The sequence below is a fragment of the Salvia hispanica genome, chromosome 1, assembly GCF_023119035.1.
Source record: "Salvia hispanica cultivar TCC Black 2014 chromosome 1, UniMelb_Shisp_WGS_1.0, whole genome shotgun sequence".
Taxonomy (NCBI): Eukaryota; Viridiplantae; Streptophyta; class Magnoliopsida; order Lamiales; family Lamiaceae; genus Salvia; species Salvia hispanica.
In genome coordinates this window covers 19,394,919-19,529,437 of record NC_062965.1, presented here as the reverse complement: position 1 = coordinate 19,529,437, position 134,519 = coordinate 19,394,919, and the positions used below count along the sequence as shown (strand labels likewise).

At 36.7% G+C, this 134,519-nt stretch overlaps 24 protein-coding genes and 3 non-coding genes across 35 annotated transcripts; 17 read left to right on the top strand and 10 right to left on the bottom strand.

Moving 5' to 3' along the window:
* Window positions 1-7,803: 7,803 nt before the first annotated feature.
* On the bottom strand, window positions 7,804-7,939 carry LOC125202889. Its single transcript, XR_007173225.1, has one exon. It is a non-coding gene; the product is annotated as a small nucleolar RNA Z247 (small nucleolar RNA).
* Window positions 7,940-8,546: 607 nt separating this feature from the next.
* LOC125202495 (protein DMP4-like) lies at window positions 8,547-9,905 on the bottom strand. The gene is made up of 2 exons (XM_048100896.1): window positions 9,702-9,905; window positions 8,547-9,471 (listed from the first exon to the last, which is right to left on the bottom strand). Exons 1-2 carry the CDS (start codon window positions 9,885-9,887, stop codon window positions 9,016-9,018), a joined length of 642 nt encoding a protein of 213 aa, XP_047956853.1. The 5' UTR covers window positions 9,888-9,905; the 3' UTR covers window positions 8,547-9,015.
* Window positions 9,906-15,685: 5,780 nt separating this feature from the next.
* LOC125200818 (receptor-like protein kinase HSL1) lies at window positions 15,686-19,184 on the top strand. The gene is made up of 2 exons (XM_048098595.1): window positions 15,686-18,408; window positions 18,646-19,184. The coding sequence occupies exons 1-2, from the start codon at window positions 15,813-15,815 to the stop codon at window positions 19,002-19,004; spliced, it is 2,955 nt and encodes a 984-aa protein (XP_047954552.1). The 5' UTR covers window positions 15,686-15,812; the 3' UTR covers window positions 19,005-19,184.
* A 3,135-nt stretch (window positions 19,185-22,319) lies between these two features.
* LOC125222906 (NAC domain-containing protein 73-like) lies at window positions 22,320-24,326 on the top strand. Its single transcript, XM_048125792.1, has 3 exons — window positions 22,320-22,608; window positions 22,689-22,878; window positions 23,574-24,326. The coding sequence occupies exons 1-3, from the start codon at window positions 22,474-22,476 to the stop codon at window positions 24,092-24,094; spliced, it is 846 nt and encodes a 281-aa protein (XP_047981749.1). The 5' UTR covers window positions 22,320-22,473; the 3' UTR covers window positions 24,095-24,326.
* A 261-nt stretch (window positions 24,327-24,587) lies between these two features.
* LOC125222894 (guanylate-binding protein 4-like) lies at window positions 24,588-31,123 on the bottom strand. Of its 2 annotated transcripts, XM_048125771.1 has the most exons (14): window positions 30,772-31,123; window positions 30,026-30,187; window positions 29,747-29,812; window positions 29,420-29,563; window positions 29,165-29,278; window positions 28,885-28,986; window positions 28,582-28,767; window positions 28,124-28,213; window positions 27,916-28,050; window positions 27,614-27,736; window positions 27,171-27,256; window positions 26,475-27,087; window positions 26,289-26,366; window positions 24,588-25,846 (listed from the first exon to the last, which is right to left on the bottom strand). In XM_048125771.1, exons 1-14 carry the CDS (start codon window positions 31,024-31,026, stop codon window positions 24,800-24,802), a joined length of 3,201 nt encoding a protein of 1,066 aa, XP_047981728.1. In that variant the 5' UTR covers window positions 31,027-31,123; the 3' UTR covers window positions 24,588-24,799. The 2 variants fall into 2 exon arrangements, with proteins under 2 accessions (XP_047981728.1, XP_047981737.1); XM_048125780.1 differs by lacking the exon at window positions 30,772-31,123 and having other exon boundaries at window positions 30,021-30,133.
* Window positions 31,124-34,349: 3,226 nt separating this feature from the next.
* Window positions 34,350-35,058, top strand: LOC125202583 (homeobox-leucine zipper protein ATHB-52-like). The gene has a single exon (XM_048101010.1). The coding sequence runs from the start codon at window positions 34,418-34,420 to the stop codon at window positions 34,889-34,891; it is 474 nt and encodes a 157-aa protein (XP_047956967.1). The 5' UTR covers window positions 34,350-34,417; the 3' UTR covers window positions 34,892-35,058.
* Window positions 35,059-38,745: 3,687 nt separating this feature from the next.
* LOC125202333 (glutaredoxin-C9-like) lies at window positions 38,746-39,280 on the bottom strand. The gene has a single exon (XM_048100711.1). The coding sequence runs from the start codon at window positions 39,215-39,217 to the stop codon at window positions 38,885-38,887; it is 333 nt and encodes a 110-aa protein (XP_047956668.1). The 5' UTR covers window positions 39,218-39,280; the 3' UTR covers window positions 38,746-38,884.
* Window positions 39,281-40,083: 803 nt separating this feature from the next.
* Window positions 40,084-44,531, bottom strand: LOC125202791 (auxin response factor 3-like). 4 transcript variants are annotated; one of them, XM_048101258.1, is made up of 12 exons: window positions 44,407-44,531; window positions 44,039-44,098; window positions 43,625-43,936; window positions 43,489-43,545; window positions 42,921-43,100; window positions 42,732-42,816; window positions 42,557-42,647; window positions 42,322-42,486; window positions 41,737-41,856; window positions 41,594-41,669; window positions 41,343-41,505; window positions 40,084-41,248 (listed from the first exon to the last, which is right to left on the bottom strand). In XM_048101258.1, the coding sequence occupies exons 3-12, from the start codon at window positions 43,925-43,927 to the stop codon at window positions 40,347-40,349; spliced, it is 2,142 nt and encodes a 713-aa protein (XP_047957215.1). In that variant the 5' UTR covers window positions 43,928-43,936; window positions 44,039-44,098; window positions 44,407-44,531; the 3' UTR covers window positions 40,084-40,346. The 4 variants fall into 4 exon arrangements, with proteins under 4 accessions (XP_047957215.1, XP_047957216.1, XP_047957218.1 ...); XM_048101259.1 differs by lacking the exon at window positions 44,407-44,531 and having other exon boundaries at window positions 40,084-40,173; window positions 40,304-41,248; window positions 44,039-44,325; XM_048101261.1 differs by lacking the exon at window positions 44,407-44,531 and having other exon boundaries at window positions 41,594-41,663; window positions 44,039-44,325.
* Window positions 44,532-52,085: 7,554 nt separating this feature from the next.
* Window positions 52,086-52,188, top strand: LOC125202939. The gene has a single exon (XR_007173268.1). It is a non-coding gene; the product is annotated as a U6 spliceosomal RNA (small nuclear RNA).
* A 3,166-nt stretch (window positions 52,189-55,354) lies between these two features.
* LOC125202828 lies at window positions 55,355-57,408 on the bottom strand. Its single transcript, XM_048101302.1, has 2 exons — window positions 56,923-57,408; window positions 55,355-56,400 (listed from the first exon to the last, which is right to left on the bottom strand). The coding sequence occupies exons 1-2, from the start codon at window positions 57,189-57,191 to the stop codon at window positions 55,554-55,556; spliced, it is 1,116 nt and encodes a 371-aa protein (XP_047957259.1). The 5' UTR covers window positions 57,192-57,408; the 3' UTR covers window positions 55,355-55,553.
* Window positions 57,409-57,709: 301 nt separating this feature from the next.
* On the top strand, window positions 57,710-61,171 carry LOC125215919 (OPA3-like protein). The gene is made up of 4 exons (XM_048117502.1): window positions 57,710-58,041; window positions 59,727-59,861; window positions 60,632-60,718; window positions 60,852-61,171. Exons 1-4 carry the CDS (start codon window positions 57,916-57,918, stop codon window positions 61,008-61,010), a joined length of 507 nt encoding a protein of 168 aa, XP_047973459.1. The 5' UTR covers window positions 57,710-57,915; the 3' UTR covers window positions 61,011-61,171.
* Window positions 61,172-62,067: 896 nt separating this feature from the next.
* LOC125200885 (transcription factor VOZ1-like) lies at window positions 62,068-65,427 on the top strand. Of its 4 annotated transcripts, XR_007172800.1 has the most exons (6): window positions 62,068-62,136; window positions 62,647-62,884; window positions 63,343-63,483; window positions 63,958-64,486; window positions 64,570-65,194; window positions 65,345-65,427. XR_007172800.1 is itself a non-coding variant. In XM_048098703.1 (5 exons), the coding sequence occupies exons 2-5, from the start codon at window positions 62,681-62,683 to the stop codon at window positions 65,124-65,126; spliced, it is 1,431 nt and encodes a 476-aa protein (XP_047954660.1). In that variant the 5' UTR covers window positions 62,068-62,136; window positions 62,647-62,680; the 3' UTR covers window positions 65,127-65,299. The 4 variants fall into 4 exon arrangements, 3 of the variants coding, with proteins under 3 accessions (XP_047954660.1, XP_047954661.1, XP_047954662.1); XM_048098703.1 differs by lacking the exon at window positions 65,345-65,427 and having other exon boundaries at window positions 64,570-65,299; XM_048098704.1 differs by lacking the exon at window positions 65,345-65,427 and having other exon boundaries at window positions 62,111-62,239; window positions 64,570-65,299.
* Window positions 65,428-65,560: 133 nt separating this feature from the next.
* LOC125200887 (cyanidin 3-O-galactoside 2''-O-xylosyltransferase FGGT1-like) lies at window positions 65,561-67,221 on the top strand. Its single transcript, XM_048098706.1, has 2 exons — window positions 65,561-66,176; window positions 66,300-67,221. Exons 1-2 carry the CDS (start codon window positions 65,632-65,634, stop codon window positions 67,072-67,074), a joined length of 1,320 nt encoding a protein of 439 aa, XP_047954663.1. The 5' UTR covers window positions 65,561-65,631; the 3' UTR covers window positions 67,075-67,221.
* Window positions 67,222-67,944: 723 nt separating this feature from the next.
* LOC125215721 lies at window positions 67,945-70,607 on the top strand. Its single transcript, XM_048117247.1, has 7 exons — window positions 67,945-68,243; window positions 68,601-68,630; window positions 69,438-69,539; window positions 69,641-69,731; window positions 69,964-70,216; window positions 70,296-70,350; window positions 70,434-70,607. The coding sequence occupies exons 1-7, from the start codon at window positions 68,136-68,138 to the stop codon at window positions 70,506-70,508; spliced, it is 714 nt and encodes a 237-aa protein (XP_047973204.1). The 5' UTR covers window positions 67,945-68,135; the 3' UTR covers window positions 70,509-70,607.
* Window positions 70,608-71,256: 649 nt separating this feature from the next.
* Window positions 71,257-73,686, top strand: LOC125201264 (28 kDa heat- and acid-stable phosphoprotein-like). The gene is made up of 8 exons (XM_048099306.1): window positions 71,257-71,443; window positions 71,658-71,695; window positions 72,176-72,247; window positions 72,369-72,452; window positions 72,585-72,619; window positions 72,995-73,080; window positions 73,332-73,397; window positions 73,472-73,686. The coding sequence occupies exons 1-8, from the start codon at window positions 71,377-71,379 to the stop codon at window positions 73,504-73,506; spliced, it is 483 nt and encodes a 160-aa protein (XP_047955263.1). The 5' UTR covers window positions 71,257-71,376; the 3' UTR covers window positions 73,507-73,686.
* A 4,097-nt stretch (window positions 73,687-77,783) lies between these two features.
* On the bottom strand, window positions 77,784-79,953 carry LOC125221764 (WUSCHEL-related homeobox 9-like). The gene is made up of 5 exons (XM_048124043.1): window positions 79,924-79,953; window positions 79,396-79,643; window positions 78,804-79,352; window positions 78,048-78,267; window positions 77,784-77,933 (listed from the first exon to the last, which is right to left on the bottom strand). Coding segments are annotated over exons 2-5 (888 nt in total). The 5' UTR covers window positions 79,514-79,643; window positions 79,924-79,953; the 3' UTR covers window positions 77,784-77,932.
* A 7,579-nt stretch (window positions 79,954-87,532) lies between these two features.
* Window positions 87,533-89,004, bottom strand: LOC125201246 (rac-like GTP-binding protein RAC13). Its single transcript, XM_048099287.1, has 7 exons — window positions 88,847-89,004; window positions 88,660-88,747; window positions 88,376-88,485; window positions 88,239-88,302; window positions 88,067-88,131; window positions 87,905-87,970; window positions 87,533-87,800 (listed from the first exon to the last, which is right to left on the bottom strand). Exons 1-7 carry the CDS (start codon window positions 88,943-88,945, stop codon window positions 87,702-87,704), a joined length of 591 nt encoding a protein of 196 aa, XP_047955244.1. The 5' UTR covers window positions 88,946-89,004; the 3' UTR covers window positions 87,533-87,701.
* Window positions 89,005-95,475: 6,471 nt separating this feature from the next.
* On the top strand, window positions 95,476-99,826 carry LOC125202730 (GDSL esterase/lipase At5g45960-like). The gene is made up of 5 exons (XM_048101174.1): window positions 95,476-95,783; window positions 96,861-96,991; window positions 97,070-97,306; window positions 99,091-99,358; window positions 99,433-99,826. The coding sequence occupies exons 1-5, from the start codon at window positions 95,495-95,497 to the stop codon at window positions 99,624-99,626; spliced, it is 1,119 nt and encodes a 372-aa protein (XP_047957131.1). The 5' UTR covers window positions 95,476-95,494; the 3' UTR covers window positions 99,627-99,826.
* Window positions 99,827-100,405: 579 nt separating this feature from the next.
* LOC125202313 (GDSL esterase/lipase At5g45960-like) lies at window positions 100,406-102,311 on the top strand. Its single transcript, XM_048100689.1, has 5 exons — window positions 100,406-100,703; window positions 100,785-100,915; window positions 101,335-101,568; window positions 101,624-101,891; window positions 102,017-102,311. Exons 1-5 carry the CDS (start codon window positions 100,442-100,444, stop codon window positions 102,208-102,210), a joined length of 1,089 nt encoding a protein of 362 aa, XP_047956646.1. The 5' UTR covers window positions 100,406-100,441; the 3' UTR covers window positions 102,211-102,311.
* A 150-nt stretch (window positions 102,312-102,461) lies between these two features.
* On the top strand, window positions 102,462-102,534 carry TRNAE-CUC. Its single transcript has one exon. It is a non-coding gene; the product is annotated as a tRNA-Glu (tRNA).
* A 227-nt stretch (window positions 102,535-102,761) lies between these two features.
* LOC125201218 (negative regulator of systemic acquired resistance SNI1) lies at window positions 102,762-106,608 on the top strand. 2 transcript variants are annotated; one of them, XM_048099244.1, is made up of 15 exons: window positions 102,762-103,041; window positions 103,123-103,207; window positions 103,300-103,393; window positions 103,517-103,600; window positions 103,688-103,774; window positions 103,924-103,995; window positions 104,226-104,307; window positions 104,374-104,423; window positions 104,540-104,749; window positions 104,826-104,896; window positions 104,973-105,042; window positions 105,282-105,344; window positions 105,828-105,980; window positions 106,146-106,276; window positions 106,389-106,608. In XM_048099244.1, the coding sequence occupies exons 1-15, from the start codon at window positions 102,918-102,920 to the stop codon at window positions 106,465-106,467; spliced, it is 1,455 nt and encodes a 484-aa protein (XP_047955201.1). In that variant the 5' UTR covers window positions 102,762-102,917; the 3' UTR covers window positions 106,468-106,608. The 2 variants fall into 2 exon arrangements, with proteins under 2 accessions (XP_047955201.1, XP_047955209.1); XM_048099252.1 differs by having other exon boundaries at window positions 102,764-103,041; window positions 103,123-103,189.
* Window positions 106,609-106,690: 82 nt separating this feature from the next.
* Window positions 106,691-108,635, bottom strand: LOC125201231 (peroxidase 19). The gene is made up of 3 exons (XM_048099265.1): window positions 108,332-108,635; window positions 108,015-108,215; window positions 106,691-107,433 (listed from the first exon to the last, which is right to left on the bottom strand). The coding sequence occupies exons 1-3, from the start codon at window positions 108,551-108,553 to the stop codon at window positions 106,852-106,854; spliced, it is 1,005 nt and encodes a 334-aa protein (XP_047955222.1). The 5' UTR covers window positions 108,554-108,635; the 3' UTR covers window positions 106,691-106,851.
* A 3,674-nt stretch (window positions 108,636-112,309) lies between these two features.
* On the top strand, window positions 112,310-117,075 carry LOC125222776 (apoptosis inhibitor 5-like protein API5). The gene is made up of 16 exons (XM_048125583.1): window positions 112,310-112,523; window positions 112,633-112,797; window positions 112,953-113,052; window positions 113,156-113,221; window positions 113,591-113,688; window positions 113,771-113,845; window positions 114,042-114,191; window positions 114,574-114,639; window positions 114,722-114,787; window positions 115,146-115,256; window positions 115,583-115,672; window positions 115,761-115,867; window positions 116,054-116,168; window positions 116,260-116,325; window positions 116,402-116,505; window positions 116,647-117,075. Exons 1-16 carry the CDS (start codon window positions 112,437-112,439, stop codon window positions 116,831-116,833), a joined length of 1,653 nt encoding a protein of 550 aa, XP_047981540.1. The 5' UTR covers window positions 112,310-112,436; the 3' UTR covers window positions 116,834-117,075.
* A 208-nt stretch (window positions 117,076-117,283) lies between these two features.
* On the top strand, window positions 117,284-122,681 carry LOC125189321 (sodium/calcium exchanger NCL2-like). Its single transcript, XM_048086611.1, has 6 exons — window positions 117,284-117,860; window positions 119,426-119,505; window positions 120,367-120,460; window positions 120,545-120,845; window positions 121,346-121,904; window positions 122,188-122,681. The coding sequence occupies exons 1-6, from the start codon at window positions 117,548-117,550 to the stop codon at window positions 122,434-122,436; spliced, it is 1,596 nt and encodes a 531-aa protein (XP_047942568.1). The 5' UTR covers window positions 117,284-117,547; the 3' UTR covers window positions 122,437-122,681.
* Window positions 122,682-124,605: 1,924 nt separating this feature from the next.
* Window positions 124,606-127,871, top strand: LOC125217508 (sodium/calcium exchanger NCL-like). The gene is made up of 9 exons (XM_048119027.1): window positions 124,606-124,998; window positions 125,416-125,613; window positions 125,691-125,872; window positions 125,952-126,091; window positions 126,168-126,423; window positions 126,543-126,694; window positions 126,775-127,036; window positions 127,139-127,393; window positions 127,517-127,871. The coding sequence occupies exons 1-9, from the start codon at window positions 124,632-124,634 to the stop codon at window positions 127,763-127,765; spliced, it is 2,061 nt and encodes a 686-aa protein (XP_047974984.1). The 5' UTR covers window positions 124,606-124,631; the 3' UTR covers window positions 127,766-127,871.
* Window positions 127,872-128,083: 212 nt separating this feature from the next.
* On the top strand, window positions 128,084-131,171 carry LOC125201250 (sodium/calcium exchanger NCL-like). The gene is made up of 9 exons (XM_048099288.1): window positions 128,084-128,560; window positions 128,635-128,808; window positions 128,899-129,080; window positions 129,161-129,300; window positions 129,406-129,667; window positions 129,736-129,887; window positions 129,964-130,231; window positions 130,315-130,575; window positions 130,656-131,171. Exons 1-9 carry the CDS (start codon window positions 128,218-128,220, stop codon window positions 130,902-130,904), a joined length of 2,031 nt encoding a protein of 676 aa, XP_047955245.1. The 5' UTR covers window positions 128,084-128,217; the 3' UTR covers window positions 130,905-131,171.
* A 235-nt stretch (window positions 131,172-131,406) lies between these two features.
* Window positions 131,407-133,803, bottom strand: LOC125201251 (nudix hydrolase 15, mitochondrial). Its single transcript, XM_048099289.1, has 5 exons — window positions 133,348-133,803; window positions 132,960-133,102; window positions 132,386-132,505; window positions 131,851-132,291; window positions 131,407-131,760 (listed from the first exon to the last, which is right to left on the bottom strand). The coding sequence occupies exons 1-4, from the start codon at window positions 133,799-133,801 to the stop codon at window positions 132,067-132,069; spliced, it is 942 nt and encodes a 313-aa protein (XP_047955246.1). The 5' UTR covers window positions 133,802-133,803; the 3' UTR covers window positions 131,407-131,760; window positions 131,851-132,066.
* Between the last annotated feature and the right edge of the window lie 716 nt (window positions 133,804-134,519).

The following is a 134,519-nucleotide window of genomic DNA, read 5'->3' as shown; positions in this document are numbered from 1 at the left end:
CTTCCTTTGTACATGATTCCATGTTCTGAGCTTCCTCTGAGATACCTCAACAACCACTTTAGAGCTTGCCAATGGACCTTTCCTGGATTGCTCATGTACCTGCTGGTGAGACTAACTGCTTGAGCAAGGTCCGGCCTTGTGCAAATCATCACATACATTATACTTCCAATGATATTAGCATAAGGTATCTTTTTCATCAGTTCATGTTCCTCTGCAGATTTGGGACTCTGACTTGCAGACAGCTGAAACTGCTGCCCTAATGGTGTGGAAACAGTCCTGGACTCATTCATTTGGAACTTTCTCAGCAGCTTTTCAATGTAATGTTGCTGATTTAGCCATAGAGTCCTTCTTTTTCTGTCTCTAATGATGTCAATACCCAGAATCCTCTTTGCTTCTCCCAAATCCTTCATTTCAAACCTGCATTTGAGATCATACTTCACTCTCTCAATCTCATTGATATCTGATCCAGTAACTAACATATCATCCACGTATAAAAGCAAGAAAGCTACTGATTTCCCATCTTTCTTCTTCATATACACACAGCTGTCATACTTGGAACTTTCAAAGCCAATATTCCTCATATGGTGATCAAATTGCAGATTCCACTGCCTGCTAGATTGTTTAAGGCCATAGATACTTCTCTTCAATAAGCAAACTTTTCCCTCATCTCCTGGCTTGATAAATCCCTTTGGCTGCTCCATGAATATGCTTTCCTCGAGCTCACCATGTAAAAATGCTGTTTTCACATCTAACTGGTGTAATTCCCAATCATTCCTTGCAACCAATGCCATAAGAAGTCTGATGGAACTGTGCTTAACCACTGGGGAAAATATCTCGTTGTAGTCAATCCCACCCTCTCTGATTGTATCCTTTTGCCACTAATCTGGCTTTATACCTGATTCTATCACCATCTAATGCCTCCACCTTTTTCTTAAATATCCATTTACAGCCAATTATCTTCTGCATCAATTTTTTGGTAACTAGAATCCAGGTTTTATTCTTCAACAATGAGTCTATTTCATCTTGCATAGCCTTGACCCATTTATCTTTGTCTCTTGAACCTACTGCCTCCTTGTAAGTGCTTGGTTCAGTATACTCCACCTCTTCAGCTGCACAAAACGCATAGTACACCAAGCTTGCATTGTTGTACCTAGCTGGCCTTTTGACATTTTTTCTTCTTTCTCTGTCCCTGGCTAGCTTATAACTTTGAAGATTAGTTTCCCCTGCAGCTCCACCTTCATCATCACTTACTTCATAAACCTGCTCTTCAGCTTCTGAGATTTCTTCCTCATCAGCCAATTCCTGATGGCCATGACCTTCCAGAAGCTCCACCTCAACTTGAGCATCTGAGTTTATTGAGCTCTTGCTTCCTTCAACTTCCTTATAGGGCATTTCTTTTTCTCTGAAAACAACATCTCGACTAATCACCACTCTCTGGTTACCTGGCTCCATTGACCACAGCCTATAACCTTTCACTCCTTTCTGGTATCCCAACAATACACACTTGAGAGCTCTTGGTTGAAGCTTCCCTTGCCTGATATGTGAGTATGCTCTACATCCAAAAGGCCTCAACATTGTGTAGTTCCCATGGTGCCCATACCATCTAAAATCTGGAGTCTCATTGTTTATAGATGCAACAGGACATTTGTTCATCAAAGTAGCTGCAGTAGATGCTGCTTCTCCCCAGAACTTGTGAGACATTCCTGAAGATATTAGCATGCACCTAACCCTCTCTAGAATAGTTCTATTTGCTCTTTCGGCTACTCCATTTTGTTGAGGGTTGTTGGGGACTGTTCTATGTCTCTTTATCCCTTTCAATTTACAGAAATCATCAAACTGATGGGAAAGAAACTCCAGCCCGTTATCTGTCCTGAGGCATTTCAGACTAGATCCCTTCTCAACTTCAACTTCTGTGCACCATTCTCTAAATTTGCTGAATGCATCAGATTTTTCCTTCATAATGTACAACCATATTTTTCTAGAGTAGTCATCCACTATTGAAAGGAAATATCTACATCCACCCACTGAGTTGGTTTGAGCCGGCCCCCAAATGTCACTATGTGCATAATCAAGCACTGATTGTGAAGTGTGTTTTCCAGCAGGGTAGACTTGCTTCTTACTTTTCCCCAGCACACACACTTCACATTCTCTGGAGACCATTTTACTGTCTGCTTCTATAATTCCACCTTTAATGAGCTGATTGACTCCATCCATTGAAACATGCCCAAGTCTGAGATGCCATATGTCTCCATCTACTTTCTTTATCATATTTAGCTCATCAGAAATAACCTCAGCTTCCAAATAATACAAGCTATTCCATCTTTTGGCTATCATGACAACCTCAGATCCTTTCATAACCTTCATCAAACCATCTGAGGAAAGAAAAGAATAACCCTTGCTGTCAAGAGCCCCTAAAGAGATTAAATTCCTCTTTATTTCAGGAATATATCTCACTTCAGTGAGGATCTTTGCTGATCCATCTTTCATTCTGAGCCTTATATTTCCCATTCCCTTGACACTACATATCTGATTGTTGCCAAGTAGCACAGAACCTGTGGAGTGTTGCATATTGTGAAACCATTCTAATTTGGGGCACATATGAAAGCTGCAGGCACTATCCATAATCCATTGCTCACTGATATCAAATTCTCCCACATTCAGAGCATGAGCTGTTTCCAAAACCTGAGTGATATCAGCTGTATTCTGCCCTTCTGACTCTTCTTCCTTCTTTCTTTTCCATGAGTAGCAATTCTTTTTTAGATGTCCAGGCTTCTTACAATAATGGCAAGACCTTGTTTCTTTTTCATCCTTTTTCTCAGCCTTGCCCTTCTGCTTCTGCCATTTTTTCTTAGTGCCCTTTTTATCTGTGCTCTTAACATTGAGAGCCTCACTTGCTTGATCAATAGGTTTGGTCACAGAACCTTTCTGGAAATCCTTTGCTTTTAGAGCAGTAACAACCTCTTCATATGTGAGTGAGCTATCCCTTCCATACAAGATAGCATCCTTGAGTTGATCAAAACTCTTTGGGAGTGCATTTAGTAGCATGATTGCCTTATCTTCATCTTTTATTTCTCCATCTACACATTCCAGATCATCCTCTGCTTTCACAAAATCATCCAATTGTTCCATGATTCCTTTTCCCTCAAGAAACTTGATCGAGTATAGCCTTTGCTTCAAGAACAATCTATTCGCAAGAGACTTCGTCATATATATCGATTCAAGTTTCTTCCAAACCGCAGATGGTGTTTTCTCCTTGCACACTTCCCTCAATACTCGATCACCAAGGCTGAGCATTATCGCACTGTGCGCTCTGTCCATCATATCGATTTTCTTGATCACTGTTTTATCCTCAAGATTCGCAGATTTATCCGGCTCCTCATATTTCATCGCCTCCCATAACCCTTGCTGCACAAGCATGGCTTTCATCTTCACTTTCCATAAACCAAAATCATTTTTACCCGTGAATTTCTCGAAATCAAATCGACCAGCTGCCATCATCAATTGCACACTTCGCTTCCCACAGACGGCGCCAATTTGTGAACAACAAATACCGCAATCGACAATTATACTAAGCAAGAATTGAAATCAAGAATCAACAACACACCAATTACGTGGTTCGGCCAATGTGGCCTACATCCACGGGAAAACTCAAGCAAATTTATTGATGATGAGACGAGATTTACAGAGGCGCACAAGAGCAGAATCTACACATACAATTCCCACAAGAATCTAAGCTAAACTCAACTAAAACGCAGTAGATGAGTTTACTAACCAATGCGAGAAACAATTCACTGATCGAGCTATCAACCGATCACCAAGATCCCCTTCCCAATCTTCTTCTTGACTGAGACACACTCTTAGCTCCTTCCACAGTGAACTCTCAAATGTATTTTGCGTAAAATTCTATTCTGCACACACAAGTGTGTGAGTTTATATACTCACACCCAATAGATGGTTTTAATCCCCTGTGATCCGGCTCACCTACACCTCACTTGAGTGACCAATATAATTGTTACTCTATTTGATGTTATGAGACGCACCACTGCTAACATGTTTCGTAACCTGGCCATTTTAGAATAATATGTGTGACTTTAAAATTGAATAAGATTTAGTGCTACTATTTTGAATATATCATCTTGATGAATAAAATACCGTGCTCTGTAACAATCGACTTAGTTTTCATATATGCCCTGTTTTTTTAATACTACTCCATATCATCTTGCTTCTTTTTCTCTCTCTTCATTCTGCATTATTGTTGAGCTCGGGTCATATTTGTGTCTTTTGCATGATTTGAACTCTGCGGTTGCATTCTTTATCGTTGTAAATCCTGAAAAGAAAATTTTTCTTTTACGTCTCTCTATTTTCCATATCTATGTAGAAAGAACTCCATATCTTAATCCTCCTTTTCACTCTTATATAGTAGGAATAAAATATTGTGAGTTGTGGTAGACAAGTATAGCTCTTAGATTTAGTTTATATATATAGATATATACACTAGGGTGCCACCATAGTTATAGTGACACCATACCACCAATATACACCCTTAGATCCGGAAATCCAACGCTCAAGATTGAATTTAGCGAACAGAATTGAGATCGCTGTCTAGTGTATACGAAATTGCTGTCAGGGGCATTTTAGTCATTCCAAACAGAATCAAATTGGGGATATCCCCCAAAAACAGCGTCACTCTCCAAATCCGACTCTCTCTCTACCATACAGCGATTGCTCCCATTCCGCCGCATCCATATTCACAAATCGAAACCCTGATCCACTAAATCCCGCCGCCTCCGCCTCTACACCGTGAAACTTCGATTTTCAGCCACAACTACACCGTGAATCGCGTGATTTACGACTAACTTCTGGAATTTCGAACGCCTACAACAGCTAAATGGTGAAATCAGTTCACAAGGTATGTTAAATTGATTCCGTTTGGTGTTGATCGGAATAGGTTTCGAGAATGTTACTCCGTTTGTGTATGCAAATTTATGTATGTGTTTATTGATTTTTGTTCATGTTTCCTTGATGTTGCTGTGAGATTTAAGTATTATTCATTCAATTTATGCCTTGTTTAATGTTTGGATCTGAGGTTTTTGCAAAATTCAGGTTGATGTTTTGGAAACCTTAGATCAGCGAAATTTTAATTTGATGTTTTGAAATTTTGGTTGATGTACTGTAACCATCAATTTTGGTTGATGTGCCATAGATTTTTACATAATTAATCACGATTTGTGAGGTGTTGCTCGGTTAGGAAACCCTAGATAGTGAGCAACTGTAACCATCGATTTTGGTTGATGTGCCATCGATTTTTACTCAATTAATCTCGATTTGTGGATGATTTGGTTGTTGATTAGTTGTTAAAATGTAGACACTGAATGTTTTTGGATATTATTTGTATGATGGATGATATTTGATTGATGTTCTTGGTTTAATGTTGTGATAGAAGAATTATAATGACAAGAATGAGAACAAGAACTGAATCAGATGAGGATGAGGTTGAAACAAGTAATAGTGAACGGAATATGAATGAATAAGAGATTGAAGAAAGCAGCAATAACATGAATGAAGTTGAAACACAATCTGTACAATGAGGTTTAGGTATTGCGATACATCTTGCAGATTTCCATATTATATATTGAATTATTGATTGTTAGATATTGCAATACTGCTGATTATATATTGCAGTGCATCATTCACAATATTGCAGTATTGTTTATCACCAAATATTGCAGTGCATCATTTACAATATTGCAGTATTGTTGATTATAGATTGCAGTGCATCATTTGCAATATTGCAGCGTTGGTTATCATGATGGAAATACTCTCTTTTTTTGTAGTTTTGGTAAATGTTCTAGCTACAGACAAATCGCCCGAAAAGCAAAAGTGAATGTTCTAGAGCTGAAATGGAGTACAAAAGATGACACAACAGATTGTGGCTTTTATACAATGCGTCATATGGGAACGAAAGTCTTTGCAGCTTCTCGTGCCAAATATTGTAAAGCAATGATGTATAACAACGAAAACATGGCCTTTGATTGTGTGTTAAGTACTGTCTCACATCAGTTCGAGGAGGCAAAAAAGAGAGGACCGATAGATGTGGAGAAGATGGTTGTGGAGTACATGAAACCATAAACAATGAATGAACTCTTGGCTTTTTTGAACATGAATGAAATCTTGGTTGTGTGAATGAACTGTACTGAAACATGTAGTTTTGTAGTTTTGTTTTGGTGTAGACAATGTGGGTGACTTAATTTGATTGAATTTTTTTCAACAGTCGTTTTGATTTCAGTTAATTATAAAATGCTTGCATGCTTGAGATTAAATATAGGTTAATAATGTGTCTCTACATTATACAGAATATTTTTATTAGGTGCACTCCAACTCATAAGTGTCTATGCTTGCGTTCAGCAAGTCCATTCTGTTGCGGGGTGTATGGACAAGAGAGTCTGTGTTGGATACCCTCATCATGAAGGAATTTGGTTAAGCTTCGATATTCCCCTCCCCAATCACTCTGCAAAATTTTTATTTTGAGATTGAGTTGATTCTCTACAAGGGCTTTAAAATGTTTAAAGACGGAATGAACCTCAGTCTTGGTTTTCAAAAGATACAGCCAAGTGAATCTACTAAAGTGGTCAATGAAGGTAACATAGTACTTAAATCCATTCCTTGAAGTTACAGGGGAAGGACCCCATAAATCACTATGAATGAGTTGTAGAGGGGCAGAATATTCAGTGTTAGAAGGAAAATAAGGCAAGCGATGACTCTTGGAAACACAACATGGACTGCATAAAACTTTTGATTTCACTGAAATGAAGGGAATATTACAGCTTTGCAAAGCTTTGGAGACTACATCAAGAGTACAGTGACCAAGTCTTTTATGCCATAATTCTAAGCTAAGAGCAGCAGAGGGTGTGGCTATATGTAGAGCAGAAGGAGCAGGGGCATCAGGAACCACTTCTAGGAAAGGAGTAAGAGCAGCAACTGAGCAGGATCTGCTATTGATTGAATTTGAGAAACATGGAGTGGAAGATTTGGAAGATGTGTTGAGAGTGCTTTTGTGGAGGATGAACTTGTATAGTCCCCGATCAAGGATGCCCTTGAGGATTGGAACCTTGCTGACCTGATCCTTAACAAGGCAAAAGGTAGGATGAAACTCAAAGAAAACTCCATTATCAAGAGCAAATTGAGAGACACTCATCAGATTCTTGGTAATTTGAGGAACAAGCAGCAAATTATTGAGGAATAATGAACGAGAAGGATAAGAGGAGGAATGGAAATGAGAAGTGCCAACATGAGTGATTGGAACACTCTTCCCGTCACCAAGTTGCAAGGACTTACCACCAACATATTCAGAGCCAGAGTTGAGATTGGCTAGATCATTAGAGACATGATGTGTAGCCCCTGAGTCCGGATACCAAGAAGAGGAAGAGGCTACATCAAAGTTGAACTCTGATTGGGGCTGGACAGAAGGAGATGGGAGAAGGCCTCGTCCCTGGGCGAAGTTGGCAGTAGGCTGTGGATGAGCAGGAGTTAGAGAACGGAGTGGAGGTGCCTGCCCATAGCTTTGATCAAAACGGTGCCAGCAGCGATCTGCAGAGTGGCCGGGTTTTTGACAGAGTTGGCAAACGAGCTTGCCTCCACGGCCGCTGCGACCACCACGACCACGAAAAGGACCACCACGGTTGGAAAAACCTCGACCCCCACGGGTGGAGATATCTCGGCGCTGGTCAGTAGAGTGAACGAAGTTAGCAGCAGGCTGGGAGCCATCAACATTAATAGGTGGATTGCGAGAGGACTCCAGCCGCGTTTCGAAGCTGAGTAGAAGAGCAGCAACATCAGGAACCGTCCAACGATCAGCACTAGAGGAAATGGTGACCATGACTGGGTCATACTCGGGTCCCAAACCCGAGAGAATGTGGAGGATCTGGTCCTCATCGAGAATGCGGCAGCCGGCAGATCCCAAAAAATCACAGTAGGATTTTATTTTGCCGAGATAGTCGCACATAGGAAGAGAGTTCTTTTTGAATGTCTGAAGGAGCAGCTTGTACTGCATGACTTTGGCTTTGCTTTGGCTGGCGTAGCGAGTAGAGAGAGCATTCCAGATATCTTTGCTGGTGGTGAGGCCAACAACAAGAACCATTGAGCTTTCTGATAGAGAAGCTAGAAGCCAGGAGGAGAGGAGTTGATCTTGCCTGTGCCAAGCGAGGAAGGCCGGATTAGGCTGCACGGAGGTAGAAGTAGCATCAGCAGTCACGAACTGAGAAGGAACTGAGACTGACCCATCAAGAAAGGGCTCTAGGCCATAGCCCCGAACAGTGGCCAGCACTTGTTGACGCCACATTAGAAAATTGTCGTCTGAGAGTTTGAGGGAGATAGGGTGAGAATAGGGAAATAGGGGTGTGATTTGAAGCTGATTTTGTGGTTGAGTGAGAGTGGCAAAAGAGAATTCAGAGGCATTTCCATCAGCCATTTTTAGGGAAAGAGACAAGTGGCAGGAGTAGGTCCAAGGATCTACTGCGATGATACCATGAAAACTTGTAGAGAAAGGCTAGGTTGAGAAAGGTGAACTAGTATTTTCACGTTAAGTAACAATGTTACAAAAACTTGTTTAAATACATGGTCACAGAAGGACTTAGAATCCTAATAGGCTAAACCCTAATACACTACCAAACAAAATAAAATAACAGAAACATATTTTTTTCTCCTTATCCAAATTGATTAAGTCTTGCTGGCACCAAGGAGCACCTCCTTCCAGCTGGACAGGGGACCACTCGAGGGGAATACATCCTCCGCATTACCTTGGTCACGTCCTATATGGTGCTTGCTATCCAATGCATGGATATCATTTGGGCTGGGAGCATCCTCGACTAAACTCGGATGCAAGCTCAAGGAGACAACGTTTACAATTACAAAAGTTTACAAAAGGTCAATAAAAAAAACAAATATGAGTATAAAAAAATTACTAGCCTTTAATAAATTATGTTTGGAATGTATAAAATGGAGAATAAAAAAGGGGCATTACGTTGAAGTAGAAGAGAGGGGAAAGCCAATGCCATGTCGCGTGGTCGGAAAAGAAAGGAAAAACATACTTCCCACCGTCCCGATCCCCACCGGCAGCGCCGCCAGCACCTCCTTGGTCCCCGGCGATGGCGCCGGCCACAAGCACTCCACCACACTCTCATTGAACATCGCAACCGCCGCGAACACCACCAGAGACATCAGCGCGTGCGCGAAGTCGATAAACCTCAGCTTATAGTTGACGGCGATCTCCGGCGGAAGACTCACCGACCCGTCCATGATCCACATGCCTCTTAACGTCGCGAAGCCGTAGTAAACGTTCCCCTTCTTGTCCTGGACGCTGTCCGTGAAGCTCAGTAGCACGCACGACAACGCGCACAGCCCCACCAGCGCTCCCGTCATGGCCTGGCCTGCCGCGCCGCATTTGCCTCCGCCTGTGAATATTGGCGCCAGCACCTGTCAATGATTTATATATATATCATATATGGACTTGATCAGAATATTCGGCTTTAATTAATTAAGATTTGACTTCGATTAATTAATGCACATAAATGAATATATTTGAACGCAAGTATATTAAATAATAGTAGTAGTACTAGTTCAATTTGGATTGACATGTCCGTCAATCTATATGAAATTAATTTGTTCACTGCGTATCATTAGATGATGACAGAAATTCACATCACCTGGAAGCAGAGGGCCGTGCCGGTGGGGAGGAGGTTGGCAAGGCAAGCCGTGCTTCGGAACGTCTGGCTGATGCCTTGTTGGATGAGGTTTCTATCTACTTCCGACAGCCCTTTGTTTGAAAGTAACGGCGCCTTCTCTTCTTCGTCCTCCATGATTTCTATAGTCGAAGATGTCCTAGTTTCCATGGCTACTAATTAATTAGTTCTTCTGTTATTCCTTTCCTTTTTAGGGGTTTGTTTATAGGTGAGGATTGCAAGGGAAGGAAATCCAATTTGCTAGGATCTTTTGCCTTGCAAGGAACAAAAACGATCACGGATTAAATACACCACCGTTTTGGGGAAAGGGAGTTTTCATTTTTTTTCCTTTTTCATGAGGTTTGTTTGAGTTAATGCAGTTTCTTTAACTGGATTTCAGTCTCCAAGCTTAACTTTGAGTGAGGTTTTTGCATGCCTTTTTTGGGTTTTTTAAACATAATCAATAAAGGTGATCATTTCGACTTTAATATCCATAAGATTACCATACCTTTTTTTCAATTTCTTTGGCAACTAAAGTTGCCGTTTTTGGGATGTGAGTTGCAAGATCACCATGGGAATATTTGTTTTTTTGTGTTGATATATATAATATATTGCGTAAAAAAGTGTATATGATAGTCATTCAATTTAAATTTCAGTTATATATATTGCTGGGACGCAAAGTTTATAAATGTTTACTAATTATTAAAATGTGGGGCTTTTGCTTGGTGACGGATCTTTCAGTTTAATTATGGTTAGCGGTTATTTATGAGCATACTTTATATGGAATTGCCATTACATTTGAAACGCGAACCACATGACATTATCATAAATGGTGGCATTAAACTTGGTCTTTCCTTTTGGATCTATAAAATATTAAAATTGCCCGAGATAAATTGAAGATAAATAATGATAAAAGGTGAAACATTAATATATTTTCACTTCTACAAGAGTATTAGGCAATTGTTTCGAGATAAATTTTAATGATGAATGAAAAATCATTGATGTTTTAAAAAGAATAAAATAAAATTTATGAAATAAACCCATTTTACTTGGGCTGTGTTTTGAGGCCAATCCAATTTAAATATTCAATACGTTAAATGTGCCCAAGGCCCAAACAGACCATATTTAGAAAATTAGCTCAACGCCATTGTTTCCATATTGTTGGTCATAAGCGATTCTCACGCACAATACTGGATCAAAGAAAGGTATTTATGGGATCGCGGTGCGACGCCCATTCTCGACAATGGATGACATATGAAGAACAGAAGTTAGTCCAATCTCGAATAGTTTTGGCAAAGCTATGTGTAACTCTAAAAATAGATTTTATTGGAGTATATTTTTATAAACATTAATTTTATGAGTAGAATAAGAGTATAGAAGTTATTGAAGTGTGAGGTCCAGTTACTGAAAATAGAAAAGTATAAATGTGTATTTTATTGATGGACATCTTAAAATTACAAACTATGTATCATACTTTAATCATTGATTCTCTAAAAAAGTTACATTATTATATTTTAACTAATTGTGATTATTAAGCACATTATATTTACTAGTTGTTCAACAATTCTCACCAAAGATTCTAATTAAATTTTTATCTAATAAACTGCAGTGGGTATGAGTTTGTTTAATTTTTTTAATTGAGATTGTCAAATATTCGTATCTTGACTTTTAACAAAAACTTTTTATTAGAAGGTTAGGAATGATACATTAGGGAGTTATCATATGTTTGTTCAACTAATTATCAAAATAAAATGCGTGAAAGAATAGAGGCTTTATTATTAGTGATGGGGAAACCACTAATTAATTACAAACTATCTTCGAATGGCTTTATAGTTGTGCGATCATTCTTTTTCATGTAGTGAAAAATGATTAATTAATTAAGTTTTAAAAGTTGACTAACTGGCGATATAAAGTTGATAAAAATAAGCTAATAAAGTGACAACTGATTGTGGGGAGAAGGCCATCATTTTGTGTTGTGTCACTTTAATAAAAGGCGACCCCTACCAAATGGATGAACCTCAAGCAATAAACATTTTTTGTGTTTTTCTTCATATATAGACTTATGTAAAATATAAAATATGTTTATTATTTTGTGATATGTTTGTGGGATAAGGAGACATATCACATATGAAATTGAAGGCACATTACATATGGGTGATGTTGGGGGAAAGGTAATATGCACAAATATGTATGAAAAGTTGTAGGAGTAGTATTTTTTCTCGTGGCCTAATTATAGAAAAGCGGGCCAATGTTTTTCAACTGAAAATTTATCTAGTGAAAAATGGATTGATTTCTACTTTACTTTCTGAAATCATAAATGGATAATCATTGTGCTCTAAAAGTTCTGGTTTTGAAATCACAAATTCATTTTGCTATCAAAACTACAAATGACCATTTATTTTTGTTTACTATTTTTTGTATATATTTTTCAGATTTTTGCATTTTGTGATTTTTTTTTTCTTACAACTACTCCCATGAAGTGATGCTCATTAATGATAGAAAACGCCAGTCACAATTTACAAATTTCACATTCAATTGTGGCCATATCAATCATTGTCTCTCTAGGTTTTCTTGATTCATATGAACTAGTATCAAATATTTTCCAGCTGTTGCTTTATCCTTTTTCTATCTCAATAATTTATATTTATTTGTTCCTTTTCTAGAGAAAGAAAACTCGACAACAATTTGGTGATTTTTATAATTAATTGCAGCTAATTTCATTCATTTTTGTAATTCCATGTGATTGATTTGGATATGAGTTAATAGTTAGTTTGTGACTTTTTAGCATACAAATAAAATTAATTTTCTCTCTCCACTCTTTTCGCTTTTAATATGCAGTATTATTTTATTCAAGCTTTTTGATATATAAAATTTACATGTAAAAGTTTATTCCAGATTCCAGATTATAGATTTTGCAAAAAATCTAGAACTTTAGTATTTGGATAAAGAAAATATTTTAGAACTTCTCCTTTTTGGTTGAGAGGATACCATGTTAGTGTTAAACTTCAAATCTCTTAACTACTCTAAGATTTTTGAGACCTAATTAGTACTACTATACTTTAAATTAACTACTCTAAGATTTTTGAGGTCAAATCAGAACTAAACTCAAGTAGAAGCAATTATATGCTAGTATATTCTTTTAATATTTATGACATTTTAGAATTTCTTCTTCTATTATTATGTGTCTTTGAAGTCACGGGAGAAAAATGCATTCATGAAACCTATTTAATTTAAGTTATACACGCCAATTTAAAGATGTCAAGCTATCATGAATATCTGAATTTAATTTATTAAATTATTATTTATTTGTTTCTGGTGACTATTTATTAACTTATTCGTGACTCTATAGCTCAAATGTCGATAAAATCATTTTGAATATAAATACTAGTGTTGGTAATTTATCTAAAATGGAAAATTATTTAAGTGAGTACGACCGCTACCAAAATGATATAGTCATATGGAGTAATTAAGTAGTTTGGCTTGAAATTAGATACGGGGAGATCTAATAATCCAATCAATTTCCATACTCCACATTATTCCCACCATTAATGTAGTAATGATTATACAAATTTTCTTATTATTAAAATAGAGCAGAATGACTTTTTAAATACTGGATATATATTTTTTTTTTGGGATGAACCACGGTACAATATTAATTTGATTTTTAATGAGCTCAACAAAAAACGGACAGAATAGCAAATGCTAGCTAAAATACTACTACTCCATAAACTACCACATTCATTATTCTGCAAAATCAACATCTACTCCACTCCTGCAATAATAAAACTAGTATTAACTGTTTATTTCTTCTAGTTGAAATATTCAATGCCAAATTTACTGCTGCTTGCTTAGGTGTTCCTGATCACGAACCACATAATTTTCGATGTGAATTATTATTTGGTTATATTATGACTTAATTATGCATGATCATAGTTTCGTGTAAAATTCATAAGAATATGCAGAAGGTCATATATGTAAATTATGTAATTTATCATATAAAGATGCCTTCATATCATGACTAGTTATGCTCAATAAAACTATGTAACCACAATGTGGCTGCCCTCACAAGATCTTTTAGGGGATAAATTGAGTATATAATTTAATTTTTTTTTTTAAAAATAAAATTTCATTAAGTTACTTTTATTATTGGTAAATAATTTAACTAATTTACAGTTTTAAACATTTTACAAAATTAGATTTTTAAAAAGTGAATAAAAAAGCTTTGTATGGGCAGCAACGTTTTAAAATATATTTTAGCATCACTCAATTATATTATGACAATAACTCTAGTTTTTATTTGCCCTATAATCTTGGAAAAAAACGTTCAAATTATCGGCACGTTTGCAGAATGCAGCTGTAACGTTGCAGTCAGAATATTCATTGTGTATCTAATTTTCATGAAAGTAGCTAAGTATTCATCGCGAGGATATTTGAATTTAATTACTCGTACAATGTTTGGTTAAATGTAATTAATTGAAATTGAGATATTGTCCCCTAGTCATTGACTCATTGGGCAACTACAAGATCATTATTGGCATGAAATCTTTAATTTATGGGGGGAAAACATTTATTAACTTAGGAATGAAAATTTATATACTTCACCTACATTATTTAATATTTAAGGACACAAATGGACGACTATTAATCTATTATGGTTATGGTAACGCAATTACGTAAAAATGCAGAAAAATATTCCAGAACAAATTAAATTCAACGTCCTTAAATTACCAACAAAGATGGTTGTAGCAATTTTATTTATTAATTTATAGAGGATAGACAAACCGTTTCAATTTCATTTTACTGGTTTTTATACAAGAAACTCAATTTCCCTGTTTTCACATGATATTAGTTACTAAAATAAAAACATTTCAAATGAAACCAACACAAGAAACAATTCTCAACATAGTTAGCAATAAAAATAACAATCAACATATAGACAAAAACAAAACTCTTATCAAAATCACTACAAAAGAAAAAACAGCAGACAACATAAAAAAAATTTAAAGACAAATCATATCTATAATTAACATATCATAATCTACTAAATTAATCTGATATCCACAAAAAAAAGTCAAAACACGGTCTCCCTCTCGAAACAAAATTTGTACTCTTACCAAAATATAGAAGAAAAAGACAAACTGTAAAATCTAGTGACAGTGATTGTTGGAACTGTAAAGATAGCTAGCTCAAGTACAAATCTGATCGTTTCCAACACTTTACCCCTACTTCTCCCTCAGGTGTAGTTTTTACCTCTAAAAGCTACTGCACAAACAAAAATGTTAGCAGTTCTTCTTTTTTTAAAAAAAATTTAAACATATAGCAATAATTGAGGCATATTTTCAAACAAAATTTTCATAATTTTGCTTGCACTGTTCCATTTATCTCTTCCCTTAGAGATAGCTGCAGGAGAAGAGCAAGTACTATTTCTTATCAATTTTCCCAAGCAGTGTATTTACGGTCAATCTTGGGTTCAGAAGGCTGGCAATTGGCATTTCCAATACAGTGAAAAACAATTTTAGTCTAGGTCTAATGACACGTGTATAGGCCAGGAGTATCACTTGAAACTTCAGTACTTGTGAATACATTTGAAATATTTTTTATATTAATTCAAGTACCTTCTGGAATGAATTTATTTGTAGATGTGTGAACTGATGGCTATTAAGTAGTAGTAGTACAATTTTAACTTGTATGTTTTGTAGATAAAAGATTCTCATATTAAAAAAGAAGTTCATTCAATCCTTTACTATAGTCACAAGACCAAACAATAGTACTAGAGTTAATTACATGTGTTATTTTTCTTAACCTTATAGATAAAAGTAAATTAAATTTGAACTGAAGCTAATTTTATTCCATAGCTGCTTTGAATAAAATCTTCATGAACATTTATGAGTTTATTCATTTAAAATCCGCAGTACTATTAAATTTGTGTGATTCTATTTATATTTGATATTTGGAGTATTGATTTCTACCTATCCATCAACCAATAACCAAACATGGCCTAGTTGATCCAACTTCTCACTCCCAGCTTTCCATTCCCCACTTTTAACTCCTCCGGCGGCAACCACCGACTTCATTCCCATCTCCGCCGCCGGAAAAATGCCGCACCACCTTACCCTCCTACTCCTCCTCACCCTCACGTCCTCGCCTCTAATCCTCTGCCTCAACCAAGAGGGCCTTTTCCTCCATCAAGCCAAGCTCAGCTTCAACGATCCCAACTCCGTCCTCGCCAACTGGAACCCTAGCGACGCATCTCCCTGCAAATGGAGCGGCGTCGTCTGCGATCCCGCCACCGACTCTGTCGTCTCGCTCGACCTCTCCAGTTCCAATCTCTCCGGCCCCTTCCCTTCCATTCTCTGCCGCCTCAAAAACCTGCTTTCCATTTCATTCTACGATAACTTCATCAACTCCACTCTTCGCCGCGACGACGTCGTTTTGTGCCAGTCCTTGGAGCACCTTGATCTGGCGCAGAACTATCTCACCGGCGAGCTCCCGCGCACCTTAGCTGATCTCCCCAATTTGAAGTATCTCGATTTGACCGGGAATAACTTTTCCGGCGTGATTCCGGAAAGTTTCGGAACGTTCCAGAAGCTCGAGGTGCTCGCATTAGTGGAGAATTTGCTGGATGGAACAATACCGGCGTTTCTCGGGAATGTGTCTTCACTGAAGCAGCTAAATCTATCATACAACCCGTTTTCCCCGGGTCGGATCCCGCCGGAGCTCGGCAACCTCACTAATCTGGAGGTGCTGTGGCTGACTGAGACGAATTTGATCGGTGAGATACCTGACACACTGAGTCGACTCGGCAGGCTCACCGATCTGGACCTGGCGTATAACTCGTTGAGCGGCGCGATCCCGAGTTCGCTCACTGAATTGAAGAGCTTAGTTCAGCTGGAGCTCTACAACAACTCATTGACAGGGGAGCTGCCCAGCTCCGGCTGGTCAAACATGACGTCGCTGAGGCGGATTGACGCGTCGATGAACGAATTGAGCGGCTACATTCCTGCCGAGCTCTGCGATTTGCCGATCGAGTCACTCAATCTGTACGAGAACAACCTGCGAGGTCAATTGCCGGACGCCATTGCTAATTCCCCCAATTTGTACGAGCTCAGGCTGTTCCAGAATCACTTATCTGGACGGTTACCGCCGAATCTCGGTAAACGCTCGCCGTTGAAGTGGATTGATGTCTCGACCAATAAGTTTTCCGGTCCATTGCCGGAGAATTTGTGTCTCCACGGGGCTCTCGAGGAGCTGCTGTTAATCGAAAACTCAATTTCCGGCGAAATACCGGCGAGCCTCGGGGAATGCCGTAGCTTAGTGCGGTTGCGGTTAGGGCACAACAGCTTTTCCGGTGAGGTGCCGGAGCGCTTGTGGGGGCTTCCACACGTTTCACTACTTGAGCTTGCTGAAAACTCGTTTTCCGGCGGTATTTCTAAAACTATCGCCGCCGCATCCAATTTATCTCTGCTGATTTTGTCAGGGAACTACTTTTCCGGTAGTTTGCCCGCCGAGATCGGGGTTTTGGATGGCTTGCTGGAGATTTCGATCAACGATAACAAGCTATCTGGTTCTTTGCCAAGTAGTATAGTGAATCTTGGGCAATTAGTGAAGCTTGATCTTCACAACAATGGGTTATCTGGTGAAATTCCAAAGGTGATTCGTTCTCTGAAGAGGTTAAATGAGCTCAATTTGGCAAATAATGGATTTTCTGGGGATATTCCTGATGAAATTGGGGATTTATCTGTTCTTAATTATCTCGATTTATCTGGAAATGAGTTATCTGGCAAAATCCCTCTTGGATTGCAGAACCTGAAGCTTAATCGCCTCGATTTGTCGAATAATCGCCTCTCCGGCAATATTCCAGCCATGTATGCCAAGGAAATGTACAAAGACAGCTTCTTGGGGAATCCTGGATTATGTGGAGATACTGATGGTTTATGCAATGGAAAAGGTGGATTCAAGGAAATGAGTTACATATGGCTGTTGAGATCAATCTTCATAGTTGCTGGATTAGTGCTGATTGTTGGTTCGGTGTGGTTCTACTTCAAGCACAGGAACTTAAGCACGACAAAGAGGTCCATGGATAGATCAAAATGGACATTAATGTCGTTTCACAAACTGAGGTTCAGTGAGAATGAGATATTGGATGCTCTGGATGAGGACAACGTGATTGGAACCGGGGCGTCCGGCAAGGTATACAAGGTGGTCTTGAGCACCGGGGAGGCAGTTGCCGTGAAGAAGCTCTGGGGGCGGTCTAAGTCAGCAGAGGACAGTGTAGATCTGGAGAAGGGCAATGTTGGTTTTGACGCTGAGGTTGAGACTTTGGGGAAGATCAGACACAAGAACATCATCAAGTTGTGGTGTTGCTGCAGCACCAAGGATTGCAAGCTTTTGGTTTACGAGTACATGCCTAATGGTAGCCTTGGTGATCTTCTTCACAGCACGAAAGGTGGCTTGTTGGATTGGCCGATTAGGTTTAAGATCGCATTGGATGCAGCTGATGGGCTGTCCTACTTGCACCATGATTGTGCTCCTGCGATTGTTCATAGGGATATCAAGTCGAATAATATACTGCTGGATTCGGAGTTTGGGGCTTTGGTCGCGGATTTTGGCGTGGCGAAGATGGTTGATGCCAATGCCAAGGGGACTCATTCCATGTCTGGCATTGCAGGGTCTTGTGGCTACATTGCTCCAGGTAGTTCATCAATTTTGTTTTGCTTCATCTTGTGTTTTAAATTTTAACATTGTTTTGATGATATGTGATATACTAATGTGTTGTTTGGATGCCATGATATAGTTAATGTGCTTATAATGGTGTGATCATATAATAATGCTGCAATGAATTTATGTGTTGTGTTTACAAATGAGTTTAGAAGTTGTCTTTGGTTCTTTCTTGGGAGTGTAATAAGTGTACTTCTTGTTGGCACTTCAGAATATGGTTACACGCTTCATGTGAACGAGAAGAGTGACATATACAGCTTTGGGGTTGTGATTCTGGAGCTGGTGACCGGGAAGCATCCCATCGATCCGGAGTTTGGGGAGAAGGACTTAGTGAAATGGGTTTGCACCACGGTGGATCAGAAGGACGTGGAGCATGTGATCGATCCCAGGCTCGACCCGTGCTTCAAGGAGGAGATATGCATGGTCCTGAACATAGGGCTCCAGTGCACATCCCCCCTCCCAGTCAACCGCCCATCCATGAGAAGCGTGGTCAAGATGATGCAAGCCGTTGCCAACAGCACCCAGCACAAGACCGTCGGGAAAGATGGCAAGTTGTTGGTCGCCACCTGAGAGAGATCACCACAGCCCCAATTTTTTACTGCAGCTAAGCATGAGGGATGGAATGGTGTAAAAATGTTAAGGTGAAAACATATTAGGTGAGGGAGAGTAGCAAAAATGTAAATGAATTAACTTTTGTTACTCTGTTTGGAGATATTCTGCTTTTACACCTTATCTTATTTATGCAGCTAATATCTCTTGCATCAAATGGGGATTCTTATTGCATATTTGATTTAGTCGTTGGAATGATAGATTTTTGCCTTAAATGGTAATGGACCACTGACTACCCCATGTGATGTTATCTATGACAACCAATTCCAAATATAAAATTGAATGAGAATGATAAGTTATTTATTTCATTTCATTCACTTGGTTATACTATCATTTGGTTGAGATTACTTCTTTGCTTAAAAAATATGGTAGATATCATTAAAGTAATGTGTAAGTCAAGTAGAAAAAAGGACATGTGTTTAAATAAATGCTTATTATAATACGATTATTTACTTGAGAATATGCTCTATTATTTTTACTTGGAGAATATGCTCTATTATTTTTACTTGGAGAATATGCAATAAGTTAGATCTAGTTGATTTCATAAAATATTGGGCTGGACAAGGGAACCCAAATTCAATCATTCAACACTTGCATAAGATTTTTCCAAAATAAATAGTTAGTGGGCCAGTGACTATAAAAGCCCAATTAAAGTAAATAATTGGGATTTTTATTCGAAACGAAAATAAAAAGAAGATACTTATGCTTAGTTGAGTTGATTACGCAATTTCCTTTGTTGTCCAAACAGCAAGAATAAATTATGAACTTTAAAGCAACAGTTTTCCTCCACTTTTAGAAATAATAAAGCACACTTAGTCAGTTTAATTAACCATATAAGCACATTTAATGTTAGAGGATAGAAGTTTTACCAAATAATTTGCGTTTCATCTTCGAATTAACGGCGAGGCTAACCGTTAACTCACACCAAAAATCGGATCCTAGTCTCTCACTATTATGAAATAAAGTGAATTTGGTTCTTCAAATGTATTAACACAACTAATTATCTTTTCTTTTCCTTTCCACTTGTACTTGAGAATACCTTTACATAATCATAATATCAATGATGAAAGTAATGAAGACTATATAACACTGAAGTACACTTGTGAATTATATAGAAAAAAAGGCCTTGCAATGATCAAAGATTAAGGCCCCATATATATATATATATTCTCTCTTGAAAGTAGGAATTCACCTTTTTCCAAGTAGTTAGTGCATTATAGTCTCTTACATTGTGTTTTATGGTTAAGACTATGAAGAACTAGAGGAGAAAACTATTCAATAGTGAAAATAACTACACTTGTTTGTCGAATTGGAAGACTAATTTGCCTTATAAGATGCATGCCTCGTCCACGTGGTGTAATTGCTGACACATATGCGCCACGCAGGCAAACGCCTACGAAGCTTCCATTGTGAGTCGCGACGAGGGCGGCATATATGTGCTTGTGCTTGGGCTTGGGCTCAGAACCGGATTATTATAGGAAGAGGGCTAGCCATAAAATGGCGAAAATAAAAAGTACATATATAAGTGGTCCTCGTAGAAGCCCATTAGTTGTATTCGCGTATCCAAATAGTAATAGTTTTGTATATATAATAAAAAAAAATATTTATAATTTGACGATTGCCATATCAATATAGACTATGACTACATGAGGGTGTGTTAGTCATAGTACGTTCTTGTGCAATAACCCACAAACTACGTTGAAATAAGTTGTACTCTCTCCGTTCTATGTCAATAAAGTCATTTTTCTATTTAAGGAAGTTCCAAGTTAATTGAGTTATTTCTATTTTTAGTAAAAAGTAATTCTCTCTCTTACTTTATTCTCTCTATATCTCTCTTTCTTTTTTCACCATCTATTTAACACACTATTATTAAACTCCTACCAAAAAAAAATGTCTCTATTAATAAGAAACGGAGGGAGTACCATGTAATGCACAATTGACTATAGAATTTCGCAAGGAAATTGATTTTAGTTTGAAAAGTTTGATGTGCAAAACCCTCTTCCATACGTTTAGAAAACCCTAATTTTGAAGCTTCTTCCCTAAGCTTTAAGTTGCGTAGCTTATTTGGGAAGCTTTGATGCATAAAAAAATAGACAGCCATTTTAATATCCTACACAAGAAAACCATATGTCGGCTACTGTTTTTATATCTTTTGTCTGAAAATGGATTTGTCTACCCTCTCTTTTTCTTTATTTCTATTAAATGGCCCTAATTAATCAGTCAAACCCTTTTGAACAATGGTCCAGCTTGACTTTTTAAATCATATGGTAAATTTGTAGTTGAATTCGCCACCTCTTTGTATTTTTTCTTCTTAGCCGAAAACTGGAATGAAGCAATAAAATTACATCAATTAGCCATTGGTTTACTTGTTGGAATTTGGAGCCTCTACATTTTAGGCTCAATATATTTTCTATTTTGATTGGGATTTATTCCTTAGTAATACTTCATTTTATTAAAGAAAAGTTTGCTAGTGTGATTAGAACTAAAGTTCCCTTATTCTTTCATTATAAACTCTGCAGCTAAAAGAAATTATATAGTGAAATCCTTGATTTAACATCACCCCAGGGTAGATATATAGCAATTTTAAATTGGGTAAATAATTGTTATGTTCATCTCTTTTATACTTGTGATTATATATATTTATTTCCCAAACATTCATGCGGATCATGATGGCCTTTTACCACCACGAATCTCATAGCAAATGACCAACAAGTAACCAAACATGTTTCTCACCACCTTTATTACTACAAAAAGATAAAAACAAGACCCTACATTTCCAAAAATCAAAACCAACAATATGTTACATATTGTCATATCCTTTCTCATTTATTCACATAGGTGTATATACATTTGTGTGTGTGTGTGAAAGAGAGTTGCGAACCGAATTAATAAGAGAAGTCTACGCCAAGAAAAACATAAAATATTAAGTAAAGGGTTGGTAAATTGAATACAGGTTTGGTGTAATGAGAGTTTGTTACTTTGATATTGGTTGGTATAATATACTAGTAGTACATATTTTGTGAGCAGAAACTTTATTGACACTCCAATTTGAGAGTAAGACTGAAGAGGGTGAAACGTCTTTGCAGAATCAGCTGTTGCCCCATATCCACTCTACCCTTCTATTCCTAATATTCATCTTTTTATTTATTATTAGCTACATATATTTGAGAATTGAGAGTAGAGACAAATCTCTTATTAGAGGAAAGAAACCTAAGTCTGGATTTGATTTATTCTGGTACATGTGAGTTATACAGAAACAAAACCAAACTTGACGTCCAAGCAACCTTCATTTATTTTAATTTAATACTACTTCCTCTCTCTCAAGAATATAAGCAACACAACTCTTGACTCCCCTCTCTCCCCTCTCTCTTGTTGATCAGATTGAGAAGAAACCCCAAATTTGGGATGGGAATAAGAGAGCAAGAGAAAGATGACATGCTCAAACAATAATGATGCAATCCAAATTATTACGGCTACCAAACAAAATTCTACTGTTTCCAATTCTGATGAGCTTAGGACAGTAATCTGCCCTTCATGTGGACATACTGTAAAGCTTCAAGATCAGGTTTGTCTATTTATTTCTTCTTTTTCTGTTATAACTGATTGCTTTTTTATGTAAATAATTTGATTTCGTGAAAATTAAAGAGTGGACTTCAAGATTTGCCGGGGCTACCAGCTGGGGTGAAGTTCGATCCATCGGATCAAGAAATTCTAGAGCACTTGGAAGCCAAAGTGTATTCGGATGTGAAGAAGCTGCATCCTTTGATTGATGAGTTCATACCAACCATCGACGGTGAAAATGGGATTTGCTATACGCATCCTGAGAAGTTACCCGGTAATCATCTTATCAACTGAGTTGTGTTTTAATAGGTTCATAATTTTTGTGTTCATGGCTGTCGCATGTCCGAATTCATTGATGAGTTAACAGGGTAAGTTGGAAAGGTTTTTCTTTTAACCATGTACTACCAGGTAACTAATTATGTAGAGTATGTATGATGGTTTTTAGGTCTTGCTACAAAATATTGAGCCCATGTGATGTGTTGTAATCACATGGTGATGGTAGGAGAACAGTTTTGAAAAATATTTTTAGGGTATTTTGGTATAATTATACTATGTTACAAATATAAATTTTTAAAAATATTATTCTCTTCGTTTGCGAGTTTTGTCTTATTTTATTTTTAATTTTACTATATATAGTAAGTTTATTTCATATTCGATTAACTTATATATTTATAAGTATATACTATTTCATTGTAAATGAATACTCTATTTACCAATAATATCTATTTAGGCCATCCACATAACAATATATCATCCATATTTTTTTTCTATTTTTCTTACTTTACTAATTTTGCATTAAAGTTTGCAACGTCGGCTACCAAGACTATTAATAGTGAAAGGAGGGAGTGTATAAAAGTACATTCATGTTCCACTACCTGACATTTCTTATATTCAGAGTCGTAAAAAAAGTAAGACATGTAATCGTAGACAAAGTAAGTTAAGTGGGGATTATGAATTTATTGATGACAGGAGTACGAAAAGAAGGGCAAGTGCGGCACTTCTTCCACCGCCCGTCGAAAGCGTACACAACGGGGACACGAAAGCGAAGAAAGGTGCACACAGACGAAGACGGCGGGGAGACCCGATGGCACAAGACAGGCAAGACGAGGCCCGTCTCCGCAGCAGGCACCGTGAGGGGCTACAAAAAGATCCTTGTCCTCTACACCAACTACGGCCGCCAGAGAAAACCCGAGAAGACAAACTGGGTGATGCACCAATACCACCTCGGCCACAACCAGGAGGAGAAAGACGGCGAACTCGTCCTCTCTAAAGTCTTCTTTCAGACACAGCCAAGGCAATGCGCCGCCAAAACCACTAACACGGATTCCTTCGTCTTGAAAAACCAGACTTTTGTTGACTACTATAAACCTTACACCAACACCACTATTGATAGAGACACCCCACCGCAGCTCATTCAGAATCTGGTTGTTCATGCTCATGGATCCTCCTCTTTTCTTCATATGCCTTCAGAACCAAGCAAAGCCAAATGACATGCTCTAGTAAATAAATATATATACTTACATATACAAATTATGTAGAGTTGTTCTATTAGGTTAAATACTATCGTGTTTTTGGTTCATATATACTGATGCAGCTGGTAGTATATATATGATGATTTATATATTTAGTATAGGAACATTTTATGTGTATGGATAATCTGCTTTTGTAATCTTTTATTTGATAATAATTTAAATAATATTATGGATATCTACTTTTCATGTATTTTGGTTAATCTGCTTGAAAGCTTTTATTTCATAATTTAAATAGTGAGGTATAATGTTCCTTTCCTTTCTCAGTAACTTCTAGATTATTTAAGTTGAAAAAAATAGGAAGACAAGAAAATTTATACTAGTAAGAATTTGACCCTAGAATCCATAGTCAAGCACAAGATCACAATATGAAATGTATTGAAGACTTGAAACAGATTCCCAACATCAAATCCTCAAAAACACAAAAAGTACAATACTTCGTACAAACCCCAAATTTTACAGCACACCTCAAAAACATTTTTGACAATTAATAAAAGCAATGTTCTACAAAGAAAAATCATTTGACCCTAAATAAAAGTTGCAAGATGAAGAGTCTTCATATCCAGATACATAATTTCTAGCCTCTCACTGAAACTAATAGTGGCATCTGAATGTTCTAGGAAGTTCACCAATGTACAGAAGGGCCCTACTCTTCACAAATTGTAGCTATGTTTTGTTGAGAACACATCTCTCATACAAAGCTACAATGTCCTTTTTGTTGGGATTCTTAAGTTGCAACAGCTCAGCGCCAAAGTTGTGACTGGTAAGCTCATGCCTCAATCTCTGTACCGTGAACCTGGTGTAGTCGTCCTGGTTTGCTTTCTGGCTACTGGTTGGCTCGCCACCCCTAAAAACTGAGCCACCATCTTCTGGACTCCCAAACTTCATAGGGCTGTTGGTATTCTTGGTCCTTTTCTTTCCTCTGCTTAATTTGTCATTTGTGCCCGTATCTTGTACCGAGTCAGCACCCATTTCATAGTCATCGGTCCTGCCACGTTTAGCACGGGAAGCAGTTCTTGGTCTGCCATCCATTGTTGATTTTTCACCAAATCGAAGAGCAGTTAGTTCCTGAGAAACTTCATCAAGTTTCCCTTGAGTAGCTTGTAGCTGAACCGATAAGGCTTCAGCCCTGTTACTCGCTTCTGTATGAGCAGCGCGTTCACTTTCCAATAGAGTCTCAAGTACCTGAACAGTGGTCTTTCTCTGGCTGTTATTTGATTGTAAAAGTGAATCGATTTCTTGTTCCTTTTCTCTGATCCTTTCTTCCAGCGTTTCTACCTTAAACAAGGCATCCCTTTCAGCAGCCCGGTGCCTCTCAACTTCATTAACCAAGTCAGCCCTTTGCCTCTCCAAAGTCTCAGCATGCCTTTCAGCCCTCTCAATCTGTGCCAGTCTTTCCATTGCTACACGCTGGAAATCACTTTTATCTTTCTGGGCAGAAGCTGCTTCAGCTCTGGCTTCATCAGCCAAATCCATTGTCCTTTTAGCTTCCTTTTCAGCTGCTTTGCACCTTTCCTGAATTTCTTCAAATCTGTCAAACTGAGCTCGATACTGCTGCTCAAGATGTATTTTTTCTTGTTCCAGACTCCTGGCTTTGCTTTGTGCTGAAAGAGCAGTCTCATTAGCTCCTTCTACCTTCTCACCTAGTTCCCTGATTTCAAGCTTTAATCTTGATGTCTCCAGATCATAGTTCTTAAGCTTTGATTCGGCAGCCTGTAGCCAGCAACGTCAGATAAATAAGTTATAGAACTAATATAGATCGAGTTTCCTTGAAGAATGAATCACAGATCGAGTTTCCTTGAAGAATGAATCACGGTAGAGATTATAACGACAGGAAAAGAAAGAAACCAGTGCCACAGATATTGTAAGCTTCACTTTTCAGAAATAACAGACAGTTGTTGAGAAAACGGTCGATTGTCAGGGCATAAGAGTCAATCCATTTGGCAGGAACTTTAACCGAAAATTGACTGATATAGAGAGCTACTACTTCAATAACTATAAACTAAACCAGTACAGAAATACAAATATTAACAAAATTGACAACAGAAGTCGTGAAAGGTGGAACCTGGAGGACTAATTAAACCATATTGGGAAGGGGTTATGCACAAAGCTAGCTAAAAATTAATCAAATGATTGATTCCTGTCTAAACCTTACCTTCAACTCCGAACTCAGAGTTGTCAAACGCTGCTCAGCCTCCTCAATCCTTGTGGTTTTCTCCTTCATTTCTTCCTCCTGTTAATATTATTACACATAAAACAAAGGCACATAAGCCTCCATGTAAATAACTAAACATATGTATCTGAAGATAGGTGGAGATAGGGCAGAGAGAGGAAACCTCACCTTTTCTGCCAGGGCACAAGAAAATTCTTCTCTTAGAGCAGCTTCTCTTGATTGTGTTTGATAATTTGTGCGTTCTTGGATAGCAGCAGCTTTCTCCAAAGCATTTTTTGTTTCCCTGACAGCAATATCATATTTACGCTTCCACTCTTCTGCCTCTTCATGAGCAGATTGAGCTTTCTCCTGAGCTGCTGCCAATCTTGCTTCAGCAGCAGAACTTTTGGATCTGAGCACTGCAACTTCAGCACCAAACTGGTCTTCTTCAGCCTTCTGCTTCGATAAAACCAACTCATATTTCCTTTTCCAATCTGTACATTCCTGTCTTGCTGTATCAAGTGTTTTTGATAAGTTAGAGGACTTCTCCTCCAAGGAACTATATTTCTTTTGCAAATTGTTTATACGGCTCATGTAGTCGTCTGAGAGTTTTTCCTTGTCTCTAATAGAATCTTGATAGCGGTTAAGATATTCAGATTTATACTTCTCACTTGCTTCCAATTGTTTGTTAAGCAATTCTACCTTGTCTTCAATTGAACGGCATTTCAGAGCAAGAGAACTCTTTTCTGCTCCAATATGGTCAATTTGCTTCTTGATGAAGTCCAGAAGGGGACCCTCCAAGCTGGACAATTAAAGAATATTAGAACAGAACTTCAGAGTCAACCATCATACATAACAAGGAATAAAAACACAAGATACACAAACCTTTGTCGAAGAAAAATAACTACTTTCTGCCACTTCTCTGGTCCGTGACAAGAGGCTTCATACTTGCTCAGGAGTTCATCAAGAACCTGCCAGAACATGAGTATTAGGCCTTGTATGACAGTTTCAATTGAGAATTTGGTTTTACAGTTCACATCTGTGTGCCTCAATCGAGTTAGACATAGTGTAGGAACTAACAAGTACAGGTTTCCCATGTTAATTTTTAGTCTTAAAAAGACAGATGAAAAGGATATTCCCAATGGGAATGAGTGAGAAATACAATTTGCATTTTTTAATAGCATAAAGCAAGAAAATGGTTTGGAAATTAGATAATACAAGATCTTAATTTTACAATAAGAGCTTCAATAAAAAATATATGCACTAAACTAGACCATGAAGGACGTTCTCAACACGAAAGGAAATATCTATCAACATGAAAAACCTGCCTTTAAAACTGCATCTACTTTTGCACCAGGAGCATGACAAGCTGTCCTCAACTCCCTATCCATACTTTCTATGGTACGTGTACATTGCAGATAAGCTTCCCGGAAAGCATCTTTTTTAATATCCTGCAATCAACATGCAATCTTAATCAACAATAGGCCCCATAATGGCATTCGGTAATTCGAAAACATAAGCAACAACATCAAAATATCTTAAATTCTTAATCTATCATAAATTTCATTAATTCAGATTATAAAACCTAAAGATGTATTGAAGATCTTTTATAATAAGCTAGAACATGTACCTCAAATGCCTTCTTCAAGAAAGACTGAAGACGCTTTTCATATTTCTGCCTGACTTGGCCAGCACCTACAGCATTATCATTAAATGAAGCCATTGACCTCTGAACTGCATCTTCATGTGCCTCTCTTAGGGCAGCCTACACAAATCTCGAAGTTTAGTGAATAATAGAAAAGAAATACACAGCACCCACAAGAAAAATCAATACTTACTTCTTCAGGAGGTTTGGAACGGTCAAAAGTAGACATATACACTTCAGTACTCGTTTCATATGCTCTCTGGCATTCTGCTTCCTCAACACTCTGAATGAAAATATTAAACATAATAAATGAAAAAAACTAATTTGGCAGTAGAAGGTGTCCTCTGATTAGGGGAATAAGATGTTGTACCACCACAAAGTAACTACTCATGCCATGGTGCTAATCAATCCCACGGAAAATCCGTATTGAACATGAAATAGTGGAAGTACTTCAAAATCATCATGAATTTTAGAGCGATGAGCAATGTTGTTAACCAGTAAGTTGCAGTGCAATATAACATACAATCATGCATAAATGTTACAGCATTGACAGCTATGTATTCATATCATATAAAAGATTATATGAAAAATAAAGGATCATGATGCATTTCAGTGAAAGAAAACGCACACAGAAAAAAAATGCATGCTAACCTGCCACGAAGATGTTATTGTAGGCACCGCACCATTATTGAGAGCATCAAGGAATGACTGAGTAATACGAGCAAAAATAGGTCCTGTCATCACAGTTCCACCCATTTGTTTGGGTCTTGTCCTCTCAAAAACAAATCTTGTAAAAGAATCTAAACCAGATTTGAACTCTGGCCTTAATTTATCCAGCTGCAAGATATGGGAAAATATGCATAAGGAAAGAAGAAGAAAGAGTAAAGACAACCTAGGCTGATGAGATAGCCACGCAAAATAAAATAAATGTACAAAGTATCAAAAAACACTGACAGGAATCTGATCAAGTCGTTGAAGATCATTCTCGTTGCTTAGAGGTCGTACAAGAGTGTAGCATTCTCTGTCTGGAAAAAGAGCTCGGATGGATTCTCGAATCTAGTCAAGTATTTCAACCAACAAGAGTTCAGGATATTATATATAGACTTATGGAGAAAGAGAGGGAGTTAAATTAAAGTTGTTGAAAGGATTACATGAATACAATTCTCCAGCTTAAAAATACATATTACAATATCCAATATAGCATTGTCATAGACAGAGAATAAAAGCAAATAACCTCATTCTTTGCTGATACATCTCTTCCACCTCCCTCAACTGGCCTCAAAGCGATTTCTAGGTAGTCACGCGGCGTAATTCTCCGATTTTCCTCCACTAAGTCTAGATAGAAGTCCTATACATATGCATTTTGTAACAGTTATAAGTTCTACAAAGAAGAAAAACACCAAATCATTGTGGCATTGCTGATTCCTACAAAGAAGGTAAAACATAGCAATATAGTTGAAAAAAAGCAAGTCTAGATTCTAATACTTACCCTCAACAGCCAAACAAAGATTGGAGAGAATTGTCCAAGCTCTGAAGCTGTACTCCTACCTCCAGATGCCCTAACACGAATATGTTTTGTCATCTCGGTCACAAGAGAGAGGCGATCAAGTGCAGCCTCATCAATTCCACCCATCTAAGTCAAAGAACCAGAATGTCAGTATGCTTAGTTTCTTGGCATCAAAAGTCATTTCCTTGAAACCATTCCATTAAAAGATAAAAGGAATTGGACCAAAAAGAGGATGGATAACAGAATACAAGATAAACATCAACACTCAACTGTTAGACATTGAGAGAATGCCTTCAACAAGTATATTACCTGGTTATATATGAACATACTTGACAAGAGCACAGCCAATGAAAATATTTGTGTACTGTATGTTCCCTGTCAAAACATAAAGTTCAGAGAGAGGAGATGAGAATACAATATAGGAAAGATTATACACAAATCACTATGCATATCACCAAGAAATAAAAAAAAACACATAAGCACTAGGCATAAATCATAGCAATTATAATAAGCATCAAAGGAACTAATCATGAAAACAATAATTGGTGGCTGTCAAATTGACTAGCAATAAAAGAAACAAAACCTGACCGTTTGGTCATAAGCATCAATTCCTTCTGAGTCCAAAAGTAAGAGGCTGTATTCAGTTCCATCTAGGGCAGTTCTCCGTATGGGGGTACTCCACAGCCAAAGACCTTTTGTACAAGGACGATGTGTGGAAGCCACTTGAAATCCACTGCTCCTCCCAAGAAGCTGCGAAAAAAAAGTTCAGAAACTACTCAAATAGTAGTATGTATGCTTAAAGTAGCTGTTTCCCAATTCATAACCTTCTTATTACAGATGAAAGAGGTAGTAAACACAGAAGAAAGAAAAAAGCTTTGAGCCACTTAATTTTCAAGCTAATTTTTGTAAGAAACTAAGAAAGAAGAACCACATTAATTCACCTAAAATGTAACCTTCTTCACTCAGCAAGAACGAAAGAAGCAAGCTATGGTGCTGCATTGAGCAGATAGAGAATAGTCCAGTTTTTGTCTTTTTTCTACCCAAGTCCCAAAATTTCCTCCAGCAACTATGAGTTCACTCACACATTAAATTGATACATTATACATACACCCCTGAAAAGTAGAAAGCTAAGAGAACTAAACACATTTTTGTTAGTTGTACGGCGCCTAAACTAGTAACAAAACCCATAACTCGTCAAGCAATAATCCCAAAACATAATTTCAATCAAACAGACTATCCAAATCCCTAATGCGCGAGAAAATCCAATCAAGACTTCCAATGAGTCAAGGTGGAATAGCCCGAAGCTAATACAAACCCTGCCAAACCAATTGTACCTGATTTAGTATAAAGCTCTTGCCTTGACGCGCGCGGCCACAGACGGAAACCACCCCAACGGGCTGCTTCACCAGCTGCAGCAGCGCCACTGCCTCTGGATCCATGTGAAACCTACCCTTATCGTCGGTATACACCAGTCGGATTGGCCTCGCCGTCCCGGCAGACATATTGGGCGAAGCGGCGGGAAGTGGAGTCGGCGGAGAAGCCGAATGCGGAGATTCTGCGGCCGAGCTTCGGCCGAAAAATCGCATCATATTATCGAACTTTTCCAATGAATTTGCTGATTCTGAGGTGCAATGTGAGAAAACGTCTCGTCTCACTTTTTAAATGGAAGAGAGGGAAAGTTGCAGAGAGAAGAAGAAGATGGAAGAAGAAGAAACGGAAAAGCTACGCAATACGTATAGCTTCGGTTGCATCTTATTGGGCTTTGCTTTTCTGTTGGGCCTGGGCCAGGCCTCTTTCTGTAGCCGTAATTTGATATGATGAGTTGGGCTAGTCGGGCTAAGTATACCAGACAAAATTGGGCCAGGCCAATTTTTCCATAACCTTTTGGTGTTGTGTTCATATCTTACAAAATTATAAATCAAATAAATTACTAAGTCTGTTTGATTTTATGCAAATAATAGCAGTTCATTACTATCATTATATGTAATGGTATTTGCTAATATTATAAGAACAGTTATAATATCTATACAATATATAAAATAGGAGTTTTGGGAGAATTTTGGGGATTAATTTAAAAAATTATATTGAATTAAAATTTAAGTGGAGTGAGTGGGAGGTTTTATAATAAAAGTGGTTTATAAGGAAAGTGGAAACGTGAGAATCCATTTGTCATATTTTTGGCTGAGAGAAAAAATTGATAAAGTTTGGCGTGACTGTTGTATCTTTTCATGTTAAGTCTAAATCGACAACGTAGTATTTCTAAAATTTTGTTTATTTGTGTCGCACAACTGCTCAATTCGAATGGTATAATTTTGGTTGAGTTCCTCTTCCTCGCCCTATGGTGCGGCCATTGTAAAGCTTTGATATCAGCTACTGTAATGAAAGGTGTGGCGGCTTTAGATGCTGATACTCACCCGTCACTAGCTCAGGTAACCTTTTGTTGAAGAACTTAGTGGTACTCATATCTCATTTTATCAATTCATGATTATCACTATTTTCTTTCTTTTTGTTTTCAATAATTATAATTTTTTTTCAATAGTAATGATGAGATTTTTAGTCCATCTATGTTATTTTATAGTTGATCGATGTTAAAAAAGTTATGTTGGAATTATAATTGGCTAATTTTTTTATACATATCCATAAGTAGGTTGAATAATATAAAAGGATTATTCTATAGGTAGATTTAATGTATAATTTAATTTGTCTCTAATTTTATTGAAAACTATACAAATTGAAAGTAGCTATACATATTGATTATTGATTTTGTGCATTGCAAATTGATTTTGTTCCTTATTTTATTGTAGTTTTAGGTGAGGCGGACGGCTTTAAAGATGACAAACGAGTTATTTTACCTATGCGTTCAGTTGAAGAGTGACGAATTGTGAAGAATTGAAGATTTTAGTTTATAATGATGAGGTTGATTTTAATTTTAAAGTTAATGTAGTGTATAAAGAAGTTTTAAAAATGATGAGTAATTATCCATTGTGTTTAATTCTTTATTGTGATAGATTTTTATCTTCCTACGCCATGATTTAATGCTTAAATATTATATTATGTGATTTGTTTTAAATTTATTATGCTTCTGATTTGTATAGATTTTTTATTATCATATAACTAAAATTGTTATTCATATTGTTCATTGTTGATATTGCTTCTATTTCTTTTAATTAATTAAAATTGAAAATTAATATTTTAAAAATATACTTATTAATCTGTGGCACAGGTGTGATACTAGTTTATGGAGTATTAAATTTGGAAATTGGGGGTTCCAGTTAATTGAGCAATGCTGCTATAGTTCAGAATCCATTGTTTCTAATAAACCCAAAATATCCTAGTGGCTAGTACGCATAGAATATAATTAAATTTATATCAATAATGGTCATTTATCATTAAACTTAATTTATTAATTTTATTCATAACTATTAACTTTGTTACAATGCAACTTTTGATCGAGTAATATAAAATCAAAAACATCACCCTTATCGGTATAGTTCTCAAATCCAAATTTCAATGTATTAGACACCTAAAAATGACATTAGTAGCCAGCCTGTTGATGGAGACGCACTTATGAGTTATGACTACACTTAATTATTTCTTCAATAATAAATTAAAGAGGGTATGTACCTTGAAGGCGATACATTGAATATGAGTGGATATTAGTCAAGGACTAATACAATTAAATAAAATAATGTCAAATTATTAGATTCATAATAGAATAATACATTGTTACTACTAATTAATTTTAAAAATAAATAAATAAAAGTAGTAGGACTAAAGAGATTATTAGGTTAGAACTTATAACCACTTATCCGGTGCGACAACTGTAATACCGAATTTACTAGAGTATTTTGTGCCTTATGGACCGATGGTTGGGTCGACGTTGATCGATGATACGCACAAGCTTGGTATCTCCTAGCCATCAACCACAACTTATAACCGAGACCAGAATGGGCACACACCCTTGTGAGGCGCCCACATTTCCAAGTGGCTCGGCCATGTTAACTTCCATATTATGTTTTAGTTAAAAGTCATCATGTAACTGGGTCAATACATATTACAAGTTCTGCTCTACATTTTCTTTGTCGGGTATTTCCAGAGTCGTACCAAAGATCCGAACCATAAAATATAGGGTTTTGCTATTCACTTTTCATAATGAACTTTATACTACCTAGTTCAAGGTTGTCTCCTCCGCAGCTTCCTTCCTCATTTGCGTTTCTGCTCCGATTACTTCACCTTGAAGGTATATCAGTAAACTCCAACCCCATCTGAATTTGACATAGCATTGCATGCAAAATATAGTAATACTACAAATAATATTTGGATAAGGAGAAGAAAAAAAAACGCATATTGCATGTTAAAGATAAACCGTGGTTAACCTATGCAATAAATGCTAACAAGAAGTTGCTAAGAAGCTAGAATCCCCTTGCAATTAACCATGGTTAACTCATGAATTGGCTAGTTGTGCACAAGGGCTGCATTTGTGTGATCTTTCCACTAAGTGCATGCACCACCAATAAGGTGAATCCAAATATTCAACAGTCACATTTATACATCAAATGTCGTGTTTCATGATTTTCCACTTCTGCCCCACCATTTCCTGATATTGACATTCAACTCTCTCTCTCTCTCTCAAATTTAAAATTCAAAGATATTGCTTAGTTCAAATTAGTTTATCAAAATTCAAAAGCCTAAGTTCGAGCTTCAAGAAAAATTGCAAGCAATAAATGGTAATTTATTGTCGGCGCAAATGATAAGTTGACATTTACAACAAAATTTCACCACAATTTTATTTTCAATTCATCGACGAAAATTAGTTACATCTGAGATAGAGTAATATTATCGATTAATAGGCCAATACCCCACATGAGGTCACTGCCATTCATGTACGATAATGATGTTACACCAAAAAAATTTAGCCTTTCTCTTCAATTATAAATTTCCATCCATTTCCAAAAGTGGTTATTTCAAATCAAACTTCAAATGGATCAATTCAGCTATCCCACAATCCGAAAAAAGCAAAAGGCACACAAGAAACGTATGAACGAGGAGCAATTGCGCCTATTGGAGTCCAATTTCAACTTCAACAACAAACTAGACCCCGAGCACAAGTCGCGCCTCGCCCTTGAGCTCGGAGTCCCGCCCAGGCAGGTGGCCATATGGTACCAAAACAAGCGGGCGCGCGACAAAATCCACGGCCTAGAGGCGGACCACAGGGCCATGCGGGCGCAGCTCGAGAGGGTGCTGACCGACAACTCGAGGCTTAGGGACGAGGTGGAGAGGCTGAGAGAGGAGTTGATTAGGGCCCGAGGCGCGGCCGCCTTGGGCTCTTTCAACTCCTCGCGCTCAGGAGACGAGGTTGGGAGCCTCGTCTCCGGGGATAATATGGAGAGGGATTTATATGCATCTTTGGTTGGGGGTGGAGGCCCTTTTGATGGATATGATTTCTTTGGATAGTTCTTGGTATAACTCTTGCTTGTGTAAATTTTGTTTTTAGTTGTTTTATTATAGGAGTTAATAATTATTTAGGGTGAGTTTGAATATGTTTTTTTTATGGCTTTTCTATTGTAACAATGTATAATTAGGGTAATACATAGACAAGTTAATTTGCTGTGTTGATCAAATGGTTATGTCACTCAATATCAGAAATTTAGAAGCATATAAACTAATCAATTATGATTGTTGTTATTGTGGTGTGAAATTGTGAATTTGAAATCAGTGGCTTTGAATATGGTGTATTTTATGCAAGGTAGGAAAAATTTACAAGCAAATGTGGAATGAAATTAATACCATTTCATTCAAACCTTGAGATCAATATCCTAAATAGTCATTCTTTTACTTTCCTTTGAAACAAGTATATCTAGTTGACGATTAACTGGTAAGACGCTTCGATTCCTCTCTAATCAATAATATACGACCAAATTGATGATTTTGAAGAGATATAAATGTCGTGAGTATAGTTTTGTATTTTGTTTTGTTAGGTTCTTGGATTTGATACTATGATGGGAGGTTACACAAGTTCTAGAGTATTATGCATCGTGAATTTTTTTTTAAAGTGATTGCTATTGTTATGTATTGTGAGATATCATAAACATGATTGATATATTGTGAGTGAGGAAGTGATCTTAATTTAATGACTGTATTAGTAAATAGTAATGATTAATAATGTATAGGGAGCGGATAAAGTGGTGGATGTATTGAGAGTAGGGATGTCAATCGGGCCGGCCCATCGGGTTTTGGGCCAACTCTATTCGGGTTGCGGGTCAATCGGGTATTGTGATTTCTTTCGGGTTGTCCAAGTTCGGCCCTAACCCTAAAAGCTCGGGTTTCGGGCTAGCCCGACGGGTTAATCGAGTTGCTATCGATAAGGTTAAGGCTCGAACAATCCAATAAGTCATGATGAAAATTAGTTATATTTATAAAATATAAAATATTTAATTATGATAAATTTGATATATATGCTTAAACTCAATCATAAAATACTAATATTTGTGATATTTCGTGAAATTTTAATGCATGTTAAAAATTTAAATATTCTTTTAGTGAGATTAATTTATTTAACAATTACTATATTAATAAAAAATTCAATATATAATTTATATATTTACCATAAAATTGAAAGTTATCTTTTTTTAGTTATCTATGTCGAAGTGTCGAATTAGGAGTAAAAAATTGAAAAATATAAATTTTATCGGGTTTTCGGGCCAGCCCATCGGGTTTTCGGGTCTGGTCCTAACGGGTTGCAGGTTAATCGGGTGCGGGCTTGTTGGGTTTTATTTTTATCGGGCTAGAAATTTCTGACCCTAACCCTATAAATTTAGTGGACTATTCGGGTCAGCCCACGGGTTGCGGGCTACATTGACATCCCTATATTACACCATTACACAATACTATCTATAAATGAAAATTGACTAATTTTTATTAAAAATAAAAAAGTGAAAAATTATACGGTAATTATTTTTTAGGGAATGATAGAGTTTTACTTTAAGAGCATCCCCATCCGTGCTCTTAGCTAAGAGCACGGAAGTGGGCCCGGATCCACTTTTACTCCTTGTCCTTAGCTAAGAGCACAACACCCACATCCGTGCTCTTAGCTAAGGACAAGCTCAAGGGTCCCGCCATTCCATTATTCAATTTAAATACTTCAATTATTAAAAACATTTCTACATTATAAAAATACATTAAAAATAAAAATTACATAATTAAAATCCTAAAAAATAAAAATTACATAATTAAAATACTAAAAAATAAAAATACTTAATTAAAATCCTAGAAAATAAAAATATACATAATTAAAATCCTACAAATTAAAAATTACACACGTAGAATAGATGAGAATGTGATTTTTTAGTGTTGAAGTGGGGGTATTTATAGATGAAAATGTGAATTTTGGGGGGGGATTGAAAAATAAATTAAAAGTGGGGAGAAAATGGATATATCATTTTGGGAAGTGGGAAAATATTTTTTTTTTTAAAACAATTTTTTTAATTAATTTCGCATTTAAAAAAAATTAAATAAGCCAACGGCTATGCCGTTGGCGAATGAGGCGTCGCCACGTGTGCTGCTCAGCAGCACGGACGTGCTCTTAGCTAAGAGCACGTCCGTTCCAGCAGCGCGGACGGACGAGCATTATTGGCGGACGGACGGCACCGTGCTCAGCGGTACGGACGGACGAGCACCGCAGCCTTCACCGCTACGGATGCTCTAAGCATGTTTTGGAATTTGGATGGTAGAACAGCTAGAACAGGGAATTTATTTTATTTTGGAAGATAATTTTTTTAATGATATCTTTACAATTACAATTTGTTTAATCAATGGGCCTGAGTTTAGAAAATAATCTTTTTTAGTTGGGCCGTTTAAATGTTCCTCAGTTGATAGAGATACTATTTTAATTGAACTTCTATATGGAGTAGTACTATTTTAATTCATCTTCAAATTTGGGTTTAGGATTATGACTTTATGTTGTACTTTGCATCCCTAAAGGCATAATAATATTTTGATTAGTATATATTATTTAACTATATTTCATTCTCGCGTTCTCTCTTTATTTATTTGTTTGGATCTGTGGTTGATTAATATAACTATGAATTACTACGTACGTGATATTTTTGGTTTTAATTCCTCAATCTATCTAGAGGTGAACATGTCATACTACCATATTTTGTAATTTAAATTTAAATCCATAATTTAACTTGAGATAACGTTTTATTAAAATATAAATTTGGATTTGAATATTAATAATCTCCTGATAATACAAGTTATATTAATTGCTTTATTCACTATATCATACTCAATGTGATGTGATAGTTTATAGTTAATGCAACGGACTAATTCAAAGTTGCGACGAAATTTCAAAGTTGGAGTGACGTATTCAAATGTTGAAAAGTGACGAGATAGTGATTAAAGGAAAAAAAAGATTTGAATTACTTAATACTCTCATTAAAAAATCAACGAATGACTTCGTAAGCAAACCTTGAATGGTCATCATATATATAGTCCAATTAAACATAGTTCTACAAAATTAGTGTAAAAATAAAATCACGAATTAATAATAGTACTCCTACTAAATTGTACAAGTATAAATGTTTCGTTATAGTATCATATTAGTATTAAATTCGCTCACAAAAGATTTACTCGACAAAAATATGATGAAAATATTAGTGAATAAATAAAGATAGAGTGAGATCTTAAATTTGACATGTATTGGAAACGAAAATAAGGATATACTATCTCATAGCAAAAAAACGTGTTTCCAGATAGTTGTATAATATTGTTTTGAAATGTCATACATATAAAATGATAATATAGACTATAGTAGTTGTATAATGATACACCGAGGAAACGTAAGATCATATTGATTGAGTGATAATTATAGTATTCAACATGAAGTGGCGTATGCGAATTAAATTACTACTATTATACTCCACAATGATATGAAGGATCTGATTATCTGGATGCTAGATGAGCAAATAATTGAATAGTTTTGATGATAAAAATATTGACCACGTGTATTCATGCATTTCAATAAATCATTATTTTCAGTGAAATCGGCCATTTAATTTGACATGTGAAATATGCTAAGCATTGTCATGGTCCAATTTGATTGGCGACTGCTAATTTAAAAGGCCATAAATAAGGTATGGTGCTTTTTAAAAACGTTTAAATGACCTCACCATCTTTATATTTACAATAAATTACTTATTTATAATTTTCAATGATAATTTTTTTAAAAAATTAGCATGAAATTTGAATTCACAAGGTGAATCCAAGTATTTATTTTTATGAATTGATTTAAATATAAGAAATGAGAATAGGAGCTTAAAAAACAGTATGTAGTACAAGATCATATTCGTGTACATCATTTTGCGAGCTCCATTTCTACTCCAAAAATCTTAAAGTAAACATTTTCATTAAAAAAAGAAGACAAAAATGGAAAGAGAGTCGATTCCGTCAAAGCCACAAAGCCCTAGCTTGTCTCAATCTGGGCACCAATTCGCCGGAGATATGAGCCCCCATCACCTGCTCCACCCCTCCGAAAAGCACTCCGCCCAGAAAAACCGCCGGAAACTGCGGCGCACCGCCGACGATCTCGGTCACATCGCCTTCGTTGAGCTCGTCGACGTCGAGAATAGCCGGATTGACGCCGTGGCCGTTCAGCAAGAGCTTGACCACGTGGCACATGCAGCAGCCCTTGTGCGCGAACACCACCACCGCCTTCTCCGCCACCAGCTCTCTCAAATTCATGAGCTCATGCTCATCCCTGTAGTGTAGCGCCTTTTGCATTGTGAATTTGTGATTGGTGGTGGAGTAGTTAGTTAAATGAACTGAGATTTGAGAGAGAAGAAACAGGAAATTGGGTTTATAAATATGGAGGTGGGCGTAGACTCTAACGTCAACGCCTGTGACGTAATGTCGGACGTCACGCTCACTGTTTACGACGTGTCGCTACGTCATTTGGTTGTATTCCACGTCGGTATGGTTATTTGGTGATTAGTGGTTAATCGGTAGTACAATAATGATGGAGATAATTGTTTTACTTAATTTACTGCTGCCAACTGCCAAGTGTATACTACATTGCAGTTTTCAAGTAACGACTTCAATTGGGTTTGGTCCACCGACCACGGACCTCCCCACCTCTATTTTACATTATTTAAATCTCATTTTGATTTAATACAGATTTTTTTAATTCAGCGAAAATATTATTACACCATATAATTTATTTAATTTTATGATTTAGTTGTGTGCAAGTTCTTACTTAAAAATAAAAATAGTACTAGTAAAAAATAAGTACTCAAGTGTCATAAATAGCGAATGTACAGAAGTAGCAAAATAACATAATTTTTTTTAGACAAGGGAGCATTCAGTATTCACTAATTCTTCCAACTATATTAATAATGTGAAAAGTTAATAATAAAAATAATTATGTCAGTATATGAAAAAAATACTACTATCATCAAACAAATTGTTATTGTATAATTATATTTAAACATATAAATATCGTTATTTTTCTATACATGATAATGATAATGATGTTCATAAAAGCTAAATAAAGAAGCATGCAGTCATGCAAACCAATTTTCCTTTGTTGTCTATTGAGGAGTTTTTGACAAAATCAAAGAGTTTAGTTGCAAAATCATGACAAGGCTAGCTAGCTAGAACACAATTATTATCTCTTTAAATCATTTAGTGATGATTTACACTTAAAAGAAGAATACAACAGTCAGTGACATGATTAGGACCTAGAAATACATAAGAGTAACCTGTCAGAGTAATAATACACACAATAAATAGTATTGTCATCAAGAAAACTTCTTCTTACCCTTTCATGAATCTTCAACTACAAAGTGAAAGCAGCAATAACATGGGTACCTGAGGAGCTGCTGCTTTAAGAAGCCTTTCATGACTCTTGTGTTTACAGCGCGATATCCAGAAGCCGGTCTCTCACTGCGTGCAAGTCTCTTGGTTTAGTACAACTGCTAGCCATAACCTTTGCCACTAAAGGAGGTTGATGCAGTTGTTCTTCATAAGCTGAAGCAGATGCAGCTGCCTGATTATCTGCGTTTACCCCCTCGGTCAGGGAGAACCCGAAGAGCCTGCAGCTGTCTTTACACATCGACACAAAGTTCTGGTTGTCCCTAAACAGGGGTTGAGTAAGGAGAGGGCGATGAGTTGACACCGTTGGGCTATTATGCGCTTCTGGGGCTCCATGGGATCTGTATCCATGCTGCAGACTGTCTTTTGGGCCAATATCGTATGGTGCAAACTTATTCGTAATTCTCTGAGGAACACGGAACGAATCCTGATAGCTGGTCTCATGCTTATTCTGATAGCCATGAAGCAGTGAAGTGATTTGAGAGCTTTGAGGATTCGACTGCTGCAACAGTAGTACAGAAGAAGGTGATAGCCCTCGAACCATTGATGGCGAAAGCCGGGGGCTAGCATTGTACTGGGGTGCGGTGGACCAGCAATTACCATTCCTGGGCACCTGAATCCCATTATAAACATTGCTTGCATTCTTTTCCTGTGGACCTCTCCCATATGACAGGATTGGCATGGTTTCTTGACCTTGCAAGACCTTACGGAATTGAAAGGATTCGCCTACATTGGACGAATTCCGAGCATCTGCGTGATGTTGCCTGATGCTGTTTCCTCCAGCGTTAAAGGTGCTGAGGCTAGGATATCCCCTAATGTCTGATAGGTGATTCCTAGAAGCTTCAGCTCCGGCGTATGGAGAGCCGAAAGGAAATACTTCTTGACCTTGCAAGACCTTTTGGAACCGTAGAGGCTCACCAAAGTCCGAAACATCGCTTCCATCTGTAAGAAGCATTTGCACAATACCATTAGTCTCAAACCACCATTTACAAATAGGGAGGAAAAACAATTCGAGGATAGATGCATATGTATGAACCTCTGTGAATGGGAGCATCGGGTTTTGCTGGTGGGAAGCCAATCCTATTTCTTTTGGTGCCCGACAACGCAAAGCTGTTGGGTCCAGACATAGGACCAGCTACGTCGATCTCCCAAGGAGAAACCCGATTAAGACGATTGACTTCCATATCATCCCATCTAACCTGCACCAATCAATTGAAGCTTCTGTTATACTAATACAGCAAAGCATATAACAACATGGTGTATCCGATATGTGAACCGGTAACTAACCAGTAAACACTTCCACTTTGAACCCGGCCATCTTGCAGGATCTACATCGCTGACGCCAACAATGAGGCCACTGCACCTGCCAAGTTAAAATTAGTCCTCTGATGCAGTGTAAGCAAGAAAGGCTTAAACTAGAAGAAACCAACCTTCTATCAGAAGAATCTTCTGTTTCAAATCGAATTTTGAACCGCATTCCACACGAAAAACTTTGTGTGAGACTCTTGCAAAACTTATGATGAGGCACAATAATATCTGATGACCGCACTCTACATAACATGACTAGAGATTCAGTTGCATGAAGTCGAAAATTAATTACAAAAGGACAAGCATACAATTTTTTAAAGAAAACAAGTTGCTAAAGAAAAGTATAATATGATCACAAAAATGGGACACACCCTCAACCAAATAAAGATTAACAACAATACAGGATTCGACAAAGATCAGTAAGAAAAAAAAAATCAAGCGATTATCACGAAAAGGTTTAACCTTTGGGCTGTGCTTGCAGAACCCCCTCTGTTGTCCGATTTCAGTTAAAGTTCAAACAATAAACAAAGGAAGAATAGTGGAATTTTAAACTGATCAAGCACAGACAAAAACAAAAAGGAAAAAACATTCCATAGACTCATTATCTACAACATTGAGCCTAAAGACACTTTCCTCTGACAGCTTACGGAACAGTAACTAGTAATTTGAGAACAACATTGGCAAAAGTCACCTGGTAATTAATGTACCTTGGATTATAACAAATGTCGAACGTACTCCTAGTGGATATAGCATTCACTACTGCAGCAATGCTGCTAGAATTGAACTGTTGGCTAGTGGCGGGGAGGACGGTAGCACCACTTTTGATTTGCACAGCTCTACGAATTCCAAGCCTGAGTTCTCCATCGCCACCTCTGCAACAACGTTCCGTTGTAAGAATCAAGCAATTTAACTGTAGCCAAGTAAGTGCATGATAATCCCAACCTTAGGAAAAGGACAGCATCTCCAGACACCAGCTTCTTCTTATTGACAAATGCACTCCAACCAGTAGTCAGTAAATGCCTTCGAGGCTGACCTGTGACACAAAAAAAATATTGAGACTCTTTTTCTAATAGCACTCACATACATTGTGACAACCCAAGTTAGCATTATTGTTCACCTCTGTATATATGACGAAACTTCCACTCTATTCCATGTAAATCCTTAGCAACAAGCTCCTGTGAAGGCCTCTGTTGTTTGTAATCCTAGAAACAGAATACAAAATGTCAGCATTAGGACAAACTTCATTGTAACCCCAGATTAACAGAAATCCTTCCGGGGGTTGGGGGATAAGTGTGATTTTAGCTACCAGTGGAGGAAAGCAGTCCTCAGCAGCACGACGAGGAACAGAAAATCCACCATGTGTGCTGGTATCCGACGCGGTAAGAGTTTTACAGAACATGTGGGGTGTCATGGTCTTCCCCACACCTTCAACATCTTCGTCTTCGACCTCAGATTCCATTATCCCTTCCCCCCATTTTTGCTCAATCTGCCAAAATGAATTCACTTGGTAAAAATTCTCTTTAGAGAATTAGCAGTATCTTGACAATGATACCAGACAAGCATATCATTACTGATAACTACATTATCACCCAAAAACAGAAATTTTAGCCTCTTCAAGAACGAAAACTGGCTCTTTCCAATTCTGAGGGAGAGAGATTATTTCCATTGTAAAGAAACAGCCCAGAATCCAACAATCATTCCCAAGAAGGTAAATTTCCTAAATTTAACAATTACCACATCACAGAGGAACCTAAGCAAGGTTTCTCGAACACATTCATTAAATTTTCTCCATTTTCTTCATATTTACCATTAATGGAGAACGCAGTCATACAAAAAGAATGCTATTCAACAGTCTGAAAATTGCATCGTCGTACCTGCTGATCCGGCACCAGTGACACCTGTGAGTACACCTCATCACTAGCTGCATCCGCCTACAAACACAACCATCAATTCTTCAACACAACCCACTGCAAAAATCAAACAATTCAACACCAAAAAAGAGGAACTTACATGGAGTTTAACATCAACAACGCGGCAAAAGACGTGAGGAGGGAGATCATAAGCTACAGCAGGATGCTCGGCAAGGAATTCCACATGTCCCTGGGGGAAATACACGACGGCGCTCCCTCTCTTGGGCAGCGAAATCAGCGGCCCCGCGCACGCGTGCCACAGCTCCATAGACACCGACGGCGCCGGCGCCGTAGCCGATTCCAAATTCCCCGATGCCGCCGACGACGAAGGCGAGCCACAGGCCGACGCAATTTCATCCTCATTGTCCACCGTGTTCAAATCGATCATACCGCACATCACCATATTCAAGCCCTAACCACCCCAAATCGAGGATTATTAGGGAATTATCAGCTTCTTCTACTTTCCATACACCACCAACAAAATCGGATAGAGAGGGATGGAGAGAGAGAGTACCTTTAACTTTAGCAGCTCTGCATTAGCTTTCTCTCACCAAAATGGGGCTGCCTTTCTTCACTGTGCATCAAAATCAGCCTTTATTAACCTCTGTTTAAAGTTGTATCAATACAAAACTAGAAATATTTTAAAGGAGATAATAATAATTGGATAATAAAAAAGGTTTGATCTTTGAGTAGATAAATATGAGTGGGGCCCGCAAATGGCAGCAGCAGCAGCTGCAAAAGAGCAGCGCTGCAGCAACTGGGCTATGGAAAACCGATGATGTATGTGTGTGGCAGAGAGTGAATGTGTAATTAAAATAATAATGAAAAATGCTAGATTTTATTGGGCTGTAGGCTTAGCCTACGTGGGATGTAGATACACACCCAGCTGTATGTATTGATTGGAGCGTAGCAACTGTGTGTGTTTTGGGAGTTAGTTGGGGGTATGGGGGTTGTAAATTGTAATTGTATGAAGAAGAAGACGACGACGACGACTATGAGAGAGAAAGAGGAGAGAGAGAGAGAAATGTGTTAAAAAAAAAGCCCCCTTTATTTTCGGGGGATGTCTATTCTGTCCCCTTACACTTCAACAAATCTCCCTCGTGTCCCTTACCCTTATTTAATTGACTTCCAAATTTTTGGATGATAATTATTTAAGTATACTTAAGGAGTGTAATATAGTTGGCCAAACCAAACAAATGAATTTATATTTATGTCTAAAGTCAGATGTTTGATTGTTGTTCCTATGCTAGATGGCTACAACACCTTGTAACATCTTTATTGATAGTTTGGACACAACATTTTGCTTGCTATATTAATTTATTTGGTGAAGAAATAAATAAAGGGGCCAATGATGGACCAGAATACAGCAATAAAGTAATACTTCCAGATTTAATTCATATGTTCATTTTATTTATGAGAATCCTTTGGGAGAATTAATAATAAAATAATCGCTCACAGATCTAGAAAAATGCAACAAACATAAGAGTAAATAAATATTGAGATTACTTACAATGGAAAATATGGAAGATAAATGAGTTTGATATTGTTTGTGTGTTTTTGTTTATTGATAGTTGTTTTTCTATTTTTTGTTGGTTTTTTTTTGTTGCTTTTTTGATAAATCGTGTTTGTATTTTGTTTGGATTATTATTATTATTGGTGGACACTGATTGCAATTTCATGACTTTAAGCATTTTTATATTTTATCGAACCAAAAAAATTAACACATAAGTATTATGGTTTTCACATTATTAATCGCGCATCGTGGCGCATGTACATGTACAATTTAATAGGGCTATTCCCTTTATCTCCTATTAAAAGTCTCATCATGTTATTTGGATGTTACATGTTAGATCCTTCATTCCATTTCTAATAGATGAAATTAACATTTCACTCATTCATTTAATTCTCGTTCCAATATAAAATTGTTATAAAAATTAGACTCACATTATACTCGTTTGTTCTACTCAAACATAGTCAAAAAATTCATTAAAACTCATAGTGAAAGAAATTTAATTGGGGGCGTGGTGAGTATGATCTTTGAAATGAAAGTTTGGTGAAGTAGCTGTCAAATTTTGTCTAGGTACGAAAGTCACGTTACCAAAAATGTATAATTGCTCATTCCATTTTCTTCTTCTACTACTTGGTAACTAGTTTGTCTCCACAAATCTTATTTTGGCCTCACAAATCATAACGGTTTTGGGTTTTTCAAATGGCTCTCTGATTAATTCTTAGGGGATAATAAGTTTGCTAATGAATAGCCAACCCAACCTGCAATGGTCATTTTTTGGCTCAATAAAGAGAGCAATTGGATTCTATTCTGAGTAGGAAAAGATGGTCCCATTTTTTGTTGATTTCTTTCTTTATCACCTTGCATTCTGTTTTGCAATCAAATTGTGCACGTGAGATGTTGAGTAGTAGTATAATATCTAGGCTGTAATTTAATGTGAAAAAAATAAAAACAAAACTATTGTGGAAAATTTTCAACAACTCAATAATATTCAAGACCCTATAGAGAATTATAACCGGAATTATCATAGAGGGTTTGGGTCTCATAATTATTTTTTATTACAAAAACGTAAGAGACTTCTAAAATTACAATAAGCAATATGCTTGATAAATAATGGAATATATAAATTATTTCATTTTAACTAATGATTAATCAACTCGACAAAAATAGATACATCATCATCATCATCATCATTATTATTATTTTTATTATTATAAAAATCATTCAGAGTATTTTTTTTTGTTAAAAAAAGGAAAATTGGTCTCTAAAACCATGAACTTTGCTTAAAATTTGGTATTTCCCATGAACTTTGAAATTGGTATATAATATCACGAACTTTGCATTTTGTTTGGTATTTCCCACGGCATGTTTATTGCTATATTTGACTAACTTACGAGGCTTTTTTATCATACTTGACACAATTAAATCAACGTAGTTTTCAACGTGAATTTTTATGGTACATGTTATGAACTTAAAAAGTGGTTTCAAATATTATAAAACATATCAAGGTTGCCTATATTAAATAAGATTTTGATGAAAATATCTTATTTGAGTGAGTTTGGAAAATACCAAACAAAATGCAAAGTTCGTGATATTATATACCAATTTCAAAGTTCATGGGAAATACCAAATTTTAGGCAAAGTTCATGATTTTAGAGACCAATTTCCCTTTTGGTCTCTAAAATAATGAGCAATATGCTTGATAAATAATGGAATATATAAATTATTTCATTTTAACTAATGATTAATCAACTCGACAAAAATAGATACATCATCATCATCATCATCATCATCATCATTATTATTATTATTATTATTATTATTATTATTATTATTATTATTATTATTATTATAAAAATCATTCAGAGTATTTTTTTTTTTGTTAAAAAAAATGGTATTGTAGTATATATATATATTGGAAGAGTTTAATTAATGCAACAAAAATGTCGACGCCCTTAATAAAAGCACGTTCCTCTATTACAAATAGTGATCCATCCTCTGATCCTCTATCTATCACGTTTATTCACGTACGTGTTTTTTTTCTAACAAAGTAGCAACTATATTAATTATTGAAGCTAAATAGCATATCATCTTATTTCACAATCGTCATAAATATCAATGTACTTGATCGAATTTAGAGGCACAAATGATCAAATAAAACAGTTAAATAATGTTACTAGAAAAGAAAAAGAGATGCAGACAATTAGACAAAGCCTTGCAAAAGGAGCGAGGCAAGGGAATTTTTTAAAGTAGTGAAAGAGGCGAAAAATGGTCCCCCTATTTCATTAATCACCAACCACCACTTAATATTTTGGATTAAACATTTAATAAGGAAAAAATATACAAGTTTCTTAAACGACAGAAACACCCCTAGCTGCAATATTAACTTGGTAGAGAGTAGACACTAAGGGCGGGTAATTACTAATTGGACGATTCACAAATCATACCATATATAAAATTACATCGAATCTATATTATTTACGTGCGACGAACCTTTTCAAATTTTACTGCAAACATCTACAATCACAAACATCATATCATAATAGTGTGGGTACGAATAGTGACAAATTCAACTCCATAATATGATCAAGCGCTGAAATCGTACAACACAACAAATAAGTTGTATATCTGTTGTGTTTGATTGCAAAGCATGCAATCTTAGTTATGAATCGACATTTGTTTCATGTTCGTAAATTTCGCTGCATAACATTAGATGATGACATGGATTCCTAACAACATACACGCGTACGGCTTGGACCACACTTTCGATCGCGGCTGCGGTCTATGCCACTGTAGCCTATATGAGGCACGCATGGGCGGACACACCTTGTAATAGAGTAGAGATTAAGCCCTTACCCAAATTCTTATTTTAATTATTTTCTACTTCTAAAATTTTTAAAAAAATAGGAAAATCATTATCAAGTCATTATTACTAAAGAACAAATTCCTACCTGCGACTCTTACTATCAATTTTTTCTGCGTCCGCCCCGGGAGGCACGATATGCCCCCCGCAGGCTGCAATACAACCCCTTAATTAGGGATTAGCTAGAGAAGAAAAGTGGATAGGGTTGTAATTTTGGGGAAATGGTAGGTGAGGAGAGGAAACCAAATGTCAGGCATTCAATTGCATGGCACCTAGATGAGGTTGGGTACAGCCTAGGATAAGCAACCCGGACAAAACGGGTTACTACATAAGGTCCAACTGATCTCGACTACACATACTTCTTTTATCCTTTTTTGTATGTGCATTTATTTGTATTTAAATTTATAAATACAAGGCTGTGTTTGAGAAAAAGAAAATAGCAAAAACAATCACATGAAAGCAAAGCACGCTTTAGACTCGCATTATGTTCATCTGAGTCTCAATCACTGCAAACACTGCCGAAAAGCGCTTTTTACTTAGCAATATTAAAGCTTATAGTAATAAATAGTATACAATTTTACTATACCCTTTTCTTTAGTAGTAAGATTTCCTTCAAGTCAGATATCTGTATTTAGTGAACCCAAGGTAAAAAGGGGAGAAAAGAAAGCTGCATCTTCACTAATTATAGTGACAAAATTTAGCATGTTTATATATGCACTGCACCAATACCTAGTAATACTATTTTTTACTCCCTCTGTCCCATTAGAAATGAAACATTGTCCTTTTTGGTTTGTCCCGTTAAAAATGAAACGTTTCTAAAAATGGAAACAATACTCTCTCTATTTTTTCTTCTCTCTTACTTTACTTCTCTCTTTACTAACTCACAAAATAATACTCCCTCCGTCCCCGAATACTTGACACGGTTTGACCCGACACGGGTTTTAAGAAATATAATGGAAAATGTGTTGAAAAAGTTAGTGGGATGTGGGTCCTACTTTTAAAGTTAGTTTTATAATAAATGTGAGTAGGAATGAGTTAGTGGAATATGAGGTCCATTACCAAAAATGGAAAAAGTGAACTGTGTCAAGTATTCGGGGACGAAGGGAGTATATGTTAGTACGTGGTTAATTAACGGAGGAATATTCTTTACTTTCTAAGAGAAAATGACTAATATATTTCTATATATACCCAAGCAACACATTTCCATAAGGGTACATATGTGATTAACAATAAAAAAGTTAATTTTAGTGATTTAAATAAAATTAAAATGTTAACTAGTACTAGTACATGGTAACTTTGTAAAACAATAAAACTAAAATAGAAAAAAAATAAAAATAATGGGGAATAAATGGTGAGAAGGGAAATAGACAAGGATGGATGAGAAATTGGTTTGGCTTTTTAATCTTTTTGCAGAGAGGTCAGAGCCCCTCGACTTTTTCGCCGGCTTTCCCGAAACCCATTTCTGCCACACGCCCACTCTCACTCTCTCCTCCGTTTCCCACGCTCACCAATATTTATATTTCGAATATTTTTGTTAGCTAGGTTTAATATTGAATTATTAATTTGTTTAGATTTCGTAACTAATTGATATTTTCATACTTACTCGACTCGAGGATTTACATATTTGACACAATTAGATGTCAACTAAAACGATTGTTATATTTAGACTGTTATTAATTAAATAATCTCATTTGTTTAATTAGAACTTATACAAAAAAAAAAAACGATGAGATAAAAGGGAAATAGTAGGTAAGTATGAGAGATAATTTTTTCATTTTTAAAAATAAAACATTTTTTTGGACATCTTAAAATGACAAATTGAAATTATTTTTCGTAAACCGAAGGAGTATTTGTTTGTGTAACACCAATTAAGAGTTAATATTGTTAGCTGGCTATTGACCGTATCAGAATTATAAGAAACACCAATGTGTAACCAAAATTATGATGTGATAAACACAATTAAATGTTGTGCAATGTATGGTACTTAGAGTCAAATTTAGGTTTGATGAAAAATATCATATATTTAAATAATGAAATGGGAAATTAATCGGTCAACAGAGGCATTAAAAACAGAGAGTTGGAGCTGGCTATAAATATACACTGCCCGTTGTCTCAATAATCAATCTCTTTTGAAGTGGCTCTTCAAACTATTAATTACTGTTAATTAATTACAAGAAAGTGACACATTGTACTACCATGAGGTCCAGTAGTAGTCATTGTATTCAAGTACATGAGTTTAACAGTATTAAATGAGATGTAAATACCATGACAATCTATTGGGCTCACTATATCGTGGCATTTCAATATTTCTACTTTTATTTTTATTTTTGTAGTACATTTTAATAGTTCCAGGAACTACTTCCTCGATCTTGGAATTATATATTAATTCCTTTTAACAAATGAAAAATATTTAATCTTAAAATTGGCAAGCAGGACATAGTAGATGTTTCCACATATAGTAGAAAACTACTCCATTACAGTAACAGCTAAATGTTCAACAAAAACAAGCAACAATTACAACAATTTCACACAACTACATCAGACACGTTGAAATATTAATCTTACAACATACAACAAGTTTTAACATTGCCCATGTAGCAAATTAAACAAACTCCTCAAACTGAAATCCAGAGAGATCACAAGCAGCAAAATAAAAGAGAATCTAAGAATGAAAAAGAAAACGAAACCTGCAACGACGGACATCCAAAAGTTGTAAAATTAGACATATAACGACAGATGAAGAGAATATAATAGTATATTTCTATTCAAGAAACTATATTTGATAATTAATAAGAATATATAGTATATGAGTATATCCATTTGAAAATCCACAAATTTTCTTTTTTTCTTAAAATAAATAAAAGTTCATAGAGCCTAATTGATGAGCAGCAGAACGAACGTCGAAGATCCATTTAAGAACGTAAGGAAATAAGAAAATTTAAAGTTATAAAATAAGTAGAATTTATGACCATAATGCTGAGTTTCGAGCAACCACCAAAGGACAATTTAAATACTAGTACTACAATACTGCGAAATTTACATCAAATTTATCAGAACTCTGTACAAAAGGCTTTTGCCTGTTGATATATTAATAAACAATTATAGAGAAGAAAAAGAAACTGAGAAATGCAAACGGCTTTTGCCTGTTGAAAAGTTGATATATTAATGTGGTGTCGCTAAAATAGGACCTAACTTTCAATGAACTTATTCAGAATATTAATTATAATTGTCCCCTCTATATCGATTGCAATTAGGTTGGAGGTTTGGTAGAAGTAACGAAGTTTATGTTCACATAAATTTAGAGTTTAATTCCAGTCTTAACATATCCAAAAACTCTTAGCACGAACAAAAAAAATCGATACGAAACAAAACACGGTCAAGCCATAGTAGTTGGCGAGCCAAGAATGCAACAGATAAGAGCAACGAAATAACCAAATTGACTAAAACAAGAAGAAACACATAAAAAAATGTGTACACTCCAATCCATGAGCCCACTACAATCTCACAGCACAGCCAACGTCCCAACGGCTAGAACCTTTCCACATTGCAAGATTAACCCTCTTCAAAGATTTCGTGATTATGTTTAGCTATTTAATTTAACTTTTTACCCTTTTAGTTTAGTAAACAATAGTTAAAATATCTTGTAATCAAGCCGATTAGATTATAATCTCATTTACGACTTCCCTTTGTCAGTTCTTTTTCAATTCGCATAAGAGAGTCGAATCACATATGGGATGTTAGAAACATATAGACATATGTTGTCTCTCTCTTTTTTTGACTAGTGTTGAAATAGAATGACAAGAGTCAAATGACTAGTGTCAACATCACAATACGAGCACTCCCAATGCTCTCCCTAAAAACTCCCTTATTTCTTCCTAACTCCTGCCACATCAGCACCAAAATTTATCCCCAATTTTTAGCCAACTTTTAGCCAACTGCTCAAATGGTTTCTCCCTTATTTTTCCCTAACTCAAAAAAAAAAAAAACCGAAAAATCACCGAATCGCGCCTACAGTGGGCGCCGATGATTCGGCGATAAATCGGCGATGAATCGGGACCGAATTAACGCCGAATTATCGCCGAAACACACCCAACGGCCGGCGATAACTCGGCGATTATCGCCGGACCATTGGGAGTGCTCTACAATGAAACATACACATTGCATATATACCAGCAACCAGAAGAGAGATCCATCCCTTCGAGGACATTTTAATAAATTGGAACGAAACAGAGACAATTAACATGATCCCTGCACAATGATAACACACATAAGTCAAGTGGAAGAGAGAATTGAGTAAAGGCCTCCTGAGACTATAACTCATCCAAGTATTATGCAAAATACATCTCCAATCTCCATAGTTATACAATTTCGAAAATGAAAATACATATGGACATAATAGTAAATACTGCATTTATAGGTATAGACCTAAGACTTTCCAAAGTGATAAAAGCACGACAACCTCAACCTTACCAAAGGGCAATTTTGATTATAGCGCAGACTCTTATGTTGAATTTTCCCCCAAATAATAATGTAAATAGTGAAACTGTCGGACTTATGCAATTACCCAACAGAAAATTCACCTCATTCTTTTTTTTTTCCTGATTTTTTTTTAAAAGGAAATGAGATTATATGTGTGATGTCAGATTTGACACGAAAAATGAAAACCTGGTTTAAAACACAGGAGCATTGACCATATTGGCTACAACTATAGTGTAGCTGGTGCTATTTTGTACACTTTTAGATTGGCCCCATTTAGTGATCTAATTAATCATTTTTTTTCGTACATGGCTATATTTGTCACTTCTTTAGGGTGTCCGGCGGCGTCCCTCCCACTCGCCCTTCCCATGCTACGTCAGGACTAGCCCTTTCCATTCCACTGCCACATCACTAGCCTTTCCCACTGTACTAGCCCTTCCCACTAGGACTTCCCGCAATAAAATTAATAAATTCACAATTAAAATTAAAATTTACGGAATTAAAATTTCGACACGAGCCGTATTTATAGAGTTTTTTTTTTTTTTTAAAAAAATCGATGGGACGTCCGAGTGGGACGTCCTACCCACGCCACAGTGGCGCCCGTCAGGTAGGACGTCCACGGGAGGAGCGAGGCCATCGCAGGGGCACACGGGACGGGCGTGGGCGCCCTTCCCGCCCACTATGGCGCCCATCAGGTCGCCCATCCCCGACAGGCGAGTGGGAGGGGCACCGTTGGAGACACCCTTAGTCCTTTTGTCTAATGATTAATGACATATATTTTGTTTTAGTAATGATATTTTGGAGAGTTTTAAGTGGCGCAAAATGTTATGAATATGCATACTTATATCATTTTAATTTTAAACGTTTGATTTTGTTCTCAGTGAGTACATGGTAAAAAATTTGGTCTTGTATTATGAAGTGTAGACATGTAATTGGATATTTTCTTTACACTAAATTTAAAGGTTGATTTTTTTACAGTTCGCCGCCGAGATGGAAAGTTCTAAATTTACCGAGTTAGTTAAGAATTAAGATCCTGATGTTGTAAATTGTACAACCTGTAGTATTTATTATAAGTAGTACTTTTCCAGTACTGATATTATTACGACATGACAACTTCACTACTAGTCAACTCAAGAAACAAAATCACAACTATTTTTAGGTAGCTATTTTGACTCTCTTAGTTATATGGAGTTATTTAGATTACTACTAGGTTCTTAAGTAAAAAAAGTACTCCTAGTACTACAGAAATGAAATTGTTACTACAAATAATAAATTTACTGACTAGTTATTTTATTTTGAAAATTGTTTGTGAATAATTGAAGTGTTTATAGGCCAGAAGAGAAAATTGAAAAGGATAAAAATAAAGTTTAAAAATAGAAAATCATTGTTAAAGGACGTTGATATTTTTATACTACTTCACTTGTTTGGGCCAAGTTTGATGATAATGGGCCTTTGTACAAAGCATCCCAATTAATAGTGAAATTTGGAATTGATAAGGTCATTCTATAAGTAGAATCCATTGTTCTTCGCTATTAAAGCGCTCTATTTAAAATAAATACTAAGAAAAACTATAATTTTAACCATATATACTCTAATTCCAATCTTGTAGGCTTATAGCTTCAGGGATCTGTTGCTTGTATCATCATAATCCAAAATCAAAATAAAATCTCCACTCTTAGATTTTAAAATGAATGGATGAGATTAAATCTTACAAATCTCAATAAATAGTAGACAAAATAAAAACAAAAGGGTAAGATCGTCATTTTGTTATCGTATCATAATTTTCGTGTTTTTTATATATTAACATAATGTATTACGAATATCAACACAATGACAGAAGTATTTCAACACAAGTACATGAAAATATCAACCCAGTTTTATTGAGATTCTACATGCATTATATTGAGATTTCATATGCATTATATTGAGATTTCGTCAAATCATCAACATATATTAAAACTGAAATAAAAATCATCAAATTTCATCATCCTATCATAATTTTCTTGTTTTTTTATATTAACATAATATATTACAAATATCAACAAAATGACATGAGTATTTCAACACAAGTACACGCAAATATCAACCCAATTTTATTGAGATTTCACATGCATTATATTGAGATTTTACATTCATTACATTGAGAGTTTATATGCATTATATTGAGATTTCGTCAAATCACCAACATATACGAAAACTAAAATTAAAATCATCAAATTTCATCATCCGAACATCGTCAGAACATATGCAACTGAAATCTCGTTAGAATCCTTATAAAATTACCTTTAATTTGATATATTTTTTGCGAAAGAGAGTTAGGTAAATATAGAGTTTTGGATAATTTTAATAAGAGGGGATTGACATTATTACACTTTAATTTTATTTAATAATTATTTAAATTTAAAATATAATACACTTGGCATTATATCAACCACTAGATCTCCTAATCTAATGGTTGAAAATTAGCCTTAGTTTTAGATTGCTAATTAGTTAGCAATTGATCACCTCCCTATAGCTTCAATTCTAATTTTCCTTAAATAACGTCCACTTATTTTTTCCTCACATTTCCTATCACACACGAGTAAACCTATAAAAACATTTAGGGATATTGTCGTATAATATTACTGAACTTTTCAATTTTTCTGAACTTTTCAATTTTTTTTTTACTAACTTTGAACCTAGCGTATAATATAACGAACTTAAAATAGTTGATTTTTTTTCTATGGGCAATAAAATTCAACTATGTTACAGATGGATAACCTTATATGGCTTAAGTAATGTAATAATAAATGAAATGTAGCTGAATTTTGTCACCAGTGGAAAAAAAAACTAACTATTTAAGTTCGTAATATTATATGTCAAGTTTAAAATTTGTGGGAAGAAACAACTTTTAAATTTTTTTATGATTTTAGGCGCCAATATCCCTAACATTTATACTATGTTATGTCAATAATTACTTTATGATTAACAATCTACAAAACAAATTGAATAATCAATAGTATATGATTGATATAAACGTATACAAAATGAATATACACGTTACAAAACTCTGTCTTAGCAAGACACATTAGCAAGACACACTAATCTGTCTTCTCACAAAAGAAAAGAAAAGGATAAAGCATGCACCAATATACTCTACCCTAATTTAAATGCTAATGCAGTAATCACTCAACTGCCCACCTATTACATCTTAAACCTTACATTGCACCCTTTCGAGTTCGCCCTTTTCAGTTTCTGACTCAGCGGCGACGGCGCTGGCGCTGGCGACGGCGACAACGGTGTTAACGCCCCGGGCGACCTACACGACCCGCTCCGATTCAACGTCGTCGACGGACACTTCAGGATCCCCTTGATCGGCCTCTTCGTCCCGCCCGATCCCAACGACGACGATGACTCATCGTCGTCGCCAGAGTTCACGCTTTTCTCGTTGTCTCCTGCCGACGAATACCTCGGGGAGTCTCCGTCGAACTTGAATATCGGCGAATCGTCCCCGCTCGTGTCGTTGACCTCCCCGAGGTAGTCGGGGAACGGATCCTCCCGGCGCTTGCTGCCGAGGAGATCCTCCATGCGGGCCCGGATTTTAATGTCGTCGTCGTCCTCCTCGTCTCCGGTTTGGCGGTTTTTTCTCCCGGGGAGCTTTAACCATCCCTCGGCGAGGAGTTGTAGAGAACTGAGATTTCTTAGGAAAGAGGAAGTGGTTTTCTTCTCTTTGTTGATGATTCGCTTTTTGTCGAACATCCGCGTGGCGATGAGGCTGGTGACGAACAGCTGGCAGATGACGCGCTTGATCTGCGCGTGGCGGTCGAAGGAGGCGGAGTCCGTGAGCCCGGTCATTGTCTTGATCCCGACGACCTTGCGGGCGAGGTCGCCGAGGTCGTACCGCTTGTATTTCGGGTCCTTGTAAACCCTAGCCGCGATGTGCCCGATGTCGATTTTTGCCCTTCTGAGACCTAATTTGCTGAAGGGGAGGAGCTCGGTTTTCTCGGTGATGCCGAAGCCGACGAAGCGGATCCGTTTGTCGGCGAGGAACCTGGTCCAATCATTCAATTTTTCAGTCAAATATTATATAACAGAGTGAATTGCTTTAATCAAATTTTGGTCGGTCTCACAACTTTTAAAATCACCCAGAAAAACATAAAGTTTGGATCTCTTTGCAATTATCACACATGTAATTTTTAGATAAAATTGAATCTAATATAACACCCGTAAAATTATATGTTAATGTGATGATCAGCTAAACAATGTTGTTTAGTCATGAAGAAAACAACTTGGTTTGGTAGAAACAATATCAACAACATATTGCAAGTAGGTGACCAATTTTCACCCGTAAAATTATATGTTGATGTCATGATGAGCTAAACGTTGTTGTTTAGTCATGCAGAAAATAATATGGTCTGGTTGAAACAATATCAACAACATATCGCAAGTAGGTGACCAATTTTTTTACTATGTTATGATTGAGAAAAAAAATCAAATGGCATGTTTCGGCCAGTTGATTTTTTAAAGTTACGAGATAAACTAGAATTTAACAAAATTTAATAACTTTTCGAACCTGTGGATGGGGGCGGGGAGTGATTCCCCGGCGGAGAAGCGGAGGATGACGCAACCGACGCCGAAGTTGAGGAAGAGAAGGATGATGGAGGGGTCGCGGGGGTGGGGCATGACATCGAGGCCGACGACCGGGGGCTGATCCCACGTCTTTCCCTCGGGGAAAAGGAAGTCGATTTCACACAAAGATTCAAAAACCTTCTTCTTGAAGGTGATGCCTTCAAGCTTCACCTCGAAACGGTTGGTGCGGAGGTATACATCCCCAGCCGCCATGGACGGAGAACACACGAGCAAATGTGGACAAGAAATCTCAATCGCACAGTCTTTGGATGTTTTAGCAATCGGCCAAAGACTAGTAGATGAGCCAGCCTAACATGGTGGTGGCCATCTGTGTGCGGTTGATCAAAACAAAACTTGAAACTCAAGGATTCGGAGGGAAAATATAGACAAGAATAGGATCTAGATTCGGTTGGGAAATGATGGTAAATCCTTATTGAGGAACTACCACCATTGATTTTTTTACTTCTATTTTTAAGGGATGAGCTTCTTCTACCTATTATTTTGTTGATGATTCTCCACGAATATAGTGTTTTTTTTCTACTTAATTTAAGAAAATTGCAAACTCGACCTTATACGATGTGTGTTAGTTGAAATTCACTAACAATAAGTAGCTTGGTTGAATTTTATAAATAAGAATAAACAAATTTGAATATGTATATGTCTCTATGCGAATAATCGTCGTATAACAAATAACGATTTATAACAGTAGTAGAAAAGTAAAACGCGTTTTGAGAGCATCGCCATCTTTGCCATTGCTCTGCAATCTTCGTCACTCTAGCTTGAATTTCTCTTTATTGCCTTGCTTTTCAAGAAACTCTGAACCAGTCAACCATTTCCCCTCCGTTAATTTATCTAGAAGATTTAGATTCTATTATGTTGTCATAAACTCAAAAGGCTGGAGTTCCGTTTTGGTGAAGAATAGCGATCAGTAGTAGTAATGCTCCCTCTATTGAAGCTCGGGACGCTTGCCCTAAAAACTCTGAGCAAACCCATTGCCGCTAGACTCAAGAAGCAGGCTGGGATTCACCCCAAATTCAGAAATATGATAGTTAGCGTAGCTCAGGTATTCTACATTCTTCCTTCTGGGATTTCTGATTTTGTTCAAATGGATCCTTCTTTACTTATACGTCGATTGAAATCGAGGGTGAAATCGTTTGTCTAATTTTGAGGATTTGTTTCTCTATCGATTAAGACTTCTGCCTTGATTCGATTTTTTGACCTCTAAACCCCATGATTTAGCAATTTTTAGGTCATTTCTGGGAGCCTTTACATTTATGCTGCATATTTAATACCTCTATGAAAGTGAAAAGGAGTGGAATGTGATTGTAATGAGGGGATTGATTTGGTGCAATCTGAGGAATGTGTTATGAATACTTTATTGAGCCCTCATTTTATGGTTTAGCTCTTCTTTTTTTATTAAGATGTGGAATTATATGAAATTGATATGATGATATCTAGTTATCAGTTTCTGCATTGAGCAATTTATTCCAGCTATATTGTTTGGCTTTATTGGTGCATTGATCACTGAGGATTGAATGAGGCAGAGCTTTGTCTCTTTGATGTTCATATTCCTATTGTCATGTAGTTTTCGTTTAGCTCTAGGAATCTGTAAAATTTTCTTTAACAGACGTCACTTGGCTCATCAGTGGTATTCTTATGCTGGATACCTTAGTTGTTGCATCAGATTGGTGTCGGTTTTTAATTCCTTAACTTTATGTATTTTCTCAGTGATATTATGGGATGTGTAATCTTGTGACTTGTTTCGCTCATATCATCTTCTCTTTTGGTTTTGCCTTCTTTCCAAATTTCCTTCTTTGTGTTCTTGATAGGGACCTAATATTCTATTTTATTCCGGAAGGGAGCTGATATTTTCTCCGTGGTGTGGAGTCTTTTATTATTATTAAGCAGAGTGAAGAATTAAATTATTAATCTCGTTCTCTCCCTCGGTTCTCCCTCGGTTCTCCCTCTTGGAGAAACCGCCAATCTCTCTATAATTCTCTCAAAGTCACGGTTGTTCATATAATTTCTCCAGATAGGAATTAATCTCATATTAATTCCTATCAAATTGGTGCTTTCATTAGGTTCTCATCCTCCTATTGATGGATACTACCATGTCCGTCTTGTTGTCAAACTCTCCTCCTCGGTTTTCTGGTGTTAACCCCGTGAGATGGAAGATTATTTTTCTGACTTCCACCTTGGCAAGGTGGTTTTCAACGGTGAGAGAGTTGATAGGGACCTAATATTCTATTTTATTCCGGAAGGGAGCTGATATTCTCTCCGTATATGTATTTAGTTTATTTATGTTTTAGTATTATTTAGTTATTATGATTTTATTTACTTTCCATAGTGGTTAGGATTGATTTGCTTTTGATTTGTTTTCCTAGTTTATAGAGATCTTTTTGTACCACACATATTATAAATATGTGTGGAGTCTTTTATTATTATTAAGCAGAATGAAGAATTAAATTATTAATCTCGTTCTCTCCATCGTTCTCCCTCTTGGAGAAACCGCCAATCTCTCTATAATTCTCTCAAAGTCACGGTTGTTCATATAATTTCTCCAGATAGGAATTAATCTCATATTAATTCCTATCAGTTCTCTTGTATCTGTTGAATTATATAGTCTTGAAGCTCTCTTGTAGTTGACCTATTTTAGCAAGCTAGCACTGATTGGTTCGGCTGTCGCCCAAGATGTGTTTGACCATCAACCATTTTCAACTGGTTTATTCCATTTCTTGCTTGAACCAGGCTAATCACAGGATCACAACAACCATGCAAAGGCGCATATATGGTCATGCAACAGACGTGGAAATCCGACCTCTGAATGAAGAAAAGGCTGTTCAAGCTGCAGTTGATCTCATGGGGGAACTTTTTGTCTTCTCGGTATTTTTCTTCCAGTTTCCTGCAGCTACTTATTTGTGTTGAATTTTCTTGAACTATTGCACTTCTTTGTTATGTTGGGACATGAACATTTGGTAATTCAACTGTAACATTTCCCGACCATGCAAGAACATTTGCTAATTCAACTGTAACAGACTTGTTCGTGAAAAATATAAAAAGAACACAAATTTGGCACTGATATTGTGCCTGTAACATTTTGGTTTCCAGCCTGTATTTACTGGGCCAAGTCGTGAAATTCTTGGTTTCCACGGAAAACCACCAAATCCCTTTAGCATGAAGCACCCTTTGTCATTATATTTGGAGCTGTATCCTTTTTAACAGTGTACAGCTCCCTTTAGCTCTTTATATTTGATATTCTATCAAATAAGTAAAGTCATGCTCTAGAAACTTTTAGTTCTGTTACTGCATTCAAAGGAGTTACCAGTTGAACTTCTTCTATGAAATCAGTGCTGGTGGCCTTATTTGAGTGGATTTATAGTACCTCAAAAAATCTCCAAAGATTGGTAAATTGCAAAATTGTTCGTAGTTTAAGTGATTTATGCAGGCAAGAAGCCATTTACTACAAATGACTCTTCTCTACTTTCCCTTACTGTAGTTTCAGAGTACTAGTTTCATTATTTTGATAACTCTGGAATTTAAAAACATTTTCAGTTTCTGCCTCATGACTAGCTTTGTACCCATCTTTAAAAAACAATAATCCATACTACATGACTCATTCTTGTTTCTCATGATGTTCCGAATTACGTGATCAGGTGGCAGTGGCTGCTTTGTTTTTCGAGGTACAGAGAAGTGCTCGATCAGAAGCAAAAAAGGAGGAAATTCGCAGGCAGGAAATGGAGGTAAATTACTTCAACTTTGAGCTTCTCTTTTCCCTAGCTGAGTTTGCATCCATTATATGTTCATGAGTTTCTGTTAATTGGACTAAACCCGGAGTTGCTGCCGACACATAATTCAAAACTGAACGGTCTCCAGGGAATGAGACAACGGGATGAAGAGTTAGCTCAGGAGGTAGAGCTTCTGAAGCAAAAGCTAGCAGAGATCGAGAAAATGGCCAACGCACGAGGCCTTGCCGGAGTGTTTAACTTCAGGCAGGCTCAAGCTGAAGAAGCCAGGCCAATACCTGCAGCTTGACCCTGATTCACCTCATCCTATTCTTTTACCCATTTTTTAAAAGAAAGCTGTAAAAAAATAAGACAAATCAATTTCTTGTCATATTCTTGGTGAGTTTTTGGCATGGGTTTTTAGTTGATGGAATCTTGAAAAATATATGAAGAATTGATCTTGTTTAGTGATGATGATGGAATGTGATTCCATTCATTTGCTTAGTGATATTTGATGTCAAAAACAGGATAAAAAGCCTTTTGAAGGTGCATTGTTGTTTGAAAGATCATATGGTGCATTGAACCATATGATTGAAAAAACATCTATCCCATGAAATTCTCTTGTATCTCACTTAGTTTATAAACCTTTGTCATATTCTGATTTTGCATTTACGCTTTATATTGATCACAATCGCATAGTTTGTGAATTCTGAGTTTTTTGTGACTTTGAAATCTGTTTGTAAATTAAGTACTATCAAATTACTGATTTATTTTTGGTTTTGCAATTAGTCAAGAGTATGGTGCTAATATACTTTTACAACTTATTTACGTGATATTCACTATGAAATACTCCTATCAACCAAAAGTCCAAAACTATGTCATATACTCCACTAAATTATTTATAGTACTACACCAAATTAAATACTTTCATTTGTTATATTCTTTCTATATTGTTTCCTCTTTTCCATCTCATTCATTTTTAATATAAAACACTAATTTAACAAATAAAATTATTTATTCAGTATGTATCACAATGTCGATTTACTGTATAATATATCATTTTTATTGGCGTTAGATAGATCTATATAAAAAAAAGTTATGAAGCTATATTATTATCAAAATTTAGAATAACTGCAAAATCAGAATACATCAATAATTTAGTAAGGTACTCCGTATTTTATTAATTGCAATATCAGATTTAATCAATGAGTAATTTAATATTAATTGAGAGATTTTAAAATGACGAAAGTTTAGGAATTTATAATAATGGTAAATAATATAAAGAGACAAATATGCAGTGAATGAATTCTTTAACAAAAAATTCCATAAAATAAAAAATCAAAGGTATAAAAGAGGAAAATAAAAACATTACTCTGAATTTCACCATCTTCGACTCAGTCAAGGAGCCCACTCTTCTCTCTCTCCACTTCCAACCGGTAAATTCGACCCCTCTCTTCTCTCTTTCTCTCTATCTATCCGACACACACGCACATAGGCAGGTTTACATTATGGTGCTTCACAAGGGATGCCCTTTTAGCTGTATGCCATTTTTTGCTTTACTTTTGTGCATAACATTTTCCAAGATCCAAGTCTTGCCTTTTGTGTCTCTCAATTTCGCTAGTTTTCTTGGTACCATTGCGTGATTGGCGTCCAATTTAGGGTTTGTGGCTTCGATTTTTGTTCATTGCTTGCTGCCCTTTTTAATCTAAATTGGATACCCCTGAACATTACCGCCCTAATTTTTGTGATCTGATTTGCAATTTGATTATGCTATATCGTTTAGGTAGGGGAATTTTGTGGTTTTCTTGTTGAAATTGTTCGTTGTTAGAATTGAAAGGTACATAATCTTGATTTGCTGAGATGGGGTTGGGGATTTTGCCTTCACTTTTACTAGTTTATCTGGATGGCTCTTTATACTTGTTCTGATCCGTTAATGACGTCTTCAGACTGCTGCTGAAATTTTCTGGTAGTATTACTTGGATGGGGAAGGGTTCCAAGAGCGAGCTCTTCAAGGACAAGGCAAAGAATCGGGTGGACGATCTGCAGGGGGTGTTTAGCGATCTCCAATCAGCTAGGAAGGAGAGCCGTTCGGTTGATGTGGCCATGCTTGAAGAGCAAGTTAACCAGATGCTTCGTGAGTGGAAATCCGAGCTTGAGTCATCCCCAGCTTCTTCTCTCCAGCAGGTATTCCTTAACAAGCCGGCCTAGATTTATCATTTATGGTTATACATGCGTCGACATTTTGTGAAATCATTTCCTCTTGAGTTCTGCGATGTATATATCCTGGATTTCGACAGCTGAGTTCGAATAATGCCACCTTGAGGATAGTACTTGGGATGGCATATGACCATCCATACCTGTCCCTTGGTTGATTCTTTCAGTTTTCTGCTTTAATGTGCATTTGGTTATCATGTATATTATCACATGAACTTTGGCCTGCTGATTAGCATACCATGGTTTGTGTTGGTAAGTATTAAGAAGGTTCTTTCTTCTGCTTTTCATCTTCCAAATATGGTGTATATGCAGAACTATTTTAATTGTGGTCTTGGTTGTTTATCATGCAAATGATTAAATACATGCATCCATCACCCCTACAATAATTGAGAACTTTGAGTTTGAACTGATGGACGATTATTGTACAGGGGGGAAGCCTGGGTATTTCAACGGATATTTACCGGCTGCTGCAGCTTTGTGAGGAGGAAGATGATGCTACCAGTGTGTTAGCTGCACCGAAACCGGATCCTGATGCACAGAAGGCTGTGGATCAATATACTTCTCAAGAGGTTAGCAAATAACTACTCCCTCCGTCCCCCATAATTTGTCACCATTTGACCCGACACGGATTTTAAGAAATGTAATAGAAAGTGAGTTGAAAAAGTTAGTGGTATGTGGGTCATACTTTTTTATATTAGTTTTATAATGAAATGTGAGTGAGAATGAGTTAGTGGAATATGGGGGTCCATTACTAAAAATGGTAAAAGTGAAAGGTGACAAATTTTTAGGGACGGACGAAAAAGGAAATAGGTGACAAATTTTCATGGACGGAGGGAGTATTATATTTTTGGTGTTAGATGTTTGGTTCTGATGCCTTTGTAATAGGAGTAATATTTAGTCTCGAATATTTTTTTTTTGTAATTTGGAGTAAAATACACCTGAGATGCCACCTGTGCCCTGAGTTGCTGTAATTTTTCTTCAACTTTCCCTTATGGTGAACTGGCTGTCCTTCTTATCCCAACTTGTTCGTTTCTTTCTTGCAGAATTTTGATGTCCCCAATGGCCCTGAAGAACAAGGCTTCCAGTTGGAGGAGCAATGCAAAAATACTGCCGTGGGAGTTAACATGGAAATGAATAATATGAATGTTCCTTCACAGCTAGAATATCATTCATTTGATTTTCACCAGGATTTCGAACAACAGTATATAATAGGCTTTGATGGCACCGGGTTCACCGGGGAGGGTGTTATGCCTCAGATTCCTGGGTATCAGCCAAATATCAGCCCCCCACCTTCTGCTTTCTTAGGGCCAAAGTGTGCCCTTTGGGATTGTACCAGACCAGCATTGGGGTTAGAATGGTGTCATCAGTCTGATGACTATTGCAGTATCTACCATGCTGGGCTTGCACCTAGTGAAGGCTATCCTGGTAGTCCTCCTGTTGTACGACCGAGAGGCATTGGCTTAAAGGACAATCTACTTTTTGCTGCTCTTGGTTCAAAGGCACAAGGAAAAGAGGTAGGTATTCCTGAATGTGAGGGTGCTGCTACAGCAAAATCACCTTGGAATGCACCTGGTAAGTGGGTTGTTTTGATCGTGTACCCTCTTTGTGTTTATGTTTATTATATATATGAATGTTTTACTCGTACTGTTGTGCAGAGCTCTTTGATCTCACTGTCCTGGATGGCGAAACAATCAGGGAGTGGCTGTTTTTTGATAAGCCACGCAGAGCCTTTGAGAGTGGTAACAGGAAGCAACGGTCACTTCCAGATTACAATGGGAGGGGTTGGCATGAGTCCCGGAAACAAGTGATCAATGAATTTGGAGGGTTGAAGAGATCGTACTACATGGATCCTCAGCCGATGGAGAATTTTGAGTGGCACCTTTATGAATATGAGATCAACAAGTATAACGCGTTTGCGTTATACAGACTGGAAGTCAAGCGTGCTGATGCCAAGAAGAGTCCGAAAGGGAAGGTGGGCAATGATTCTCTTGCTGATCTGCAAAAGCAGATGGGCAGGCTGAGTGCTGAGGTCCCAAATGAGAAGCAACGTGTTGTCAAAGGAAGGGGGAAGGGCACTGCAAAGGAGGGAAGTGGAAGAATTCACTCTGGTTCGAACTCGTTGGCGGCTACACCAGGTGTAGGGATTGATTATCTTGTGGAAGATATCAATGGGTACTACATACATGATGATGGTTCTGGGAAAAAAGAATAGGCTTTATATCCAAAGTATATATAATTGCCCTTTGATTTCACTCTGGCCTCCACTCTCCAGGCAAAGTGGTGAAGTTGTTTTCACCTTTTTTCCTTTTCTTTTTTTCCTGAATGGTCAAGTTATGTTGATAGGGATTACTGATGACACATACAAATGAGTTGGTTCATTTTGTCTTTGTTATGGTGAATACTAATTGCACTTCTTGTGCAACTTTGTAGGGAGAATTTGTTCAAGCCTGACAAGTGACAACCTGTAACTACCCAACCTCTTTACACCTTTCCAATGCATTTTCTTCAATATATGTTCACATGGTTTAAAAGATATTGTGGATTCACAGTTCTTGTTCCAACATTTGCCCTTTTTGGGTCAGACAAGCAGACTCTTTCGTAAAAACTAATGAAACTAACTAATTTCTGTTACTATGAATTCTGTTACTATGTTGTCATGCATGTCTACCAATTCAAATTTATATAGTGGTTTCAAACTATTTCCATGATACAAAGAAATGGATAGCTTGAAAATCATCATGTATCCATGGCTGGCAATGGGGCATCTCACCTCATTCCTTCACATCTCCAACAAACTAGCAGAAAGAGGCCACAAAATCTTCTTCCTCCTCCCTCCCAAAACCCAACCAAAATTACAACAATTCAATCTCCACCCTCATCTCATAACCTTCCTCCCTCTCACCATCCCCCATCTCCAAGGCCTGCCTCACGGCGCCCAGACCACCGCCGACGTCCCATTCCATCTCCACAGCCTCCTGAGGCGCGCCATGGACCTCACGCAGCCGGCCATCGAGCAGCTGCTCAACGAACTCAAACCCGAGTTCATCTTCTTCGACTTCACCCCGTGGCTCCCTGCCTTGGCACGGCGCTACAAGGTGAAGTCTGTTCATTACTGCACCATCAGCCCGGCTGCGGTGGCATACATGATCCGCGACGAGCCCTCGGCCGAGGCCTTCTTGGAGCCCCCGGCCGGGTTCCCACCCTCGGCGATCAAGCTCTATGCGCACGAGGCGCGTGCCCTTCTTCAAGTGAACAACAGCAGGCATGGGCGAATTATGAGCAAATAGACACTAACATCACCAACTTAAGACACTTTTCGGTTTTTTCCATAAACTTTAATATTGGTTGAGCCTCTATCAACATTCTTTTCTGGTGGCGGACGCAGGGAATACGACGGCGCCACCACGTTCGTGCAGAGGATGCTGACGTGTTTCGAAGAATGTGACGGATTAGGATTTCGATCTTGTCGGGAGATCGAGGGGCCGTACTGCGATTTTCTTGAGATGAGATTCAAGAAACCAGTTATGCTTGCCGGTTTCGTCGCGCCGAAGGCTGCAGAACCTTGGGCACGACTAGACCATAAATGGAGGGAATGGTTGGATCAGTTTGAAACCAAAAGCGTTGTGTACTGTGCATTCGGCAGCGAAGCTAGATTAACAAAGGATCAGTTTCAAGAAGTGGTCCTTGGGCTGGAGCTGACGGGGCTCCCTTTTCTGGCGGCGCTGAAGCCGCCGCTGGGGGAGGAAGCTCTGCCGGTAAGGGTGAGAGAGAGTAAAGGTGTGGTGGTGGATGATTGGGTGCAGCAGCAGCTGATCTTGAAGCATCCCTCGGTGGGGTGCTTCGTGACGCACTGCGGGTCGGGGTCGTTGTCGGAGGCGATGGTGAGTGAGTGTGTGATGGCGGCGGCGCCGCATGCGGGGGATCAGGTGATCAATGCGAGAGTGGCGGCGGGGGAGCTGAGGGCGGCGGTGGAGGTTGAGAGAGATGGGGATGGATTGTTGACCAAGGAAGGGGTGGCGGAGGCGGTGAGGATGGTGATGGGAGATGGGAGGGAAGTGAGGGAGAATCATGCCAAGTTGAGGGAGTTGTTGTTGGGACCAGGGTTTGAGGACTCTTACATGGATGGTTTTGTTAGGAATCTGTTTCTTCTTCTGCACTAATTGCTTACCGGTGATGTTCGGTTTGATGGATTAAATAAATACGTGAGTCTTATGAATGTTGGTTCCGCCTTACTTCTTAATCTTAGAATAATGTCTTTTGGTTTATGAGCTGAGGCTAATTTCTTGAGCAATTATGGAACAAGCTTATAGGCTAATCTCGAGTAATCGAATACATCTTTACGACTTTATGTATTAATAATGTGTCATTGATTCAATATTGTTACTTATAAATAGAAAGGGTCTTATCACTAACATTATTGTCGAATTCTGTAATATTTCACCAATTGAAAAATTGATCTAAAAATGATGATTTTTTATAGTTTTGAGATTTGCCAAATCGAAGAAGATGATAAATTCAACGAAGCTGATTAACAAATTTGGGCACCGAATGCTCAACCCTTAGTCGTTTAAGAGCAAGAAGCTATTTGGATTTCCACTCTTAAGTTTATTTCACTGAAGTTTAAATGTAGTGCGAACAACATTGTTTACATCAATTCAAAATGTCATCGTTGCTTTCCTAGTCCAATTAGTTCATTTAGATAATCGACCGAGCTACATATGATTCGTTTTGTCGGAATTGTCCACTGTGGAAAATCAGTAATTAGACTGCAATTCATAATATTAATAATGAATAGCATTGTCAAAAACCCTTATATTTCTGGAGTATGGAGTCACATGTGGTGGAATCAGTCACTGGTCCTCGTAGCGCGACTTTTAAATTTAAATTTACTTAATCATAAAAAAATATAAAAAAAGTCAATAGCCCTAAAAAAAGTGAATGCACGGACGGTGTACAACAATGAAATTAAAATAGAAAACTTGGTGAGAAAGCAAAATTCAAGATTAGATTTTTGTAAGAAGTAGGAGTACTATAAATTCTCTGTTGATATTCTTAATTATAGTACTACTAGAAAATAAATAAAAAAGAGATTCTTGCACAGGCGAAGCAGCCAAATGGAAATCAAACTTCGGAGCTATCAATTTCAATTGCGGAACCCTACACGTTCATCGAATTCGGGTTGCCAATTTGTTATTTAATCAGCATTTGAAAGCTTTTTATCATGCAAATTTTACAGAGATGGCGAAGCGTATTGATCCTCAGCAACACCTTTACTCAATCGACGAGATTAGCTGCGGCACCAACACATTTGGCTTCATTTCATTCCACTGTAAGATTCTTCATTCACCTTCTGGGCCTTTGGTTTAGTTATGTTTGGCTTCATTAGCATATGCTTACTCTCTTTACTCCTATTTTTCTGAATTTATTGTTTCTATTGGATACTTTGGGTAGATTTAGGGGTTAATTATGTTTGAATAAATTAGGGCTCAAATATGTTTGAAGCAGAGTGTGTGTCATCCTTCAAATCACAATTTGTCTTTGTTTGTTTTTTTCTTTCTTTCTGGAATGGTCTTGTGATGTCAATGAAATGTTCTTGCCTTTTCATTTATGTGATTATTTGCTAGTTCTAGCTGTCATAGATTTATTTACTGAAATGCTGTGTTTTGATAATTGGAATGTGGTGCAGGGTGTAACTAGAGATGAAGACCAATCAAAGGTAGAGAAGTTCTATCCCATTTCTTGTTAAAGATATTGCATTCAGTCAAAACATTTTGGAATGCTTCTTATATAAGGCCGTCTACATAAATCCACCTACATTGCGTTGTTTGGTTTTATACTTTCTAATGACCACAATGTGAACGTCACCTCCCTTGTCTGCGAAGTTTTTCATTTACGACTATAAGTAATTATCAATTTACCATGCCTAATCCCATCTCTCTTATGTGTGTGTGTTTGTATTCAAGTGGAAAAGAGTCTTGATATGCTCGTTCTAGCTCTTACAAGTTCAAATATATTTTTCTAAATAGAATTTCAATTTGAAAACTTATTTCTTCTGGATTTATCCAACAGAGAAGGCATAGTCTTTCTGACAGTTTGATGCTTCATTATCATTTCCATATGCATGAATGTAAAACCTGCTCTTGTTCTAAGTTCTCTCTGTCAACAGCTCACAAAGTTTCATCTTACAAACCATTACCCGTAGCTTGATATCTTCGTAGTGGGGGGAGTTGTAAAGATAATGGTGCATTTAGAGACGGACAGTTTTAATGTTTGTCCTGGCACTTGTGTAATTAAATTGCATTTCCATCTTTTCCAACCACCTCCTTCATAATTGCTGACACTTTACTGGATACCGGAGGTTTCTCTACAACGCTAACCTCAGCATCATATCTAACTTAAACTCATCCTGTCAATGTCAGGGGAAGTCTCATTCCTTCGTTTGGATGACTGACGGATGCCTTTTATCAGCTAACAAGTATTTTTTTCATGTATTAAGATATACTGTACTGCTCTTTCTTTTCAGACTTATATAAGATATACAGTACGGCAGAAGCGGCCCAACACAACAAAGAAAGATCTTAAAAGTATTCTCTATAATGGGGGGTGCTCAACATCAAGATACCAGGTCTGCATTTCTCATTCTCATATATCTGGATACATACATGGCTGGCCTCATATGGAATTATAGTTTCCGGTCTTTTTTTTTTAATCCTCCCATTTTCAAAGGTAGCGGGAGACTATGCAGATCGATTAAACAAGAAATCTCGAATAAAGGCTGCTCATCATTCTAAGAGGGCTGCTCAAAGAAAGTTGAAACGTAAGTTTCACCTCGCAGTTCTTCTTGTATTAGTGCAAGTGCAACTGGTCTATTTGAATTTTCTTTCAAAATGTGCTAAAATATGAGAGCTTTAATCTTTTTCCCAAGTGAATTAAAGATATTCTTTACATTCTTGTAATGCAACTTATTTTATTAGAATTTTCTTCCAAAATATGTCTATAGATTACTGTGTAAACAATAGTCTAATTCATTTACTTGTTTCTATATTTAGGGAAGCATCAGAGAGAAAACACGTTCGATGACTGTGATGAGGACCCTGCAAAAGCATTTTTTGCTGCTTTCGGAAGAGACGGCTCAAACTGGAACTTCAGATGCCGGGAGCAGAGATCCGAGTGGACGGAATACTCCAACCAGAGTAACAGTAGATTCAGCGAACATGCAGCTAAAAGCGTGACATACGCTGATCGGAAAATCCTTGGTTTGCCAGAAACTGGTCCTCTGAAAATCGAAGATGTCAAAACTGCGTAAGCACTTCAATTGTGTCACATTTCTCAAGCATGATGTGTTGGTTTGAAATTGTGAGAGTTGTCTGTTGTTATGCAGCTTTCGGTCGTCTGCTTTGAAGTGGCATCCCGACAGGCATCAACCGTCTTCACGAGTAACTAATTTTTCATCTCCCATTCGCTTTACTTGTGCTATTTCATCTGTATACTATGATGACAAGGATTCTTGATTCCACAGGCAGCTGCTCAAGAACAGTTTAAGCACTGTGTCGATGCATATAAATCACTGTGCGCGAGTGTCTCATCGCGCTAGAGAGAGAATTTTGTTCGTCTACGAGCCACTTAATTTAGTGTATTTCAACTTATTTTGTAATTGAATGTTGATGATCAATAATGATTCCTGATTTATCTTTGTGACCGTGATAATTTCCGAATTGCGACTCGAATCCTCGACCTACGGCTTAAAAAAAGCAATCACTTATCCACTAGTTTCCTTTCATCATCCAATTATTACTCGTACAAAAAGATTGAAACTCCAACCCTATGATTCATTGATGCACTAAACAGAAACTTGAGGGAAACAGCACAACCAAAATAATTGAACTTTTGCCTAAATTGAGTATCAGTATGATAGTAATAATAGACTTATGTAGAATGAGTTTGGCAAAATATGATAAAAATAGTAAATTGTCTGTGTAATATATTGATGAATATTTATTAATTAAATAACACCGTTTTATTTAAAATTTGATGATACCATTTAACTCATTAGTAGTGACGCGTACAATTTATTAACCATCATATCAAATACAATTTCACCTAATTTTTGTCATTGGAAAATTGAGAACATAGTTAAAGTAATAATTTTGTACCAGTAATTTTTAAAATTACGAGACATAGTAATTCACTAAATTTCATGTTTTTTAATTTGCTCTAAATCATATAATAGGGATATTATACATTTAATTCGAATTATATATATTATAATTTATACATCGAATATTTTAGCAATTATTGGTGATTTAATAAATTCAAGAATATACATACTGAATTAGGGTTTATGAAAAAGGGCCAGAATCCGATTCAGACACGCAGTCCCTCAAAAATCAAATTGATTGAGTCTGATTCCATCTCCGATTATTATAAGCAGAAGACGACTGCAGTGAGAAAGATACGGAGACATGGGTAGAGGGAAGTTCAAGGGCAAGCCGACTGGCCGCCGCCAGTTTTCCACCCCCGAAGAGATGAGTAAGCTTTTTTCATATACGATTTGATTTTGACTGGCGGTGTTCCTTGAGGGAAAAAAAACTTGATTTTGATCCATGTTTCGTTTGCTATTTTGTCTGTGAATTCGTGTAGAAATTTAATTTGATTTCTGTTTCGGAATTTTCTGCTTTTCCATGTTTTGCCGATCTATGAAAATTTCGCCACTCCTTTGTTCTGACTCTCTTCAATTGTGCAGTTGCTGGTAGCTCTGCTCGTCCTCGCACTTTCAGAAAGGTAGTTTTCACAAGTTTGTTAGTATCTGAGCTTCACTCCTGTAAATGTGCAATCTTGTAGATTTGGAGTTGTATTATGAAATTTATTTACACAGGAAGCATGTCTGTAGAGAAGAGAATGGATATTGTATTAGCGATCGATTGAATGATTTGTAGGGTTTTCGGTTAATATGTGTGCATAATGTTGTAAAGGAGCTGATAAGGTGGCTCTATTTGGTTTTAATAAATTAAATTTGGAAATTTTTGTGAACATATAGTTGTCGTATAATCGTATTGCTGTGAATTGGATCATGCATCCTTATGAGTTAAACCAATATTCATAGATTTTTCTATTTGATATATTCCAGCTTAGATTTTGAATTATTGGTGGCCACTATGTTGTAACTTGGAGTCTAGTTCCTACTTTGTTATACAATTGGTATTATAGTAAGGGCTTCAATATTTTCTCATTATATAATAGTAAGTGTTTCCTCGCTACCAGGAAGTAGCTGATATTGTGGAGGATGAGGCGTCTGATGTAGAGTCGGAAGAGGAATCTGATAGTGAACCTGAAGTGAGTATAATCGTGCCTCTCCTTTCCTGCAAAGCCATTTATTTATGTAGCCCTATTGATTTCAATGAATGAGTTGACAAGTAAGGATGCTCACCTTGTCTCTGTTAAATGCTTTAAACAGAAAGTGAAAGGTGCCGAGGGGGTCATTCAGATTGAGAATCCCAACATGGTGAAGCCAAAGAACATGAAAGCACGCGATGCTGATGTAAGTTACTCAGGAAAGCTATTTTCTGGGATGTACTTATGAAATCTGTTTCTCTTAGTATTATTTTTTTCTCTTCGGATATTATCACTTCCCCATCAACCCTTAAATTGGTTTTGCTTTGTACTTGCTCAGTTGGAGAAAACAACAGAGCTTTCAAGGCGTGAAAGGTTAGTGTGTGCTTACCGCTGTTACTTTCTTGAATTCCATTTCTTACAGATGACTTCAAAATCTTATTCCAACCAGTTCCATCCTCATTTTGGCATTTTGTTTGAGTATTATGATGTACTGATGTGCACGTGTGTGTATGTGTATTATATATATGGAGTGTGCGCTAGTATTTATACAATTAGAAGTTACGTTGCTCGAGAGCCACTTTGAGCTACCCATGGGTTAACAACTTGATGATTGGACATTTAAAAGTATATCACACTATTATTCCTTTGTGGCCTCCCTACCACTCCTAATTCAGCTCTCTTATCGACGGGTTAACATTGTGATTCTCTTTACACAAATGAAGATTTGTTCTTTCTCTATTGTTTTAGGGAGGAGATTGAGAAACAGAAAGCTCACGAAAGATATATGAAGCTGCAAGAACAAGGGAAGACTGATCAAGCAAAGAAGGATTTGGGTAATGTTTACTTCTCATCAAGAATATGTTTATTCATAGCTTGCTCTTGCACCTTATAGTGGGGGCAAGTTCGAGCTCCACTAGACTCTTAACTTGATTTCTTATTGGCTGCATATAACCTAAATTTAAAATCTATGTTGCCATGTGAAAATCATCAAAGTAATTCAAGCTTAGTAGAGCCCGGCTGAATTAATTTGGGTGTTGATTTTGAATTTTTTCTTAAGTTGATATCTTCTTTCCCGAATATACAGAACGTTTGGCCCTTATACGACAGCAAAGAGCAGATGCTGCTAAGAAACGCGAAGAGGAGAAAGCTGGTAACTCATTATTCCAATTTTCGTTTGCTTTCGTCATAGTTTCACCTGTAGCTTATAATGGTTTGTTTGTGCAGCCAAAGAACAAAAGAAGGTTGAAGGACGCAAATAATTTTGCTGCTGCATTCGTAATTCGTAAATGATATGATTCAAGTACTAGTTTGGTATATGAAAACAGTCAAACTTTGATTGAAGCAGTATTTATTCTGCTGTTTCTCTTTTGTTAAATTCACTCACATCATCTGCAAAGTACACTTTATTTATAATATTCCCTAGTGACAATTTCAGTTCATTTGTTTATGACTTATTACAACTAGTATTACTTTCTGAATCTTGTTAGAACAAGACTTCGTTTCATGAGTTTTGGGTTCTAAATCATATTATTATAACTTTTCCAAGACTTCAGTTTTTCATGATTAAAGTAACCTGAGATCATCACATGATATATCCTTAAAATTGATAAGCCAAGACTAATTTTATATAGCTTCGTCCCATGCTTAAATACCGATTTTGGTTTACCCTATTGAACAATACTTGGAAAATTAAATTATGTATATAACCTATTTAACTGAAAACTGGATATGCGTTGTTGAGGCTATCTTAATTTAAAAAGATGAAATAAAAGAAAATTGTATATTTAAGAAAACAAAAATTTATATTATTTGTTTTTTTAAATAGAGATGAATTTTGCTATATTTCACCACACCTTCAAATTCTTCTAGTATTACAAATTTCCAACCTTTCTAATTTATATTTCATACAATTAAAATTATTATATAGACTAGAGTTTTGGTTAAACTTGAATTAGTGGAGGGGATGAAAAAGAAAAAGAAAATAATATAAATATTAAAGTTTTATGATAAATATAGTAAGTAGCCACACTCCGGTGAAGCAGAGGAAAACATGAGCGACAGCGATCCCCAAATTCACCGCAATCAGAAACCCTCACCGCCTAAAATCAGCAGCAACGGCGGCGGAGGCTCCAACTATCCCAATCCCCGGGAGACACGGATCCCGGACGCCGCCACTCTCAAAGACCAATGGCGCTTCGCAATTAGACAGTACAGCAGGTGGTACTCTCAGGCCTGGGGAACCGCTATACTCGCCGGCGCCTCTTTTTTCGCCCTAGGTTGGATCATCAAAGGCTCCAATCCACTCCCTTCCTTGCAATCCGATCACACTAGCTCTTCCCCATCCGCCGCCGCCGATAAAGATGAAGCCTTGAAGCAACCTCGCTGATTGACTGTAATAGGTATTTTACTAATCTCCAATTCTACCTTTTTTGGTTAAGTTCTCGAAATTTAATTCACCAATTGATTGCCTGTAATTCCTCGAATTTAGGATTTCTATCTTTGCCGATTGCATTTGTAAAACGTTGCTTCAGAAGGACTTCTCTCTCTGGCTTCCTGTTCCAACTTGTTCTTGCATTTCTCAATGGATACAACTCTATAAAAATGTCTGTTATGCTGTGTGTATAATGATTAGGCTGTTTTTTCAATTGCTTAAATTGCTGCTATTGACTCATTCTGTAAATGGTTACGGTTGTTCAGCTGAGGAATTGTTGTAAAACTGCTACTTTGGACCCATACTGTAAATGGCTATGGTTGTTCCACTTTGTTCTTGCATTTTATACAAGTCTATAACAATGTCTGTTATGCTGTGTGCATAATGATTTGGCTGTTTTTCAATTGCTTAAACTGCCACTAATGACTCATATTGTAAATGGTTATGGTTGTTCAGCTGAGGAATTGTGTTGAATTGCTACTGTTAACTCATACTATAGATGTTTATGGCTATGGTTGTTCAACATTGTTCTTGCATTTTTGTAACGGATACAAGTCTGTAACAATGTCCACTATGCAGTCTGTATAATGATTTGGCTGTTTTTCAATAGCTTAAACTGCTACTAATGACTCATACTGTAAATGGTTATGGTTGTTCAGCTGAGGAATTGCATACTGAAAGTGTACCTGTGCAGGTGGTTTATATCATGGTTTTCAGCTTGTTCGATCTTGGGGAACTAAGACAGCAGGAGAGTGTATGATCCATGTTCTTGTTCGGCCTTGGGAAGAAGAAACTAGGTGTTTTGATGATGCTGATAACTTAACATCTCTCAAATAAGATAGTCCACTTTTCCCATAGACATAATGTAAGGTTTGCTTCCTTTTTCTGTATATATCTGTAATTAGAGGAAAAGGTTAAGTTTGATCCAGAGTTGCATTTGCTGTTCATCACTTGCCTGCTGAAACTTCTTTTACCAGCGCCTGAATAAAAATCCTTTGTTTCTGTAATAAAAAGTAAAAACCCCATTGAATGGTGTTCAACCTCTCCTCCTTCATAGCTGAATCACTTTTTTTTTGTACTCATTTTGAGAAAAAAATATTTTATGTGGAGAAAGAGTAAAGCAAGGGACAGTAATGTAAGAGAGACTTTTATTTATATATGGGAAAAAGTTTCACCTCCACATGGTAAAATGGATTTTGGAATCTGGGCTTTAACTAGAGGAGAACTAAAATACTAGATGGACTTGGGCTGATGTATTGGGCATAAGCTACGGCCCGAGCTGATAAAGACTTACGATCTTAATGTGCTTTTAAAGTTAAGATGTATGGAACTATGAGCCCTTTGATAATAATGTCATTCATTTGTTTTTTGATAAAGAAGTCGAAGTTAAAACATATATACAATCCTAAGATTATAAACTAAAAATTCTTTGTTTATAAAAAAACTTAGTCCCCCTGTCCCACTCAAGAGATTTGTGTATATATTAATATGAAAATGAAACTAAGAGATATTTGTGTAATTGATGTTGATACATACATGTACTCCACGTCCACACAGGATGTCCAATTTTCCTTTTTAGTTCGTCTCAGTTAAGATGTCCACTTTGTATATTTAGAAATAAATCTCCATAAAATCCTGTGACATTCAAGAATGTGGACATCTTAAGTGGGACGGGAGGAATTTATAGTATTCCATGTTGAACAAAGTGATATAAAAAATAAATAAATTTTAATACTTAGGGAATAACTTCATCCATTACCAATTAGTTTGGGGATAAAATCTTAAGTATTAAGGATCGAGGTCTCCTACCACTCAATGAATGAGATCGTACATAGTCCCAGTAAAATTTAACATGGTATCTGAGCAGATATCATATCATCACAAGAGATGGGCATGAGTGATCCAACTAAAACGTTAACATTTCCGAAGATTTGAATCTTATTAGGGCATGCTTGATTTTCTCATTACTTACCAGGTACGGTTCCATGAATGAAATCACCGAACTTCAGTACAATTTACTCATAAGAATGGATGAAGAGTTGAATGAAAATGATTATAAATCATTAGAAACAAATTCTTACAATTTGATGAGGTGTGGCTGGCAGGGTAAATATAGGCAGGGTGAGGGGAGTTGTTCCTTTAATCAAATCCGAAAACACAAGTCAATACTCAGAGATTCAAAAGTAGCTTACAGAATTGTCCCATTTACTCACATTGGGAAAATCGAAACCATATGTCACACCTTAAATCATCCATATCCCAACCCATAGCTCTACACCACTGTCCACACAGACATCCCACTTCTTGTCTCGTACACTTGTCTATATCACACTATCAATTTTTCGAATTATACAGTATTACTCAGGTAAAGTACAAAATTTGTCTATTATATTTGTGTGAGTACTTGTATGAAATCGACTTCACAAATTCTTGAACTCACTATAATGTAGTAGTAGTAGTCGATTATTCAATACTTCTATTGATTGTAGTCGCACTTGATTAAAAACCCCACACTTCAACTGACCTAGAAAAAGGAATTTTTCAGCTCTCATTGATGCATCAAACTCATCAATCAATCACATAAATGTATTCGATTTTTTCGTATGTGTGTGTGCAACATGACACCATTGCACGTAATCATTCTGCACCACTCAACCCCTATCCTACAAATTTAAACACTCTTCTTTCATATGGTAGAAAACCCTAGTAAAATATTCTTGAATTTCGATCATTATTAATTTGATGGGGAGGGAAGAATAATTGATTAGTGGAGAAGGTAAAAAGACTGTCGACAGCAAGAAAAACTAAATTTTTTGTGACAACACATTGCATGTTAAAACAGTAAATTCACTACTGAAATGAATAGTTCCATCAGGTTTTACATTTAACAATTATCAAACAGTAAAAAGAACATAGAATTGTCCCATTCAAATTAAACCAAATACAAACCGCACACACATTTATAGAGTGAGTATTTATATCTAACACATGACATGATCAAGAGAGCCAAGACATTCTTGACCAAGCAACTGTCCCATTTTCAGATATTTTGATTTGAAAAGGCAGTAACACAATAATACTTAGTGACGAATAGAAACAAATAGAACAACTTAGTAACTGTAGTTTCGTTCCTAAAATCATGTGGAGATTGTTCCCAACATTGAAGATCCATCTTACATTATGAAGAAAATGATAAGTAAAACATAACAAAACTAGAAATTCTTCTGCCACAGCCTTCCTCAGTCACTCCCAAATCTGTCACATACCACAAATAAATCACATGACTTATAGTTTTCTTTTCCATATATAAAATAACCCTATGTCCATGTAAGTTTAAAATTGAGTGAAAAATATGAAAAATGGAGTTACCATATTTTCATGAAGGGGCGGAGGAGATAGTAGACGCCGCCGTGATGAAGGGGGTGGAGCGTCACCCCCCAGCCGTCGGTCATAACAGGCTGCCCGGTGGAGTGGAAGAGCACCGCATCATCTCCAAACGCCGCTCGCACATTGAATGGCTCAAAGGCAACCTCAAAGCACACATCGTTAATGAACACCGTCGATTTTGTGGGGCCACGTTCCTCCACACCTGCACCTTATACAAATGACACCAAGATATTACGTGCAAAACCCAGTTTAGGAAAAAAAAACCAAGTGAGCACACATAAAGTCAACCAAAATATGCACTAAAGAATCCTTCATAAAGAGATAATGGCAATAACGATAATAATGAATTAACCCTTAGTCTAGAGAGAGAAAATTAACACTTATTAATTCCTTTCTTTTTTAGATTAGAACAAGGCATAAACAAGTCAATTCATGCAAGCATAGACAAATCCATCCTTGTCCCTTTCTATATACTATGACACTATTGTCCATCAACACAGTATCCAACATTCTAACACATGCCAAAAAGAGTGTAATTAGATACATATAGATAGAAACCATATTAGTCACTTCCATGAATGACATGCGTTTCTCACTAATTTTGAATAATTACCAAACAAAGAAAACCCTAAAAAAAAGATGAGATCTTTGGAATAAAAAGCTTGAAGAAGATAATCATTGAATTGTTATCAAACAAATAAAACCCTAGTAAAAAGATGAGATTTTTGGAATAAAAACCTTGAAGAAGATGATCATTAGTAGGAGAAGGGACGAAGAAAGACGCAGAAGGGTTTGGTGGCATGGTTAATTCGGTGTGCTCTTCATTCTTCTTGCTCATCATCATCAGCTCATTTAGGAGGAAGCTCGAATTCTGCTCCGCCGCAGGGAAGCAAACCCCTTGACCGGCCGGAAAATGGAAGGGCTCCGCGAGGATCGGTTGGTTCACCGAACCAGTTGGCGAGTTGATCAAGTCAGTCACAGTGACGGAGACGGATTTCTCACCCGAGGACTTGTCCGAGGAGGAAGACGACAGAGATGGAGGTGCAGTGGAGGTTTGGAGGCGGCGCTGCTTGTGTTTGCTTCTCGATTTCCGGTTTTGGAACCAGTAGAAGACGTTGGCGTCTCCGACTTGGCCGTATTCCTGCAGCCGAGCCCTGATTCTGCGTATCTCGTCTCGGGGAGGGTTAACCATCCCCGAGTTGAAGATCGTTTCCAGGATCCGGATTTGCTCCGGCCGAGGGTTCCACCGAGCTTTTGGCTCGGGGGTCCTCTCATCACATCCATGCCCTAACAAAAAAATAAAATTGACACAATTAATTATTTTGGAAACATATAAAAATTATATATAGATTGTTACCTTTGTTTGATTGAGTTAGGGAAGAGTTGATCATGTCATGAGTGGGCTTGGATTTGAACATGCTAGGCCAGTGTTTGTTTGATGAAGTCATGATTGGGGAAAAATAAGTGAAGGTTTTTTTTTAGAGAGAGAAGCAAGGATTTGGTATGGAAGTGTTCTAACTTCTAACACAACATGCTATCTTATACCAGCATTGTTCCTCTTTGCATCATCACCTACTCCTGTGTGATCAATTGCTCAGCATTAAATATCAACTAAAGAAATGGGATTAATGAATAATTAAAAGAGACAAAACAGCAACAAGAATCGCCTGCAAGAATTGAAGCAAAAACGGAAAGGGAATTAAATAAAAAGTGATAGAAAAAGAGTAGAGGCCCATACTTAAATCTAGAATGCTTGTTCTCTACTAATAATGCAAAGAGAATATTGAAAGAAGCACATGCTAGGGCTTATATTCAAACATGCATCGAGAGAGAGAGAGAGAGAGAGAGAGAGAGAGACCTTGATGGTATGTGGAGTTTTGAATGGAGGGGTAAAATTATATTTTGAGGAAGATAAATAGAGGAAGAAATGAATGGTTTTTATAAAATTAATTGTATGTGTGTGAGAATATTATTGTAATATAGAGAGGTTTTTGGTGGTGCCTTTTGTAATTTGATTACAATAGTAGTATCATTTAACAACGTTGACAATTAGAGATCATGTATTTAATTTAGAGATCATATAGATTTAATTTAACCTTATCTCATGGTTACACTGAGTTGGTTATATGCATGGATTGGTGTAATTTAGGGACAGATTACTCTAACCTTTTCTTTTCAATTATTTTTTGAAAATTGGTTATTAGTTGGAATTGAATGCAAATAATTGCATATTTTGACTTAAGAGAAAGTGCATTTATATAATTTGCCAAAGAAAGTTGGAAGGCCTTTTTTTATACTTTTGACTTCATAGTGATTGGTTGGATTTTGTTGTGACGATATATGTGAATGTGTGTGCGTTTTAATTTCCAGATATTTGTTTGCACTTTTCAATTCCCTATGAATGTGAAACTATTAAAATTAAGGATACCATTTTTTTTGGTCAATTTGGTGCCAATCTAATTCGACTATTCGTTCAAATTAACATTAGCCCTATGCAAATTGTGATTTTTTTGGTTACTTTGATGTGTTATATGCTTCTTACATATTTTTATGCTACTTAGCTTGAGATTAAATTATATAGTATAAAATGCTTCAAAATGATACTATTATAATATGAATTATAAATGGATGCTGGGATATTCATATATTCAATATATGTACCTGTATTTCCTCTTTCACAAGGATTGTTTCTTCCTATTATTCCAATTTGTCTGCTACAAAAATAGAGTCTGAAATAATTAATATTCAACATTAACTTGTGGATTCGAGTCAAAAAAGTTTTACTTTTGTTCTTTTGTCTATATGGTATGCTAGTGCCTATGTCCCTTCCCTACCCCTTCTTAATGCAACAAATTGACTATGCATCTTATCTTTCCTATCCCTTCTAAATGCAACAAATAGAGATAATGAGCATTTAAATCATACTGTTTTTTGTTAATTTTTGACAAATAACCAAAATTGAAATTAATACGACTCGACTATAGGATGATATTGTATTGGACAAAATAATGTCATTCTATTTCGAATATCAATTAAAACAACGCTGATTTATCCGAGATGAGGTAGTTTGTTGCCACATTAGTTTCGACATCGACCATTGTAGGATAATTGCGAAAAATTGAAAAGTTGTGATTTTATATTCTACTTTCAAAAGTTAAAAGGCTGACCCGAAGTTAATGAAAAACTATGATTTAAGTAATAATCATCCCTATAAAGTAGCACTAACAAAGAAATAAATGTAATAAGAAGATACCGGATTAGAGAATTTACCATCTCTAATGAATCCCTCTTCATATTTTATAAAACGCTTAAGCCAAAAAAAATGACAAGCACCAACAAAGTAGTCCTACTGAAGCGATTTTTAACAGAAATGGCTAGAAAAACCGATGAAAAAAATGATAGAGACAAAAAGAAATAAACTCAAAAGGACAACCACAAGAATTGCTAATGATAATTGATTAATTTAATTGGATTATTGAAGTGAGATAAAATCGTGTGTTGAAAGCGCGAAATGCGGCAACAGCCTACACTAAATGCAAACGTGGTCTTAGTAAATGCTGAAACAGGTCTGATTTAAGGCTTGAATTTGCTGCACATGCAACTCAGAAAAATATATGTAGCTACTTTAGTTTATTATTAATTTATTATATATTTGTTCTTGTTCATCTGTTGAAACACCAAGTTCACATTAATTTGATCAAATTAAGCTCTGGCACTGAAAATATTGTTAGCGAGAAACAAGGATCATCCATTTTTGTTAAATTGTTCTGCGATTTTATGTGACAGAACTTGTCATTCTTCAATCAATTCTGTTTTCATCGATTTCATCTTCTACATTCAAAACATTTATTTACAACGATTTTGTTTTAATTCTAATGCAGTATGTACTAAAATTATTGTGGACTGAAGAAAATTATTAAAAAAATGTCACATTTAAATCTTAAAAAATGGAACTTAATTAACAAAAAAGAAACATAATATGAAAATGAATATTTTACAATTGACGAGTCCAACCTAACTAATTTTGTCTTTTGTTTACTAAATAATAGAGGACCAAAAGACCATCGGTTTCTACTCGAGTCCAAGCTTAAAGATAACAGCAAATTAATGACTTAAATTCGTACAATAAATTTGAAATTTAATTGTACTTCTCTTAATTATTAGGACTGAAGAAACTTTAGTACGGCACTTAATTAATTTTGTGTTAAATGATGTACTTTTTAATATCCAATTTTTCACATCGATTCTAATTTAATTAATATATGATTTATTTAAAAATACAAATGCAATTAAATTTCAAAAGTTATATAATTGAAATAAATAAATAAAATCCTAAATTACAATATTAATTTTTTCTTTTTTCATATATAATTTACAATGACCTATATCTATCATAAATCTTAATTAATTGATATTAAATAAGTTGAAAATAAACAGTTTATTAAAATTCAAAATATATGATGACGGAGAAGAATAAAGTAAAATATTACAATAAAGAATAAAATAAAACAAAATGCAAAAAATACAATAAAAAAATAAAAATAATCAAAATTAGACAACACAAAATAAACAAAGAAATTAGGTTACACACGAGCCCAATAGACAAAACACACACACAAACATGTGCGCCTTTTGGCTCACATTCCCTCTAATCTGAGCCGCTCGTCCTGCCACAACGTCCCTTGCAATGCTTTGCTCATTTTGACGGAACAACAAGCTGATAGTGAGTTGCGTTGCTGATGCTCTTAATCGATCCTAAAATTTATAATTTTGAACCATTTTCCTAGTTTCCTTAATTTAATTGTATAACTATTACATGGACATCTTCATAATCACTTTATTCTATCCATAATCCATCTTTGGAATTCATACATCCAATATATAAATATTCTAGGAATTTAATGAGCTGCTATGATCCGAAAAACACGGATACTCCCTTTATTAGATCTTCATATAGTTTTCTAATTTTTGCCTAGGTATTTGAGGTTTTTTACCTACAGATATATTTTATTCCCATAATTTTTATTAATATGCTCCAACTTAGATAAGATGGCCATATAATTTATAGAAAACCAAAAAATTTAAGAGACCTGTGAGTGTTTGATTAACAATCATCAAGATATGCGTGTATAACTGTATATTGGTAATAACAAATTGGTAGTTATAAATCATTGTAATCAGTCCCTTAGCAAATATACCTATTGATTAGAATATTTGTAACATAAAATGTCATGTGCAATGAACTAAGTAAGTTGCGACATGTATTTGTTAATTAATTATTCCTTAAATAGACTATAATTTTAAATAGATTAGTGATAAAAGTATCGGTACAATAGGTGTATTATTTCTTAATGAATTTACATTATTAAGGATTCGTATATATGGTAAACTTAATTAACATAATTACATTGATCTCAAATCTCCTATAATTGGTAAAGATTGATTCTCGTATATCTCATTCCTGATATGGTGCAATCTTCTCCAACACTCCCCTCAAGTTAAGCGATGAGGTTTCCGATGCTCAACTTGCACAATAATTCCCGAAACAGTTTCGAGTTCACTGCCTTTGTAAGGATGTCCGCCAACTGATCTTCAGACTTGACATATGGCATCTCCACTATCTTTGCTTCAATAGTTTCCTTTATGAAAAGACTGTCAACTTCAACATGTTTGGTTCGATCATGCTGAACCGGGTTCTCAGAAATGCTGATGGCTGCCTTGTTATCGCAAAACAATTTGCATGTCTGCGATGAGTACATGCCCAACTCTTTCATAATCCTCCTTAGCCATAGTAGCTCGGTCAATCCACTTTTGATTCCACGAAACTCTGCCTCCGCGTGAAGGGTTTGGCCCGGGATCTAATTATATATTGAATTAATAATTAAAACGCCGGAAAAAAATCGGCTTAAGCCCTTTTACAGAAGGTTGGGGGCGTGGAACGGGGCATCACGGAAAAAGGCCCAACCGGGGGACCTTGTAGGTTTTTAAATTTTTTACAACCTAGATAGGGCCCCGTCTACCTATCTAAAAAAGGGGTATTCCTCCCAAAGTCGTCTTTTCCTTGGGGGAACCAAAATGACCCCCGTGGTATAAAATTGAAGGGATCTAAAGATGGACACGTCTTTGTTTTTTATCTCCCGGTAAAAAGATGTTTTGGAGTTTTTTTCCTAATCTTTTTAATATGGGACACCCTTGTTTAATCCAAAGGTTTTGATTTATCAAAAAAGGGCTTTTTCGCAATGCAATTTTCCCCGATATTTTGGGAGTGAGTTAATAACCAATAGGGGAAAGTTTTATTATTCTTTTAATCGGGCCTTTTGGTTTGACTATATCCCCAAGGGGTTCGAGAAGTTCTATTATTCAAAACCCCGGGCCCGGGTTTGGATTTAAAAAAATAAATAAAAAGGAAAAAAATATATTTTGATATACATCTCGTACTGAAAAAATTTTGGGAAAAAAAAAGATATTAATTAATTTAAAGTTTATCCCCAGACTACAAATAAATTAATGGATATGAAAGTTTTTTAAAAAATAAAAAATTAAAGAGGTTAACCCAAATTTCTTGTAATCACTTTGGGAGGGCTCGTATTTCTTCGAAAAGGGACAAGAAATATTCCAGGGGGCCTTATATTAATTAGGGTTATAATTTAACAAAAAAAAAGGGTTTTCCAAAGGGGCCCAATCCAAGCCCCATAAATTCCTAACCTGAAAAATTTAAATAAAGGGAAGGAAAGGGGGAGACTATATCAACAAAAAAACCCAAACCTCCCCCCTTTGGAATTTTCAAATTTATCTTCTAATAGGGGAATTCAAAATTTCCCTTTTCATTTCTTGGGTTAAATTTCCTTGCACGAAATTCACTACTCCATAACGGCTCTTCTTTCCAATCTTTTCAGGGGAGTATCTATTTGGTGGCATTCCTTTTGTAGTCCGGTGAGGAAGAATATACTTTCCAGTATCACTGTCAACCATATTATCTTCTTCTGGGGAATCTGTACTCAAGGGGTTAGGAGAAATCGTATTCTCACTAGGATTCGGTTTAGGAATTACCTCGGATATCATTGGAGGAGGACTCGGGGAACGCGGATGAGATGACTCTGGTGGTGAGACTTGTTCGGCTGCAATGACAACTGGTTCTATTGGATCCCCAATCGAAGAGTTTGGAAGTGGCACAACGCAACTTAGATAGTTTGGTGAACTACATGGATCACTCTCCCCCTGACTACTAAGGTGGGTGTGGTAAAAGAATTCAGTTTCTAGGAAGTTAGAGTTCATGGTGGTAATGATTTTTTTTATGAGAGGGTCAAAACATTGGTAACCCTTCTAGTTTATCTCATACCCGACAAAAGCACATTTGGTTGCACAAGGGGATAGTTTAGTTCTCTTTTTTTTTTTGGGATATGGACATAAACGGTACAACCAAAGACTTTAGGTGAAAGGTTTAGGTGTTTGGGAATTTTTGATCATTTTGGAGAGGATATTGATAAGGCTAATTTCATGCATCGCTTATATGGTGAAAAGCGTTTTTTTGTTGAGGATTTTGGTAGGGAGTCGGTTCATGAGGTAGACGGATGTGGCTACAGCTTCAGGCCAGAAATGTTTGGGTACCTTGGATTCGATCATTAGAGCCCATGTGATTTCAAGGATACTTCTATTCTTTCTCTCAGCTACCCTATTCTGTTCGGGTGTATAGGCACAGGACGTTTGATGGATCATTCCCCTATCCTTACAAAATTGGGTCATAGAATCGTTAACAAACTCCCTCCCATTGTCAAACCTAAGAGTTTTGATGGTTGTGTGAAATTGGGTTTGGATCATTTTATAGAATAAGACAAATTTTTCCACAACTTCAGATTTATGTTTCAAAAAATATATCCAGGTCATTCTAGGGTAATCATCCACGAATATCACAAAATATCAAAAATTACCCCCACCAATTGGTGCAGGACCCCACACATTAGCATGTATTAAGGAAAAAATAGAATTCATACGGGTGTTTGTAAGCTTAAAAGACTGTCTGTGGCTCTTGACCAAAACACATGTTTCACAAGAAAACTCGGTAGGAATAGAAATGTTTGGAAAAAAAAGTTTAAAGTAACCAGGAGAAGGGTGTCCTAGTCTTCGGTGCCACAGCCAAATTTCTTGTTTCGTGGTTCTGTGAGCCAGCATCGCATTGCCATATTGAGCTATCTCATCCACATAGTAAAGTCCTCGTTTCTCAGTGCCATGCCCACGAATCCTCCTCGTCTGAATATCCTGTAATATACAAAAAGTGGGATGCATCAGAAGTGTACAGTTCAAATCTCTAGTCACATGACTTATGGACATCAATCTCTGAGATAGTGTAGGAACATGTAGACAATTTAAGAAACATAGAGTAAGAGATATATTGATAGTTCCCGACCCAACAACAGTAATTCGGGAATTTCCCTTGCCCCCCATCTCCCTATTCCGACCATTGCCCCCCCCTTTCGTCGCCCACCGCAAGCGCCCGAGCTCTTTTTGTTTCTCCTCCCACCACCCGGGGTATCCGATTAGAAAAAAAATTCTCCCGGGTGTCTCGTTTTTCCCCAATGAGAACAAATAGCCGGGATTTGTCCCCCGTTTGACGGGAGGGGGTGGTGGGTCGGGTGGTCCGCGAGTGGGGCGTTTCCCGGGCCGGGGTGCCCCTTTTTTTTCCCCCACCAGCCGGGCCCCGTCGTCTCTCCGGGGTGAAGGGGTTTGGTTGATCTTATCCGGGGAACCTCCCTTTTTCCCACTTCTTGCGATGTTTGATTCATCCCGAGGATGTCTCTCCCGATTAATCAATTTTGATTCCCCTTTAAAAAAGATTAAATTTTTGGGAGAATTCCCCAATTGGTGCTCCTGCGCAACACGGTTGGTTTGGGGACGATCAATATTGATCCACAACCCATCCCACTCTGATACCTTGATAAAAGTATCGGTATAATAGGTGTATTATTTCTCAATGAATTTACATTATACACATAGTATCAATATATAAGGCTAAGGACTAATCTATATGATAAACTTAATTAACATAATTATATTGATCTCAAATCTCCTATTAGTAAAGATTGATTCTCGTATATCTCTTTCCTGATATGGTTCAATCTTCTTCTCCAACAATTAGGTTTTTGGTGCACATAAAATAGCATGCCCGAACCCAATTCCTGTTTTCTTGCTTTTTATTTTATTATTCTTCTTACTTTTCCTTTTTTTTAGGTTTAATATTATTTTTAGTGTGTTTTAGCTCTATTTGAAAGAGAAAATAATTAAGGGAGTTTACTTTCATTATGTAATTTTTGAAAATTTAATTATTTATTTTAATTTTTTAAATATCACAAATTAAATAAATATATAAACCTAAATATCAATGAGGTATATAGTGGGACCTTGGAAAAGCTATGGCTACTCTACTATATTTAATACTCCTACAAATGACAATGAAATGTAAAATTTCAGCATAATATAGTAAAAGATTTTGATTGAATTGAATCTGCAGAAAACTAAATGGACTAATATTACAACATATGAGTAAATCTAGGATATCTTGATTCTCCAAAGACAAAAAATAAAGAAATAGAATAAATCTTGTAAACTATTTTTAATGAGATACACAAATATAAAATTAATTCAAAGGAAATTGCATCTTCTTGACTTGCGTGCCTTTTTCTTCATTTTCGGAGGTCGCAAAACGACCTTTATTGCTGTGTCAAACACAGCCTTCACATTCTGCCACAAATTACACCAAAATAGATAAAACAAAATTTGATTAATCACAAATCTACAACAAAATAAATGGAAAATTAAATTAGTGATCATATTTATTTAATTACCTGCTGAGTTTTGGCACTACACTCTATGTAAGCTACTGCCCCAATCATCTTCTTCAATTCTTCTCCCTGTTTAAAATTTCACAAAATATCAATTTTTAAATACTAATTTTATTGATAAAATTTATGCAGAAAGCTAATGAGATTAATTAACTAATAATATACCTGAGCGTTTGTTATAGGAACTGCAGCTGGATGATCGCTCAGAAACTGCTTATCTTCTCTCAAATCTGTTTCAACATTTTGCAGATTATGTGTTTGTTGAATTGTCACAAAGTGAAAAACTCTAAGTCTAAACATAGAGGCATTTCGATAAAAAGGCAACTTTATATCTTACCCATTTTGGTTCCGACAAGGACAATCGGAACATTTGGAGAATAGTGTCTTAACTCTGGAATCCACTGTGATAAAAAAAAAGAATCATCACAGAGTTGAAAAATATGACCAAAAAAGAATCAAGAAAGAATATTAAACCTTCTTGTAGATGTTTTCATAGCTAGCTTTGCTGATGAGAGAGAACGCCAGTAGAAACACATCAGCTCCTCTATAACTTAGTGGGCGCAGCCTGTTGTAATCTTCTTGCCCTATATGAACCAAACATATAACTACTCATCGTCACCTTTCCTTTTTAGTCTGTCTTATTTCTATATTTAAATCTAAAATTCATCTCTTTTTTCTCCCCTTAAACTACTTTTTTCTATCCATTTAAGACGTTCACCTTTCCTATATTCTTATTTACATACGCATCAATAACCAACCTGCGGTATCCCAGAGGCCGATATTCACAGTGTTTCCATCGACGACGACATTGGCACTAAAGTTGTCAAACACCGTCGGAACATAGTCCTAGAACAAAAATCAAGAAAAGATGATAACTGTTAGGAATTCATGTCGCCATCTAATGAAATGCAGCAGAAATTAGAGACAGGAAACAAATCTCGATACCGTTGGAAAAGTATTGCTAGTGTAAGAAATGAGCATGCACGTCTTCCCGACGGCGCCATCGCCGACCGTCACACACTTGATGAATCTAGCGGTTGTCATTTTTTTTTTAAAAAAAATCTGAATTTATTTTCTTTCTAATTGCTTATGCGCTAACTATATAACTTCCTCCTTGTTTATATATCACAGCCGGTTTGTTTTTACGTATAAAGGGATAATGATTTGTGACATGACTTTTGGGTTTCTTTGAGTTTAAGGACAGAGAGAGACAGATTGGGTGTAACGAAATTAGGTGTGGTGGTGAGTGAGCGTTCGTTGGTTAAGTGTGTAAGAAGCGATGGAGGGAAATAAATGAGGAAAGATAGAAAGGTGATCAAAAGTGGAGGGTTGCTTACACTATAACTAATCTGCCATCATTGTTATTTTTTATGATTTTTGAACAAAGATTCAAGATTTTCTACTTGTGAGTTATCTATTATCATCTTTTTGGGTGAGTCATGATGATTGATGACACCTAAATTTCGAAGCCAATCAACTAGAAGTGGTTGGAAGATTCTTGGGCTCATCAAGGAAGCAAAGCCCATGCTATATTAGATGTTGTTGTCTTAATGGGCCTATTTTGGGATTTTACATGCCCATTACTAGCTAATTCTTTATTATAATGTCCAATGTGTTTTTTTCCCTCTTTATTTTAGTTACTTTAAAAATCTCATTCATAGCCAATAAAAACCTTCATTCAATATAAGAGTTATCAGTCTATCATTGATTTCGAGTTGTGAATAATAATGGAAAAACTATCATTCACGTTAATGACTATTCAAATGTGAGTAATACTGTACATGATAACTATCAGTGCATCATTCTATAACTATCAGTGTATCATTCTCAGTTAAGATTATATTTTTGGTTGTTAATAACAAACTAAAAACATTCATTTATAGTCAATGGTAATTTTGAATTGTTAATTGGGGTATAAAATAGTAAGAGTAGATGTTTTTTTCTACTAGAGTTTTGTTGGTAGCGTCTTTACATATTTGGTACAGTTTGATTAATGAGATTGTACATGGTGCACGTATAATTTCTAGAAGGAATTGGTCCTAATATGGGCTCACATTAATTAACAATGTGTCTCTACCTAAATCCATGGTTTAAAAGAGACTTGACTAATCAACTAGTTATTGAATTAGACAAATTACAGTTGTATATACTGCATTGAAGCTTCGAAAATGCATAACTACACAGGACTAACTCATTTTAATTTCACGAGCAACTAGAAAATTAATGGGCCAGGCTGGGACCCATACAATAAAAATATGATCCCTCAAAAGAGACAGTTGCTTATATACGCTGCCTAATTCATACCATAAATCAGCTTAATTCGGTTACTAAAAATTAATTTGTTCCAATATTAAATCAATTTGAAATTATGTAAAATTAATTTTGCACTAACAAAAGGAATCATAGTATCGTTGGCAAGAGGAGTGATCAATTACTAACAAAAGGAATCATAGTATGGTTAAGACTAAATCTTAACCATTAGATTAGAAGATAATAATGTCACATGAATTATATTTTTTATTAAAAAAATTAATAAATAAAATTAGAGGGTATTAATGTCAGGCCCCTCTCATTAAAATCATCTTAAAACTTTAAATTACGTAAGATTTAAATTATTTTTTGGCAAAAAATATATCAAATTAAAGATAATTTTATAAGGATTCCAACGAGATCTCAATTGCATATGTTCCGACGACGTTCGGATGATGAAATTTGATATTTTTATTTTAGTTTTCGTAATGTTAATAACCAGATTTTTAGCAACAAATACATAAAAAAATCTCAATAAAACCATGTAAAAATCTCAATAAATATGTGTTACGTAATATTTTCTTGTACTAGTGTTGATATTATTATGTCATATTGTTGATATTTGTAATACACTATGTTGATATAAAAAAACATTCACGAAAATTATCATATGATAACATAATGACGATATTACCCTTTTGTTGATATTTTGTCTACTATTTATTGAGATTCGTAAGATTTAATCTCATCCACTCATTTTAAAATCTAAGGGTGGAGATTTAGTCTTAATTTTGGATTAGAGTACTATAAGCATTAAAATATGACCCTTGTTGGCCATATCCAACTGTTCAAAAATATTAGCAACACTAATCTTATTTATAATTAGAATGATAGGGGAGTGTTATATTGCTAACTCATAACTTAATTGCTAACTACAACTAAATAATAGCCATTAGATATTCAAATTAAGTGTTTAAATCATCAATCCCTAAATGTCAATACGATTAACGAAAAACATCAACAAGGCCATATGATTGATTCCAAAAAATATCAATAGAGGTAGGCCTGCTTATTCGGCCGGTTCCGGTTCTACCCGGTCCGGTTGACCGGGTACCCGGTTACAAATTATCATAAATTTGGGAACCGGAACCGGAATCGGATCCGGCCGGTTTCGGTTCCGAACCGGCCGGATAAGAACCGGTCGGTTCCAGTTCCGAACCGGAACCGATTTGTAGTTTCAATTTTAATTTTTTTTAAATAATTCAACATATAGAAATATAACAATTAATAGCGAAAAATTCAAATAAATACAAATCATCAAAATAACAATATTCATAATCTAATATTCCAATACCTAAAAACTATAATTCAATAAATACCTAAAATAATTAATACCTAAAAGTCCAAATAAACACAAAAAATACAAAAAATGCAAATCAACAAGATAACAATATGCATCAACCAATATTTAAATACCTAAAACAATAATTTAATAAATTACTAAAAAAATCTAACACTAAAAATTACAATCTATACACAACAAAATACGAAACCAATATTCTAATAAGGCAATAATATTCAAAAGACCAAAATCTTAATTACTCTATTTTGATTTTAGAAAAAAATCGATATATTAATACATTTAATCATTCACTTTAAACTTAATTTTTTATAATAAAAAAATCTTAATTAATTATGAGTTATTTTTAAAAAATTTCAATTATTTTTGAGTTATCATAGGAGCGAATCAACAAATAATTTTGATCTAATAAAAGGTGCGAAAAATTGAAGATTGATCACAAAAAGTAATACTTTCTTTCCGCAAAGGCAGTAATCACTTTTGCTAATAGGATAATCAAAAATATTTTATGAATAATAAAACAAATGAAATATGCTTAGTTTATTATTTTAATTTATATTTAAATTTTATAATATCTAAAATTGATATGTTATTCGGTTCCGGGTAGAACCGGAACTGGAATTTTCAAAAGCATAAGAACTGGAACCGAAACCGGAACCGGTTTTTCCGGTTCCCGGTTCCTCAATTACCCGACCGGTTCCGGTACCGGGTACCCGAGAACCGGAGAACCGGTTAAGCAAACTACATGTTTAGTTATAACTAACTTTTAAAAGAAATCCCAAAACTTTAAATTCATATAACCTATATCAAACTAAAGATAATTTCATAAGGATTCCAACGATATTCTACATGCATATGTTCCGACGTCAAAATTTGAAAAAAAATTCATTTTTTTTTTATTTTTTCGTACAACAAAAATGTCAACATACTATATAAAATGTGTCAATATAATACATGTAGAATGTCAATATAAGCAATGGGTTAACATTCTTAAAGCATTGTGTTGACATTCTCAAAGCATTTGTGTTGATATTTTCGAAACACTATATTGACATTTTCATCCAAAACCCTAATTTGGAGTTTTTTTTTTTTATCTTTTTTGATTTTATTAATATAAACGAAAATTACACGTGGAAAATTGTAGATCACACGTTTTCTAAAATCCTGTGGTCTTAAATTAGTTGTAGTTAGCAATTAAATGATGAATTAACAATTGATCACTCCCCTATAATAATATATAGTATCTTAGAGCATCATGGCTGGCCTATTAACCATTGCGGATGCTCTTATAAATAGTTTAACTATTTCCAGCTGTTTTCCACTGTCGCATTTATCTTCGTTTGAAATACAGAAACATATACTCCTTATTATGATCGGAAAATAAATACTATACATTTGCCACATGCATATGTTCTTGCACGATATTAAAAATATAAAGAGTATTATTGTTCGGGCACGAATTTATTGAATAATTAAATAATCACTTAATTATTAAGTAAACTATTATGGTGCCTACTGATAAAATTTACTCTATCCGTCCCATAAAAGTTGAGACAAAACTTTTGGGCACGAAGATTAAGAATTTATATTAAATAAATAGGAGAGATGAAAAAAGTAGGAGAGATAAGAGAGAGTAAAGTAAATAATGGAATAAAGTAAGAGTGATTAGATGTTTTGTCTTTTCCTAAAAAAGGAAATGACTCAACTTTGTTGGGACGGACTAAAAAGGAATTCGACTCAACTTTTATGGGACGGAGGGAGTATTATTGATCATTTTTATCCATATTCAAAGAAAAAAAAATAAAAATAAAAATAACATCGTTTTTGCAATAATCAAAGAAATCATTTTTATACGGAAAGATATTGACATAAATTGAACTTTTTAATAATATTTTTAATTTCCAATGAAAAAAAAATCAAAATTTACCAAATTCCATGATTTTATGAGCTATTAATCTATTATCCCTTTAAGAAAACAGAAGGTGGTAAATTAATAGCTTTGAAAAAAGGTGGATCTTGTTCAAAAATTATAGCCAATCTGACTTGCTGATAAATGAAATGGGACCATATCTGTGTGATATTTAAATTTTATTGCAGTGGTGTTGAAGCATTGTAACAACTAACAAGTCATGTGGCCCTTCATTTATTGAATAATAGTATACGTGTATGACTTGGATAGGTGGCCTTGTTAAAATATTTCCTTTTATTTATGTTACTACTTATAAGGTGAGGCAGATAAATCACAGTATTTAGCAATCATTCAATTTTGATTTTATAGCTCCATATACAGATTTGACAATAAATACGTTATATAGGCTGTGATATACTACAATAAAGACACGAAATGGTGCGTTATATTGCTAACTATTTAAGTTGCTAACTCTGCTAACTCATCAATGCAGTGTATTAAAAATATCAACACGATGACATTAAAATGTCAATGCATAATATCAACACATTATATTGAAGTTCAACAAAATCATGTGTTGTCATTTTAATGTCACTGTGTTGACATTTTTAATACATTGCGTTGATGAGTTAGCAAATTAGCAACTTAAGAAAGTTAGCAATTGATCACACCTCTGTTATGAAATACTCGTTAAAAATATTTGATTCACTAATTAATGTGCTCTTAGTAGTATTCCTTTAGTATTGTAGTATACCAGTAAAAAATAATTAATTTAATAAATTTAATGTCATTAGCAATCCAGAAAAGCACTCCAAATTTAGTTTTGTAAATAATTTACTATAAATTAAAATAACATTTTGGAGGTAAAAGAAATATGAAGAGTATGACAAAAGCAAGAATTTTATGATTGCTAGGATAGTATTGAATATGGTAGCTAGGTTCTTCACTATTTACATGAATTGAGAATGTTTGCTTTCCAATTAACTGTTTTGCTTGTTTCTTCTTTTGTGATGATAAAACTAGAATTCATGATGCACAATGTCTCTTTTTCAGAAATCAAGAATAATCGGAGACTGAAATATGAGATGTATACCAATTGATACTCTTCGAATTCAAATATATATGAATCGTTTGAATTCCTCATAATCTTTCTTCTAAGGATCGATGGGGATCTCTGGGTATTTGTAGGCAGGATTTGAATAATGTTGTCAATTCTACATAGAAAAATGGCCCCTAATTAACTAGGCATATAACATATATAAATGACAATCATTTAGAAATCTCTTATAGTGTAAAAATAGTGAAAATGAAGTTACATCAATAGAGAAAGCGATTTCCATACAATCCTATCACATATTTCATGCAAATGTACATTTTTTTTCATTAAATCTAGTATATAGGAGTATGGCATTATAATATACACGATAGTAGTAAAATATGTGTTGAAACACGTTCCCCTTCAGTCAAACAAATTAAGTATCGATGCAGTTGATTCTGTCGTCGTTTTCCAATATATTTAGTATATTGTAGTGTATTTATTTCTCTCTAAAAATTCACCTCCTACCTTATTCCTGCATATGATATATCCCCTTGTCTATTCAAAATAAAAGGGGCAAATTATATATATATAAAAAAAGCATGAAACTGGGTTAAATTCAACATCGAAAATAAGCTAAAAAGTCCACGAAATTTGGATTTAGTCTCAATTATTATGTGGTGAAAAATTCTAATTGACGAGGGAAATCTCTTTATGACGGACAACATTTTTAATTTATCTATTGGTGATGTATGATTTTTCAGTTGCTATATCACATAAAAAATAAAAAATAAAAGTCAGCATGGGACAATTGATCAGAACAAATCCAAACTTACCGTAGACAACTTCATTTTTCTAACTGATTTTTAAAGTAGCTGGGATAGACCAGAATTTGACCAAAACCAATAATTTTTACTATAGTTTACCCAAAAAAAAAGTGAAATGAAAGAGTATATAATTACTATTGGCCTGCAACAATTATTTAGGGTTTTACAAATACATAACTCGGACAAGGCTGTTTTGTTTCCTTTTCACAGCATGTCTCCATCCCAAAATGTTTCACTACTCTTCCTTCTTCATTTTCTGGCTCTAATCGTGTTCGCACAGCAAACTGCAGAAGCAAAGAGGTTGGCTGAGAATGAGATAAGTAAGAAAAACAGTTCGATCTCTGCATTTTTTGTGTTTGGTGACTCTACTGTCGATGCCGGCAACAACAATTACATTCAAACCATTAGCCGGAGCAACTTCCCGCCCTACGGAAAGGATCTTCCCGACCACATTGCCACCGGAAGGTTTACCAACGGCAAGCTCGTCACCGACTTTTTGTGTAAGTATTATCCTTAGTTACTAACTAAGACATTTCCTCTCCAATTGATATGCCAAATTGCTTATATTTTGGTGGTATAACCCTATTTAGATGGTGTAACTAAGATATCATAAGTTCTTAATTATTATTAGTAGTATTCAGTTTTTATTAGTTGTGTAAATAAAAATTGCAAAGTAGTTAATCTGAATGTGCTCATGAGTGACTAAATTAATTATTACCATGGGTTTTAATTTTACACAATCTAACACACATTACCTTTACCAAAAGAATAGGGCTTTGTTTTAGATATACTCTATCTAAGAACATGTAAAGTCCCTTCCATCTTATTTTTGCCAGAAATTTATATATTTGTGGCAAGAGCCAAATCCGAACACATCTTTATTGCAAAACTAAAAGTCTAAAACTAAGTATTTATTCATTGAAATTCAAGATCTTGCGGAAACCATTTTCACACGTGACATTATATTATTATTATTATTATTATTATTATTATTATTATTATTATTATTATTATTATTATTATTATTATTATTATTATTATTATTAAATTAATAAATAAGGCTAAGTATGTCATTTTTCATATTTTCAATTGTTAGTATGCCTTGAATCAGTATAGTTTGCCGCTAGTCAAACGGGGTCTCGCTGTTTTAGATCTTAATTTTGTACTGGGCCTAACCCGTCGTCTGTGTGCCTATTTATATAGAAGTAGGGTTCATAAATCTGTACTTCGAAAACAATCTGAATACAATCTGTTCTCTGTTTCCTCCTGTGGATGAAGCCAACGCAGCATTGGTAAACCACGTAAATTCCGTGTCTCTTTACATTTCCGTTTATCTCGATTATACAATTGCTCTGATATCAGTTTGTTATGTACAAACCCATCCCACATCGGGAGTCTGAGGGAAGTTGAAAGGTGTATATAATCCTGTCCAACCCCTAATCAGTTTGAGAGGCCTTTTGGGGAGCGACCAAAAAACAAATCCGTGCAAGCTTGACCTAGAGCGTTTGAACATTAATTATGATATAATCTAAATTTTCGCTAATAATTCACGCTAATTTGTTCAACTTCAAGTGCAGCTTCTTATGCTGGGATCAAAGACATGATACCACCCTACTTAGACCCCACTCTTACCGTCGACGACCTCAAAACCGGAGTTTGTTTCGCTTCTGCTGGCACTGGCTTCGACCCCCTCACCGCCCAAATCAATGTCTATCCTTCTCTTCCTCACTCTCAAGCACTTTTTAAAGATTTTAACTTAATTTGGTGGATTTGTGAATCCATGCAGGTTGTAATTCCAATACAGAATCAACTGAAATATTTCAAAGAATACAAATCAAGAATGGAAATGGAGATTGGAAAGGAGAAAACAAGAAGGTTGATAAATAAGGCTTTGTTTGTAATAAGTGCAGGCACAAATGATTTTATGGTAAATTATTATGGGCCCATGCAAACTCGAAGCAGAACCTACAACATTTCAAGCTATCAAGATTTCATATTGCAGCAAGGCCTTGAACTCACTCAGGTACATATTTTTTATTTTTATTTTAGCTACCAAAGTAAAATAAATTTAAATTTAGATATAAAAAGACTGTCAATGGCAGCATATTACTGATTAAAGAGTGTGTACTATCTGTTGTCTGTTGGGTAGGTTAATATTCATATTTATGAGGTGGGGCACTTGAATAAACTTGGTAAATAATTTTAAGAAGGCAAACTTGCTGCCAGAAAAATTATAATGTTTGGTCATTTTCTTGTTCCATAATCAGATTTGAGAGAAATTTATGATATATGGCATACATAAAATACTATGCGGAAAACTGTAGTATTTTTTTTCTACAAAGTTTTGTAAATTTTAATGACCATAATCTAGGGAGTGTATTAGATCAAATGAAATGAATATAAACGGAAGAAAAGAATAAATACCAACTATGTGGAAACAAATCAGATTCAGGAAAAGGTTACAACCAATGCATTAAATCAGAGAAAGTTTTAAATGACACTATACATTTTGGGTAAAGGAAAAGATATCTTTTTGCCACTTAAATTAAAATTATTACTACATTTTCTTTGACTATTTTTGTATACCAAATGATAGTACCCTAGTTTTACGGGGTTTCTATGCCCAATTTGTTAAGAGAGAGAAAAATGTTGCTATAAAATGAATATTCTCTTGAAATAATGAAACCACTATATATTCATAATAATATTAATACAAAAAATACCTCAAGCAATAGCCATAATTTGTTAGTAACATATTATGTGAATATATCAAACACAACATATCATGTTAACGCATTCAAGATGAGTTAGGTGGGGAAAAATAAAAAAAATACTCCCTCCATCCCACATAATTTGTGACACTTTGATCCGACACGAATTTTAAAAAATTTAATAGAAAGTAAGTTGAAAAAGTTGGTGGGATGTGGGTCCTACTTTTAAAGTATTAGTTTTATAATAAAATGTGAGTAAGAATGAGTTAGTGAAATATGAGGTTCACTACCAAAAATGGTAACGTGAAATTATGTGGGACGGCCCAAAAATGGAACATTGGGTCAAATTATGTGGGATGGAGAGAGTAGTAGTATTAGTAGTAGATACTCCCTCCGTCCCCCATTAGCAGATCACAGTTTGATTGGACACGAGTTTTAAGAAATGTAAAGAAAAGTGGGTTGAAAAAGGTAGTGGAATGTGGGGCCCACTTTTTTATATTGGTTTTATAATAAAATGTGAGTGAAGTGAGTTAGTGGAATGTGAGACCTACTACCATTTATGGTAAAAATGAAGTGTGACTCTTAATTGGGGACGGATCAAAATGGAAAAGTGTGACTCTTAATCAGAGACGGAGGGAGTACTATTTTGCAATAATCATATGCAGCTAAGAATGTTAATTAATACATTTATCTCCTCATATCAAGTGAATGCTTTTTATATTTGCCCCAATTACTATAATTATTTGAGATAATGGTAATTAGTTAAGTAGTCAGTGATGCCATTTGGTCCTCAACCGCCCGTTGACCGCCAGTTCAAGACCATTGACCATGGTTTTGGGCCAAATTGTAACGAGAATAGAACACATAGGCGGTCCGGTTCCCATTCCAAAGAGTTGAACCGTGAACCGTCTGATTCCAAGTTAACCCTTGGTTCACAGTTAAAAATTCAAATATATAAAAATATTATACTTTTGCGCTCAGTCTGCCATTAACTATCTCATTTTTTTTTTATTTAAAGATATTTGGCATTACATGTCTCATTCCGGAGCCGGAACTAACGATTCACTGCTACTTGTATTATGGCTATTGGTTGCAGGCGCTACTGAAGATGGGGGCGAAGAAGATCGCCTTGGTGGGATTGCCACCATTCGGATGCGTGCCAGCTGTCATCACACTCAACTCCGACAACGCTCTCACTCACCGCGCCTGCATCCAGCGCTTCTCCGACGTCGCCCGGCGCTACAACACCCTTCTCCAAATCAAAATAGCAGCTCTACAAAAGCAGATCACTCCCTCTGCCAACGTGCTCTACATCGACATATATAACCCCATCGATCGCATGGTTCAAAGCCCCCAACAATTCGGTAATCATCTCATCTCTACCTTGTTTTATTAATGGTGCAAAATCAAAGCAATACAAAGTTAACAAAAAATGCAGGATTTGAAAATGTGAACCTGGGATGCTGCGGGAGCGGAATGGTGGAATTTTTGGTGTTGTGTAATTCATACTCTTCGGTTTGTTCGGATGATTCCAAGTATCTTTTCTGGGATTCCGTACACCCGACTCAAGCTGCTTATTATTCTGTTTATCTCGGCCTTCGTCCGGTTATTGATCGCTTCATGAAGGATTAGCCATAACTTTTTCTAACTCATTGTTTCATATGCATAATAAATTACTTAATTTCTCTTTCTTTATGTATTGGGAGTTCGTTATTCTCTATGCGTAAGGGCAATCGCATGGGGGTGGAGTGGTTGGACCACGCGGCCTTGCCCATATGGGTGCCTAAAAACCTGATTTGACACATGAATAGTACAATTTGTTTGTTTTCTCATTATAGGTCGGATAAGTTAGCTATGCTCCGAAACACTTCCACTCTGATTACTAGCTTCATGTTTAAGATGTAGGCATATTCAAGATGATTAACATATGTATTTATGTAACAATGGAGTGTTTGGTCACATGTCCAAAATGTAAAAAAAATAGATAAATGAGACTTTAGCTAGTAACATGTTCTTACATATTTGAACAAGAAGAGATGACTCAAAAGCTTGATTAATTGAATTGTACTAGTTATTATTATTATTATAGTATAAAACCTTAGAACTTAAACCACTATAAACTACAAACGATTATTCAAAAGTTGGCTCTCATCATCACCTACCCTAAAAAAATAGATGTAGAAACAATTTCATGGTTCAGTTTAGAAGCACCTAGATTTAGAAAAAAGGGTAGTTGAGACTTGAGATAAAGTTTGGTTTTCCAACCATACCAATCTCATTTATTAAACCCACACGAAAATTCAAACAACCAAACAAACTAAGACACCAACAACTTAAACTCTTTACTTATTTACATGTGACATTGTCGCCTTTATTAAAGACACTTTTTTGTCGTACAACTTAAACTCCATTATAAATTTGAAAAACAGTGTATTCTTTTTGTGTTTATGTTGTGTTCTAAGATGACAACAACATTTTGGATTTTTTTCTTTCCTTTTCTTTTGATCAAACACAAAGCCATTTCAGGTCGAGAGAGTTCAGCGTCGGTTTCATCGATTCTGATCTTTGGCGATTCGACAGCGGACCCCGGGAACAATAACTACATCTACACTCCGTTTAAGAGCGATTTCTCCCCTTATGGAAGAGATTTCTTTAACCACTCAGCAACAGGAAGGTTTACTAATGGTCGCCTTGCTAATGATTTTATTGGTCAGTTAATTGTGTTTATTTTGTTGCATGTGTTTAATTGATTTGAAAAAGGTGTTAATTGTAATGAATCCATGCATGCAGCTAAGTACATTGGATTGAAAGAGATGGTGCCTGCATATCTTGATCCCTCTCTCACCATTGATGAACTGATTAGTGGAGTCAGTTTTGCTTCTGCTGGATCAGGATTTGATCCTCTTACTCCATCCATAAGCGTCTCTCTCTCTCTCTCCCTCCCTCTTTCTCCCTCACTTTTTAAGTTGCTAACCCATCAACGCAGTGTATTAAAAATGTTAACATAATGACATTAAAATATCAACGCCTAATATTAAAATGTCAACAAAATTCTGTGTTGACATATTAATGTCATCATATTAACATTTTAATACACCCCTAGTGAGATAAGCCTTTTTATCTTGTAATTATGAAATAAGGACATTTGCATCTTTTCACTTATTTTCTATTCCCTACGCCCACGAAATAATGTCCGCATTTGTCATTTTGGATCTTCCACGATTTAAAGCCTCATTTACAGTGCTCTTTCTCATTTTGGCTAAGTGGACCCAATGTTTTCTATGTTGAGTTACATATGTTGCTGAGCCCTTAACGGATATGAATTATGATATGATCTCAGAATGTGATCCCCCTGTCGGATCAGCTGAGCCACCTGAAAGAATACCGACAAAAAGTGGAGGCCGTAGTCGGGGAGGCGAAGGCGAAGGAGGTGCTAAGCAACGCCCTTTTCCTAGTAAGCGCAGGCACAAACGACTTCGTCGTCAACTACTTCACCTTACCCATTCGAAGAAGAAGTTACACAATCCCAAGATACATAGATTTCGTCAGCAACGGAGCTACTCAGTTTTTGCAGGTTAGTTTTCATTTCACATATTATAAAAAATCAATATATCATTCAATTTTTGCAGGAATTATTGGATGAAGGAGCTCGAAGGATCGGAGTGGTGGGGCTGCCGCCGATGGGTTGTCTACCGTTGGTGATAACCCTCTTCACCAATCACCCCATCCTTGACCGCGGCTGCAACGAAAAATTCTCCTCCGTAGCTCGAGACTATAACAAGATTCTGCGGAAGGAGCTGGATGCGTTGCAAGTTCGTGTGCGATCCTCGGGAGCTAGAATTGCTTATTTGGATGCTTATACTCCACTCGAGGAGATGATTATAGGCCATAAATACGGTAAATATATTCCCTCTGTCCACAAATAATAGTTTTCTTTTATTTTAGTTGGTCTACTAAAATTATTCATTAACTATTGTTGGGTGTGACTCATTTTCCATCAACTTTTATCCAATCTATCTCAGGTTTTGACGTGGTAAACAGTGGATGTTGTGGGACGGGCATGGTGGAAGCAGCCTTTTTGTGCAACCGAAATTCTCCAGTTTGCGATGATGCATCCAAATATGTGTTTTGGGATTCGATTCATCCTACTCAAAAATCCTACCACCTTGTCTTTCAATCCTTTCGCCCCGCACTCGATTATCTAGTTGGAAATTAGTTGACACAATTACACGATACACCACTGGAACGGGCTGATGATGCTGTAATTATATCGATCATTGCCTTCGGTGCTTGTCATCTAGACTTTTTCTACACAAACCTACATTTTCAATCCTCCATTTCTTACAATTCATATTGAAAAAATGGATCTTATAATCGTATACGGATGAAGTAATAAAATAGTCACCAATTAATGAAACTAAAGTTGAATATATCTATATAGATAACCATAAAAACTTACACATATCTTCCGTTGTAGTCTAGTTGGTTAGGATACTCGGCTCTCACCCGAGAGACCCGGGTTCAAGTCCCGGCAACGGAATTATTTTTATTTATTTATGATAGTTGGGTTTATTTTAAAACATTATGAAAGTTTGGGATAGTTTTGAAATATGTCGAAAGTTTGGGATATAATTTTAGTTAATTTTAAATTTTTAACCATAAATAATTATGTATGAAACTTAAAAGAATGTATTAATGATAAATGATGATGTATCAAGTTGAAACATATGAAAAGTTTTATGTGTTGAAAAAACCATCTTTCATTAATAATTACTTAACCATTTCTTGATTAAATTGTTAAATGATTCATGTTGAGACGATAGTGTAATGGCGGGAAAATGTAGTGTTAGTTCGTTACGGAATAAATCCCAATCCTTATTAGGTTAGGGTTTCAAAATTGGGCTAAGTTTGAAGGAGAAGAACATGAAGAGGCGGACGAGAATCGGAGGCGATGGCGGCAACCAAGGATTGGAAGAGAACACGTTGGCGCTTCTCGACACCTCTGGTTTCAATGCTTCCAAAGTTTCTCACCACCTCGACGACGATCGTGAGTAAATTAGCCCTGGACCGTCTATTTACTTTGATACTTGCAAGGATTTTCGCATTTTGATCAATCGTTTTGGTTTAGGGCTTGCTTTCCTCGAGGCTGTGCGAACTACTTGTCTTAAAACCGATGATGGAAACGCACCTACACGGTACCTCCTGCAGCGCTCGTACTGTTCTGTTTGTGTTTACGAGTTCAATTGGCATATATACCATGCTGTGTGAGCTCAAGTATTGTTTTTGTTGCAATTTGAATCTGCAGCAAAATGCTTGAGGCCATTTTTCATATCCTGATTGATGCGGATTCGCTTGATTTGGTGATTCAAAGTTACCAGCTTCTTGTTGAGCTAGACAAGGTACTTGCTTCTTCTCTTTTCCCATGTTAATTTTGATTATGTGAAATTCTTTGTTTTCACATTTATGGGCAGTTCGTATTCGAGTTATGCTTTACCTCTGAGCATTATATATTTGACATACAGCGGTTTCCTCGACTGTACCTATCCGAAGGAGAACAATCAGATTCTTCTTCCCGTAAAGTCTCCTCTTTTATTATGGTTGAAGAGGTGATTAATACTAAGTTATCTCATATTCCATTACCCTCCTTTTTGTGGGATTTCAACTTTTCATGTCAATTAGCTGCTGTATGCCAGGCATGGTCACCTTTTACTTTTACGATGGATGGTTCCGACAAGAAGTGGGATGCTACAAATCATTCAAGAAATTTAGTGGACTCCTCGGTCTGTCATCAGGCTACTTATGTTGTTTCTTTCGTTTACAAGTATTAGATAATAGATAGTCAGGGAAGAAAACCTTTTCATTGATGATTTACTTAATTGCTATCTGCTGATAGTAGCTTATTTTTGAAAGCCCAAACTAATGTTTTTAGGGATTCCACACTCTTATAAAAGAAATAGCTGATGTGTCTGTGGAAATGAAGTCTGAAGCAGTAGATATAGGGGTAAGTCTTTTGTTTAACAAATTGCCTTTAAGATTGTTTCTCCTATTTTCTTTGACAATGCAAACTTGATACTCCCAATTTTGGATGATATTATGCAGTTATTTCATATTTCTAATAGCCAATAGGCCACTAATGTACGCTGTATGTTTCATATATTTCAAAACTTTACGCATGAGTGAAGAGCCTCAACTTCTAGTTCATGCAACAATAATCCTGAGCCATTCTTGCAGTTCATGAAGAAAATGTTACTGCTTCAATATCTTGTCACTGTCCTTGAAGGGGATTTTCAGCCTCGTAACAGCACTTATCAAGGTAGAATTTCACGGTTTCATTGTGGTGGACTTAGGGAAACCAAGGTTGATTCTTATGTTCTTGCAGAAAATCTGGACTGGATCATTTTGAGGGAGTCATTGCTGAGCATGCTTCTGGTATGCCTCCCTGGATTCCTAAATTGCAATTTTCAATAACTAAAATGTTTTTAGTTTGTATGGATGTGCTTATATTTAAAGTTTATGCATCCCTGACTTTAGGAGTCCTTTTGCAGGGATCAAGAAAGATAACATACAAAGGATTAATAAAGAGTTCTTTGTCTGCCTTGTACAACTTGTCTCAATCTACTGTATCTTCTGAAGAAGATAGCTGCAGTGATAAAACTCAAGGGGAGGAATTGCATGAAGCTGATAAGGCCATTGCATTAGCTTTACCAGAAGTAAAAAAGTCTACTTGCAATGTCCTGAAGAAATTTTTCATAATGGTGAACTATTTAGCTCCTTGTTTCTTCGGTTATGCTATAACTTAGATTCTTTTTAACAATTTTTTATGTCATATAGATCATGGAGCTAGATTCTTCAAAGAGGACAGCTGATCAGCATGGCCTTACAACCAGGGCTGATGGTGTAAGGTACTTCTTGCTTATCTGTATGGAAAGTTTGTTATTTTAGAATTGAGGGATATGCTGTGAATTACTCATATTTCAGGACACCAGCAGTGGAGATAATTTTGGACGAACTCATTAATGATAGTGATGTTCTTTCTTCATTCCTTAAGGTCCTCTCTTGTTTTACTTATAGACCCTATTTCTGCATTGTCCAATTACTTTATTTTTCCAGCCAAGCATCTTGATCTCATCGAAAACGTGTTTTTTAATATTCTTATCTATTGCTTAAACTGTTAGCAACTGCCAAATCCATTCTCTTATTGGCAATATTTTCGGCATCACATTAATTATCTCTAATGTTATAACCTGGTTTCTGAATCTATTTGATTGACCTTCAAACTGCTTTCAGGTGTTTGACCCAAAATGGAGGCTTGAGATCATCGTGCAGTATTTTCAAAAGTACATTTCAAAGGTCCGCAACCTCATCTTTCCTCTAGGTTCATCTTTTATTAAACCCCTCATCTTGATATTCTGCCAAAATATCATCAATTAGTGCTACCTTTTACTTGGCTAGGTTGCAAGCTTTGACCTACTTTAAGTATACATTCTCTCATCAGATAGGTATCATCAGAAAGGAAACTTCCTCGTCTCAGTTTTGATAGAAATTCCTTTTGAAGCAATTGAGTTCTGAGAAGTGGCTATAAATGTGATCCTCTATTTGAGCGTTCATGATTCAGATCTATTGTGGTCTTTCTCTCTATTTTTAGCTGCTGGCATGTGAAATCTGGTCTGAGCTTCGAATGTGCTAATTCTGAAAGCGTGTATGCAAAATATGCATTGTTTAAGCTGTATTCTAATCCATCTTAGTTCAGAATCTGGTAAACGTGTTGCATAATATTTAAAACTTGTACTCCTGAGACGATCATTCATTGATCCTTTTTAGTATATGTTGCAGAATTCCGTTCAAACTAGAAGCTCAACTGGTACAATCAACACTGAGAACTTAGATGGACTTTTAAAATTTCTGTCCAACAGCAAGAGGACCAAAAGTATCATTAAAAAAATCACAACAGAAGCTATTCAGTTGCTGCTCGCCTATGGTTTCCAGGTGTCTCCTCCTGTCTTATAGCTTGAAATACATATTATTTGGCTCTACGCACTCGTATCACCCTTTCCCTCCAACCTCATGTGTACAAAAATGATATATCAAGAGCTGTGTTGTAAAACAGAGGAAGTGCTCTGCTTTACTGTCTGACCTCGATCTCTTTTCTAGGCATATGTGATGCTATTACACGATGAATCTCAAGGCTTCTCTGATATGCTGGAAGATGTCAAAAGTAATTCCGCTGTGGGTGTTTGCGAAGACCTTATTTCTGCTTTTACATGTCTCAGACGTGAAGATCCGTAAGATTTATTTGCCTAATATAATGCTCTCCATCATAAGTATCATAGTCATATATGCAATGTCCTAAAGCCACTGGGATCATATTATCACAAACAATATATCTCGGTGCAGGAAAACCGGGATCTTATGCTGTGGCAAGCAGGCTCTAATTACTGCTGCTGCCACCATCTCAAACCTGCGCAGCATTTGAAGGAAGTAATGCAGCAGCTGATGTTAAAATCCCACAATATTTCAAGAATCAACGCTATGTATGTCGTTTTGCTTCCCTAGCGCGTAATTAGTGTCTGTCGAAGAACCATAATCTTAAAGAATGAGTTGAGCTTGTAGTATATGATCTCAACTATTTTTTGTCCCTAATCAATCAGTTGTCTCTGCTTTCTGATAATTGTGATCTAATTATGGAAGATTCATGATTTCAATAGACAAATACCATGTCCCAAACAGCTTATGAATGTTTTTATCCCCACAAATCTTCACATGCCTAAAAACAATGCAAAGGTGAATGAATTATGAACAAAATACAAAAAGAATGTATTTTTCTCCAAAAGAAAAATGGTTGGTAACAAACAAGAAGTCATCCCACATGCAAAGAGCAAACTTTTCTTCTCTCCCCATGTTTAGTGCCTCTCTTGACACCAATAGATCCCATTTTGTCCATAGCCACACCAAATGCTTGAAAAAACTTGTTTTTATCCTTAGCCATTTCCTGCACCAATACCTTAGTCCTAGGGTCCAAGAACAGTGCTTGATCAGAAGCCAACAACCCCAATTTAGCCATCAAATTCCCATAATAAGCATTGTCGAATGCAAAAGGAGTTGTGACATCAAACGGTGCAACAATATCAGTGTTCCCTCCAAAGTGTGGGCATGACATCTTGAGGGCCTTCAGCAGCCTCGGGTCCATCGATGGATCCGGCTGCTTCGTGCCCTTGTAGTCGTACAACCGGCTCACAAACTGCTTGCAGTGCGCGAAGCCTATGGTGTGAGCCCCCGACAGGATGACCATGTCTTCGAGCGTTAGGCCCTTCGAGCTGAAGATCCTAACGAGCTCATCCACGGTCGCATTAGACCGTGGGAGATTGGATGCTACCCTTGAAGCCATGGATATCTTCCCATCCCATCTTCCTTTCTTCACTTGATAATATGGCCCTCCAGCCTAATCACATAAATTAACACAAATGTTACAAGAAAAATTTGTCTTGTTATCATGTTGGTCTTCATAGACTTTTGTCACTGTCTCCCTAATGACAAATTATGCCTTCGAATATGTTTATAAGATTCCTAATTGGTTTGTTTTGGTCATGTAATGGACAAAATTTGCAGAGCTGTTTTCTTGTTTTTTAAAATGTGACAAAAATTAGTGAAATTTTGGACTGTTTGAACTAATTGTGGACAGTTAACTCTAGATTTCAACAATCCCTAATGATTATATTACATTTATATAAGTCCCGTGATTTCTGACATAGTCAATCAAATCTTGTGAGATGATAGAGAAATATTGCATTGGAAACTAACACTTTATCTATGTTTTGTGAAGCAGAGGTCACCATCAAGATAAGACTTGTGTGCGTGTGTTGACCTAATAGCAGAGTGGTTATTATTCAAGAACAGAGATTTCGAGAGTTCGAGTGAATTGTGATGCGACCATAAAAGAATATTTCATATTCAATTTTATATAAAAATTCTCTCTACTTTAAAAGAAATGTTTCACTCAAATGAGACAGATGGATTACTAACCAGATGGACGAAATCCCGGGCCGCAATGGCGAGAATGTCAGCGCAAGAGACGACACCAGGGCAGTTTCTCTCGACAAGCGCCTTCGCCATATCAATGGCATCGAAAGCCTCTTGCGCCAGCTCCTTGTTATCATCCGCATCCCTCTCCGCCAGCTCCTTGCTGCCCGGTTTTGACGAAATCAGCACTGATGCATCACATCCCTTCACACAACACAAGATACATATATATGCGTTGGAATGTAATAAAATGCAGACTGTAAATATTGTACAAACTCCAAACTATCTGTTTTTCGGCATTGTGGGAAAAAAGGCGTTACTTGTACGAAGCAGTCGTGGAAGAAGAGGCGGATGGTGGCGGGGGCGGAGACGGGGGCTTCCTTGAAGTGCTGGGAGGTGACGGAGGCGACGAGCTGATCGAGCTTCGGGCATGACTTGGCGTAGAAATCTACGGAGAGCTGGTACCGGGGCTTCCGGCTTCGGGCGGAGGAGGCGAGTAGAAAGATAATGAGAATGATGAGGAATGTGGAGGAGGGAGACATGGGAGATGGTTGTGGCTTTGTGAGAGGTTAGGACAATTTAGGAAACAGTGGTGGTGAGGAGATGTGTTAGATTCTATTTCTCTTGTCTTAAGGTGGAGAGGGAGTGTACTAAATACAAGAACCAGTGTACACAACACCTACTAACTCTATTTCCTTTCCTTATTTGCATCAACAATAGTTTAATGGGATATAGTACTATTTGGAGTGGCACTCCAGACCCAGATATTTTATAACAAGACATTTCACAACTTCTTCGAAATTAAAGTTAATTTGTTAAATTTTAAAGAAATTTTAAAAGAAAACTAGTTTATTGTTGTTTCTTGATATTCATGTTAAAAGAAAAGAGGAATAATAAAAATGGATGAATAAATTAGCCGTAAAATTATAGCTTCAACGCATAATAAATTTATACTCCAAGTATTTTTTTTCTAAATTTGTGATTTGATTATAAAATTACTAAAATGCTCTTAGACAAATTTTGAAGTAGCAAAAAAAAATACAAAGTGGCCATAATTTACAAAGCAGTAATGATAAACAACCAAATTTTGTACAACCAAAATAAGGTTATATTAATAATTTGATGGATTAGTTATATATTAAAATTATAAATATAGTAAGTGGATAAGTTAAAAAGACTTATTAGCCTTTAACCTCATTTTTTATATTTATATTTGAATTTTCTTTCTATTGTTTTTAATATTTGAATTAAAGTATGCACTAATTATATTTATGGTTCTAAAAAAATAAAAAAATTATACAAAAATTATAAATATATGACCACAATATTATGCACTTTTCATGTATTATATATGCATCTAAATATTTTAATTAAATGCATAAATAAATTTATTTTTGGTCAAATAAACTAGATTTTGGTTGTACAAAATTTGGTCACGTAGATTTGTTGTTTACGAAGTTTAGGAAGAGTAGTATTGTTCATTTTATGGTGATGCGTGAAATTTATAATTTGTCACAGTCTTTCAGATTAGCAATAATTACTAGACAAGGACAAATCCGTGCATGGGATTCATAAATGCATCATTTAATCACATTCATAAAAGTAACATGAGTCATTTTTAGCATTTATTCCCAAAATAAATGTCATCGCACACCCATTGTCAAAAGTTATAGGGCGATTACTTAACTTTCATCATTTTATAGTTTTGTATACAAAATTTTATATCTGATTTTGCAACTATAGAGAATTCCGTAAAGGTTGGTGTTAACATGGATACGTGGAAAGGTGAATTGACGGCGAGGCGATACCACAATGACGGTATATCAGTCTCATTTTAGTCTCGTCATCTCACCCTCGAGAATGACAATGCATCAATCTTAGGTATTGATGTGGTAAATCGCGGTTAAATCATCTTTGCTTTAAAATTATCTAATAGTTGTCGACTGATGCATCATATGCCACATTTAATTTCTCGATAACTACCGACTGATGCAATTTTCGACTTTTGTTATTATTATGTCTTCCAATGATATCGTAGGTACTAAGTATGTTCTATTGGTTCTCTCAATTTCTAGCAATATGATTATCTTGAGTGTGGTTTAGATTTACTTTTGTGACTTGGTTGTGTTGTGTTGTCTTTTTTTCTATAAATTTGTAATTGTTTATCTGCCATAGTTGGATGTCCTATTGGTGACTTGGTGTATGTTTTTTATGTGTTTCTTCAGTTTAATTATACGTATGTAAGTCTCTGTGTGTTTAACTTCATATCTTCTCAAATTTGTTACTCTCGAACACTTTTTATTAGGTAAAAATTGTGGCCCTTTATCATTATTTTTTTACATGCACATCAACAAGTGGGACAAAACAGTTATAGATATCTGGCTGGTGAAATCGAATGAAACACAAATGTGAGTATATTTATATTGTGGAATATAGTATCTGATGGTAGATAGTTAATGCATTTACAAAAAGAGATGTCATAAAGTGTGAAGCCAGAAAAGTTCCTTAAATGCTTTGCATGTGCAAATGCAATAAGCCATCTTTCAACAAATGAAGCAACCTTTTTGGTCTAAAAAAAAATTTATTTAGGCAATTTATTGGAGCGATGCATAAGATTGAGACATTGTTACATTTGATACGAACCGGCTTTCTGAATTAAGAAAGACCAAGATCGGTTGAAGATAAGTGGGAGTAGTTTTTGATAATTGAATCATCTGATAGAAAAAACATGATTTCATCGATACATTATATTACAAAATAAATAAATAGAGGGCAAGTTGCTTAACATAAAGCTCATATAAATTCTGGTAACTCCCGCAAATCTGCAAAATCATTCAATAAAAGTACAAAGTTTTGTATTTGTTCGCAATTATCCACGCAAATAATTTTGGTGACGATCGCATTTTTTTGCCATAGTATAATTGCGAAAAATCCAAACCTCATTATTTTTTAGGCGGAATTTTAAAATTGCAGGACAAACCCTAAATTGATCAAACTTAATGATTATTTCTGCTAACAATTTATCTGTAAATAAAAAGTTCCTAGAAACTCTTTGGACCCCACCATATTGATCACTCCTTAAAAGCCACTTTTATTCAATTTCTGTTTGCTACATTCTGAATTTGTTATATGGCTATTGGGTGCAGGATAACTTAAAGCTGTGGACCATGGCTTATGTTATCTTTATAGTCTGTTGCAGATCTGTGTGGACCTTAGTAACAGTGAGAATTGCAACAAGAATCCCTTGTGTCAAGACAATTTTTTATATTTATTGATTGAATATGAGATGATTTTAATGTTGTTGGGTTGTGAACTGTAAGTAGTGGTGGTTCCACTTTCTTTTGCAGAATTTTGACTTGGTAGTTGTCACACATGCTTGTAACTAAGTGAGTGCGACACACTTTCTTCTCTATGTACATTTGTAATAAAGCACTTTGTCTCCCATCTTCCATTTGTAGTGCACTCATATTATACTAGTACATGCAAAAAACAAGTAACTGAGTAGAGACAAGTGTTATAGTAGATAAAATAGTCTCTTCCACGTCTCCAATTTAGGTACATTCACAAAAAAATACTTAACTTTTAGATCATTTCTCTACTCACAAAACACGGAGTACTTTCTAACCACTTATGTTAAAACTCGTGCTACGCCTTATTAGGACTATCATTAACCAACGGAAGGGTAGGGAGGAGTTATAGGCTTATAGGCGACGTCGATTCAGTTCTTTGAACATCTCTATATCAAAACCGAACATGAAAATTTTATTTCAATTTAGAAATATGATATTACAGATGCGATCAAATACTCTTATATATCAAGTTCTTCAAGCAAATAATAATTGCATATGCATATGTTACATATACTGATAATGTCATACTGATGCATTTTATAATTGAGTTATTAATGATGATACGAATGGAGTTTTGTCTGGAAAAATTTGTAGATTCTATATATAGATATAAATCATTGATCTTCTTGATTTACGAATAACACCAAAAAAAGTTTATTTTACAATATTAAATATATAATTCTGATAAACCAATATTAAAAAAATATAATGCCTTTTGCTTCCCATTTGATAATGTAAGCCCATTAATCGTTACATGATTGATTCAGGCCCATGAATGGAATAGGCCAATCTTAAAACTAAAGTGCATAAATCAATTACATGGGTTAATATAGGCCCATGAATAAGTTGATTTAGGCCCATAAATTAACAATGTAATAGATTAGATTTAATGAATTTAATTTTCAATTTATACAACTCGATAATAGTAAATCCTATAATTCCTCGCCGTCGCCGAGTCAACTCAGTCTCCTTTCCCAAACTTGTGCTGTTGAACTTGAACGTATCCACATATACATACAAGTATACTGTATCTATAGGCAGGCTTTCACTACTCCCAATTCCCCAGTGGACAGCAATGGCGGAAGCTTCCGACGAGGCGAAGGACATTGAGAAGCTCTACGAGTATGGCGAACGCCTCAACGAAGTCAAAGACAAGTCTCAGGTGACTGATTCAATTCATTTCCGCATCCCTCTTTTTTTGAATCTTAGCTATTGATCAGTGAATTTGTTATTGATAAGTGTTAATTTCTCGGCTGCAAAATTGCAATCAGCATACTGAAGATTACGAGAACATAATAAAAGCGGCGAAGAGCAGCAGTGTGAAATCCAGGCAATTAGCTGCGCAGCTCATCCCTCGGTTCTTCAAGCACTTTCCCGGGCTATCGGAAAATGCTGTCCACGCGCATCTTGATTTGTGTGAAGCTGAAGAGATCGGGGTAGGTGACCTTTTGTTGTTTGATTGCAACCTAATTTGTTCCCAATTTTGTTCCCAATGTGTAGAATTATCTAATAGAATTGTCTAATGTTAGAAGCTATTGAGTTACTGAGCATCTAATGGAGTGTTTAATAGTGGTAATGCACATGATTTCAGATTCGGGTGCAAGCAATCCGTGGACTACCACTTTTCTGCAAGGACACGCCTGAGCATCTTTCTAAAATTGTTGACATTCTTGCACAGCTCCTTACAGCTGGTATTAAGTGCTCTGATTATCTTTCAAGAATGCTAATTTATGCTATTTTGTTAACTGATAAGTAGAAACATGGCTTATGAAAGATTTCTCTTTTTCTATGTAGAGGAAAATGTGGAGCGTGATGCTGTAAATAAAGCACTTTTGTCCTTACTGAGACAAGATGTTCGAGGTAATTCTGCTGATAGATTACATGTATAAGAGTGTCTGTCTACACGTGCAATTTGGCATCTCAAAGAGGAGATTGATATTGAGATATGGAACGAACGTCAATATCACATGTTTCAGCAAATGTCACATGCCCAAATCCTTAAGTTGCTGTTGGTGTTATACTGTTTTCCATCATGTTACATGAGTTTGCTACTTTGTCTGTTTTTTCATTAGAGCGTGAAGTGTATAAAGAAACTGGGCTATGTTAAACAATGAAGTAGTATAGCAGTAATAATGGGTGGAAGATTAATCAGTTTAGAGATGGGTTTTCTAGTTATAACTTTGCTTTCTTCATTTATTGTTGAGCCTTACATTTTCGTGCATTGCTTAGCTTCCTTGACAGCCCTATTTAAGCATATTGAGAGTGTTGACGAGCAACTAACAGATGAAAATCTACGTGAAAGGACCTTACTTTTCATTAAAGACAAGGTAGAAAGATTTCAAATTCCTTTATTACAGCTCATGCCTTGTAGTTGTCTTGGAAGAATCATTTCCACATTCTTTCATTTAGGTCTTTCCACTCAGAGCTGAGCTCCTGAGACCTGCTGAGCAAATGGAAAGGCACATTACTGATTTGATAAAAAAGGTTTGCCTAAATTCCCCCTTTTTTTCTTTTCGTGGATGTTGACATATTCAAGTTTTTCGATGGTCCATGCCTTGTCTATGTAATTGAGTTGAGTTGTTTCAAACGGAATTTGAAGAATTGGACCAAGACATCACTTGTTTAGCTAATATGGTACTTAACTATAAAATGCATGATTCTTTTGACTTTAAATATGCAGAGCCTACAAGATGTCACTGGAGCCGAATTTAATTTGTTCATGGATTTCTTGAAAAGCTTGAACATGTTTGGTGAGAAAGCTCCCCCAGAGAGGATCCAGGAACTGATTGAAATTATAGAAAGCCAAGCTGATCTGGATGCACAATTCGATGTATGTATTCTTTTCTTATTGTCCTGGTAAAAGATACTATCCGTGTTGGATCCAATATTTTGAGGAGGAACTTGTTGGTATCTTGGAATAGAAAGAAAAATATATGTACCTGCAGTAATTGTTAAATGCTTACATCTCCCACATTGTGCTGTATAAATGTTTATCTTGGAATTTCAGTACAATAAGTTGAGTTTATCTCTATATTTGTCCCTATATTATAAGCTTGGCTATCTGCTTTGGAACTTTAAAATTTTCAAAACCAGAAAGTGTGGTTTATTCCCAAGAAGGATGTGCATTTTTCAAACCTTCGTTCTGCTTTCTTTAGGGAGAAAGGCCATAGTTGAATCTCATTTTTTGTGTCTTGTGATGTGTCTAACCGCAGGATGCAGATGGTGACCATATAGATCGACTGATTTCATGCCTGTTTATGGCACTTCCATTTTTTGAGGTTCATACTGAGCTCGTGAATTTTTCCCTTTCATTCGTACAGTAATTGATTTGATCTTAGCTGACTTTTTGTCTACTTGCAGAGGGGTGCATCCAATAGCAAGTTTTTCAAATATCTAAATAAGCACATTTTTCCAGTATTTGATAAGGTGCAAATTTCACACAACTTCTCTATTGATTATATGTAATAGACCTGATCTTCCCTATTTTTTCTGGTTAGAGAATATACATATTATTGTGTTCCGCCCATAATCTCTAAAGAACAATAATTTTTTATCTATGCATTCCCTGGGCAGAGTCCTCACAATTTCCACTTTTATAGATGTGTATATACTGGAGTAGCGTTTTTAGTCAATTTAGGGAGTTCTTGTACTTGAATAATTCTCTTGGACTATCTAAAACAAATTTTTGGCTTTTCAAGGAAAACTGTAATTTTCGCTGAACTTAAAATTATCAGAAGAGCATACTGAGCAGTTTACTAAAGTATGTGACCCCGTTGTTCATCAGCTTCCTGAAGAACGAAAAGTGGACCTGCTTAAAAACCTTGCGGAGGGTTCGCCTTACACCTCTCCACAGGACTCCAGACAAATTCTTCCTGCCGTGGTTCAGATCCTAAAGGCAACTCCCTGAACTATATATTGTGATGTGTTATGTCGTTGAATTTCTTCTGTCTTCTTTGTGTTGACTTTTAATTCTTATTTTAGAGCAGATTTACCATTTTAGTATAACCTGATCATAGTATATATGATGAAATCAAAGTGATTCCTACTTTAGTTCATAAGTTTTTAAATCCGCGTCTTCAGTTAACTTAATTAGACATTAAACAATTTCCTATTATTTCTTCTTTTCATTATATTCTCACAATGAAAATATGTCTCAGACTTTGGCCGTGAATATGCTCAATGACCTATTATACCTTGTTCAATCTATTCATCTTATTTCAGAAGACCATGCCTCGGAGAAAATCAGGGGAAGAGATGAATTTTACTTATGTTGAGTGCTTGCTATATACATTCCACCATCTAGCTCAAAAGGTCAACGGTGTTTTCTTATCTTTCATGTTATTTGTCTTGCATCTCGGAATTTCATGTTAATAGCCATCGTTCTTTCACTATTTAACAGGCACCTAATGCGACTAATAGTTTATGCGGTTACAAGATTGTGACTGGACAACCATCAGATAGGCTGGGGGAGGACTTCTCAGAGCAATATAAAGATTTCTTGGAACGGTGAGTTCATTCTGCACGTGCAATACTTTGTTTTATAATAAAGGATCCTGATAGAAGGAATCCATTATTCATCTTGAGCTATAATGTCTGCAAGTAGAATGAAGAATTTGAAATTCATTCGTAATTAGTTCCTTTTATGTTTAAACTCTCTTGAAATATGGTACAAAATTTTGGTTATTTCCACAGATTAAATTGTGTTGAAGACCTAGTTCGTGCCACCACAAAAAAGTTGAATCAGGTAATGGCAGAGCACAGCAAAGCACTGGCAGCTGCTGGATCTGACGAGTCGAAGGCTAGCATTGTGAGTTATCTGAATCACCATGTTCTCAAGTAAGCAAATGATCAACGTTTTGGTGATGATGGACTTACTTGATTTCATATTTAATCTGCAGAAAGCAGAAAAGCAGAACACCTCAACTGGTTTAAGAACTTGCAATAATATCTTGGCTATGACACAGGTAAGTGGAAGTACTAAAATTTTGGTGATACACTCAAAAGATTTTTTTTTAGCTGATTGCTTCTCATTCTTTTCAGCCGCTGCATGCGAAAACACCTTCATTTATAGGAGATAAGAGAATTAATTTATCTTGGAAGGAAGCGACAAAGCCTTCAGGCAATTCAACTGTAACCACCACTGGGTATGTTCTTCGGCTCACTTTTCAATGGATAGAAATCCAGAAGAGATGTTTACAAATCAAACTTGTTCAAAATTCACTACACTACCCATACTTATCTCTGTTTCTATTCGCTCACATTTCAATACTCGTATCCGCCTGCAGTGGGAAGCGTCCTGGACAAAACGGCGCAGGTAATAATCCAAGCAAGAGAGGGCGTGGAGGAGGCAGTAGTCAAAACCAAAACCCGGTATCTAACAGAGGATTTCAAGGAAGAACACCAGGGGGGCGAGGCAGAGGGAGGGGACGAGGTGGACGTGGCAAGGGGAGAGGAAGGGGACGAGGATTCTGATAGCTCTGTTTCGACTATCAGTGTAAGATTAAAAAAATGACATGATTTGACGGCAACATATGTGTACCATCGTTTTGTGTTGGAGCAATTTTGACCAGAGGAGGAGGAAGAGGTGTTAGAAGGATTTTTTTTGGGTTTTATATTTTATGTGTTTTCTACAGCACTACACGACCCCAGAACCGCGATGGAAATAGCAGTCGAATACGAAAAGTTATTTATCCACCGATTTAAAAATATTTAAACGGGTCATATATTTCATTAATTCATCCCATTCAGATTTGATTCACATCTCTTAAGAGCCGTGGCGACCCCAAATGAGACAATTGATGACGACCCATATGGAAGGCGTCATCTTGATGTGCCAAAATTTGTATGCTAACGTGTAGAAATTTGTCTAGACATAAATAGCCTAGCAAGCACAGCCTATCATAATATAATTTCACGCTTAGCTGAATATTCAAAAATCAACGTTGGAGGCCAAGTTGACTCGTTAAATATTGGCTGCATCTCTGTTTATAACATAGTTTTTCGACGCATCTTCTTCTACTCTTCCCCTCCAATAAAAACGTTACCTCATCTCATATGTCCCGGCGGCTTAAGACCACTTGCTCACATACCAACAAGTCTTGTTTGACAGTTTGCTGATGAGGTCAATGTCTGCTTAGATATATATCCAAATTGGTTGGAAGTCTGCAGCTCATATTATTTACTATTATGGCAAAGAATATGACCACAATTATTTCTGCGTTGCTTCTTCTCGCGAGCCTGCGAGTGGGCGATGGCCGTCTGATTAGAGAGGTCCTGGGCGCGACCGAGACGTGCGAGCCCACGTATGGATTCTTGCCATGCTCCAGCAACGTGTGGGGGCTGCTGTTTCTGGTCATCGTGTTTGAAATTCTCCTTACCTTCGCCGGCCGGTATGTAGGGATGGGATCCGACCTCTTTTTCCGTACTACCGGACCGGGCATCATTGGGGGAAGCGTGTTTCAGTTTCTTGGCACAATCCCACAGATTATCATGGTTCTTGGTTAGTCTCTTCTCTTTTTTTTTTCTTTCTAAATTGCTTGTGTAGAATATTATTTTGCTAGATTGTCTTGCACTAGCTAGCTAGTACTCCCACTATCTAACGCAAAAAAGTCTTTACATGTAGATAACATCTCGTTGCCACTTTAATTTTCTTGATGGATTTGTCGGGAAATCATGAAGAAAAATCATCAAGCTTATTGTTGTTTGCAATTGTGTTGTAGTATAATGTTGATAGTGTTGGAAAATGATGAACATTCATAGTATGCAAGTATTTAGTGTGTTATAAATTGATAAACAGTCTAAATATGAAGATTTAGATGGAGATACAATTTTTAAGGTGTTTAATATGTTGCAGATTGATATATTATTTAATGCTACTATAAAAATTCAGATGGAGATATAACTTAACTCGAGTCAAAAGTGTGTGGGATTATTCATAGTCAAGTGTAGATATTAGTATTAGCCATTAAGTTTGTGTCTGTTTATGTCATTGTAAAACGTCGCCAGGTTGTCTTGCACTAGCATCAAACACAAAAAAGTCCATAGTCCAGACATCGAGTAATTGACAAAATATCGTTGCTAATTTGATATTCTTCATTAATTTAACAGTGGAGTACTATAATAGCAACGTGTAAGCTGTTGATTGAGCTTAATAATAGTACTAGTAGTATAGAGGCCGAAGTCACCATCTTCTTTTTTTTTCCACCAAACACACCCAATTTTTATATGTACCCCACATGAATAAATGGTAGCAGTTACTTTTTTATTAATGTTACTTAAGTTAAGAGCATCTTGTGGTTTGAGTATTAAGGGAAAAGGAAAAACATAAGCTCGCTTCATGTATCCCCTAACACACGGTGCTTAAGCACGCTGGTCGAGCGGCCAAATAGCGGTGTGACACCCCCAGTTTTTAGCCAAGTGCTACATTGGTTTCTCCCTTATTTCTCCCTTATTTCTCCCTAACTCAACATTTCATTTTTACATCATTATTTTTTATATTATTTAATTTTCCCTACAAATGTATTTAATAAATAGACTAATAATGAACAATTCATCGTTGTATTAATCATTGGAAAATATAATACAACGAGAAAAAAAAAACTACAAATAAAAAACGCAAATAAACAAAGATTTAAAAAAAAAAAAATCTAAGACGGAGGGGCCGGAGGGGCGTCGGGATCGAGCCCCAGCGTACTCTGCAGGTGTTGGATGCATTTCCAGAGGGCCGCCTTTTCTTCAGGGGTCCCGCCGCCGGTGAAGTACAGCGTGTACATCTGGGTCAGATTGGCGACATTGCTCGAATAAGTGGCTTTTTCTAAGTCGATGACGGATTCCGACGCGACTTCCGACGTTGCGCCCTTCCCCTTCCGCCTCCCCTTCGCCTTCTTCGCTCCCTCCGGGCGCTCGTGCGGACCATCCCCACTCAAGTCGATGTGGGCCGCGCTCCCCTCGCTCTCCGAAACGCTAAGTCGCGAGCGCACCGATTTCCCGTGCAGCGCGTCGTGCATTCCCGTCCGGAATTTGGGGAGATCCTTCAGCTTATCGTAGATGTTCCAATACTTGAAGCCCTTCGTCGACAAGTACTGGCTACTATACATCCGGATGGCCTCATCTCGGACCATGTGCTCGTTCTGGCCACTCGTCATGTGAGTCATCAAGTTAGAATAAATACCGTTGAAGTGCCCGCAGTCCCTCATGAGGCGCTCCCAATGCCGACGGATCGCCTCGCTGCCATGGTCCTTCATTGAGGCGAGTCTTGTGGCTCCTGTACTTCGCGGCAATCCGCTCCCGAAATATGATCTCGGTCTGGTAGTTCTTTGCGCTCCGCGTCTGTGACGTGTCCGCCCAGCCAGTCGGCTATCGGCTCGGACTCTTGCAGAGTGTAAGTAGTCCTTACCCGCTTCGGCCTCTCATCGGAACCCGTATCGGTCGCAGCCGACGACGCCGGCGCCTTCCCCCTCCCGCTCCTAGAAGGCGGCTCGGTGGGCGTTTCTTCCACCTCGAAGTCCTCCGCGCTCGGTGTCGCGGCCTGAGATTCTTGGTCGCTGGGGTTGATCCGGGGGTGTCGAACTGGGGCCGATACACATCGTCGGCTGGAAAGGGCATTCTGCCGGCAGAGTTGAAGTACGGAGAAAGTCTCCGCGCCGGAGGAGTCTGCAAAGGAGACGGACCCCCGTATGGAAGTTGGCCGGGAGGAGAACCCATCGCCAACAACGACTGCATCCACTGCTCGTTTGCTTCATCCGTGTTGGGAATTTGTGAACTCGACTCTTTCCCCTTACCCTTATCCTTACCCGATCGGGAACTTTTCTTCCAAAAGCTCATAATTTTGATGAAAATTGAAGATTGGGAGAAGAGATTGAAAATGGAGAGAATGAAGATTGTGGGTGATGAATGGAGGAAGTGGAGGAAATATTTATAGGGGTGGAATGTAAAATAGCCGTTGGGTTCAAAAAAAAAAAAAAAAAAAATTTTAATTATCGCCGATTATCGCCGAGCGTCGCCAGCTGATATGGGGCATCTCCGTTATCCTTGCTAGCTACGATCGCTCCGTTTCTCCCACCATCGACAAATCCGGAAGCCAGAAAACCACACCAAAAGGTGGCATTTGATCAACCTTGTTGAGCTCTTAAAATGTTATTCTCATGATGATCTAATGGGTAAACTGGTCTCTCTTTCAATCAGGTTATGGCATTGTAACGGATGTTGAGACGAGCTACACTGCTCGGATAATGCTGATACCCTTGATTCCTTTCCTCATTATTTTGGTAGCAGAGGCTTTCAGTTCGTCATCAGTGAAGAGAGTGTTTCTTCTCATTGCACTCATTGTCTCAGTCATGTTGCTTTTCGGCTTCATTTTGTACCAGTCGTTCCGGCCTTGGATTCAGGCCCGTAGATTTGAGTATTTGATGAGTAAGTATGCAAAGGACAAGCTGTTGAGGCTCTTATCCAGCAATGGCAGTCCCGATGCTACAAAAATACAACGGTAAGTAGGTCAATGTCAACATTTCCATTTGGTACTATAGAATTGAGAGTGCGGATTTGGAAATCGAGCTTTCAATTCCAAATCTATTGCCCCGTATTTGGTAGCACACAATACACACGCTGCACACAACATACACTGCACGTACACACACACAATACACCCAAATACACACAACACACATTGCACACACACACACACACAAATACACACACTGCACGTACTCACACACAATACGCGCAAATACACACACAATACACACACTGCACACAACACACACTGCACGTACACACAAATACACACACTGAACACATAATACATATGTTGTACTATACAACACACACTACACAATACGCACACTATACACGACAAACTCTAAATTCAATTCCATATCCAACACAATTTCAATTCCATGGTAACAAACGGAGCATTTATACTTTGAGAATGCATAAATTTGACAACATTTCCAATACTCATTAGTTCCATCTTGGTGTCATTTGCAGCCTGTTTTCCCAAATCGACAAGGACAGAAGCACGTCCGTATCAGCAGCAGAACTCCGAGTTCTGCTCTTAGGTGTGAGGATGGATGAAGGTGACTTCAGCACAGACAGGGACGTCGAGAACATCTTGGAGTCCTTCGATACCACTGGAGACGGACGTATCAACAGGGAAGAATTCGTCGAAGGGATGACCAAATTACTCGACGAGCTAGCCAAAGAGAGGCTAGACCGCATTAAAAAGAATAGAGACAGTGATCCATTACAACAGGGCTTGTTGGGCGACAGCGACAGCACGAACGAAAGGAGTGGCCAAAGTGATCTAACCACTTGGCTGAACTATCTAAAAGCTCTTTCCTTAATAATTCTCGGGATCGCATTGATGTTGGCTTTTGCAGAGCCACTGATCACCAGTGTCGTGGGATTCGCCACAGCTGCGAATCTGCCTGATTTCTTCGTCCCGTACTTCGCCATACCCTTAGCCACGAACTACCGAGTCGCAGTTCAAGCGTTCACTTCATCTCCGAGGAAAACACAGAACTCCATTTCTTTGACACTCTCTGCAGTAAGTCCCACTTCTTCAGACAATGTTTGCCGTTGTTTTCCTGTTGGTACAAAAAGTTTGAAGTTTTCTTAAAACGACACAAAAGTTTTATTTGTGTTTTATTTTAATACACTCTGCGGCAAGAATGTATTAAAATGAAACGCAAATGAAACTATCTTATTCATATAAACTTCAAACTTTTTGTACCAACATGAAACAGCGGTGAAACATCATGAATAGTATAACTACCCTCACTTTGTAAATTGTACATGTTCTGAATCTCTCATTTTGATTTGTTGTGCAGCTTTACAGCGGTGTGTATATGAGGAATGTGGTGAGCTTGATCGTGTTCCTCGCCCCGGTTTATGCTCTGAATCTGTCCTCAGATGTGCTTGTGGAGGTTCTAGTGGTCACCGTGATGAACGCGGGGATGGCAGCTCTCACGGGCTTCCGGACCTCGTTCCCTCGCTGGTTGGGCTATGTCGTCGTGCTGTTGTATCCGGTCACTCTGGCGGTGACCTATCTACTCACTGATGTTCTAGGATTGCCATAGGGAGGCTGTGGCTAGTGATATATTTAAGAGATGTGTATTTTACTTAATAGTTTTTATATTTTGTTTCTTCATTGTAGCAATATGTTATTAGTGTCACTAAGTAGAAAACATTCTATATTTGATATGCATTGGATAGCATCAATGCTTATTTAAAAGCATCAATAATGGTTCTCCGCTTATGATTACTCAAACCTTCAATCTATTGATTGGAAGAGAAATGTATAAACCAATTAAGTTGCACTTCACCTCGTTACCAACTAAATTTGTGCTTCATCGTTGTCTCGCTGACATCAGTTATATGCTACTAATAATCTTTCTATGCAAGCTCTCTAAAACTCACATAGATTATTTTGAATATCATCATCAATCACAAACAACATATTATTGCATTCTTAATTTTCACAATACTAAAAACTCAATTATAATATTTTCTTTTGTAACTGATAATGGTTGTTAGAAACTTTAAGCAATAAATATACAACTCCTAGTAGACATAAACGGACAATATATATGAACCCAACACGAAACATTATTAAAACGGAAAGGGATTGGAGAAATAAAGATATGTCATAAATTTGGACATGTTGTTTCGTCTACTCAAATAATTAAACAAAAACAATTACCATTTGAAGCAACTGGGTGATTATTTATATCGTCAAGCTTCACCCCAATCGAAGTAAACGTACACGATTAATTAATCTAGAATTAAACAGAACCATTAATTTGAACACTGATATATAAATTTATTGTATTTTGTGTTTTTCTACTTTAAGAACCCTATTGACCTCATTTTACATGCCTTGGATCTGGTTTTGATAATTTTTCACAATATTTCAGTTCCCATTATTACTATTTTTATAATAATAAAATCATTACTATTCAATATATCATGATTAACATTTATCACTAAAAATTGAAGCTTGAGACAATTAGCTTATTTTTTGAAAATCAAGCATAATAGTACTATTTATTACTCCAATTGATATTAAATGCGTTGAAAAAATCGATACACTCCGTCTTAGTTACTCCCTCCGTCCTACAAAAGATGTTATACTTGTGGGACGGCACATGATTTTAGGAGGTTTTGTTTTGTGTGTTAAATAGAGAGAGAAAATATAATTTTTATATTAATGTGAGACAGAATTTTTTTCGAAAAGGGAAATGTGACATTTTTTGTGGGACAGACTAAAAAGGAAAGAATGACATCTTTTGTGGGACGGAAGGAGTACCTAGTAACAAATCCTAATATATATCATATTCCATCCCAAAAATGTAGAAAATGACATCCCTAATTTGATTAATAAGTTTATGGCGTAACTAATTAAAAGTCACCAATAATTCATGATTAAACTGAAACCACTTGTTAGTCAGATTCAATTTTGAAGTTTTATACTTTGCAACCGACGGTTAACTAATGATTTTGGCCCAAAACCAAGAAAACTGAAAAAAAAAAAAATGGTAAAAAAGTCCAAAGCCATCCCAAAATCGCTGATTTTGAACCGAAATTGCCGATTGTTGGTTAAAAAACCATCACAGTCAATTTACTTGTTCGGCCAGTTACAGTTCTAATTTTCCTGGAATTTAAATCGTTAATTTTGTAACGAGCAACATCACTAGCTTGTACAACAAGATAAAAGTATACACAAACCACTGATGGCCATAAGCCTATTATTTATACAACATTGTCGAATTTTAAGTATTTTGAGTAAATTGTTGCATAAAAACATCTACTACAATAAAAAAAACTTTTGCAAATTATTGTATTGAGATTTCAAATTATATTATGCCTGTATCGCGCTAAATTAATTACTTAAAACGTACCTAGGAGTTGACGTTGACATTTACACAGTTTTTTCTCGTACTTTTCTAAATCATATAGAAAAATTCCACTTGAATTAGATTCCATTCAATTAATATAGTACTGTATTGTTTTAATTTTAAATATATAAATCCTCTGTCATGCATGTGCTTCTACCTAGCTGAATACTTGCACATGTTAAAATATGGTTTTATTACCCCATAGTTGAGTTAAAATATATATAGTGATGTAATGATTTTGACGTGAGCATTTTTCAATAATCACATGACTCTAGCTTTAATCATAAATGTCTTACTATTATATATATCCCCACCTATTTAATCTTGATTAGTTCAATCCATTTAAGCAGCCTCTGGTTTCAGGTGGTTGACCAAAAATGGCTGTCTTTACTCATTACACGATTCTTATTCTCCTACTGATCAGCACAGCCGATGCCCGGATTCTCAGTCTGGATTCCTCCGACGATCACCTGATCTCAGATGGAATCAGTGAACCAGATTCGTCGTGGTCTGCTGCGACCACGACGAATCTGAGCGGCTGCAGGCACCAGTACGGTTTCCTGCCGTGCGCGGAAAATGCCGCCGGCTACATTTTCCTCATAGTGGTGTACCAAGTGCTCCTCATCGTCGGAGACAAGCTCATCGCCAGCGGAAGCCAAGTCTTCTTATTCGTCACCGGCCCTAGAATCGGGGGTATTATATTCCGTATCCTCAGAGCTCTGCCGTCGATGACGTTCATGATCAGTAAGAATTTTTTTCGTCAGTTAAAGTTTCAGCCCACAGTCTGATAGTACTATAGTAGTAATAGTAGAAGTTTGCGAGGTTCCATCTTAAAACTAATCAGTAATAAAGTGGAATAACTCTTCAAACTTATATAGTGGTTTCAGTTATGATCTTCAAACTTATATAGTGGTTTCAGTTATGATATTTCATATTTGTTTGTTTCATTTGCCAACAGTAATATAGGAGTTTGCGAGGGTTCCATCTTAAAACAAATTAGTGATAAGTGGAATAGCTCATCAAACTTCTATATTATAATAATATAGAAGTTTGCGAGGGTTCCATCTTAAAACTAATCAGTGATAAGTGGAATAGCTCACCAGACTTACACAGTGGTTTCAGTTCTGATATTCCATATTTGTTTGTTTCATTTGCCAACAGTATCCGCAGTTTTGGGCGAGAAAAGGGACGCTCAATCGCAAGTGTCCGGTGTCATAGGCATATATGCCGGAATCACCGTCTTCAGCCTCACGGTTCAGTGGTTTATGACCATGTTATCTGCTAGCAAGTCACTGAAGAAAGACGCAGACGAGCAACAACATGGTTTTCTGTCGAAAATAAAGCTCAGGAACTTGATAGGTTCGGTATACGAATAAATACAAAATCACAGATAAAAGTGAAGCTTTTCGTTGACAATGCTGTTGTGTTGGCTGCAGAGAACGGTGTTGATGTTGACGACGATACGTGCAGAACTGCTAAGATTATGCTCTTATCTTTGATTCCTTACGTCGTTCTTCAGCTCGTTTACACCTTCGACACCTTCTTTGCGAAGCGTATCATAACTCTGATAGCTCTTGTCGTATCGTCCTTGTCTCTGTTTTCGTATTTCGCTTATCAGGTTGATTCATCGATAGCTCACGTTTATGTTCTTGATTGTGTTAAACATGTCCGGGTTGTAATCTTTCTTGGCTATTCAGATAAAGAATCCATGGATGCAGCAAAGAAGTTTAGATTATTCGAAAATTGATAGCGTGGAGAGAGGTTTAATACAGCACGTGGAACAGCTCGGGAAGCTTGTGAACGAAGACGGAACACCCAACACTGCTCTAATCAGAAGGTAATATGCCTCACAGTCAGTGACCTGCTCTGATCATTTTTTTTGTTTCATTTGCCAACAATTCGTATTTGTGCAGTTTCTTCGATAAAGAAGATAAAGACGATGATCAATGCATAGCGGTGGACGAATTAGAAAAAATGGTGCGCAATGTCTTCAAGGCTGGTAAGGCGGATGTTAATCAAACTGAAGCCATGAACGGCGTCCTGAATAAGCTCGACAGGAACAAGGATAAGAGAATCACAGAAGAAGAATTCGTCAACGGATTCATACAATGGATTCATGAAGCCAAATCTTCTAGTGATGATTTCAATGCAACAGAAATGTTGCAAAAGGTAAGCAGCCTTTTCATCAAAATGTTGATTGAGGTTTAATTATTGTTCTGCATTTATCTATCAGTTGTTTATTATGATTAAGAATCTTTACGACTTACAGTTGGTTTGGATATTTTCAGGCCACTCAGCTGCTGAAAGAGAAGAACGAAAACAATTCCTCCGACATTGACAGAATTATGGCGAAGGTTTTGAAGCAAGCCGAAGGGCAGCTGTTGAAGTCTGAAGCACTCATAGCAGATAACGGAGAGCCAAACGTTGAGCGCATTAAGTGGTAAACCTCTCCTATTTAAGTCCCAACTCTTGACCGATTCATCGTATAGCATAATACTTATACCATTTCTATTCCGGCAGTCTGTTCAGGGAATTCGACACTGACAAAAGCGGAACTCTAACAGCAACAGAACTAAAGCAACTGATAGGCAGAGTGAAATTCGGAACGTATCAAATGAAAGACGAAGATGTGGTAAAGGAGATGTTTAAATGCTTTGATCAAGACGGGAACGAAGCAATTGATGAGAAAGAGTTCATGAAGGGAGTGCAAGACTATCTAGACAAGGCCATGAAAGCCGTTGGTTCTTCACAAAAGACTCGAGCTCTTGAAGAATTTGAGAAGGTTATTACTCGCTTTGTTTCATTCAAGATGTCCATCTCATTTTTATCTCAATCAAGAAAATGGGGTTTCACAATCTTTATATTTATGATCTTAAACTTGCAGATTGTGTGGAATGAAGAAGACTATGGCGTTGATGCTGTGTTGAAATCTCTTCTTCAAGTGATACTCGGGATAGGTATGCTTACCTTCTTGGCAGGACCTCTGATGGGTACCATTATGGAGTTATCAAATGCAATGAACTTCCCCTCCTTCGTCGTCTCCTTTGTCGTCGTTCCATTAGCCATGAATGGCAGGGTCGCACTGATGGCACTCCTCCCATCCGCAAGACAGAGAAAGTCATCTTTGACATTTTCTGAGGTCTCTCTCTCCCTCTCATTACTCTCGAAAATGTGATGTTAAGTTAAGGAATAAACGCACAAGTAATCACGAATTTAACAAGAATAGTGTAGTCTAACACAATTGTGTTTGTTTATGTAACAGATATACGGTGGAGTGATAATGAACAACATATCGGGACTAACAACACTACTGGCAATCGTGTATGCAAAAGAGTTGACATGGGATTTCTCAGCAGAAGTGCTGACAATAATGATGGTGTGCGCCATTGTCGGAACGCATGCGTTCTTGAAGAAAACTTACCATCTTTGGACATGCATACCAGTGTTACTCCTCTATCCTCTTTCATTGGGATTGTTTTATTTTTGCCAAGTTTTCCTTAGTTGGAATTAGCAAATCTATATGTGTACATTGTTACTGTTTGTATACTGAAAGCATGCTTTCTATTGTAAAATGTTGCTTTATTTATATATGAGAAATAAAAGAAACTTTTGAGTGATGATGACGACAATGAAGACAACAGTGTTAGGCTGCTCGTTTCTACACCGAAAAGGGCATAAAGTTTCTTGTTTTCCAAGTGCTTCAATAAAAAAAACATCTTCCCCTATCAAGTGGGCAATAAAATACCTGAGCTAACAAATCATTCATTTAAGAAGTATAGTAATGCATAAAGGAATTCAACTCAGAGGCAGCCATTGGCTTCTCTGCTGGATCTTGTTTGTGCTTGCATATTAAAAAACAAAAAGTAGAACGTTAAATAATGCATAAAGTTACTCAAATCAGACAAAAATAAGGCAAAACATTCAAGGATTCACATTTCCTCGAACTAACTTGGTTGATCGCCAATGGCTTCAGTCCCGAAATGCTTGATATTGCTCATCTTACTGGCCAGCATAGCCGAAGGCCGAATTCTGGAGCTGTCCACCTCTGAGAATGAGCTGATATCAGACGGAATCGAGAAGCAAGAATCAGTAGGAAGTTGCAGCCACCAGTATGGCTTCCTGCCCTGTGCAGAAAACGCTGCCGGTTACATTTTCCTCATAGTGGTGTACCAGGTACTTCTGGTGGTCGGAGGGAGGCTTATAAGCAGCGGGAGCGAGATGCTCTTGCATATCACCGGAGCTGGAAAGTTTGGTGGCATTATCTTCCGAATCCTAATGGTGCTTCCTTCTATGATGCTAATGATCTGTAAGCACTCCATCACTTTGGTTTTTGGACTTTCCTTCATTTTGTGGCGTGTTGATTTTGAGTTTTTCATGTAGTATCCGGGATTTTCAGCAGCAAGGAGGGTGCCCAATCGCAGGTTGCAGTCGGTGTCAGCATTTACGCTGGAATCACAGTCTTCAGTCTTACAATCCAGTGGGGTGTGTGTATGATATATGGCAAGATTGACTTGAAGACGACACAGAATTCTTCTTCGTCAAAGATCTTGAAAGGTTCCGCACTTCACAAACTCGCAGTTAATGATTATTCTCGACTCGTTAGCTGAGAAAATTTATGTGTTTTAAATTTCTCCCTTGCTGCAGATACTGGTGTGAAGATCGATAAAAGGACTAGTTACACAGCTGGGATTATGCTGCTGTCCTTGATCCCTTACGTCGTGCTGCAGCTGGTTTTTGTCATCGATAGCTTGTCTGGAGAGCGTGTCGTAACGTTGATAGCTTTTGTTATCGCATCCTTATCTCTCCTGTCGTATTCCGCCTACCAGGTTGATTAACTGAGAGCTAATCGCGATACAAGGCTTCGTGTTTTTGTGAGTTGTGACTAAATCCTTGCTTGTTTCTACAGATTTGGGATCCTTGGATGCAGGAAAGAAGCTTGAAGTACTCCGAGTTTGATATTGTCCGGACCGGATTTCTGCAGCACGTGAAACGGTTAGGACAGCTTGTGAATCCAGACGGCAAACTCAACGCCGATCTCATCAAAGGGTGAGGCTAAAGAGGATCAATAATGATGTTTGAGATGACTCGAACCTCTGACTTACTGGTTGGAGGGAAAGCGTCTTACCAACTAATGCGGTTATCCTTGGACAGATTATTTGATGCAACAGACAACGATGCTGACAAAGTCGTTGCAGTGAAAGAATTGAGGAGACTGGTGAGCAGCATCTTTAGTGATGAGAAGACGATCACTGAGAAAAACGATGCAGTTAACAAAGTCATGGATTTTTTCGACAAGAACGATGATGACCAGATCACCGAGGCAGAGTTCATCAAAGGATTCGAGCTATGGGCTATGGAAGCCGACAAATCTACTTCTAGCAGTGATTTCTTTCCCAAAAATATGGGTACACAGGTAACTAATTCTCCAAATTTTGTTGGTCAATACTTGTCTGGATTTGATTGTTTCGGGTTTCGCTGTAGGTCCTAAACCTATTCCGAGAGAAGAGAGAAAACCGAGGGCAGACGATGGACAGAATAATGTCAAAGATTTTGAAGCATGCTGAAGGCCAGCTACTCAGATCCGAATCACTCATCACAGAGAACGGGAAGCCAAATATCAATCGTATTAAGGAGTAAACTTCGACTTCTTTCAACTTCTTTTCTCCCTTTTCGGGTCTAAAATTTACTAAACCGTCTCGATCATGGCAGACTGTTCAAGGAATTTGACACTGATGGAAACAAGTCAATATCAGAAGCTGAGCTGAAGCAGCTTATAATAAGAGTCAAGTTCCAATCCTACAAACTGAACGAGGACGACGTGTTACGCGAGACCTTTCGAGAGTTTGATCAGAATCACAACGATTCAATTGATGAGCCAGAGTTTGTGAATGGAATGACCAAGTATCTGGATAAGGCCATTCGAGCTGCACATACTTCCCAAATCGATGGGACGAAGATTATTCAAGATTTTGACAGGGCAAGTAGTGTTCATATTAAGGATTAGGAAATATTTTGATCATGCATTTCCATCTGAAAAGAATGTGTTGTTGAAATTTACAGGAGGTGTGGAAAGGAGCAGAATACGGGAAACGCGATTTCTTCAGATCAGTATTTCAAGTGTTGTTAGGGATTGGTATGTTAACCTTCCTGGGAAAGCCTCTGACCAATAACATTCTACAGCTGTCGAACGTGATGGGATTCCCATCCTTCGTCATCTCCTTTGTCGTTGTGCCACTGGCCATGAATGCTCGATCTGCAGTAGCAGCAATCCTCCCAGCCAGCAAGAAGAGTGAAGAAACTGCTTCTTGGACATTCTCCGAGGTTTCCTTCTCTCTCTCCGTCTCTGTCTCTGCACAAACACACACATCGTGCTAATAGATGATTGTTTTCTTGAGTGGCAGATATATGGTGGGGTGATAATGAACAACATGGTTGGATTGACGACGTTGTTGGCGATTGTATACGCGAAAGAATTGAGATGGGATTTCACAGCAGAAGCGCTGGTTATTTTGGTGGTGTGTGGGACGATGGGCTGTCTCGCGTTCTTTCGCACGACTTACCAACTGTGGACGTGCATCCTAGCATTCCTCCTTTATCCTTTCTCTTTGGGATTGTTTTATTTTGTTCAGATTTCCTATAGCTTGAACTGATGTTTTCTTTCACTTTCACTTTGCTGTGTGAATTGAAGGTTGCTAGTTTTATGGCATGCTATAATATGTCAAGAATGTTGAATGTTGAATTAACTAGTTTTGTATTCGAGGAGGCCTTTGGGTTCGCCTTAATCGCCAAGTTTATTATGAGGTGTCACGATGTTTGCTCGGTTTTCGGAACCATAAAGTTCATCACGGTTTCCTGCTTTAACATAATTCATCTAGAGGAACGAGGGATTCCTTGCCCCGGACTTGCATTTAGTTTTATTTGTTTTGTTGTATTTTCAATTTCATTTGTTTTGTTCCTTCTTTCAGTTGTAATAGTTAGAGCAAAGTGTCCTAAAACTGAAAGTAGCACAACTGTAATGGTCGAAATTTAAGGTACAAGTGAAATTTCAATGACAACTACTCCACAACTTAATATGAGTGAATCCAACAAGTTGTGGATTTCCAATGGTGCAAAATGTGATTACGAGATCCAAACGACGTATAAAGTTGCGAATAATCAAGAAACGTGCTTCATAACATAACTTCGATAGCAGCTTACTTTACGCGAATTAAGCAGTTTTGGGTCCACAAATACAACAAAGCATACCTTTGTCATCAAATTTGAGCTTTGCTAACAAATGGATGTTTTTAACTAGTCGTCCCACCCCAGCACCTAGAACTAATCATTTCTCAACTTCTAACATCAATGTAAGAAGTACTGAGTTCATCAAATTCAACAACAGTACTGTGATCAGCTGATTTGTATAGTGGTGCAAACGGCAAACCTCATAGTTCCAATCGACTTCTCAGCAGCTAAAACCATTGCCACTCTACAAAGATCCATCATGTTCACACAATTGAATAGGTTCTGCATAGGGTGAGCCGATGAGAAAATATCGCAGAGACTAAAGCTGGGGGGGGGGGGATGAAGATGATAATGAGATCAAAGAACACATACCTTATCAGAAGCATTCTGGTAAGTATGCTCCCAAACTTATTTATCCTGTGCTAGCGTTGATCAAAAGTCTGGCCCGTCTCAGGTTTATTATTAGGATGATGAAATAGGATTATTTGAGCAATTAGAATACCGATTAGGAAATGTTTGTGAATCGAATCTAGATTGCTTTTTCACAACAGGGGGTAGTATATGAAGTTATGAACATATCTGGCTATCTTAAGGCAAGGTAGTGTCTTTCAGCACACCACTTGGAACTTTGAATTTGGGGTTTTGCTCTGTAAAAGCAGGCGGCTTCTGATACACGATCGAAGCTGCCCTAATCAAAATTCCGGCAGTTAAACCCCAAATGACATACTTCTTGTTGTCTATTTCATAATCAAAATAGTGGATCAGATACTTGTCGCCCATCCACACTCGTTCTTCACATCTTCTATTCTCATCCTGGGATTGCGATTTGCTATCAAGTGTACAGCAGCTGGAATAGCTAAAAACTGTGGATGAAAAGAAAGGGAAAAAATAGAACTTGAGACAATACCTTGAGGAACATTTCCAAGGGAGCATCGAAAACAGCTTCTACTTCAGCGGCATTTGGGGAAGGATTAAAGTCTTTCTTGTTGGAAAGTATGCCGATAACAGGAATCACCCTGAGGAGGTGCTGCATTCATACTACCGGGTTAATAATTGAAGCTGTTCTCAGTCTACTTACTACTTTGTGGAATAATCCACAAAACAATCTAATTAGCAAGATGCTACACTTATGTACAACCTCTTACAGAAGCATGGCCGTTGGTCACACACCTCAAAACACCATAATCGACCATCATTCATTAATAAACACAAAACATAACGTGAAAGAAAAGACATTAGTTCTACACAACGATTTTCTTTGAGGGTGTAATCAACAGCATAGATATCTAAAGGCTGTGAAATAAAACCACATTCTTGCTTATAAACTGTTATATCGATGATAAGTAGTATATAGCAGCAATCAAATGGGCTTTACATGAAAACCAGTTCGAACATAATCAACAGATCAAAACAAAATCACCAATATATTCAAGTATACGATTCGGCACTCCGAGTTTCCATGAGAGGACAAGCACGTATACCTTCGATAAGAATGGTTCGAGGCAAGTAACCACATTAACAAGCGAAGGATCCAGCCCTATCTCCTCTTTCGCTTCCCTCGTTGCTGTCTCGGCATCATTGGCATCCGCCTCCTCCGCTTTCCCTCCCGGCAACGACACTTCACCTGTCTCCAAACACCTCAGTCAAAATCCAGCAAACGCAGGAAAATCATCATGTAGTTTAAGGTCAACAATACAAATTTATCCCAGATTTCTCAATCAAAGAGGCAAATACCATCAGAAACCCTAATTTCTACACAATGCCCTAAAAGATCTAACCTTTCTACCAAATTCACCACGATCAAGCTCTCAATTGCAGAAAAAACACTTGAATTCAGCTCAAATTAAGTGAAGGCGTGATGAAACGAACCAGAATGAGTCGAGAGCTGCGACGATCGCTTAGTGAGAATAACCCTAAGCTCGCCACCATCCCCTTCGAAGAGGCAGATCAGAACCGCCGCCCTTTTCGGGCTGAAGCGCTCGGCAGTCCGCACTTGCGCCGCCGAAGTAGCGGATTCCGGGAATCCCACCTTCGCAACGACTTTCTCTGCGCTCTCCTCCATCCTCTGCTCCTCCTCATCGTCATCATCCGATGTCGGCGGGGGCTTGTAGAGGCGCAGCTGTTGGGCCAAAACCACGAGCCTCCCGGAAAGCCCCGAATTGGGGATTTCCATGATGATGAGTTTAGAGAGAGAGAGTGGGAGTGGAGAGGAGGAATGAGGGGTTAGGGATGAGAAGATTGAGGGAAGAAGTGAGGAGGTTCTTCTGAGGAGTGGAAGCATGTGTGCTTGCTGCATTAATGGCCGTCCCAACGATTTTTCCATTCATCAATAATGTAATAAATCCTAGTACTTTTAATCGAAAAAAGAGAGAAACAAAAAAATACTCAAATAAAAAGAAAATTTTACTAAGCTGTAAATTTTACGAATATTTATAGTATAATTAATTGACTGAAAATTTGTAGTAATATAGTACTCCCTCCATGTCCCAACTAAATGTCTATGAACAACAAATGTTCCATTTCACTTTTATAATTTATAATAAGTGGATCTCGTGTTTCAATAATTTTTTCTACTCATTTTTCTTTAAAATGTCAAATATAAGACACTTAATGAGGATCAGATGGAGTAATAAATAGTGTCTGTGAAGGCCTTCGCGTGATGGAGAGGCACTCCACGACACCTGCCCTCTAGTGCGTTTCGGTCCTCTGTGCATGTATGTCGGGAACCGTATCTTTGAATTGATAGTTTGTTCTCTATTGGATGGAGCGTCTTAAATAGAGATTTAAGGTGGATGACAAAGCATTATTCAAACGAATTGAGATGAGAATTATTATTGCTTTCGTGAGAAGGTGTGTTATCAACCTTCTTTTATTGAAGTAAAAAATTGAATAATTTTTTTTTTTATCTTATAGACAATTATTCCGTCGGCATAAGTATGGATATAAATGGGGAACTGACTATCGTATCGATCTCTTTTTGCTAGTTCTAAGGGAGAAAAAGTGTTTTTTTAGTCTATTATCAATTAGAATTGAGGATTTCC

What these genes read in the sequence shown, in the direction of transcription:
- LOC125222894 (XM_048125771.1), bottom strand. Translation starts at nt 31,026, where the DNA reads ATGATGCGATTTTTCGGCCGAAGCTCGGCCGCAGAATCTCCGCATTCG. An exon ending in AACGACTTGATCAGATTCCT is followed by an intron (nt 28,768 to 28,884) that starts GTCAGTGTTTTT and finishes CATATCTTGCAG; the next exon opens with CTGGATAAATTAAGGCCAGA. An exon ending in CAATAACATCTTCGTGGCAG is followed by an intron (nt 28,214 to 28,581) that starts GTTAGCATGCAT and finishes ATTTTCATTCAG; the next exon opens with AGTGTTGAGGAAGCAGAATG.
- LOC125201231 (XM_048099265.1), bottom strand. Translation starts at nt 108,553, where the DNA reads ATGTCTCCCTCCTCCACATTCCTCATCATTCTCATTATCTTTCTACTC. An exon ending in TCCACGACTGCTTCGTACAA is followed by an intron (nt 108,216 to 108,331) that starts GTAACGCCTTTT and finishes TGTTGTGTGAAG; the next exon opens with GGATGTGATGCATCAGTGCT. An exon ending in CCCGGGATTTCGTCCATCTG is followed by an intron (nt 107,434 to 108,014) that starts GTTAGTAATCCA and finishes TTATGTGATTAG; the next exon opens with GCTGGAGGGCCATATTATCA.
- LOC125201250 (XM_048099288.1), top strand. Translation starts at nt 128,218, where the DNA reads ATGGCTTCAGTCCCGAAATGCTTGATATTGCTCATCTTACTGGCCAGC. An exon ending in AACGCCGATCTCATCAAAGG is followed by an intron (nt 129,301 to 129,405) that starts GTGAGGCTAAAG and finishes ATCCTTGGACAG; the next exon opens with ATTATTTGATGCAACAGACA. An exon ending in CCAAAAATATGGGTACACAG is followed by an intron (nt 129,668 to 129,735) that starts GTAACTAATTCT and finishes GTTTCGCTGTAG; the next exon opens with GTCCTAAACCTATTCCGAGA.
- LOC125202313 (XM_048100689.1), top strand. Translation starts at nt 100,442, where the DNA reads ATGTTGTGTTCTAAGATGACAACAACATTTTGGATTTTTTTCTTTCCT. An exon ending in GAGCTACTCAGTTTTTGCAG is followed by an intron (nt 101,569 to 101,623) that starts GTTAGTTTTCAT and finishes CAATTTTTGCAG; the next exon opens with GAATTATTGGATGAAGGAGC. An exon ending in GATTATAGGCCATAAATACG is followed by an intron (nt 101,892 to 102,016) that starts GTAAATATATTC and finishes AATCTATCTCAG; the next exon opens with GTTTTGACGTGGTAAACAGT.
- LOC125202791 (XM_048101258.1), bottom strand. Translation starts at nt 43,927, where the DNA reads ATGGTGATGTGCGGTATGATCGATTTGAACACGGTGGACAATGAGGAT. An exon ending in CACTGGTGCCGGATCAGCAG is followed by an intron (nt 43,101 to 43,488) that starts GTACGACGATGC and finishes TCATTTTGGCAG; the next exon opens with ATTGAGCAAAAATGGGGGGA. An exon ending in CGATGCTCCCATTCACAGAG is followed by an intron (nt 41,249 to 41,342) that starts GTTCATACATAT and finishes TGCTTCTTACAG; the next exon opens with ATGGAAGCGATGTTTCGGAC.
- LOC125202828 (XM_048101302.1), bottom strand. Translation starts at nt 57,191, where the DNA reads ATGGCGGCTGGGGATGTATACCTCCGCACCAACCGTTTCGAGGTGAAG. An exon ending in CTCCCCGCCCCCATCCACAG is followed by an intron (nt 56,401 to 56,922) that starts GTTCGAAAAGTT and finishes TGATTGGACCAG; the next exon opens with GTTCCTCGCCGACAAACGGA.
- LOC125202333 (XM_048100711.1), bottom strand. Translation starts at nt 39,217, where the DNA reads ATGCAAAAGGCGCTACACTACAGGGATGAGCATGAGCTCATGAATTTG.
- LOC125201218 (XM_048099244.1), top strand. Translation starts at nt 102,918, where the DNA reads ATGAAGAGGCGGACGAGAATCGGAGGCGATGGCGGCAACCAAGGATTG. An exon ending in CATTGCTGAGCATGCTTCTG is followed by an intron (nt 104,424 to 104,539) that starts GTATGCCTCCCT and finishes GTCCTTTTGCAG; the next exon opens with GGATCAAGAAAGATAACATA. An exon ending in TTCTTTCTTCATTCCTTAAG is followed by an intron (nt 105,043 to 105,281) that starts GTCCTCTCTTGT and finishes AACTGCTTTCAG; the next exon opens with GTGTTTGACCCAAAATGGAG.
- LOC125201264 (XM_048099306.1), top strand. Translation starts at nt 71,377, where the DNA reads ATGGGTAGAGGGAAGTTCAAGGGCAAGCCGACTGGCCGCCGCCAGTTT. An exon ending in AATCTGATAGTGAACCTGAA is followed by an intron (nt 72,248 to 72,368) that starts GTGAGTATAATC and finishes TGCTTTAAACAG; the next exon opens with AAAGTGAAAGGTGCCGAGGG. An exon ending in TGAAAGCACGCGATGCTGAT is followed by an intron (nt 72,453 to 72,584) that starts GTAAGTTACTCA and finishes GTACTTGCTCAG; the next exon opens with TTGGAGAAAACAACAGAGCT.
- LOC125217508 (XM_048119027.1), top strand. Translation starts at nt 124,632, where the DNA reads ATGGCTGTCTTTACTCATTACACGATTCTTATTCTCCTACTGATCAGC. An exon ending in AAAGCTCAGGAACTTGATAG is followed by an intron (nt 125,614 to 125,690) that starts GTTCGGTATACG and finishes TGTTGGCTGCAG; the next exon opens with AGAACGGTGTTGATGTTGAC. An exon ending in AACGTTGAGCGCATTAAGTG is followed by an intron (nt 126,695 to 126,774) that starts GTAAACCTCTCC and finishes CTATTCCGGCAG; the next exon opens with TCTGTTCAGGGAATTCGACA.
- LOC125215721 (XM_048117247.1), top strand. Translation starts at nt 68,136, where the DNA reads ATGCAAATTTTACAGAGATGGCGAAGCGTATTGATCCTCAGCAACACC. An exon ending in TGGCTTCATTTCATTCCACT is followed by an intron (nt 68,244 to 68,600) that starts GTAAGATTCTTC and finishes AATGTGGTGCAG; the next exon opens with GGTGTAACTAGAGATGAAGA. An exon ending in GGCATCAACCGTCTTCACGA is followed by an intron (nt 70,351 to 70,433) that starts GTAACTAATTTT and finishes TTGATTCCACAG; the next exon opens with GCAGCTGCTCAAGAACAGTT.
- LOC125200885 (XM_048098703.1), top strand. Translation starts at nt 62,681, where the DNA reads ATGGGGAAGGGTTCCAAGAGCGAGCTCTTCAAGGACAAGGCAAAGAAT. An exon ending in ATCAATATACTTCTCAAGAG is followed by an intron (nt 63,484 to 63,957) that starts GTTAGCAAATAA and finishes TCTTTCTTGCAG; the next exon opens with AATTTTGATGTCCCCAATGG. An exon ending in ATCACCTTGGAATGCACCTG is followed by an intron (nt 64,487 to 64,569) that starts GTAAGTGGGTTG and finishes ACTGTTGTGCAG; the next exon opens with AGCTCTTTGATCTCACTGTC.
- LOC125222906 (XM_048125792.1), top strand. Translation starts at nt 22,474, where the DNA reads ATGACATGCTCAAACAATAATGATGCAATCCAAATTATTACGGCTACC. An exon ending in CTGTAAAGCTTCAAGATCAG is followed by an intron (nt 22,609 to 22,688) that starts GTTTGTCTATTT and finishes TGAAAATTAAAG; the next exon opens with AGTGGACTTCAAGATTTGCC. An exon ending in GCATCCTGAGAAGTTACCCG is followed by an intron (nt 22,879 to 23,573) that starts GTAATCATCTTA and finishes TATTGATGACAG; the next exon opens with GAGTACGAAAAGAAGGGCAA.
- LOC125200818 (XM_048098595.1), top strand. Translation starts at nt 15,813, where the DNA reads ATGCCGCACCACCTTACCCTCCTACTCCTCCTCACCCTCACGTCCTCG. An exon ending in TTGTGGCTACATTGCTCCAG is followed by an intron (nt 18,409 to 18,645) that starts GTAGTTCATCAA and finishes TTGGCACTTCAG; the next exon opens with AATATGGTTACACGCTTCAT.
- LOC125189321 (XM_048086611.1), top strand. Translation starts at nt 117,548, where the DNA reads ATGGCAAAGAATATGACCACAATTATTTCTGCGTTGCTTCTTCTCGCG. An exon ending in ACAGATTATCATGGTTCTTG is followed by an intron (nt 117,861 to 119,425) that starts GTTAGTCTCTTC and finishes CAATACTTGAAG; the next exon opens with CCCTTCGTCGACAAGTACTG. An exon ending in TTTCTTTGACACTCTCTGCA is followed by an intron (nt 121,905 to 122,187) that starts GTAAGTCCCACT and finishes TTTGTTGTGCAG; the next exon opens with CTTTACAGCGGTGTGTATAT.
- LOC125202583 (XM_048101010.1), top strand. Translation starts at nt 34,418, where the DNA reads ATGGATCAATTCAGCTATCCCACAATCCGAAAAAAGCAAAAGGCACAC.
- LOC125215919 (XM_048117502.1), top strand. Translation starts at nt 57,916, where the DNA reads ATGCTCCCTCTATTGAAGCTCGGGACGCTTGCCCTAAAAACTCTGAGC. An exon ending in TGATAGTTAGCGTAGCTCAG is followed by an intron (nt 58,042 to 59,726) that starts GTATTCTACATT and finishes TGCTTGAACCAG; the next exon opens with GCTAATCACAGGATCACAAC. An exon ending in GGGAACTTTTTGTCTTCTCG is followed by an intron (nt 59,862 to 60,631) that starts GTATTTTTCTTC and finishes TTACGTGATCAG; the next exon opens with GTGGCAGTGGCTGCTTTGTT.
- LOC125202495 (XM_048100896.1), bottom strand. Translation starts at nt 9,887, where the DNA reads ATGGAAACTAGGACATCTTCGACTATAGAAATCATGGAGGACGAAGAA. An exon ending in GCACGGCCCTCTGCTTCCAG is followed by an intron (nt 9,472 to 9,701) that starts GTGATGTGAATT and finishes AATCATTGACAG; the next exon opens with GTGCTGGCGCCAATATTCAC.
- LOC125222776 (XM_048125583.1), top strand. Translation starts at nt 112,437, where the DNA reads ATGGCGGAAGCTTCCGACGAGGCGAAGGACATTGAGAAGCTCTACGAG. An exon ending in AAGTCAAAGACAAGTCTCAG is followed by an intron (nt 112,524 to 112,632) that starts GTGACTGATTCA and finishes AATTGCAATCAG; the next exon opens with CATACTGAAGATTACGAGAA. An exon ending in TGCACAGCTCCTTACAGCTG is followed by an intron (nt 113,053 to 113,155) that starts GTATTAAGTGCT and finishes TTTTCTATGTAG; the next exon opens with AGGAAAATGTGGAGCGTGAT.
- LOC125221764 (XM_048124043.1), bottom strand. Translation starts at nt 79,513, where the DNA reads ATGACTTCATCAAACAAACACTGGCCTAGCATGTTCAAATCCAAGCCC. An exon ending in TCTATATATAATTTTTATAT is followed by an intron (nt 79,353 to 79,395) that starts GTTTCCAAAATA and finishes TTTTTTTGTTAG; the next exon opens with GGCATGGATGTGATGAGAGG. An exon ending in TAATGATCATCTTCTTCAAG is followed by an intron (nt 78,268 to 78,803) that starts GTTTTTATTCCA and finishes TATAAGGTGCAG; the next exon opens with GTGTGGAGGAACGTGGCCCC.
- LOC125200887 (XM_048098706.1), top strand. Translation starts at nt 65,632, where the DNA reads ATGGATAGCTTGAAAATCATCATGTATCCATGGCTGGCAATGGGGCAT. An exon ending in CTTCAAGTGAACAACAGCAG is followed by an intron (nt 66,177 to 66,299) that starts GCATGGGCGAAT and finishes TGGCGGACGCAG; the next exon opens with GGAATACGACGGCGCCACCA.
- LOC125201246 (XM_048099287.1), bottom strand. Translation starts at nt 88,945, where the DNA reads ATGACAACCGCTAGATTCATCAAGTGTGTGACGGTCGGCGATGGCGCC. An exon ending in CGGCCTCTGGGATACCGCAG is followed by an intron (nt 88,486 to 88,659) that starts GTTGGTTATTGA and finishes TGGTTCATATAG; the next exon opens with GGCAAGAAGATTACAACAGG. An exon ending in CCTTGTCGGAACCAAAATGG is followed by an intron (nt 88,132 to 88,238) that starts GTAAGATATAAA and finishes ATGTTGAAACAG; the next exon opens with ATTTGAGAGAAGATAAGCAG.
- LOC125201251 (XM_048099289.1), bottom strand. Translation starts at nt 133,801, where the DNA reads ATGGAAAAATCGTTGGGACGGCCATTAATGCAGCAAGCACACATGCTT. An exon ending in GCAGCTCTCGACTCATTCTG is followed by an intron (nt 133,103 to 133,347) that starts GTTCGTTTCATC and finishes GTTTGGAGACAG; the next exon opens with GTGAAGTGTCGTTGCCGGGA. An exon ending in CCTTGGAAATGTTCCTCAAG is followed by an intron (nt 132,292 to 132,385) that starts GTATTGTCTCAA and finishes TCGCAATCCCAG; the next exon opens with GATGAGAATAGAAGATGTGA.
- LOC125202730 (XM_048101174.1), top strand. Translation starts at nt 95,495, where the DNA reads ATGTCTCCATCCCAAAATGTTTCACTACTCTTCCTTCTTCATTTTCTG. An exon ending in AAGGCCTTGAACTCACTCAG is followed by an intron (nt 97,307 to 99,090) that starts GTACATATTTTT and finishes TATTGGTTGCAG; the next exon opens with GCGCTACTGAAGATGGGGGC. An exon ending in TCAAAGCCCCCAACAATTCG is followed by an intron (nt 99,359 to 99,432) that starts GTAATCATCTCA and finishes CAAAAAATGCAG; the next exon opens with GATTTGAAAATGTGAACCTG.